The sequence below is a fragment of the Lonchura striata genome, chromosome 1, assembly GCF_046129695.1.
Source record: "Lonchura striata isolate bLonStr1 chromosome 1, bLonStr1.mat, whole genome shotgun sequence".
In the NCBI taxonomy this organism is placed as follows: Eukaryota; Metazoa; Chordata; class Aves; order Passeriformes; family Estrildidae; genus Lonchura; species Lonchura striata.
The window spans coordinates 84,121,582-84,261,247 of NC_134603.1; the positions used below are offsets into that span (position 1 = coordinate 84,121,582).

The 139,666-nt window shown below is 38.3% G+C and overlaps 1 protein-coding gene across 4 annotated transcripts; it reads right to left on the bottom strand.

Moving 5' to 3' along the window:
- Window positions 1-38,053: 38,053 nt before the first annotated feature.
- On the bottom strand, window positions 38,054-103,431 carry TPPP (tubulin polymerization promoting protein). Of its 4 annotated transcripts, XM_021540502.3 has the most exons (6): window positions 103,329-103,382; window positions 92,296-92,370; window positions 92,134-92,183; window positions 90,036-90,287; window positions 59,771-59,924; window positions 38,054-46,751 (listed from the first exon to the last, which is right to left on the bottom strand). In XM_021540502.3, the coding sequence occupies exons 4-6, from the start codon at window positions 90,281-90,283 to the stop codon at window positions 46,557-46,559; spliced, it is 597 nt and encodes a 198-aa protein (XP_021396177.1). In that variant the 5' UTR covers window positions 90,284-90,287; window positions 92,134-92,183; window positions 92,296-92,370; window positions 103,329-103,382; the 3' UTR covers window positions 38,054-46,556. The 4 variants fall into 4 exon arrangements, with proteins under 4 accessions (XP_021396177.1, XP_021396179.1, XP_021396176.1 ...); XM_021540504.3 differs by lacking the exon at window positions 92,134-92,183 and having other exon boundaries at window positions 103,329-103,386; XM_021540501.2 differs by lacking the exons at window positions 92,134-92,183; window positions 92,296-92,370 and having other exon boundaries at window positions 103,329-103,431.
- Between the last annotated feature and the right edge of the window lie 36,235 nt (window positions 103,432-139,666).

The window sequence follows — 139,666 nt, forward strand, 5'->3', positions numbered from 1 at the left end:
GCATTGCTGGAGTGGAACCATTCTTAAGAAATTCACCTTTAATTGATCCGCTTCTGAAACTTTTTAATTTCTCAGGTAAAACATGGGAATATGACCTTTTTCTGAATGCAAAATGTACACAATACATTACTATTGTAATTCATGTGCAATATAGAATCATAGAACAGTTTCAGTTGGAAGGGACCTTAAACCTCACTCCAAGCCCTTGCCACAGGCAGGGACACCTTTCACTAGACCAGATTGCGCAGAGTCCCATCCAACCTGACCTTGAACACTGCCAGAGATGAGGCAATCACATCTTCTCTGGGCAACAAATTCCAGGGCCTCACGACCCTCACAGGAAATAATTTCTTTCTAATATGGGGGAAAAGTCCCTCTCCAGCTTCCTTGTAGCCCCCTTCACATAATGAAAGGCTGATCGAAGCTCACTCTGGAGATTTCTTTTCTCAGGGCTGAACAACCCCATTTTTCTCAGCCTGTCTTTTTAGGAGAGCTATTCCAGCCCTTTGATCACCTTCATGGCCCTCATCTGGACTCACTAGCACTAGTTATATTATGCTCATATCTGTGACCAGAAAAAAGTACAAAGTAGTCTTTATTTTGGTGTCTAATTCACTCCAGGTATAAATCTAGATACCAAAAGTACATTTGGATGAGTGGAATGTTCTTCCATTTATTTGTCTTTCAACAAGCACCTAAATTCTTTCCCCATACCAGACTTGGTGCATGACAGGATGTAGTAGATTAAACTTTGCCTGATCTGATAGCACACAATGGACTGGTAACCTCGAAACCAAGATTCTTCCACTAGGTAGATCATCATATCCTTGTTCAAATTCCAGCAAGACAGAATTTTCTCTATTCATTTGCCATCTTGAGATGAACAGATGTCGAAATCCAACCATTATTGTTCTGCTATAAATCTTCTCTCTTATAGAGGTGTATAAGTGAAAACATTGTCAGACTATAAGGGGGCATTGAGTTTAACTACCTGAAGTACATGAGTTTGGATAAGAAGAAGAAGAAGTAAAACTCAACACTGAGTGTTCTGAATTGACAGAATATATTGCTTTGGGGAAGTACCTACAGCTACACTTATACATGAAAAATGGCTTAGATTAGAAGAGGTTAGGCCAGAGAGAGAAAAAGACAGAATAAAATCAGAAATATCATATTGTATTTTATGCTGAATGTATGCATTAGGTTGTCTCTAACAATTAACATGTTGTATTGCTGACAATTGTCACACCACAGGGAAGCTGGTTGTCTCCATGAAGGACTATGCTTGAGAATCTGGGCTCACACAGAAAGTGAAATCAGACTAGGATGAGGTGCATCTTCATATTTTAAAGATGACTTTAAAATATTCTTTGCTAAACTTTTATTTCCGAATATAGACATGCTGTCCCTAAAGGGATTTACCTACAAGTATTGGAATTTGACCTGTAATTCCATCAATGGAAATAGCAGTGTTTCATATAGTCTTACCTTGTTATCTGCCCTACAGGATACAAGATCACACCAGTACACGGTGGGGCTGGGTCAGACTCAAACAGATCTGTTCAGCACATTTCAACATAAATTTACATCCCTCTATAATATCTGCCTGCTCTTCCTCACTTGCCAGTGACTTTTCTAAAGTAAGGTCAAATGTCCCAGAGTTCTGCTTAGTTCATCTGTCACTTTCTGTCCAGATCTCTCACATGTAAGGGGAAAACATACTCTGTAAAAGAAACCTTATAAGTTCATAATGAAAGAAAACTAATAAACATGAGCAGAAGGGCTCAATCTCAGTTGTATAGAATAGTCCAACACAGGAATTCACTAACTCATTACTTAATTCATGAAGTTTCTAACTCAGATGTTCTATAAATCATAACTCATAACTCATGCACCTATGAAAGCAGTTACCTAGCTGATGGTGAGAAACTTATCCTTCCTTCCCCATGCTGCAGGCACTCCCTATATTCCACCAAAAAGCATGAAAACTTTGGAAGCCCAGTTGCTGTTGGATCCACCTCAAATTTTTGTGGGGTAAACTGATGTATTTATACTTTCCAGTTTGGAAGACTGGTCTATTTCCATGCATTTTTACTGGATTCTGAGGAAATTTCCAGCAAGCTGCTAATGCAAGGATTCTGCAGGAGATCATAAGCTGTGGGTGATAGTGGCTGCACAATTACCTTAATTCATTTCTGCCGCACATACCCTGCCTATGTGTTGCCCTCATTCTGAGGTAATGGCACTGCTCCCATCATGGCCTTAGCATGAGCTGTGTGACAGCCAAAATTCGAGTAGCATTTGCGTGAACAGTCACACTCTATTTAGACAGCTTATTTAGACAGCTTTTTCTGATCATTATTCTGCTGTCAATGGTAGGGCTACTCAAAGAAAGGTCTACATATTTTTCTACTTCATGAAAATGATTTGTGAAAACAAATTAAAAACAGAAGTTCTGGAGATAATTTTTAGAAATGGAATCCCAGCAGACATTCCTTTTTTTCTGAAAAAAAAAAAGAAACAGAGTTTAGCAATATGCAACCTAATGGCATTTAATTCATGCCTATTTTCATTACCAATTGGTGTTGGTGGGTGCAATACTTCCAATGCTATATATAGTAGATGTAGATGAAAATATAGGATTTTAACCATAATAAATGAAATTTTAATGTTTAACTTCCCTCCAGAAGAAAAACTGCATTCAAACTGGTCTGCTCTTAATAATGAATGTGCTATTCTGCAAATGTGTTTTATAAATTCTCAAGCATGCAGGTTAAAGAAATGAGAAATGTGCATTAGAGAGTGCTCTCTTGTCTCTGCAGAATCATCACTGTACTTGCAGTCTACTTGTATAGCTAAATATGGGGTGTTATTTCAGGGAGCCAAATTAATATTTTTTTTTAGCACTTGAGAGATCCCACTTTTGCTTTCCTCAGTTTTCCTTGTCTAATCACACACTGTTTTGACCTTCTGTTAACACTGGCACATGTCTGCTTACATTGTGAACTTATTCAACCTAAACATACATATTTTTGCTCAGTCAGTGAATTGAGTAATCTTAGCATGTGATCAAAGAAGTAGTGCCAAAAGCTGGGAAGAGGCAACTACACAAGTGAGAGTACAGAGACAGAGATATCAGCTGCAAGGTGACACCAATTTAGACACACACAATCTCCATGAAAACTTACTATTGCTGAACTTATTATTGTGGACGAAGTTATTACTGGAGCAAGGCACTGTGTTGTTGGCAATTTTACTATCATACATCTGGCTACATAGTTTTGCATTTAAAAATCTTGTCTAGATTTGGATGGAATTTGTTTAGTTTTATTTCCAACAAGTGTCAACAGCATGCAAGTAGATCCTTGCCAGTTTATTATGGAATGCACTTCATGTAAGCCGGTACTGTGTTGGTAATTTTTTCCTAAAAAATGGGAAAAAACTTGTAGTCATTTGTGCTGATTATAAAGAGCTTAGGTGGGGAAAAGCAGAGGGAAAGAGCTTTTATTGCTAATGGGACAAACTGTCAAAATAAATATTCAACATAGAGAAGCAGAGTTACACAAGACCACCAAAGCACCTATCAGCTCCCTTGGCTTATTAAATAAATGCACATAAAATACAACATTTAATAGGGTATTCAATAAGTGTGTCTCCTGAGATATTGACAACAAAATTTTCAAAAATAAGATAATAGGATAAAACTCTTATTTTACCTTCCCATAGGTAACTTCTTAAAGCTCAATCCTCTCTAAGGGCTTGAGGTCAAGGTCAATCCTTTATATCTTTTAAGTACTATATCTGTCAGAGTATAGCACAACTACTGTACTATTTTCAGGGCAAAGAGCAGAGAACAGACCTGTGCTGAGCAGTGAGAAGATAGTGAGCAGGTTGCAACATTAATAAAATTAAGGTAGCCTCTGCCCGTCCAGGATTGTGATAGCTGAGTCCATGCTGTTTCTGGGGAAAAATAATTACTTATTTACCAGCACTGATATGAAGCAGCATGTTCCTTAAGAGATGCATTCCAGGAAATGTTTGAAGTCTGAAATTACAAGTAGATTTGGATTAGTTAGGGAAGTTTTATAATTTTATCCCATATCCTTCTGATATATATGCTCAAAAAGCCAAGATGATACAATATATAAGCATTGCAGTATAAACACCCCTCTGCAGCACAGGGAACAGATCTTTATTCCAAGGTATTTATTCTAACTGAAAGCTAGTTGGCCAAGGGTCAGCATTGTGGCTATCTCAGTGTAAAGCTTTGCTATTGTGCAGTTATTCTAACTGTGAAGCAGGGGGAGAGGGTGGAGTCTGAGCTGATGTCAGTCAAGGCTTATATTTTTGTATGGCACTGAGGTGCCCTCTGTAGACACACCAGCTTACTCAGAACTAGCTCCAGCTTTATGTGTAAAGCTGCCCTCTGTGATGGAGACATATCCAAAGTTTCAGGCTTACCATCCAAGTAAGGTTGCATTGCACTGCACTGTTATCTGGGGGAGACTATTGCCCACATAACAAGCCATTTATTGAACACACCATGGAAAGCACCATGTTGCAAGTTAATCTCTGCTTGCTGTTTGAAGCAGTACAACCCAAGCACTTAAGAGTCCTACAGAAGTCAGGGACTCACTAGATGTGAGAGAAGTCATGTTGCATGTGTATTTATTGGTAATAACAATTATTCAGTCAGTATTAACTTACTCATAATTGAAATAAAGCAGATAAGTGGATGGCCACAGCATTTAAAAGGAGTTCTAATAGTCCACTAACTCAGCACATTACTTGTTTTGGTAAAATACATGAACCATCAGTCCAGTGGAAATATGAGAAATATAGACTGTGAAGGACTGTGAGCCTACTGGGGAGAAGACAACAGCAACCCTGTGGAGAGATCACCTTAAGTTCTGGGCATTCCTCACAGCTCAGGGGAAGAAAGAAGCTTCCCCCATGGTGCTCTGCAGCACTATGTTAATTTGTCTGAGTTTTGTTCTCCCCATTGGACCGCTGGCTTTCTGGACCCCTTTCAGTTTACATATTCATGTCCTAGTAGTCTCCCCTCCCTATAATCCCATTGGCGTGTAACCCCACCCATTTACCCTGGCATTCTTTATTAGTCCCTTCTCTGTGTACTGCCCCTGAACCCTCAGACCATTGGATCACTGACGCTCTTCTCCATCCTCTCTTTTCCTGTATTTATGCCCTGGATCATCCTTTGTTCCCTGTCTTTGGCCCCTGGATGCCTTCAGTGTTGGACCCTAATAAACCCCTGTTGGAAGTCCATGTCTGGATCCTCCCGTGTCTTCACTGCCGAGTTGCTTCCTGTGTGTGTGCGCGTGCTCTCGGGGCTCCTACCCGTTGGCGGGAAGGTTGCACCCACCACCACTGCAGACTGCAACAATAGACTACAGTCAAGAAACTTATAAACAGAGAAGCAAAAAGAGAAAAGTGATTTTAAAGCAAAAAAAACTTGGAAGTTTTGATAGAATATCTAGCAAAGGATATTTAACTGTGTCCAAATGGATAGAAATCTTGATAGTCCTTGTTGCACAAAAGAATAATGTACAGCATACAAAATTCACAACAAGTTGAAAACAGAGATACTGTTGTTGTTTTAACTGCATATTAAACATGCCATTTATTAGCAGGAATTCACACTAAGAACATTCAAAAAACAGGCAGCTAACCCAAAGACCTATTTTGATTTTTTTTTTCAGATGGCATTATCCTGTGAAGTTCTATAGCATGGACTTTCAGGTCTATGAAATTCCAATCCATCAATATCATCATATTCAGATGTGTAAAGTGACTAGTAGGGTTTTAACCACCTGATAACAGAATATTTCCATGGGAAATCACCAAGTTAATACAGGTTTACATCTCTTCACTATTGTTTAGCATTGTTGCAAACTTTATGATGAAGAATTGAAAAGACAACAGAAACACCAGGAAAACCACACCAGACCCAGATTTTGGATCTATCAAGCACACTTAGAAGATGCTACATAAAAGGAGAAATAACATGTTAAAAATAACAGACCAGATTCAAAACCAGTTAAGACATACTCAAACCCCCATAACATCATGTCTAAGAGGGAATGCATCAACAACAACAAAAAAAAGCTTGCCAGGCACTAACACACAAGCAAAAACATAGCTCAGGTGGCACATCAGGTTTAAAATATTCAGTAGCAGCATTTACTAAGTTATTATTTTATGCAACAGAAATAATGTATATTATGCTCAATATATTTTAAATACCATTTCTCAAAGTGATGTTTTTCTCTCATAACAGTACTGAAGTACAAGTAAAAGACAGGGGTCATCTTTACACATTTGCTGGCCAGCTATTTTTTTTTTCTTACTTTTCTAGAAAGTACATGAGATACTAATAGTTTAGAAAGTTTTAAGATCACTTTCCATTTTCCTGGATGAATTGCACCATACTGCTCACCAACACATAAAAACCAAAAATTTGAATTTCTGTCTCATGATCTAGGTTCTAGCACTACATCTACAATTATTGGCAATAAAAAAATTAAGCTTGAACAAGAAATGATTTTTTAAACTTGAACAAATTATGTCTTGCAAGGTTTTATGTATGCCATGGCTTGTAAATGTTCTTGTATAAGTGACAAGCTCTTCTGAACACAAGCATTTTCCCATTCATCATCTGTACATATCACATCATGTTTTATCCAAATTCATATTCCACTCCAATTAAAAATCAAAGTTTTAAAAAGTGATTATTAAAGAATCTAAGTGTCTGAGTGATATGTTTCTGTCTCTGCCTATGCTTATATTTCATTTAACATAAAGTCCTTGGAATAAAAAATGTCTGTGATTGCTATAATGAGCATACTTAGACCCTGAGGTTTTACAGAAAGAGAAAGTGAACAATGTTCTTACTTAGATCTTATATGGAATTTGTTAATACGCTGTGGAAAGAGGTCTAAATCATTATCATTTGCAAATCAAGATATATTGATATAAAGAAGATTGCCTAAATTCACTGGCTACCTCAAAATCTGAGCTGAGAGCAGACCAGACCTGCTCCTGTCCCCGTCACTGCTTATGAAACTTAAAGGTCCTAAGGAGGGATAGCTGCATTCAGGATTTGTCTGTGGTCATAAGCAATGCAGAAGCATATCCTTGTCATTTAACTTAATGCAGGACACGTGACAGGAATCCCTGTCACCAAATGCAAGTGAAACTGCATCCCCCTGCCATTACTATGCACTTTAGGAGAGCATGCCAAGGTATTCTGGTAAAGTTATATCAGTTGAAAAATTGTGTCTAGAACAGGAAATAGTTTTTTACTTTTTCTATAAAAATACAATGCTTCAGCCAGCTTTCAGATGTGGATGAATTCTTTGAAGTCTGACCTTAAGTATGGAAGCAGAGGTGCTCTGTCACAGTACACACAATGGGGAAAAGCTAAGCTATCTAACTGACCTACTGACAGCAGAGCTGTGGGACCTCTAACAATTCCAAGAGATAAAACAAATTACAAAAAAGTCACCATTGTTCTCGGTTTGCTGATGATGTAAACACAAAAAACCCCATCTGTAAACACAGAGAAAGGATTTCCCGCAAGTTAGGTGGGGTATTCAAAGCTTGCATCTGAAACAAATTGAGCCAAAATTGGAAGAATTCTTAGGACCTTTAGACTCTTATGCAAGGGGATGTCCCTGTGTCTCTATGTGCACATGTGAGTAAAATCCTAAGTGCTTCCTACCTCTTAATTGTTGCAGACGTTATAAAAGTGTTTGCACAACAGCAGTTTCCTGTTACTAATATTTATGTATTTTCTTTTTGAACGTATTAAACTCTGGAGCAGGTTTCACTGCCTGAATCACTGAATGTACTCTCAATTGTCTTACTAGACATCAGTAAATTATATTTCTGATACTAGAATGTAAGAACATATTCATATTGATATTTTAGCTAACATACTGTGGTCTCAAGAGAGACCATTAAGAGCTCATTACAGCTTGCAATGAAACCCTCAGATCAGCAGGAGCTGGTCTGTGCAGACTCGGCAATGATTAAATGTAGTTCATGTGGAAGTTTAAAAATGCATTATTTTTCAAGCTAGCTAAACATATATTAAATTGAACAGAACTGTATACTTTTTTTAGGAGGCCTTTTAGTAACTGGGAATGATTTAATCCTCAAATACTTGATTTTATAAGATGACAGCATAGTAGGAAATAACCTTATTTAGCAAAGATGGTTTATCAGTTCCCCCTTTCTCAAATCTCATGCCTTCTGGCTGCAGATGACCATCAAATTTCCAGCACCATGATTCATCAAATCTCATTGCAGGTGGAATGTTTCCGTTAGGATCCAAAGTTTCTATTAGGAGGGATGTCTGGACCACTGGATCTCTTCTGCTCAGAGTACCAAATCAAGAAGTTCTGATCCAAAACCAGACATCTGACATGGAGAAATGCTCATAAGACTGCCTCTTGTTGAAGGATGGAAAAAAAAGTCTCAAGTTCTTATGAAAAATTCCAATACCATGTTTGTTCAGCATTTCTGTAATTATGATCTTGCTGAAAAATATTTTGCTAAAGAAAGATCTTTTGTTAAACAAAACTAAAAATCATACATTTCACATCTACATAGAGATGGAGACTGTCTTCAAACCCTAATGTAGTTCCAACCAGTTTTGCAGCGTTGTGAACGTGTGAATCTCACAATTAAAGAAAAGCCCTAATTTATAGCTCAAATGGAAGTCCTTGGCTGCTTTTGGATTTAACAAACTAAGTGAATTACTTAACTAGTTGAGTTGAACATCAACTTTTTTTTTTTTCCTTTTAAATAAAATAACATTTTGCTCTACTGGGGAAAAAACAAAAGCAGGAATTTTCCTTAACTCCTTAATGGATACAAGTTAATGACATGACCTGACATATCTATTTTTTCAGGAGTCAGCATTTGCCTGAAATTTGTCTCAGTAGTTTCTTTGCTGACAAAACACCACACCCTCACAGTTATATTAACCGATTAGTGAAACATATTTTTTAACTGAGGGAAACACTCCTTTTTCCCACCTGTTATTTCATTAAGTCTGCAACAGCTGTCAGTTGAGCTATTTTCACTTGTTTAACACCTGCTGAATCTGCATTCAACCTGAATGGCACAGTCCTGGAAGACAGTGCTCATCTCCCTACTATCCCAAGTGACTTCTCTGTGGTCAAGGGAAAAAAAAAAACAGGATTAGATAAGGCTCCAGATCCATTTGCAAGGACTGTAGGAACAAAACAGCTGCTCTGCCTTAGGAATTAACAGTTTCCTGGGACAACCTCAAGCATCTCCAGAGGTCATGACAATGAAGGAGGAACAATACAATCTTAATTACTCTTCCCACATGTGTCTGAATAGGTTTTTAAAGAACTGTGTGACAGCAAATAGCACAATTAACACACATATAGTGTTCACTACTGAGTGCTTCCATCTACTGAGACATGCTCTAGCAGAAAGCAGCAAATTATATCTAGATTCATCATAGGACCCTTGTCTGCCTCACAATCACTCACAGATTGCAAATTTTTGATATTTATGCCCCATAGAACTCTGGTATGTTCATGCTCTTTCCTCATCTTAAAATATAGTAGAGAAAAACTGAAAAACACTGTAAAGTGTTTTTTGCTGATAGAGCTGTTCATTATGTTTTCACACATTGGGGCTAGGTGGATACACAGAATGACAGAAAAACTTAGAATCATAGAATCACAAAATATGCTGAGTTGGAAGGGAACCATCATGGTCATTGAGTCCAACTCCTGTCCAATGCTGAAGACAGAGACAAAGAATGCATTAAACACTTCTGTTTGTCTCCTTCTGTTTGTGAGATGACCATCCTTATGCTGTAATGGGTTGTAACTGTCTTTTACCATTAACATATTTGAAAAAAACATCTTTTTATTGCCCCTCTACAGCTCTTGCCAGCTTCATCTCTAACTGAGCCTTGGCCAAATAATTTTTCTCCCTATGCTGGTGTTATGAATGAAAGCTCCAATTTATTAATTAAGAAAATTTATTAAATGTATCAAATATCAATTTAGAGAATAACAACAAAAAAAGCCACTATCAAAAAGGGTCAGTGCTGAGCCTGGGTATTGGTGCTGGGTGAGACACAGGTTTGACCACTGCAGCAGAGGGTTTCCTATGCTTCACACCGACTGTCCTTCTGAACGATTTTTATACCATTTTCTTGCTCGAGGCAGAGTCCCTTTTCTTCCTTTTTGGACTGCACAAATTCATGTGGAGTTCTTTCTCTGTGGCAAGTTGAACAGTACATGTCTGGAGAGTGATGAACACCCATGATCGTTCCCGGAATTCATTTGGTGTTGAAATGTATCTCCCTGATGGCTCTGGCTATCTCAATTTTGGATATTTATTGCGTATTTATCGTCCTGGACCACCTTGATGGGTGATCCATAGCCACGCTGGCCACGTTCAATTGCTTGTGAATAGAGTCCTCCCTCCTTTGTCCAGGTGGTTTCGACATTGTGTTGCAATCCCCGTCACTGGCTTGTGTGTTTTTAAGAACTTCTTATAAGAATATATCTTAACATTTTATAATCATAGAATATGCGACAATTTTATTTGCACGAATTATCATATACACATATAACAGCTGTCAAATAACATAGGTTGGTTATTCTTCCCAAGTCACCTGACCTTGCTTCCACTGGACATAACCTTCCTTTTCCATCTTATTTTCAAGAGAAGATCCTTGTTCAGCCAAGCTGTCATTCTGCCTTGTCTGCTTGATTTGTGACACTTAGGAATAAATCATCATATAGCATAAAACTATTCAGAGTTGCCACAGATTTTTTTTTTTTTTTTAGGGCAAAGAAAAAGGACCAGAATTAATTTTTCAAATGACTATAATTAAATACTTCTATGGCATTTTTGCAGTCATACCATTCTGGCACTAAGACAGATTTTTTAGTCAAACTAAGTAATGTTTATCACACAGCCAATCTTTGGAAAATAAATTCTGTCTACCCTGGAATAGTATCTTTGTTCACATATTCCACAGTGAGTGTAAAGTTCACAGTAAAACAAGCTCTAAATGGGATCAGGATAAAACATATTAATGAAAATGATTGGGAGAATTCATACAAAAAGATCTCTAAACAGATTTTAGAGGCTTTAAATAGCAACAGGAGCTACCTGACCACTAGGAGACAACCACTCTTGCTTAGAAGTAGCACTTACTTGCTTATCTCAGCAGCTAAGTGATTTACACATAAAACATGGATTTATACACCTAGAGAAATTTATCATCTCCAGAACAATGCATTCTAATAAAGTTTACATGTATTCTAAATATTCCTTCCAGGAAATCAAGACTTGTATGCACATGAGATAAATAATTACCTAGGGTGGGAAAGGTCTGTCTGTTGTGGCAGTGGATAACTTCTTGGTGTCTGTCAAAGCTTAAGTTCTCTTTGTGTTTCAGGAATTTGACATTACCAGTGTCAGGAATATCAGACAGCCAACTATGTAGAATGTGTGTGAAAGGACTAGTCTAGAAGCCAATGACATGTCATACTTTTAGTCCAACAACAACTTCAAAGATATAGGGTTCACTAGAAATATGCCACTGATGCTGAAATATTTATCCAGACTGGCAAGTTGCACAGGACCTAGAATTGATGGAGTTGTATTGGAGCAGGGTCACAGCAAATAATTTTGACATCTTGGGCAGCTTGCCAGGTCTTGCCTGGGAGAACTTTTGCTTCCTACAGGCCTGTTTTGAGCAGGTGTAAGGAGAGTTCAAGGCAAGGCCAGCACAATTTTTCTATCTCCTCTCTATCTCTCCACTCAGAGCAAACAAATCCATGTTTGCTGGGGATGTGGGAGATACCTGTGAGAGTGGGACAGCTGATCACTGCTCAGGAGACCACTGGTCCAAATCCAGACTTTGCCTTTACAATTGCAGTGTCCACATGGGAATGACCTTTTACAGGATGCTGCTCACCAGTGACCCACCTTGTCTCTGTCATGCTTACCACAGCAGACGGAGCAGGACACTGTGATATCTCTGTGACCACTGTGCTGGATTTTACTCATTTTTTGTTGTCTGACTTGGTTTGTACAAAGCTTGTTGTGCACACTCCCACTGCCCAGTGGGATTTATTCATTCAACCTTGAAGCTCCTCTGTCATTAGCAAAGTTTCCCTTCTATTGGTCTTATTGCCTACTTGGTTCTATTGCCCTATTTCTCTTTCATAGCAAAATCAGGCAGTCAGGAGCAAATTATGATGAACACAGGCAGTTGTTGCTAACATACACAAAGTGGAGAGTAACTTGTGAATCAGGATGATCTGCAAAACCTGGCTTCAGACTCAGTCAAAAACAAATAATTTTACAGAGCTGGCATTCTCTAAATCAAAGAAGTCTACTGATTGCCAAAATGTTTTAGGTTTTTTTTAATCTCTATACCCCAAAATTCACAAACAGAGAAAAATCTTCCTCTGTGGTATACCAGTGTTTGGTTTGCACATGGAAAATTCTCCTACAGTAATGAGATATATAGGAAAGACCAAGATGTAATACAGTGCCACATTCACAAGACTGAAAGACCAAGATTCCAGAAGCGGAAAAAAAAAAAAAAACCACATTCCATTTGATTGCTACTGCATGTGTTTTGCAGAAGCTCAGGAGAGCAAGTAATAAAGAACCTTGCAAAGGGAGTAGGAGAAAAGCAAGCCTGGTAAGTCAGAATGGAGAACTCAGTAAAATGAGACAAAATAAAAAACTGAGGAATGTATTGTACTCACATACTGATACTAATTTCATCTTTTCATCAGTATACATTTTTTCATAGAAGACATGTCTTGTGAATGCTACATATCTTCTTGGCTCAGTGTATTGTTTATTACAGTTTAATCAGATTTCACAAGCGATATCACATTTAATGTTATTTTTCTGCACATTCATGCATAGTTTGTAATACAGATCTTGCAACAAGGTTGAGGTTTCCAGGTTTTTTCAGAGTTGTTTTTTTTTAATATGTTATGATGATGAAATAAAAGGGGGATCAGTGATCCAAAACAGTAAGATGAAAATGTCAAGTCTTTTATTCATCAGATAGCAATACCAAAAACTAACTTATCGTATAAAAATCTTGTTGTAGTCCTTCATAGCACTATAGGATTCAAGTAGCTACTTTGGTATGTATGTGAAGAAGTTGTTGGCCTTTGCATCATCATTCATTACCCCTTCTTGCTCCCCACCCTTTTTTTCCCATGACATTAGGGTTATAAGGAAAAAAGGAGAAAAAGTTACCTTCCTCACATGCATAGCTACTCCCCAGGTGTGATATGAAGCTTCACAGTAAAAGCTGATAGCCCTGCCAAGCCAGAGAAATTAATGACCACTGATACACTAGAGGCTTATGTGAATATTGTAAAGATACATATTGACAGTGCATTAATGGAAAGCTGAGAATTATGTGTGGTCTTTGATCCTCTCAAATATATCATTCACTCTGTAAGTCTGTCTTTAAAACTGTCACTTGAACAACACTCATCAGAGATTCAGAGTGAACTCAGCAGAAAGGAAGAGATGAAGCATCATGATCTGGGACAGAGTGGGACACAGTTTCTTCTAATGTGTGCTTACAGAAATGGGGAAGTGCCAACAGGTTGTGTGCAGTACAGCTGAACAGAAACCAGGATGCAGGCAAGATAGTAGGCAAGGCAATTAATCCATGAAACAAAAAAAGGCTGGAAAAATGTGTAGTTCCATTAACTTATTTAAACCTCCCTACCCTCCTAATACTGAAGTTGAATATCACTGTATTAATTTCTATATCCTGTATTTGACCCTATGCATTCATTTTGTCCTCTGCTTGTGCTTCAGGTTGATTCTTCAGTGTTTTCCAGAGTCTTCTAGTTCCCCATATTTCTTGAGATGCATACTTCTTGAGATTTCTTTCTGAGATGCAGTGTTTTTGACATTCTCATGTTTGTGTTACTGAGACTGCTAATGCCCAGTTACCAAGATATCATCAAACTTTCCATAAAAACACCAGATCACTGTAATTCTTATCCAAAATCTACTTCTGAGATATTTGGCAAAACCAGATTTAATTCCATGTATTCCTTCATCTGTATAATGGTGACTGCTTATACAACTGCAGATCAGTTAAAATAATGCAGGTTCTCTCCAAGCTTCTCAGAATATGACTCCATCCAGTGTCATATATGGCAGATGATGCACCAAACCTCTTGGTTATGAATTCAGCATAATCACATAAAAGTCTTCAGATCAGTGTTTAAACAGCACAAAACCACTTTCTATAACACATTTCCAGGACAGAAAAGGCAACATGGATGGACAGAAAGCCTAGAAGCAGCACAACAAAATTGAGGAACATGGTAGGTTTTGACAGTCTTGCAATGTAACACGTTTTGGAATGCAGAATCATCCATACTGATTTTGGCACAAGAAAACCTGTAATATTATTTGAGTAAAATTCCAATAATAAAAGCACAATTTAATGTAATGTAATTTACAATAAAGCATTTTAATCTGAATGTAAGACACTGTAAAATTTATCAACTCAGAGCAACCCACAATTTTTAAATGTAGCCATAATCCAATGACCAAGCACACTTTGAGATTTTTGTCCCTAACCCTTTGTAGCCCTATAACAACTTTATTAGTTTTATACTATCACATATTTCTAAGCAAACTAACAGACTCAAAACGAAAATATTAAGAAAAGATTTCATGCTCAGATATAGCAAAGAGGTGACACACTTGTAAGAGACACAATTACAGATCAGTTGTGTGTTAAGTACCTGCATAGGAACATATTTGGGTTTTACTGCTTTATGTTCATATAGTTCACTATGATGGTGTTCATTCATCAGCCAATAAGCGCCTACTGCCATCTACTGGAAAAATTACTAAAATACAGAAATTACATTATACTGCCAGCAAGGGATCTGGAGTACAATATCCTTTCTGGAAATAAATTCTCAACAAGTTTTTGCACGTGAAAACTGCAACAAGAATATTACCAGGGACTGTTAGCCTAAATCCAGATACATTAGAGGTATGAAAATATAAATGAAAGAATTTTAGCTTAGTTCAATTTCAGAACTGTTGTTAAAGTTTGCTTCTAAAATACTGATTGTAACTGCTTTCATGCCCATACTCTGCATTACGCAGCTGTGCTGATTGCTACTCTGTTGCCATCATCCCTGTATTTCCACTTGACTTTTGATACTCGCGTTATAAATGAAAATTTGTCTAGCCAAATTAAAATGAAAAATAAAATATTTATTTTGTAATCAAATTCTATCTAGCCAGCCACAAGGAAAGAACAGAGCCGAGCCCGGGGTCGGCCCTGGGTGTGCAACAAGGAGTCAGCCTCAGCAGAGGTTTTCCCCCATGCCCACACACCTCCATCCTGGCACAAGCAGTTTTTATGGGAAAAATTCTGCCTGGGGCTAAGATTTCAGCAATCAGTCTTTTCTTCTATTCAGAGTCCATTGGTTAATAAGATTTTCTTTTTTGGTGATGAGGAAGAACAATTCAGTGTCTGGGAGTTGTTGAATCCCTCGATGAAGTTTACAGGAACGCTGCATTCACATGTATCTGTCTGAGGATTTCCATGATATCCATCTCGGGTCGTTCACGCGATGATCAGCACCTGGGCATCCCCATATCTCTCCAGACATGGCCCATCTCCTGGCTGAGCCGCACCCTCTTACTTGTAAATCAGTTCCAGTATAAACCCAGTCTCGCCTTCGAGGGTGGAGGGGGGCTTCTAATACAACCAAGCATAACCTAACAAGTATCCAATATTACATATTTCATACAAGGAATGGCGCGAATTATGTTTACTACACATAACACTCAGAATCTAAATTTATACACTGAAATGCTGCAGGATCTCAAGTATTTCATGTTGCAGTATTCGCAAGGAAATCAAGTTCTTAATTTTCTAGTTCCATGACACTCATAAATTGATTTCTTTCTGGCTATAAATGGAAATTTTCCAGTTGTCAGACTTACAAATAAGGATCTCATTTGTAGTTTTTAAAATTATTATTATTTTTCAAGATACACTTTCTATTGTCTGATCAGGTTTTTAATCAGGACTTTGGTTTTGCTTAAGAAAAAACAAAACAAAACAAAACAAGGAGGTGTCCTGATATGGCACTACCTGATAACTAACTGGAACATAAGTGCAGCATCTGCTGAGTAACCACCGCTGCTTACTACAGCATTTAAGGGTATTTAGATATTTCCTCACAAAGGTCGAATCTGCCAGATCTTTATTCATTATCCCAATAAACACCAGAAACACCATAAGGTTAAATGCAGTGGTATGGAATGATTTCATTTGCAAAACAAAAGACACTGAGCTCAGCACACCACTCAGAGTTCAGATTACAGATTTAATGCTGCACAGCTTTAGTTAAGACAGTGCTGACAGGCAAAGTGTATTAACACTCCTGGTAATGATGTCAACACTGAACTAAACATGGTGTCCTGTTGGCTGGGATGGCAGCATATGGCTTGAGCAGAAAAACACCTCTCTCACATGGAAGATGAGACTGTCACTACTCACAAATCACTATATCCGTGTTTGCTAGATGGTAGGTGCAGAAGTTCTGCAGAGCAGAATGGTGAAACTTGTATGAAGAAACAGAAATGACAAACAATTATTTGAACCTATTTTGGATTTCTTGATTGTTGCACAACACAGGATACCTGTAAAACCTTATTATTGAGATTTAAGAAATTAATAGATATTACTTTACTTTTCAAATGTTACAATTTTTCAAGGTAAGAATAGTGTTTATCAAGTCCAGATTCCCACATTTACAACAGAAAATCCTTGCCACAAGGACCACATGACCCAAGGATTTTTAGCGTAACTGATTCTAGGGTGACACTTGTTTCTAACCATCTATTTCACAATTTCAGTAAGAAATATTTTCCCTTCCTATTCTATCTTGAAGCAATAGTCCACAAAATGTCTTATGACCTGCTTTAGTTCCTTATAAATAGCCTTAATTAGCCTACAACTTCTGTCAAATTACTTCAAAAATGGAGTAAAAACTGTGGTATGCTGCTGATTTGGATAACCAGATCCTTTGGATTTTATCTAGTAGAAATATTTAGAAAAAAAAATGTGTTAAAATACTCCAATTAAACCACTCTTTTCTGTTTTTTTACACTTCACTCTTCAAAATGTATTCAATCCTTTAAGCAATTTAATCAATTTTTACTTCATATTCACCAAAGTATATAGAATCTCATCAGTGGTTATCAAAGTAAAAATATTTTCTCTGTCAGGCAACTGAAATTGCCAAAGAACTCAAGAGAGAAAATAACAATGAAAATATATAAGGATTTTATTGGTTTATATTTACATACATCTACACATTCTTATACATATAAAATATATATGCACATACTAGAACTGAAGTCAGAATTTAATGGAAATGGGTGAATTCTAATTTCCTGTATGATTTCAGTCAAGAAATTCAGATTTTTAAGAGATTTTTAGATGAACTAGGCATACTAAACTTACAGAAATTAAAAAAAAAATAGAAAAATAAAGGAAAAAAACCACCCCACTTTGATTTTTAACTAATTCTTCACCACAGTGGAGAATACAGATCTGAGAATTAGTCCCCAACATTCCAGATTTATTTTTCTCTAGACATCCAACACAACACAGTAAGCTATACACTTGACTTTGCAACTGGTAGAAGATTTTAAAATTCTAAAATTACTTCTCAAGTCTCTAAATTCTTTTGGCACTGTATCATTGACCTGCAAAAACATCCCTTTTTATTGAAATGAAGGCTTGTATCAGTTGAGTCAAGAAAATATATTGATACTTAAATGAGGAAAGGCCAAGAGAGCTGGGATTTAGTTTAGCAGAGAAGGCTCAAGGGAGATCTTATCAAGTGTTGATGTATATCTGAATGGTGTACAGAATCACAGAATGGTTTGGGTTGGCTGGGACCTTAAAGATCACCTGGTTCCAAGCCCACTGCCTTGGGTCAGGATATTCCCCCATGAGATCAGGTTTTGCAGGGCCCCACCCAATCAGGCCTCCAATACTTCCAGCAGTGGGGCATTCACAACTTCTGTGAGCAACTTATTCTAGTGCTTTACCACCCTCTGAGTAAAGAATTTCTTCCTAACATTTAGTGTAAACCTGCCCTCGTTTAGTCTAAAGCCATTGCTCCTTGTCCTGTTACTGGCTGCCTGCATAGAAATGCAGAATCATGGAACCATAGAATGGTTTGGGTTGAATGGAACCTTCAGAGATCCTATACCACTCTGCCAGTGGAAGGGTCTATTTTACCAGATCTGTTTGCTCAAAGTCTTGTCTTTCTCTGTCTTTCTTATTACCCCCTTTATATATTGAAAGATTTCCCTGAAACTTTTTCTTCTCCAAGCTGAACAACTTCTTTCAGCCGGTTTTTTTTTTGGTTTTTTGGTTTTGGTGTTTGTTTGTTTGTTTGTTTGTCTGTCTTTCCACATGAGAGGTGTTCCATCCTCCCTCTAATAATTTTCATACCCTCTTCTGGACCTGCTCCAATAGATCCATGTCTTTCTTGTATTGAGGACTCTAGAAGTGGGTGCAGTACTCAAGTGGGGTCCTATGAGACCACAGCAGAGGGGCAGAACCACCTCCTCAACCTGCTGGCCATGCTGCTTTTGATGCAGACAAAGACATGGTTGGCTTTCTGGCCTGCAAGTTCACACTGCTGGGTCACATCCTATTTTTCATGTATCATATCTTTCCTCAAATTCTTCTTCTGCTCTCAATCCTGCTCTCAATCCTTTCATTCTCCAGTCTGTGTTGCTATTGGGGAATGACCACACCAAGTTGTAGGACTTGGCCTTGTTGAACTTCATGCTCAAGCCTGTCATGATATCTCTGGATGGGATCCCTTCCCTCCTGCATCAACTGCAGCACTCAGCTTGATGTCATCTGCAAAACTGATGAGTGAGAATCCCACTGTATACAAAGCCAGACTCTTCTCAGTGGAATCCAGAGGAAGGACAACAGGCAATGGGCATATACTGAAATTCAGGAAACACTATTTAAACATAAGAAAAAAACCCTCATTGTTATGTTGAGGTCAAGCACTGGATAAGGTTGCACAGAGAGGCTGGAGATGTTCAGAAATGACCAGATGAGATATTAAGGAACTTGCTTTAGCCAACCATGCCTTGAACCACGGGGCATGGGGATTGGGCACATGGCCTCAAGAGATCCCTTCCATGACATCCAAGAAACAGCCTCGCACAAAGCAAGGACTGGTTCCTAGTCTGGTATGGCAAACCACAGAAACAGACACAAAAGTGAATTCCATTCACTTACACAATCCTCAAAGTTGCTACACTTTGTAGCATGATTTTATGATTATGTAATGTCAGATATTTTTAGGTGACCTTAATCTCCCTGTCTGTCCTTTTCCAAACCATATTGTTAATTGTTTCCTGGAACATGAGATGTCTGATCAAAAACATTTTAATGAGTTTGAAACTGAGGTAACACATTTGTAGTTGTTTTAATGCTAATATTTTCAATCCACAAATTTTTTCAAAAACATTTTGTAGACTTTTTTAACCTTACCCAGTACCTTCCAATTCTCTCTTTTTCATCTGGTCAATAAATGTGGGGTTAGATCTTCTTAATTTTCCCCCTAAATTAGACTCTTAAGAGAAAAATGTAGTCTTTTATCTTGAATACAGTGTATTTTCTAGCTTAACTATAATTCCATTAAGAAAGAGTTTTCCTGTAGGCCTTCCACAGGAAGAAATTCTTTGGGGCACATTTTTCAAAGGCAAAAACAGCGGGTAAGAAATCAATCACCAAGAAAAAGTATTGTCCATTGGGTCCCACTTCCCAGCCATGCCTTTGGAAATTTCCTTGCATACACTTGAATGAGACATGCAAACAAATGTTAGAATAACAGACAGAGATTAATTTCTAATGGCTATGCATCATCCTTGATGGCTGAAGAAAAAATTAGGAAATCAGCATTTCATGAACAGCAGCTGTTCTGAGCAGAGGGAACATGAGCACCACCAACAGACTGTTGTTTTGGGACTAAGATTACTGACATTAAAATGAGATGTTCAGATGGTGAAAATTCTGATACTTAGTACTGTGCTTGAGTCTCTTCATTTGCAATATAATTAATCTGTTCATTTTTTTGCCATAATTTATTTAAAGTTGATAATATGTTGCCTGCAATAAAAATTTATTACTGTTATAGATGAACTGCCTGTACTGCTTCGAAAAATCCAGCATTTAGCTCTTGGTTCAGAACTGTTTATGCTTGGAAAAACACATTTCCACTATGAAAAAAAAAAACTTCCCAATGCATGGAAATACATTACAATGTCTTTTTAACATAAGGAATTCTCCTATGTATTTGTTGTAGAAATCCTACCAAACATAATATAAACAATCCCAGACATTATTATCTTAAAACTGTATTTAAAGATAAACTTTTTACTGGCAGAACATCAAAATACTTTCTCCTGTGCTTCCTTCACAGAATAACAAGCATTAATTTATTTTAAAATCTGCATTATTTGTACAACTATGATTAAGAAAAAAAATCCCACTGAACAGAACATGGATTAGACACATTAACCCTTCAGTGTATGAGCAGAATCCATTTTCTACACATATGCAGGAGACTTATTTTTCTGAGTCAATCTAAAAAAAAAGAAACTCTGCATAAAACCACTTTCTTTTCCTGTGAATCTTGTTTTTCCCATCAGCAACTTTCAACAGCTACTCAAAATCCTCTTTTGACTGTTTTACTGCAGGAACTTCTTAGTAGCTTTATATGGAGTGGGGCTTGTTTTTAACAGGAATGTAAAGGATTTGGATGTCAAAAAGATTTTGGAAAAGTAACATTTTATTTTCCCCTGGTTAATATCCAGTTGAAGGCACTCTGGGAACTAACTATGCTATTTTAAACTTGTGAGAGTACTTTTGTTTTAACAAACTTGTATTGTAAAATTCTGTAATGGTAGAGCTAAGTTACTGTTCTCTCTATGTCTAAACAACATTAATTTTTAAAATATTAATGATCTGTAAATTTCTCAGTTTTCATATCCATTACTATGATGAACCATGGAAACATTGAACATGAAAAAAAATTACTGGATTAGCATTTCCACTGACAAAAAACCGGATGGGCTACATTACATGATCAAGCATTGCTGAAGATCAGGAGACCTGTAGAGGAAAATGCTGCTGACTACCATACCCAGTATGTTTGGTATATTCACTTATAGCCATTATTTTATATTATTTTCCTCTCATTCTTGGCAAAATTTGTATGGTTAGAATAAAATGGGGGGGGGGGGATACACCTAAATTTAGGATAAACGGGCAATGTACATAGTAAATACACTCTCTCGTTTTCATCCACTTTAATACTTACAGAACTTGAATTGAGAATAGCATTAGACTAAAATCTGGACAAAATTTTGACAGATCTATGCCAAAAGACTCCTATCTGACTTAGGATAGATAATGGTCTAAAACTGTCGTCCAATCTCTGAAAGTTTTCTTTGACCATAAGAAAAGAGAAGAAATCCTTCCCAGACTTAATAGCAAAAAAGTGTCAGATTGGTTGCTTTGAAGATGATAACATGAAAAAAACCCTGCCTCTAAGAAGTTATTTTAAAGGCAATTATATTTATTTGACCCTGATGCTTTTCAAGTTTCACCTTTGATCTTTTGTCTTGCACATTAATTTCAAAGTAAGTAATAATGGCTTTAAGAGATTGATAAGTATATTCTATTAGCAATAAAATACTATCCAATTTTCAAAAACTGAACAAGAACTGCAAAAAGCCTACATGGATATTCAGCCATATATTATAATGGTGACAAAATTAGGCCCTAAACAGCAAACATAAAGAATGGCAGGTAGCCTAAAGTAGATTAAAAAAGTAAGATGTATGAGCTACAAAAAGCCTTATAGGGAATATATGTTTACTATGAAAAATGAAATTAAGGAAAAAAATCTTTAAAAAACATCTTCTACTAAGCAGAAAGAGCTCTTGGAGACAGGATGTGAGGAAATGGCATAAAGCTATGTCAGGGGAAGTTCAGACTGGGTATTAGAAAAGATATTGTCACTGAGAGTGGCCAAGCACTGGCACAGCTCCCCAGGGAGGTGGTCATGACCCCAAGCTGTTAGTGCTCAGCAAGTGTTTGGACAGTGCTCTGACATGCTGTTCAGCTTTTAGGCTGTTTTGTGTGGAGCTGGGAGCTGAGCTTGACGATCATTTTGGGTTCCATCCAAATCAAAATATCCAATGATTCCGTGGCTTTGGATTTGCTACACAGGTATTTCGAGTGACATGAGTATAATACAAATAAAGGTGCTGTTTAATGTATAGGAATTAAGAGAAAAAAAGCACACAAGTCAGATGTTTAACACCATGATGGATATTAATGTTGCAGCTACTTTACTCTTTTGAATGTCTTTTCTTACTTCTTCATCCCTTAAAAACCGTAACAGCCAAAGATACACAATATAATCCACACTTTAAGGTATAGAGGAATATAGTAATAACCCATCTGCATATTGACATAATTATATACATTCTGGTCCTCTGTCCCAATTCACAGTACCTCTACAGATGTTACACTTAGCAGTTTTTAAGGCAGAAGATAATGTGAAAAGATCAGATCTTGTGAAGAGATTTGATTTCTTTTCTATTTAAGAAATTCACCACTACTCAGGCTTTTTATCTGTTCTTCATTATTAATCCAGTTCCCTTTAAATCAACAGAAAGACTCCCTATTTATACTGAAAGGAAATAGATCAGATTCATAGTCAACATGATGTAAATATTTTGGGAGGATCAACAGAGATAAAACCAGTCAGACAACCAGTGCTCAAGAGTTTGTCTTTATGTCATTTTTTTTTAAAAGGCTGGCAGTACGGTCAGGTAAAAAGATGAGACATTTTCAAGGCTGAAGTTAGTAATGCAACATGGTTACAGTTAAGAGGACATTATGGACTGTGACAGCACAACGCACTTCTTCAGAAACACTGGGTTTAAATTTGCTGTTTTAAACTGAAACTGTAAAAAACTGATCAGCTGCATTCGCAGCTGATGAATATGTTACAGCTCAAAATGTCCTCACAGCAGTTTAAAAATTGAGGAAGTCCATCAAGTTAAAACCTATTTTATTTTCTGACATAACGCAACTTTACACGAGAATGTAATTACCCTGTCATCACCAGCAAACAAAACATTTCAAGTGAACAGTTTACAAGGGGTAGCAGCGCAGCGCGCACGTGTGCCGAAGGGAGGACAAGGGCAGGGATGCGCACTGGCTGACGGCCGGCCGCAGTTTGCTGGCGGGGCTGGCAGCGCCGTCCCGGGCCCGACGAGCCTCCAAAGGCGCAGGGCGGGCCGCTCACGTTCGCTCCCGGAGCCGGGGCAGCGCTCCCGCCCATCCTGGCCGAGCCCCGCGCTGCTCCCGAGCCCACACGCTCCCCCGCCCGCACGGAGCGCGGCGGCGGCAGGAGCGGAGCCCGCCCCGGGAAGCAGGACCGAGCGGCGTGCCCGCACACAGCCCCTCGCAGCGGGCCGAAGCAGAGACGATATGGCTGCTCCAGTGCTCCCTCGGCTCCTGCTCGCAGTTACTGGAGGGAAAAATTTAACTGCTGTCGCTTTCCCCTGACCAACAATTACACCGCAGTGGTTCATGGCAGCAGACTATTAAAGCCAGGTTTGGGTTTTGGCACCGCAGATAACTGTCCTTTTTGAATAGTTAATCGTAAGCACTGTTCGTTGTTTTACCTACAAGTGCAGCAAGTAAAACGTGCTCCCGAGCAGAAGAAAATGCAGATGGTATTTTGTTGGTCAAGAGTCACCAGGAAAAACCCACCAACCACACCACAAGAACACACTGATTTTTAGCTGCTGTGTACACCATACACCAGAATATAACTGTAACCAGAATAGTTATAGTTTGCTGATTCATTAAGGCCCTTGTCATATTGCATTTTAGGTGGTAGTTTGTTTTGTGTGCTTAAGGGATATAAAGCTCTCCAAAATCAGATGTACATACATCACATAAAAGTAGTGGAAAAGAGAAATAGGCTCTTAAAATTTGCTTTCTTAATATGGTAAAGTAAAAGGTAGTTGATATATGGGGGTGTTTTGCTTTTGTTGTCTTTCCTCATTGTTCTTCTTTCGCTTTTCCTCATTTCTAGTGCTGTATCTTTTTACTTTGTACCATCTCTGGTGTTTATTATCTCATGCAGTATTACAATTAATTTGGTAATCCAGCAAGAAGTTCTTGCATAATTCTGGTTTTGTTGTCTGTTATTCCGTTAAAATTTATTAAATTACTACCAGAGTCAATGCAGAATAAAGAAACAGAAGAACATACCTGGAAGGAAGGTTGATATGTCCAGAGCAGGATTTAAAAATTTCCAACTGTAGGCTGCAGGTAAAAACCCCCCAGGTTGCCTTATCTTTCTCCTTTAAATATGCCAGAAGGCTTGGCATTCCTGCATACAGATTTCCACTGGTTCCCAAACTCCTATCATCTGCAGGTAGTGGCAGCAGCTGGTATTTGTTTTGGCTTAGCTGACATTGCCTTTACCTGTATTAGTAGATTATGGATCATAGAACCACATAGAACCACATGGTTGTGCTTTTAAAGAATGACCTTTAAAGCTCATCTACTTCAATCCCCCACAATGAACAGGGACATCTTCAACAGGACCAGAGCCCTGCCCAAACCCAGCCTTGAATGTTCCCAGGGGTGGGACACCTACCACCTTTCTGGGCAACCTATTCCAGTGTTTCACCACCCTTATAATAAAAAATGTCTTGCTTATATGTAGTCTGAATCTACCCTCTTTTAGTTTAAAACTGTTCCCCCTTTCTGATCATAGAACAACACCCTGGTAAAAAGTCTGTCCCCATTTTTCTTATAAGCCACCTTTGAGTACAGAAAGGCTACAAAAAACTCTCCCCAGAGCCTTCTCTTCTCCAGCTGAACAACTCCAACTCTCTCAGTCTTTCTTCAGAGGAGAGAGGTTCTACCTCTAATAATTTTTGTAGCCTTTCTCTGGAATCCCTCCAACAGGTCCATGTCTTTTCAGTGCTGAGGACCCCAGAGCTGAATGCAGCATTCCAGGTGGGATCTTGGCTGAAGCAAACATAAATCATGTCCCTTTACCTGCTAGCCACATGCTTTTGATGCAACCCATGATAATTTAGATGTGCCACTGACATACTTCAGTACATTTTTAATTATTTATTGAACTCTGAGTAATGTGAAATACAAAGTGTTTTTCATAATTCAATGCTTGAAAACTGAGTTTTTGAAAATTATGTAATGCTCTAACATCCCAGGGTACTTGGAAACAGCATTCTCAGATAGGAAACTAAGCTCATTAAGGCTTATAAATTCTTCAGAAAAGAAAATGCTACATGTGGAGTTAAATCAGGGGAGGGATAAAGGTAATGCCTGATACACAGACTGAGAGTACGAGTTCCCAGTTTAGAAATACATTCTTTGCTTCTTGTATCCTGGTTAGATTTTACTCTGGATGCCTCCTGCACTGCAGTAATACCTTTTCTTTACAGTTGTTCCTAAAGAAATACTGTTATGGAGTTCAGCAGAGATAGGCCCAAGACTACCGCAAAACCCAGGGAATGCACAATCTGCTTTCTCTCATAAATTACCTCTACATTAAAAAAAAAAAAAAAGCATTATATTTATGACTCCTATGATACATCTAAAATGTTCTTTGTAGGCAAAACCCTAATATATTTAGAAACTGAGTTTTTATTGTTCTATAGCTTCTTTCCTAAGGAAGATGAAACTCAGATCTGTGTAGCTGATGTGTGTTCTCCCTGTATATGAGAGTGATTTAATTTGCATAATATGCACCTGCTATAAATACCTGCTTTCAAAGAAAAGCTGGAAGCATAGAGGTTATTTTGTCTGGAGAGTGCATATGCAGGGTATTGAGCAAGGGCTGGTTTCATATTAAGTGGCATTTGAAAGACATAATAGTTTTTTCTAACATCCTTTTGCAATGGTTGCCATATAATTAATATTACTAGGTTCTACAATTTAAGAAACCATCAAAAAAGCCCTTCAAACAGCAACAAGAAATCAAAGTTTCCTATTATTGATATGCTGCGGAATAGCTTAATAATGCATTTTGTATTAATCTAATTAAGTATTAAAATGTGTAGAAGATATTACTTGCCTTTCTTATAAATATGCTGAGGTTATGGATGTTCCCAGTCATGCCCCCACTTGGCCTGCCCTATTGCTCTGAAGTAGGTGATGTGCCATCCTTGCTCTTTTCTCACAGGAGAAAATTACTGTTTTTTGAAATTGTCTAAAAAAAATCAGTCACCTGAAAAAAATCCCTAGATCTCTCTCATAATGCATTGGTTAGTTTGGAGCTAAGGATGTTGGTTGGTTGGTTGGCTGGTTGGTTGGTTGGTTAGTTGAAGTTTTCTTAACAGCTAGGGTTAAGAAAGATGTAACCAATACACAGGAAGTGTTGAAAGCCTATGGAAGACAAGGTTAGGATGCTGTCATCTGTGCAGAGCAACATTTCAATAGTTACGTTTTTGAAATTAGGGACCTTCAGTGCTTAATTCCAGTTACAACATATCACTGTAAATAAGGTGGTGATTCCCGAGACATGTATCCTAAGAAGTGGGTAGGTTTCATGCTGAAGTGGTAACTGTACTTCTGCATTTGATGCATCAGCATCTAAAACAAGATGCTAATGTTCTTGTAGCTATTCACAAGGCACTTCAGAATGCATGCATGGATTTCGTCTGTTTCAAAATGAGCACCCGAAACAAACCAACCTTTGGCAGTAGTCTGAGTGAAGTAGACTTAGAGCTTGGCTAAGTATTTAAAACTTTTTTTCTTTTTCCACAAAGATTATATTGCACCAATGGGTGAGTATGCAGAAGAACATACTGCCTCTGCATGTTTAACTGACAACACTTGAAGGAACTTCTCTTTAATAGCGAATGTGATTTCACAGGAAGTCAAACACAGCAAATCACAGAACTCTTGGCAGCATCATGAGAATCCCAGGTGCTTCACATAGGGATCCTGAATAGTTGTTTTCATGCCATAATATATTTTTGCCTTTTTAAAAATATATATTTTATATATGTTTTTTGTATCTTAGGCGGTCTTAGCATGCATACTTGTAATACTTTAAGTCTGATAACTTAGCATAATAATTCTGGTATTCTGTTAGACCAAACATCCCAGAGGTCTCAGTGTTGGAGGCTGGAAAGCCCTATGCTATCTTGAGAAACCAAGGCCCTCTTTAAAATACATCCTGTAAATTAGAATTAGGCCCTTCCAGAGGGAAATTCTTAGGGATGGGGAGATACCACACTATTCATTCAAGCCTCTCATTGAGGCATCTTTATTAAATGTGCTGATTTGCAAGGTCTATAAAACTGTATACATGTACTGGGGGTGTGCATTTCAATGCATTCCACTTGGCAAAGCGGTGCACCATAAAGATCTTTATTCAATACTGAAAAAGCCCTTTACTCCTTAACCGTGTCTTAAGTTTTAGGACCAAGGAAAAGTCATCAGTTTCTGTTCTAGAGTTATTTTAGCTCTTAAGTATTTTTATTGAAAAAATGGCATCACTATATTACTACTTTTTAAGTTTTTCTGACTCAGGTGGGATAGCAATTAAGTCTATATGTGAAATGAAGCTGAGCAGTAGTGCTGACAAAACCAATGTATCTGCTGCTTCCCTAACAAACACTAAGATGTTTGTATAGCTGAAGGCTGAAATAAATCTAAAAGAATTTATATATACATTTGAACACCAAAAAATACCCCAGTTGTTTATCTTTCAACCAGATCAGCTTTTTAGTTAACTGTAGTTAACTGGATATAACACCCGATATATTAGAAAGATATAATGCAAAAAAATGGTGTAAGAACTTGAACAATTGACTGGAAGTGGCAAAGGAGAAATAGCACTCAGGTTTCACATACTGCTTTAAAATCTGGTTGTCGTGCTTTGCGCTGAGATTTTTTTTTTTTTTTTTTGTAATTAAAATGAAATTTGCTAGTTTTACTTCTACTTTTTATAACTTTTTGCAGTAATTTAAAAAAAATTTACAGGTTTGTAAACATTGAGAATATTTTCATGAAAAAAATGAATTAAATTAATGCCTTGTTGATGCAGCAAAGAATAGCTTTTATTCCTGTATCCTCCTTGTCATGGCAGAGATCCTACCTTGCTCCCTGATCCATGGCTCCTGGCCATATAGTCCTGCACATTCCTTTGCTGTCCCTCAAGTCAGTTCAGTTCATTAATCCAGCAGAGAGTCTTCTTTTTCCTGATCAACTTGTTTTCTGGCAAGTTGACATATGACATGAGCTCACAGAGGAATCCAGAAAACAGGAGTTTGTGCAAGGTAAAAAATATGTGCATTGGCAACCTCTGATTGGAAGCATGAAAAAGAGAATAAAAAAACAGGGGAAAAGGATTGTCATCTCCCTCTCTTTCATGGTATGTGAGCTTTTAGATCAGGTCATCTTGACATGTCCCAGTCTCAGGTTGATGAATGCCAGTATTAAAGAACAACAGAATTTGTAATTCAGTCTTGTTTCTCTTCTAACTTTATGCTCATCTAAATTAAAAGGCTGTTGCTTTGGGTTACTCTGGCTTTTGTAAAATACCAAATTTCTTCTATTCCAGACTGTATTCTGGAAATATAAAGTTAGTTCAGGCTACAGTTGTTTTGAAGTAGGCATTGAAGTAAAACTCAGGAAATACAAAACAGTACTATATTTTGCACTTAAGCTTTTATATTACTGTCCTATGAGGATATGACTTGATCAATTCACAGGTATTCACACGTATACACAAATCTCACAAATTGATGGTATACACAAATGTTTTTGAGGAGACACCTTTATTTCTTTTTCTTTGGAAATGTTGTCTTATCTTGTGCTCACAGTAGCATCAGGGAAGAAAACTAGATTCTGTTGCCCCTGGGAAGCTGGACTGTTTTTAATTGTCTTTGGAGCTGCAAAACAAATTGCAAAATTATTGCTTTGTAAACTTCACCTGTCGTCCATATTGTAGTTTTTATTGCTTTATCACTGATATCAAAGGCCACAGTGAAGATAGCTACTTCTATTAATACTTACTGGTATGACTAACACTATTAACTGACTAAGCAATATAGCAAGAGGTGTTTTTGGAGTGGAAATAACTGTGAGACCTTCCTATTTTCTGTGACTTTTGTAAAGTTATTTCTGTACTATTTTTTGCAAGTAAACTTCATTGTTCATTCTTCCCTGTTACCAAACTTCAAAGCAGACAGCTTGCATGCTTCCCTTTGTGTGAATGAAATCACATCATTTCATGTATAAGACTAAGTTAAAGTACAGTCATCATAGTCAAATAGTATTCAGAAGCTTTCCTAGTTGTATATGAAGTCCAATGCTACTGATATTAGTCATCAGTTTTGGCCACAAAGCCTATTGCCAAAAATTCTTACTGTTCAATACCAACCTAAATTTTCTATATGCCTTTGCTGTTGCATGTTGCTGCTCTAAATTTGTCATACTTTCTTTATATTTCTAGATATTCTAAAAGTATGATTAACATAAAGTCAGCAAGTTTGTTCCTAATGTTTTCTTTATAGCTCTAACCTGTGCTGTCAATGGGAGATGAATTTCAGCAAGTTATGTAACATAATGCATTTTTTCAAAATGGCCATCACAAAGTAACCTTTTCCTGCCACTGGAGTTTAAAAAAATTAAAATATTCTTTCCTTTGAAAAATGGCTAGATTTACATGATTTGTCAAGGTTTTGTGGACAGTTACTAGGTCAGCATTGATTTCATGTCCTAAAATGCTATCATGAATGCAGTTACTTTTTTCATTAACATTTATTATCCACCTCAGTATTGATTCATGACATTACTGAATTAAAAGACAGTTTATCAATCAAATCTGAAAGATTTTGTGGCATTGCTCAAACTTCCTGACTTGAACACTTGTACAAGTCCTAATTTTATCAATTCCTTTTGTAGATGATTGTCCAGTGAGTGATAATTGAATGAAATGCCTCTTTGGTGCAATTTAGTACAGATAATGTTAAAATTAGGTTTTCCTGAGCATCAGAATCAAACAGTTGAAGGTACAAATGCATTATTTGAAACCGTGATATTGCAATGCTGTCACAGAAGTTTGAGCTTCATAGTATAGTTAGGTGAGTTCAGCAAAAATCTGTAGTGAAACACTTAAAATACTTACAAGACTTCACTCACCATTTGAATTTTGCCTAAATATTTTGGAAAGATAATTACACATATAGTACTGCAGCCTTGCCGTGTGGTGAACTGGTTACATACAGCTTCATGCTTCAGTAGCTGCAATGTTTCTGGTACATCACATGTCTAATTTAAAAATAGCTGTCTTACAGCATGCTCAGCAGCACATATACAGCAGAGACATCTAACAAGTCTTGTCAGTTTCTTGCACATTAATTCACTTTTGGAGGCGCCTTTTCAGTTGGCATCTCATGTCATCATTAGTCTCTTGACATTCAAACATCATTGGTGGACTCATTAAGACATTAATTTTCAACACTAGCATCCTATGTTCCTGCTAGCTTGTTTGGAAACCTGGAATGGGTTTGCAATCATTTTGGGAACTTAATATCTCTAGTTAGGATAGAGGAGAAAGGATTTCTGATGTATTCAGAATGGGTCTGCTGTTTTGAACTATCTGGTTTGAGTGTCCTTTGGTTGCATTTAAATTTCCATTCTGTTGGTTCTTTGTGTTTACGTAGTTGCATATCGTGCCTTTAAGCACTCCTTTGTCAATAAAAAACAAATTTATTTTATGTTTTGAATGCTAGCTTTGGTACTATCATTTTGTTATGCCAAGATACAGTATTAGAATATAGTAATTACAATCAGAGTAATTTTAGTATTTTGTTTTTAATGTGTTTCTGTGATTTTTTGAAATAACTTTATCCTTTTTTTTATATGTATACTCACATAAATACAGGCACAATATAATTTTTAGGTTGCCCAGTGTTTTCCAGTTCAGCAGTGCTCTGTTTTTCCTTCTTACCTGGCAGATTGCAGCTTTGTGAGCTGTTCTCAGGCAAACATGCTGCCATTAACTGGTCTAAATTAGCAGACATATTTTAGCCATCTGATTTTCATTGTGGAGATGCCTAACTCATCAGGCTTTTGGTCTTGCATTTTAAAAGCTCTCACAATTATTTACTTGTAAATAAAATAAAGGCTTTACATAATTTTTACCATACCTGTCACTATCTGAAATAGTTTTATCAGCGTCTTTTCTGTAAAGCTGTGCGTAGCATACAGAAAGTTAAGCAATATAAACTTTCTAAGAGAACTTGTATTGTCTAGTTTTTATTCAGCTGAAATGCCTCTCAGCACCTGCTGTATGTAGAACGTGCTCACATGGAGAATCCATAAACTCTAGTATCTATAGTCTTGCTCATCTTAGGAACTTGCTTTTCTGCACATGCAGCCAGAAAATTGTGAATCAAGAAAAAAACACTGTCATTTACTAAAATTAGATTCCTCAGCATGCTCAAAGTGGGCCCATCAATTTATATTCAGGGCCATCATCTTCAGTTATAACTGTTTTTTCATATGATCATTTTTATATATCTATAAAAAGGTGAGTCAATAGAGCAAGTTATTCTGAATAAATATATTCTGGGTAAACTTACATTACTTTTCCTATTCCAATCCCAAAGCAACAAGATAATTTCTAAATTGCAAGGAGTTTTGTCTTTACAAATGTACAGCAAAGAACAAACTGGACATGGCTTACTGCTAGTAAGAAACTTAACCAAGCTTGAGAAGCTGACAGACCATTGAGTTCAGCAAAGACAAATGCAAAGTGGTACCTTGGGTAGAATAAATCCCTGCAGCAGGTGCAGGATCTGACAGGTTATGTACCAGCTCTGCAGAAAATTTGGGCTTTTCCTGGGTAATGAGCTGAACAGGACTGCAGAGCACATTGGGCTTTATTAACAACAGCAGATTGAGAGAAGAAATTATTTCCCTCTACTCAACACTTAGGAGGCAGTACTGTATTCCACTTTGGGGTTCCCCATGTAAAAGAGAGGTCGTAACACATAAAGAGTCCAGAGAAGATGGTATAGGCTAGAACATACACTAGGAATAGGCTGAGAGATATGGTTTTGTTTACTCTGGAGAAGAATTGGGGAAAAGTGAGCAGGAGGAGAATCTAATTATTGTCTTCCACATGGGGGCATATGGAGAAGATGAAGCCAGATTTTCACCAACACACACAGTAAAATGACAAGAGGCACCTAACATTTCCAGGGGAACAAAGACATTCCAGCTGACCAAAAAAGAAGGATTTTTTTTCCACTGGTCAAGCACCTAGAGATTACTTTGAAATATGACTCAACAGAACACTGTGTAGCACCTTTGTTGACACTGAAGTTAGAGAGCTCATTTAAGCATAAGTTGGACAATTGAGGACATGCAGAGGTCCCTTACAGCCTGAGTTATTTGATGATTTTAACTAAGATACAAGATATTTTATGATTTTAACTGAGTTATTTTATGATTTTAACTAAGTTACATACAGTGTAGTATTTTAAATTTGATTTCTTCTCTGAAGACAGTGTTGGAAGATTATTAAATACATAATTGTCTTTAATTTAAATCCTATTCTGGAGGTGTAATATGGATTAGTGGAGTCACATGCGTAACTGTGGTGAAAAATAACACAGACTGTAATTCAGAAAAAATTACGATTGACGTCTCCAATTTATAAAATGGAGGTTGCAACACAGATATGACCAACACAAGAACAGTCATAGAAATTTCTGATGGTGTCTTTACTGAATATAAAAAGGCTGCAGTCTTTTGTCATTTAGTCATTTGTGTATACCTGTGGTGGGTGGCTGGCTCAGTTTGTGCATGCTGGCCAAAGATTGCCTCTTGCTTAGTGTGTGTGAGAGTGCTTCTGGGAGGTAATGGCTTAGGGAAACATCAGGGAATTTAATAACTGGAGGTAGTGTTGTGGAGGAAGACATGCACATGGGCTATACAGAAGAGTATCTTGAGAGTATCTGGACATTAAGGACATACATCCTGTAGTGGAAATGACAGGGAACTGATCCACAAGCCTTTTCCTTCCTCCTGTGTGACAGGAGAAATGGATGTGACCTTTGGGTTTCAGCTCAATGTCATGCATTAGGTATTTGGCAGTTCACACTCGCCCTGCTCTACTCTGGCAATATCATATGGTGCAGGCTCTAGGACAAAAGGTTTTGTCTTTTTAGCAGTAAGATTTGTGTTTCTTCAGGATGTACTCATTGAATCTTCATAGAAATGCAAGAAGACTTTCACTGGCAAAGTTAAATTTGCTTGTATACTGGACTTCTTATTGAGACTTTTAATCAAAGATTTTAACTTTGATTTTGGAATTACTTTCAATTCATTGTGATGACTTCTTTTTTAAATTGGAAACAGTTTCTAGGTGGCAGTTAGGTCTCCAGAACACTGCCTGTCTCTACTATGCCTTGTGCACCACCTACTGGATTATTTTTAACTTCCTGCGAAAGACTTATCCTTTCACAGGTCTATGAAATACAGGATTTACTTGTTTCCAAAAAGAAAACCCATAACCCCATTACTTTGGTGAAAAAATAAGTCTTATCACAAATAAGGCTTAATTCATGTCTTCTGTTCAACATCCAGTTGTATTTAGCTACATCATAAAGTGTTCTAACTTTAACATATGGCATCAATAATCATAATTAATGGCGTTCTGGCTGGTGTAAAATATCAGAGGAAAACAGCTACTTATACAGTAATTAAAACAGGAGTTGTTATATAGTCTGGCTTCTGCAAAGAAGTAAAAATTTTGGTTAAAATTAAATTTTTAAGACAACCTTATATTACTTCTAGAAAGAAACACCACTTGATCCAAAATTATCTCAGGTGATGTTTAAATGAGATCAAGCTATGGCTTGTAGAAGCCCAGACGATAAGGGGCTAATGTGTATGTCTCAAACACCAATAATGGGACAGCCATGGGGGTTTGTGCCAGGAACAAGATTTGCTTGGAGAACAGGACCATATGGAGGTTGAGCAGGGACAAACATCCTTGTTCTACTTCCTACAGGCACAGCAAACAAAAGACAGCATCAGTGAAGAATCAGGCATGAACTGTCAACCAAGGGCAAATCCAGCAGGAGGATATGAGACCACCCAAGACCCGTGAAACCCTCTAAACTAGGTCCAGATAGGTCTGAAAGAACAGACTGCAAATGATAACTAATTTGCATAGAAAGCAAGAAACCTGTTCTCAAGGCAGGCAAAACTGATCAAGCCCAGGCACACACCATCTGGCCAAACAGATGACCTCTCTTTCTCTTCCCCTCTTTAATTAATCTCTTCCCTCTGACCTTATCCCATCACCCAAACCCCACTTTTAGCTTACAGCATAGGTCAGTGACTAACATATCTGTTTCCATGCCAAGTGTGTAATTTACTAATAAAACTTTGTGGGCTCTCTCACTTTTGTCATTCCTTTTGACCACATTTACTATTCTTGGGTGCTTCCTTCCCCATAGGGTGGGACATCACAGAACAGACAGACAAGAAACTGAGAAGAGCAGAATGAGACACAGATCAAGATGAAAGCCATTGTCAAGTGCTGCTTATGAGGATGATGACAATGAGAAGGCAATAAGTAAAGACTGCACATAGGACAAAATGCTGTGATGTGTTTTAAGGCAGACAAGATTTACTTAAGTAAAAGATTACATCCTTCACGTCTGTGTCATGGCAAATAGCTAAAGCAGGATCCCAAAATTAACATACAACATCACTTCATACTGCTGACAGTACCTAAGAACAGAGATGAAGTTTCAAATACTGGGAAGCATTTCATACCAATTTCAATATGTGTGCGTGTGTGTGTGTGTATATATATATATATATATATATATATATATATATATGTTTAACATATAAAGATATAAGAAATTTTAATCTTATATAAAAAAACCTGTGTTTATATTTTCGTATTTTATACTCCATCTGGTCCAGTGATGTCAACATATGAAACCTACTCTCACTGAATAAATGTCAGTGTATGACTAAAAGAATTCTTTCCATTAAGAAATGTTCCTTTGAAGAGTTTGCTTTGTAGTAAAAGTTCAAATTAGTAGCACTAAAATAGAAAAAACCTATCAGAATGCTACTGAAAGGAAATACTAAAAAAAAATTAATTTAGCTGGGGTAATGACCAAAATTGGTTGCCTGAATTGTTTTATTTAAAGAAATTTAATTTCTATCAAGAATTAGCGAACATGCACATGCCTTGAGACTCAATTTGAGCAATTTAATCAAAGCTATTATCAGTTAACAACAACAAATCAACATTTTTGTAACAATACAGGCAACAACAGATGTTAGTACCATTGCAAAGAAGGCAAAGTTGTTTCATGATGGTAGTGTTGATGGACAGAAATTCTCCACACTTAAAAACACAAAGCCAGCACCACCAAAGAACCAAAATCAATTCCAACAACCTGTCTATGGCTGACCAGGATGAAGGGCTAGTAGGAAACATGTATATTTAATGAGATTCCCTCAAGGCAGCCTATCCAATGACTAGTGCCTAGATTACTATTTTCCCCTGATGCTGGAATCTGGACATGCAAGACTATGAAGACCACAGCTACACTTCATCTGCTGATACAGTCCCATGTCATCATTCCCTTCCCACCTAATGCAGACCAGCACACACTGGATCCCTTGAGTAACTGGGATTAGATGTGCAGCCAGGTGAGTAACTATCCCACAAATTCTATCATCTCCTGTGTAGAGACACACACACCATCAGACCTTATAGCCTCCCCAGCAGTTGTTACAGACTGCCTAGTCCCTTTGGTATGTGCTTCCAGCTGTCTCAGAGACATACATGTATCTGGCCCAGGTTATGAATGCTTTGTTAACTGAGCTAAAGCCCCTGCCTGCTGTCTAGGTTCAGCTCAGTATCTGCTGGCAGCCAAATAGTGTAGACATACCCTCACCTGGCCCAGTTGCTGGCACCACAGGCATATGGGTTCCTCACATCCACAGACTCCACTCCAGTTGCTGGCACCACTGGTAACACTGGCTGTTGTGACCCGTGGTATGACTCCAGCTGGTAGCACTTAAACCTCCGTAAGCACATATGTACACAGAACAGAGAATCACCTCATCTAAGAAAATAGACATTTAAATTAATAAGACAGGGCAGCTGGCATTTAGGACATCCAGGACATCACCAAATAACTGCATGGACCAGAGACTAGTCCCTTATGCCCCTGTTTCCCTGTGCTTGTTCCTCCCCAGACCACCTAAATCTCTGCCTTTGGTTCCTTCCATACAAATTCACTATTGTTGTGGAGATGACTGAGAGGGCATTTAATGAATACTTATCAATACGTATGTGACCCTTCAATGTACTTGGGCTAGTTCACATCATTAATAGATCAGTGCAGTGAGTTATATAGAAAGTTGAAGAAATGAAAAAAAAAAGGCTAATTAGAAGACCAGGTTAAGTCCCCTGAAGACTCAGATTTGGCAGAGGTAGCTTTTGCCTCTACACCTTGGTCTGTGCAGTCCTGGCTGTGGTAGAACAGCTTGACAGAAGCAGAAAAGATCAGCCTGCACGTGACATATGGACATGAGAGCAGGAGTGCGTAGTTATTGCAAGAGTAGCTGCACAGACTGAAAACTAGCCCAAATAATTGTATTCCTGGAGTAAAGAGAACACATCCTAGCAGAGGGGGGTTAATTTTAAAGTCATGATGTCAAAGTGGTGTAGGGGTGAGTGGGCATTTCTAGAGGCCTTACACAAAAATATTAAAAAATCCTTAACTCTTGAAAATACAGATCTTAGTGTCTTATATTCTCATAGAGAATAATAAGCCTATCTTAAAGGCTTTTTGAATGGTAAAGAATTTGATTTTTCCTATAGGTTCTGCTTCACTATTTTTTTTACAGCTTCAGTAACATACATGCTGAGTTAAAAGGAGTAGAGGAGGGACAGTCCATGGTCTTCATGCAGAAAGAAAAGCTATCTCAGGACACAGCTGTATTAAATTTCACTTAAAAGGCAGTTCTAAAGAAGGTTGTCTAGTGTGTGAGAACAAGGAATACCATTTCCAGTCTGAGAACAACTGGCAAAGAGACAGGGTAGCTATAAGCTGTTTTTGCAGTTGCTAACCACTGGATTAGCAATTGACTGCTCATTTTGTCAATTAACAATTGACAAATTGTCAATTGACACTGCTACATTTCTAGAGCAGTACTCTTAATTTTTGGGTTTTTTTGGTTGCATTATTAATTATGCTGTTACAATGTTGTGAGTTAAATACTTCAGTCTTCTGCTTCTTGAATAAAATCATGTTATTATTGGTACTGGAGAGCTGAGTGATGTTGTTATTTATAAGAAAAGGTCCATATTTGCTTTTGGATGTAACATCATTAAAACAATGTTCTTTGTAGCAAATATCTTTCTTTCCTTAAAAGTAAAATATTTTCAAGACCACTTAAAGAAGCTGAAAGAAGTAACACAGGCTTTTGCACAGAAGATCAAGCTATCTTTGGTACAAAGATAAGAATAAATGGCTTCATCCCTGACAGATATCATTTGGTGGATCACCATCATGATGGCTATTCAAGCATCATACTAGAATCCTCAAAATATTAATGGTCAGCTTTAGTCATTATTCAAACTAGGAAAATAAACAGTAAAGAAGAAATCAATTCTGCTCAGAATCAGACATCTGAATGTTCAGAGAGTATTTTTATGCAATTTATGAATTTATCAGCAACTAAATTAACATCTAAACTGTAAAATAACTGTTACTTACAAAGTTTATCAGCAAATACCATTTACTCAATAAATCCCAGAACTGATGTAGTAACACATTTATTGATCACTTTACCAACTAAAAATACAATTTTATACAGTCAGTCAACAGCAATAATGTACTTTATGAGAAGCTATGCTTTAATGAAATGGTGTTTAAAATATGGATTTCACTATAACTTGTCAAGCCAAGCTTTTACAGTGCTAATCAAAACAACTGCTGAACTTGAACTTTTCCCCTAAAACATCAACAATAATGCTGCAGACAAAGTAGCTTTTCCATTGTTAATGTGGGTTTAGAATTTAACAAGACAACTTCAAAAGGTTTAAAACATCCATAACATTGTCATTACTTCAACATTCATACAGATAAAGTGATACATTTAATACTTTCTAGCATTAATAAACAGTGTAAAAATATATTGTATATATATATATATATAAATTTGTTTCCTTTTCCTGAAAAAACCTAGTACAAACAAGTAGTATATGATCCCCCCCTTCAAGTTTCTTTTACTTATTTTAAAGATTGAAGAGTAGTAGTTTTAAATTAACAGAAACAAAGACATGGAAATAAGAGAATCACTGTTGTGCTCCCCCATAACCTCTTGTCATAGTTACTAAGCGTATTAACCCCTTGGAAATGGTGGTTCCATTTTTGCTAATACCAGCTAGAATTGTGGAACTGGCTGCAGTGGGGATAAGATTTTGCCCAGTGTGCTTTGCACTGGATGATGCCTGGCCCCCTTCATCAAGTGGTTAAAAATCTTTGCTTAGGACACGTTTATCTACTATAGTTACGATTTAGAAATGCTATGCTCAAGTTGTTAATTTGCAATAATGTAAAGAAGATTCAGTGTTAAATTAGTGAGAAAAAGTAAACTTGTAAGATTAAATGATCATGTAAAATTTTTTACCGTGTTGAAAATTTCACAGTGAACACAGTAGGCTAGTACAGCTGCATGTCAATGTTTGCAAAGTCTGCAATTAGAAATATTGCAGGTAATTTTTAGCACACAGCAACTTCCTGGTTGATGAAAGACAAATGAAAATAAGAACAAAAACTAGTAAGCTTCACTGAAGTTTTTTTATAATCGTGTACAATGCTCCAAGGAAGACTATGTCAAGACCTATCTCCATATCCCAACTGCTTAACAATTAAATTTCAATTAGTGCTCTATGTAATCAAAGTCAAAACAGTTTTGCCTCCACCCTTTATGATCAGGTCCTGACAGCATGCATATCCAGATTTGTGCAAATGAAGAATCAAAACAACTAAATCGAATTAGAAATGGATGTTGGAATAGCATGGACTGATAAATAAGCTAGCAAAGGAATAAAGCATAATGTGGATAAATAAAAGGTTCATGACTGAATCTAATTCAAAAATTATACTTCTGTATAAATATATATTTCTCCTCTAATATTTAAATCTGTGAAATATAACACCTTGCTAAGAATAAACTTCAATATACTTATCCAACATTGACCATTTCTCTGCTTTACAGAATGTAAAGACAAATTACTTTGTATTATAAGCATTGTACAAAATTTTCCCTGCTGCAACAATTTGCCAAAGCTGATATATTTTGAACTCAGCACAAAGATTAAAAACAAACACACTTTTTTGCACCATATAACTTGTTTTTCCCTATGATCTTACCTTTTCACACACTACAGTGTAACAAAAGTAGTTTGCCAACACAATTTTATACAGGATATAATTTTGTAGGTTAACTGATTTTACACAAAACCTTTTTAAAGATCTAGTACATATTTAGCTTGAATATTACAGACATACACAGCATTTCAGTTGCATTAATATAACCCTATTTAACAGAGCCCAGGCTGCATTATTTCACATTTAATTACTTTGTTTAAAAATAGTATTTGAGCAAATGAAAGCATATAGAAAGTCATCTGATGTAAAGTGGAACTTAAAATAATTTACCACTGTGGGGATTCAGACTGCCATCTTTTTTCTTATTTTGTTGTTCATCTATAATGTAGCTCCTGATCAAAATGCAACTGAGTGTATTTTTATGGCCACATTTTTAATTTAGTTGAGTGTAACTTTGCTCATGTTTCTGATGTTTTCTGAAAAATGTGCAAAGTAGTAGAAAAACCTTGCATAAAGATAGGTAAGGGCAAATTATCATGAGCATTATCTTTGAGGCCTTTCCAAATGTTTACATCAAAACTCACTTTGTACAGTGCCATAAGCTTTACAGTAACTCACAAAAAAGAGATGTTGTATTACTGTATTTAAAAATTAATTCATTGGCTATTTAGCTGCAATGGAATATGACAGTAGCTTATAATTTTTCCAAATCAGGTTAGTCAGTTGGTCATTTCAATGTGAATTTCTAAATCCAAGGTTTAAAGAGAAAAAAATGTCTCTTCTGTACTTTTGCCCTCATGTATATCCATGTCCCTAAGTAGGTGCCTGTGTGCATGCACATGTGCATGTGCATGAATACAAAAGATAACTTTAAAAAAAAATTGCTTCAGAATACCAGAACTGCAAATGTCTGTCAAGAATGCTGTAATTTCCTCCCTTTTGTTTATGATCAGAATTATTCTTGCTAAAGTCTGCCTTGAGTGCATGATCAATTAGTTTGAATGAAATAAGCCCATTCAAACGTTTTCTGACAAGTCAAGAGTTGTATCTTAAACTTGTTTTTAAATCCACCTTCTCCATAGGGTTTTTAAAGCAATATACCAAGGTTAATATACTGAAAAAAATACTAAATATATATCAACAGATATTTCTCCCTGAAAAAAATAAATTACTTGGACAATGAAGACATGGAGGTTCTATCTGCAATATTCTTTTACTTCTAGAAGCATTATTCTTAGCTGGGACAGAATTCAAAGCATTGGTTTTGGGTTTAAAGAGCCAGCATGAATTCAGCTACAGGTTTCTTGGTAGTTCTAGGATTCTGTAGACTTGAACATCCCTGACCATCATTTCCAGGTAATATTGAGTAAGCCAAATGGGCATTTTGGGGTTGCACAAAATGAGCAACTGAATGTTAAATGATATTTTATGGGCAAACACTCCAAATATAGGAGGTACACATATATTAATTTGAGGTACTCCAGACATTAAGAATTTCACACAAGTTTAAGAGCTGTCATTATGCTTCTGGTATTTAATTGTACAAAGGTTCAAGCAAGACTTGAATCCATAGGCAATGTATGACACTCCTGTTTCCTGTTCCCATCTCATTGTACCACAGCTTTATACTTACTAACAGGTGAGGAACAACTCTGTGTTTACACAGTGAGTGTCACCTTGCTTCACAAAGGTGAGGCAAAGGAAAATACAGGGCCCATGCAGAGCATAGTTTTAAATGGTTTCTTAAGTGTACTCAGCGGAAAGCTTGCTTTCACCCTTACTCACTCCTACTTCCTCACCATGGAGAAACTCCTCTTGTCACACTAAGTTTATGTTAGAATTGCTGAAGAGTGATTGCTCTCAGAACAGGGTAGACAGGTAAAACCATAAAAGCCTCCTTAAATTTTTACCTTTATGGTATGAAGGGAGAATGACAACACCCCCAACCAGCCAAGTGGAACAGCACTGGCTGCAGGACTAGAGCTTGTCCCTAATAAAATTTAAGTTTTTCATCAACATGTATACAGTTTAATTACTTATGCCAGATCCAAAGAGCATGTGTACGCACACACACAAACCTACACAAGTCTTGTGCATTACATTACTTAATACCAACTAAATGACAAGCCAAGAACATAATATTCACACTACAAACAACATACACAAAGGTGTAGTTATTTTGGCACACACGCAAGGTTGACAGTCAGTTAAGAGGAGGACACATACCAGTGCAACGCTACATTTGCTCTTGGCCAGTGCAGAGAATTCTTATTCACGGATGACAGGCACGTGCCCCCAGAATACATGCATCCCTGAAGGCAGGGTTATGTTTTGACTATCATACATGCAGGCACAAAGAATTAAAATTAATTTCATAACTATGTAAAGCCTCGAGGAAAAAACCTATCAATTACAACTTTAAAGTGTTGGTTTTGGAGGAATATACATGAGGATTTTCTCTACAGATGGTTACAGATGGCTGGGATACTTATCACTTGCAAGTCAAACCCATAGTAATCATTCGCCTTTTTGTTCTGCCTAATTCCAGCTACTATAAAAAATATTAATTGCACCAATAGAGGGAAAATATGGAGGACTAAAATGGTACTTTGTGAACAAAGCTTTGCATAATGCTAAAACATTGTCAGACTTTTGAATTTAATTGTCAGAATTTTTAATTTAGGTAAGGTCAGTAAAATAGATGCTTGAATTTAAAATATCTTTGAAAGACAATCTCTATGCTGATGAAAAACACAAACTGTGACACAAGTAGTTTTGAAATCTCCCTTTCCCTTCCCTAAATGAAAAGGCGGTAAGAAGTATTAAAGTTTTAAAAAATAGGGACTAAATTTTGGCTATAGTCTAATATTCAACATTCCCCTTGGAATTACAAATATTTGACTACAATTAATTACAGCTGTTCATATAGGACCCATGAAACTATGTATGTTTTTAAATGTCTGCTTCTCAGTAATGCTATTGTGATAGCTTTGATAACCACAAAGAGCAGGCCAATCATTTTTGGTTTTTGTATTTCCATACTAATGGCTGCAAAACTCCCAGGAAAACGTTCAACTAAAGCTCATGGAGTGACTAAACAAAATTAGTAAGCAAGCCCTAAAAAGAAAATCCCTTTTGACTGCTGCATATTTTACTAAAAAACTACATTATTTTTAGAAAATTATTTATAATGACTATTCATTTGCCTCAGTAAGGATTCTCGTTTCTTGTCCTCAGTCTTGTCAGGTTTTGATGGTCAGGTTAGGCTTCAGTAGACACACAGGTAAGGATTGTGTACTGCCACAGTATTTAAATGAAATTTGAGTTTGTTCTTTAAGGCAGTTATTTCTAAAAGCTATCTAAACTCTCGGATCACATTTCTTTTGGTAGCATCTACTGTAGTAATGAAAGGAAAGATAACTAGGAACAACAGGGTTTTATAGAAGATATCACATAAGACAGTGTTACATAGTGGAAGATGCTGAAAATCAAGCTGGAAATTTAGATGGAATGAATTGAGATGCCCCCCCCAAAAAAGAGAGAACAGTAAACCTTATTAGGTTCCCATGTCCTTACGTCAGACATGAAATTTAGTTACAGTCTGCAGCATGGTGCATCAGAAAAGAATATGCTCTACAACACTCTAAGGGCTGAAAGTGGGGCACCTCCTCAGCTATCCCTTCCTGTCATCTTTGAGGTATAAGCTGTACTTACTGTCCTGAGAGTTGAGGGAATAGCAGATGAGTAAAATGTACTTTGCCTCATTCCCAAGCAGACCTGGAGCTTAAGAGCTAATAATCAAGCAAGTATTTAGGCTTTTAATTTCTACCAATATTAGTGGAATAATAAGAGCTTAAGAACCCCTAATATACAGATGCATAAGATACTTTTATTCATAACCATTATCTTTCACACCAAGCATAGTTAAAAGAGAAAAAGCTTTACTAAGTACTATCTTCCTAGCAACAACTTTCCTTTTAAACTGTTTCATCAGAATGACTTCTTTTCATGTATCACTTTGAGGTTTAAAACTATCAGACTGAAGAAACAAAGAAGAAAAAAGAAATATGTTCCTCAAAATAAAATACTGCTGTCTGAACCATCTTCTCAGGTTCTGATCCCAAGCTTACCATGCCATTGAAAGAATTTCAAAGTTTGCATCAGGTACAAATAAAGTGCTTTGGTTCATGGCAGGGATTTTATACTGCACAAGCAATGCAAAGTAAACTCTGGCAGAACCTTAGCTCATTCCATCAGTCTCTTATAAGTCAATTTCTAGATAGTGTCAGCTTGGATCTGTCTGCACTCTCAATTCCCTGGCATGCCTTCTATCATATTTGTGTGCTGATCTCTCTCACTTTGAACTAACAGCTTAAAACCTAATTATATCTTTAAATCTTCCTAACCAATCACTCCTCCTATATGGAAACATTATGGCATTACAGACTCTGTATTTGGGCACCTGAGAAAGTCTGTCCTTTGTGTACCTAAAAGCAAAGTGTCGCCCAATGTGCCAGACAATAGCTAGCAACAAACAAATGCCCAGGTCAACAGTGTACTCTGGGACCCTGCAGTAGGCTGGACTTCACCCTTTAGTGAGGCTGGGTCCAGAACTTTTCAGTTACCAGTGAGTTATTAGTCAAGTAAAGTCAAAAGGAAAAACAGGGATACTGATTTTGCATGTAACTCAGCTGAAGCATTTATCAAGGGTTGTAGGCTCAGCCTTTTTATTCAGTAAAAAAAACAAGGACTACCCTGGAGCCATCTTCAGGTGCACAGGCACCAATGACAAAGAAGGCTCTTTACATTTAGACAGTTTACTACCATGCCAGAATAATTTAGCCACTGTTGGTATCAAGTATCCTGTTTTCTGCTTTGGAGTGTGACAGGTCCTCAGTGCAACACAGGAGTGGATAACCTTTCACTTTTCAAGAACACTGGCTAATTCTTGGAAAAGGTTCACAAAGTTGAACACTTTGCATCCTGAGCATCTTTACATACACCTAAACTCTTCCCAGGTAACCAAAGCCATCCATGGGAAAAGCCAGTTAAATCTTTACAGGAGCATGTGCTGTTTTGGCAAACTTCCCTCCCGCTTAAAGAAAAACATCAATGTTAATTACAAACAAAAGCATGTCCAAGTCCACAAGGAAGCCCTTGCATTTTGTTTGCTATTGTTGTTTTGGTTTTAGGTTGATGTATGCGCTCAAAGGGTCTTCACTGAGGGTGAAATTACAGGACAGGCTACCACATAATGTCAGCAGAACAAAACATGAACAGTGTAAGGGCTGAAAACCAGTGCTCCCTTTCCATACATTGGCCAAATACAGATTGTTCACCTGCATGGCACATGACAGCATACACTGCTCACCTACGTTTATGTATTGAGTGGATTGCTGGTACGGGTAGGGGGAGAGCAATACATCTATTAACCTTTATTAAGAGTTGAATGTGAAAATCAGGGCACAAGCTCTTTTTGAAAGAAAGCAAAGCAGAACTGCAAAGAGCTGGTTTTGAATACTGAACAACCTATCTTTCATAACTTCAGAGAAACAGAGTAATACATCAAGGTATTTGTTCAGCTCTTGCAGAAAATTGGAACGGCCTTTTCTCTCCTTTAAAACCAGTATTTTAAAAAAAGTTATTTTTATTTCAATTAATTTCTTTTGGCATTCTGGACACCAGCTAGGTCACACTCAGCTGCCTGTACCTTAAACCTGTGGGACTGGCTCTCCCGGTAAGATTGGAAAGCCATTCCCAGCAATACTATTAATCCCAAGTCTAGCAACAAGAGTAAACAAATCCCTTGTCCCTTGGATTCAAATGAATCTATCATAAAATATAGCCCAGTTATAATGTTGGTTTTTTGGGGTAAAATTGCACCTAATTACATAGATATTAATTGTAAATGTCCTTACTCCAAGGGGTCATAAGCTTTCCTTATATATGTTAGAGCTTAAAGGGCCTATGTGACAACATATGTGCAAAACAACTTTCATTTAATAGCAATCTGATTGGCAGTGTTAAGTCATAAACAATATTTTAAACTATTATTAGCTTAATGCCCCCTTCACTTCCAATGTGAGGCAGTGCAAATTTGAAAACAGACTGTGAAAATCCTTAACTATACTTTCTTAGTAAAGTCTTGTTCCTCACCTCTCAGATTAGTACAATAGCTCCATCCAAATCCAGCCAGTCAGAACCATGCTACAGTACACACAAGAACAAAGACAAAGTATAGACAGGAGGAAAGTAAGGGCTGGTATTTTCCAGCTCTTTCTGTTGACATAAAATACTTTAGAGCCTATATTGTCCTAGAAATAGCTTTTTTTCAGTTTTCCAATGAGTGGTATATGACAATCACAGGCTAGAACCTAGTATATTACTACTACTTATTTCCCAGTAGTTTATAGTTGAATGTTTTAAGAAAAGTGCTAGATCCCATAAAAGACACTTAAAAAAAACCCAAAACCTAAAGCAACAGTGAAATGAGACTGCATAAGTAATGGGATATTCTTCAGAAATACTGCTACAAAAGATCCTCTTTTCAAAAGGTTCTCTTTGACATCATCAGGGCAACCTAGGAATGTTTGAGATCTTTTGCTAGAATTGACAAAGTGTGGTATAACTGCTCTTAACTTTGTCTTTGTTGTTTGCTGGTTTGGGTTTTTTTTCCTAAAGCTCAACAAAATAATGTATTTTTTATACCTACATATTTATTTATTTTTGCCAAAATATGCATGAGGAATGTAAAGAAGTGGCATTGTGCTGCATGTAGCTCAGCAGATGTTGAAATCAGTTCCAGTTCCTGAAGACAACTTCTTGACAACATAGTCTCGACATTCAAAATAATTGAAACATGGGATTCATAACATCATCCTTACAAATATATACTCTATCCCCCTCTGTGTTGTAAACCCTCAGCCTTACTTGTTTCCTTGTACTTTATGATCGTATGTGCCTGCATGCTTATAACCAGATACATATCCTGAGTTATCCACCAGATCTTCTCGGCCAGCTCTGCCTTTTCCTTTCCCACTGGCATCAAACCTCTCTTTGTGAGAACCCGTGAATTTTGAAGTATCTGTGAGGCGTGAAACAGTTGGAGATGCAACGGTTTTCTATTGGAAGAAAATAAAAGAAACAAAACAAAAAGACACATCAGAAATCAGCTATTCTTAATAGCGATACTTTTACATGCTACCAAGATTTAAATCTTTCCTAATGACAAAGACTATGCAAATACCTACTAATTCCCAGCAATAGGATGCAAAAGATGTTTGTTTCTTGCCATTACATACAATGACAATAATAATATAGCAGAAAAGGAAATAGCATAAATTACATCAAAACCTTTTGGAAGAGACTTTCAGCATGAGATACTTTTGATTAATAATCAAGTTCTAAGCACTAACAATATGAAGAAGTTTCATCTTGACTTCACATTTTGAACCATGTTCAAAATCCATTATGTCAACATGAAAGCATAAAAGCCTGGCTCCACCAATATAGAAAAAGTACTCCAATACAACTAGAATTCATTGCTTCAAAAGACAATTTCATTCTAAATTGTAGGATTCATGAGAGAAGTAACAAACTGGAAGGACTGAAAGTTTGCTAAGATTAGCAAATTAGCATTCTATGAAATGGCACTGAGGAAAGACTTCCCTTCTACTGAGTTGTATCAGGCTCTTCAAAAATCAATTTTGTATAAAGATAAAACAAATTTGACTATAGAAACAGAAATAAAATTATTTCATATTACAATATAGAAGCATGATAATCTGTGTGCTCTGACTAGGAGCAACCTCTGCAACAGCAGATCCTTAAATCTGTATTTTAAAATCAGATGAAGAAAAAACACACACGACTTTCAAGCTAAAATGAACAGAGTGCCAAAATCTGGGCTTTTTTTTATGTGCACTACCTGTCACTATCTGAAAGAAAATGACCACTGGAGTGTCCTTTGCACAAAACAGCATTGCTAAATGACCTCTAGAGAATTCTGTCTTGCAGTCTTACGAGTACTATTTGCAGAAGTGTTTATTTTTCTATACTGAAAAAATTGGTATCAAGACAGTGCTTTGGAAGAAATACTGGTCTAATACATAGCCTACTTGTTCACATTGACCTGGTAGCACCTTTTAACTAGAAAAACTCCAAATGCAAGACAAGGGCAATATAGTCAATATGTAGTTAATTAAACTTAAATCATATTTGCTTTCCTTGTATTTAAAAACCACTACTTTACTGAGAATCAGTTTTATCTGCATGTGCATACACTCTCTACCATCACATTCACAGAGAGAAGTCTCAGAAACTCTAGTTGACTGCCCTTTCCTTTCCCTTTACCAAATTCATTTTCAGGACAGATTGCTATTCTGAGAATTTGTAATGGTAAGCTTAATAACTTTTTGAAAAAGACGACAGCTTCTGCTCCTCTGTTTCAAAGGTGTGGCATGAAATGTATGAAGTTTTCCTCAACACATAAACTGGAAAAAAAAACATACAAGAATCTTTTACAGTAACATACATACTAAAACTTGTGTGAGTGGATGGAGATGCACACATATTAACACGCAAGAAGAAACAGTAAAACAAGGATTAACAGAATGGCTCAGGTTAATAATAAAGGCTGTTCCCAGAAAACTATTCCCAGTGGTAAACTTGAGAGATGTGGTGTTTATATCAAGACACCTGCATTCTGATAAGACCTCAATACACATTTAAAGGTGCATTAATATGTAGACACATTTCAAACCAACAAAGAAACCTGAGGATGGGCAACAGCTTGGCAGGTTAAAAAATATTATCTTTTTGTCCCAAAAACCTAAAACCGCAGCACAAGGAACAGCACAAATCCAGAGCAAGAGTAACAGTGATCCCACATCCAGTAGTCTTTCAGCCCAAGATGGATCAGAATGCTTCCTGCATCACAGGAGTCGTAATACGTGAAATGAAAATTAAAGGTACTAGCTGCAAGGTGAACATTTTTTCTTCAAATTGTTTTTTACTAAGTAAAAACCGCTGCCTTTTCCTAAGGTGTATGTCAAGTCACTGATATGCCCCTTCCTACATATGACAGATTATTACAATTGAAATCCTGTTGATTTGCTGTTGGCAAAATTCCTATAAAATGGGAGGCTCACCTTGTCTCCAACACTACAAAGTGCAATCAATGTTAATTCCTTGTATATTATGCTCTCACTCCCTGAACTGATGTATCTATATAAAAGATCAGAGATGAGATGCCACTACAAGACTATGCAGAACACCTCATTTCTCCTTTTCCTTCTTTTCTATCATTCTTAGGATGAACATCTATACATTAAAAAGAAAACACTCCTTTCTTGTTAAGGTTGTGTGAACATTTTTAAGGTTGTGCTAAGATGTTTTCATTCAGAAAAGTCTTTGGAAATACAGAGTAGAATATACAACAACTTCATACCCATCTGTCATAGTTTGAAACTGGCACAATGCCAGCACCTCCATGAAAATGTAACCTATCAATTAAATGCTGTGAAATGCAATCTAGAACAGAGCAAAGCAGGCCAAACTTAATAACAAGGGGAAAACTTTATTACACTACTACTACTACTATAAAGGGGAAAAAAATAACTACACAAAATTCGAAATTAAAACCTTTCAAAACATTCCTCCTCCCCCCCACCCAATTCCAACAAATCACAGCGAGACACATTTGGACCCTTAATCCAGTCTTCACCCTTCCACATAATCAATACTGAGTCCATCAGGGGAGAGAGGAGTCTCCCTTGCACCATAGAGCCCCAGGAAACACAGCTGCCACCTCTTGTGTTTCCATGTCACACATGGCACTGCCCAAACACACCGAGCCAGTGTGACACTCTCCTCTCCATGTCACAGTGCTCTCACCACCATACATGGACAGAGACTGCTAATAGGGCTCCTTTAAGGATGCTTTGCCAAGGACAAACAGGAACAACAGTCCCGTGTCTCATTTTGGGACTACAGTCCCCCACATTTTCCCCTGGGGCCGGGGGTCCAAGAACAGAGATCGCCTTCTCTTCTTCTCTGAAGATGGAGGGCATCCTCACACCCTCCTCTGCTGACCTCTGTTCATTCCTGAACTGGTAGTTGCTGGTGGAGTTTCTTGGCTCACCATTGCATCCCCCTAAAATGCAGTCTCTCTTGGAGGAGAAGTTGGTTCAGTCTATGGCTAACAAGGAAAGCCCAGCCAACAGCCACTCCATCATCTCCCCCCAACCTTCTTTCCCTAACAACTGAGGTCCCTGGCTGTCTCTCTTTCCTTCAAATTGAGGAGGAGCAATATTTCACAAAGCCTTCATTTCACGGGAAAGGGTTAAAATTCCCGGACTCCCCGGATGGCTGAAATCTTGGCCCAGAACTCCATCTCCCAGGCTGGGCATCTTCCCCCCACTTCTCCTTCTCCTCTGCCGGCAAACTCCCGGGTGTCTGCAGGCTCTCCATCTCTTTCCCTCTAGGTTGTGGGGGAACAAAGACATCTCAGACGTTCTCCACCCTTCTGTCCTCAGGAGCTGGCCCAGCTCATTTCCCAATCCTTCACCCCCTGGCCTACCTCTGCAGGCCACATGGCTCTTCCCCTCCCCCACCAGCTCATTGCTGGGCAGGGGAGGTCTGCACTCTCCGCTGACCGGAACCAAAGAGAGCGAGTTCTCCTGGGAGTTCTGCTTTTAACCCCTCTGTGTTCTCAAAGACGTGTCCACCTTCAATTGGTCACCCCAAGTGTCAGTATCCAAACCTGATCCCTGACTGGACTGACCTCTTCCTTCCAAGAAAATTCTTTTCCCGTGTCAAGCCACGACACCATCCTGGGTTCAGGAGCAACCAGAAGCAGCTAGTGGTGCAATATATAACAGAATCATAGAAAAATCCTGTGACTGAGCACTACTGAGCCTTGCTCCATCATCTTTGCACTCTCCCATCAGGTATTTATATACATGGATATGGGATTCACCCTTGAGCCTTCTCTTCTCCAGGTTACACAGTCTCAGCTCCATCAAGCCTTTTGTGATAGGAGAGATGCTCCAGTCCCTCCATCATCTTTATGGTCCTTTTCTGGACTCTCTCCAGTAGCTTATCAGTCTTCTCCAGGGAGCCTAGAGCTGAATGCAGGACTTCAGGTAAGATTTCACCAGTGCTGAGCAGAGGAGAAAGAGCACCCTCTTTGCTTGGCAATACTTCTAATGCAGCTGAGATACCAGTAACATCCCATACAGCAAGAACACCTTTCCAGTTCATGCTTAGTTTGGTGCTCATGAGCAGACTGAGGTCCATTTCAACCAATCTCCTTTCTATCTGCATGGCCCCCTGCACATCATACTGGTGAGTGGGACTCTTCCTCAACGGTTGCAGGTTTTTGCACTGCTTGCTGAACTTCCTGTCAGACCAGATCTCCAACCTGTCAGGTCCCTCTGGATGGCAACCATCCCATCTGGATGACCTATCATCCACTCCTCCCAGCTCTGTGTCATCAGCAAACTCACTGAGAGTACACCACACCCTATCATGAAGATGATTAATGAAGATATTAAAAAGGACTCAACTCAGTATGGACCCCTGGGGTACATCAGGTTTTTCAGCCTCCAATTAGACTTTGCACTGTTCATCAGTACCCTCAGGGCCCAACCATTCAGCCTGTTTTCAGTCTACTTCAGTGTCTGCTCATTCAGCTACTACAGTACCAGGTTGTGAGACTCTTGTAAGAAGCCCCACCAAAGGCCTTACTGAAGCCTAGGTAGACACTGTAGTACTCTTGTCTTACTCTATCTACTTGGGCAGTCATTTAATTGTAGAAGCTTACAGGTCAGTCAAGCACAACTTTCCCCTGGTGATCAGCCATGCTGATTACTCCTGATGACTTTCTTTTCCTTCATGTGCCTGGATATGATTTCTAGGATTACCTGTACCATTATTTTCAGTGTCTTAACATGAAAAGTTTATCCATAAAGATTCCTCTATGAGCTGATGACTTATTTTTAGTGAACAGCCTTTATAAACTGAATGTGCAACCAACTGTTCTTATCAAAATGGGTTTTTTTCTGTTTCTAAACAAAATCAACTATGCAGATTAAATTGTGTATTGAGCAAAAGGCAAAACCAATTGAAAGGGTGGCCATGAGCTCATTCTCTACAATCCATCATTATAGCACAAGGTATGGGGAGGAAAATTAAAAAAGGGGGGGGGGGGGGTGGGGTGGGGAAAGTTGACCATCCTTCTTAAGGGAAGAAAAATGTAGGAAGAAATATAGTGAAGAGCACAACGGGCAGGATGAGAACAGTTTCCACAATAGCAAGTTACTACACTCCCTTATTTTTCACAATGAATCACATACAAATGATTCTGCCTTGTCATATAACAATTCCGCTAGAACTGTTTACTATCTAGAGTAAGTTATATAATCTCTCTAGTTAAATTATTCTAAAGGCAATAAATTTCTTGGGGCCAACCTCCTCCACTTTTTTTTTTTTTCTCTGAGACTATAGAAGCCTTCATTTTCCATCTCTTATTTGCACATGCAGTTAACCACAAAGTTTGCATATCACAGAACATGTCCATGAACTTCAATTTTTTATTTAAAAAAAACCTCTGTTTTAGGAAGAAAGTTTTACCTAGCACAACAGACTCAAACACAATAATTTAGTGTTCCAAATTGATTTATTCTTTTTTTTGTGCATTTTTTTCTTAGAAATTCAGTATTTTTCCTCACTTTGTCTTAGCATGTACAAAGAGGTGCTGCTAAGATAAATGGCTTGGAGCATGTGACATACATGGAAAAGATGGCAGGAATGTGTTTATAAAGACTGAGAATTTAAAAGGAAGAGATAAATCTTATTCCTGTCCTCAACAGAGACAGTTCAGAAGTAAACAATAATGGGCATGATTTGGAAGATATAAAATTCCAATTAGACACATGAGAATTTTTCACCACTGTGATTGGTCAAGTTTGGAAAGAATGGGGATTCTCTGTCCCTGAGGATTATCAACACTTAAAAGTACTAAGTCACAGAACAGTTTAGGTTGGAAAGAACCTTTGAATATGAATCTTTATCCAGAATAAGGCCCTGCTCACAGCAAGGCTCAAAGAGGACTTCTTTCATAGTTTCATAGAAACTTCTCCAGTCAAGTCCTGAACACCTCCAAAGTCCCACAGCCTACATGGGCAACTTACTCCAGGGACTGACCACACTGCGGGTAAGTAAAAAACTCAAAACAATCCAACATCTCGTCCAAATTCTATATTACCAATAGTCCAACTACTGTGTGAAGCAGCCCTCATACCAAAGACAGGAAGTGAAAGCTGTTGTCTTTAAACTCTGGAAACCTTAACAAATGCCACACTCCTCCCTTGACCTCAAGAAAGGCAACTCTGCAAACTTTGCCACAGATTTTGCATGCTATCTCAAGATAACTAATGAATCCAGGGCCAATTTACAGAGCAAGGAACACAATCAATTTCATTATTTTCAATAACTTGAATTTGTTCTAGAAATGCAACATCAGCCCTTAAGAAACTGAAATGAACTACTGTAAAAAGGAAACGAGACCACAAAAGTCAAGAACATGCATTTTGTATACTGTAGTACAGAAGTATATAGCAGTTTGCCAAGGAAAAATGTATGAACTGAAAGCTCTGCAGCTACATTGGCTTGGCTTGTTTGCAGCAGGAAAACTGCATGAATTTTATGGACTCAAAAGAGCCCATAAAATCAACTCTAATGCCAAGAGGATAGAAGCCATAATCATGAAAATAAGGTAACAGTGTGGGACTGAAAGATTTCCCACACTTGCAGGACTTTTCCCTCCAGAACAAAGTAGAGGCAAAGAAAAGGAAAGACAATTCAGTGCTGCCAAGGCAGTGTTCCTCATTTTCTGTCAGCACACATGACCATCCCTCCTCAAAGCTCACAGTTCAAACCCAAGCAAATGTCAGAAAAGCTCTGCACCCAGCACAGTGCAAAGGGCTCCATAGCAGGGCAGTGCAGCACCACACTCCTGAAGCTGCACAGGGCTCACTCCTGCAGCACCACAGCCCCTGGCAAGCTTGCGGGAGCTTTGTGCTCGGCAGTCTGCACACAGCACAGCACCATTCCCAAAAGGCTCTCCACAACCAATTCCTGGGAAGGAAAAGCACCAAGAAAACCTACTAGACTTCAGGAATATCACACATTCCAAATGGACACTGAGTGCCCTCGCTTTCACAACCAACTCTTGGCTCCACTGGAACAACTTTGCCTCAAGGTATTTTTCACCGCTTGCCATCGCTGACAAAGATTCGGGATTGATTTAAAGCTGCTCCACAGCTCAGGCAGAAACTTAAGGATGCAAAACGCTGCAGGTAGGATCGTCTGGTTGGTTTTCCTTCCTGAATTACAAACGTCCAGATAGTACAGAAACAGCCCCTGCCTGACCCAAGGGACGCTCCCAGCACTGCCAAAACCACTGGTGCTCTTCTTACTGCTCACCAGAAGGGTGCAACACCTTAGCCACATTACTCCTGGCTACACTGTCAGCTGCAGTCAGCTTTCCTTGCTGAAACAGAATGCCTTCCTACATTTGCTCCTTCAGCCATAAAACTTCACTATCTAACAGCACATCCTCCCAGAAAAAGTTGCCACGGAGATTCCTTGACGCAATTAAAATGCTCTGGGAGCCTGCACAATCGGCACCAACATTCATAGTCTCAACAAGGTTTTGAAAATTATCAATCTGCTGGTAATATCCCCAACCTCTGTAAAAATAAGAAACAAACGACTGTAACATGGAAAAAAAAATTCAAAGAGAAAGTCTGCCCTCTTTTGGGGTGTGGGGGGCATTGTACCAGAACTCCATACCAAAACTGTATTTTCTTTGTTTATAAATTCATGGGAATACATGTACATGCATTAGAAGTCTGCAGAAAGTCAGAAACAGAGATGAAGCTTCATATAAAATTTGGATTTCATTTGTGTTCCTTTGGTTTAGGCAAGTGCATGGGCACACCCACACAAAAGAAAACAATAAGCACCTCCACTTTAATACTGCCAGAAAGTAACACTACTTTAACTAATCCTGGTGAGAACTTTCCATGGAGTGCCACTCAAATGATATAGCACTGTAAGTCCTGATTCTATATACAGTACCTAAGCCTTCTCACTTACTAAGAGTACAGCAAGAGGTAGAGAAAAAACATCAAAAAGGTGCCTTATATATGATACCACTTATAGCAACAAACTCACATTAATCTGTTAGATCTGCCTGACCCAGGTCTAGCTCCATAAAGATAACACCATGTAAAGTCCAGCTGTAAGGGCAAATCAGGTGTTATTTGGCAGCTGCAAGAGACCCCTTCCTTTCCTCTTCCCTAAGATTAATTAGTCCCTTAACTCCAGTTCTCCAACATTTCAACAGTCCAAGTCAGTACATGACTCCAACTCATGGGATCTAGCAGCCTGATTAATATGACCTTTACCCAAAAACAGTGTGCCAACACTTCTTTGAGGAATTTTTCATTCTTGGTGGTGAAGACAAAACAGAAGGGGAAATATATTACAAAGCCTTTTTTTTTTAGTGTGAGGGTGTTGCTGAATCCTTCTTCAATTTACTGTTACAACCAGTCTTTAATTAGACTTGGTCCAAAGCTAGATGCTGTTAACATAAGACTTTACATAGAATACAATCGCTCCTCATTTTTTTTTTTATGTATTTCCTGAAGAGCCTCTATTCATCCAGTGCAGCACCCCAGTCAGAAGAGCTGTGTTAACACACCTGCACAATCCCAGTGAATTGTATCTCTGCATCTAATTTGCCCTGCTTTCCCCATGCTATATGCTTTTGTGAGCAGGCATTAGAGACAGACCCCATGTCCTGCTGCATTTATAGAAGGGCAAAAACCTCCCTTGTTAGACTTGTCACCTAAACATATCTGCTCTGTCCCTTATGATCTTTCATCTTTAAGTTACGGCAACCTTCCATACCCAGTCTAACAGTCTCCTCAGCAGATCAGTAAGCTTAGTGTGTAAAGATACTCTTGTTCCACTTTGTTAGATTTATTCCATCCCTGCTGAGTAGTCCTCATTTGTCTGGTCCTATAAGCCAAAGCCCCATCTTCAACAGAAAGCCATACAGTCTACTTCTACCCAATCTTTCTTACTCTGAGGATTGGCAAGACAAGATCTCAGCTCCTTACCCATCACCCTCATCCCTAATCCTCTGCAGTTCCTCTTTATATGCACCAGGTTACCTCCAAAGCAGTACTCTGGGTACCCACAAGGAAGAGAAAGACGAAGAAGGGGTCCATGTGAGGGGGCTGGACAAATCTTGCCTGTGCATCTGCAACAATCCCAGATCCTGGCATCTACCAAGCAATAAAACTCCTGAGACATCAGGTGACATCAGAAAATACATGCCTTGATTATCCACGAGAATAATCTCCAGTAATTTTCTGTGACTGGTACCCATTACTCCTGACTCATGGTACAGCACTGTTGTCACAGTACAGTGCCATCCATTATGGAACAGGGAAGTGTAATACCACATGAGATATTTGGGATGGCAAAATCTTCTGTAACTGTTCACTCAACTCCTTTCCATATTTTCACTAAGACACAGCTCATGCTAAGGCCCGATATAACTACTAATCTGTGGCCAGCTCTCATTCAACCAAGGATTCTTAAAAGAACCTGTCCCCACAGTATGAGACAGTGCTGGTCAACATTATGACTCATTTTCCCCTTTTTGTATGAACTCTAAATTCAGGCTCAGCTGACTCTGACAGGTCTTGTTGATTCTCACCAGTGCTTAGGATACTATATATATTCTGAAATTGAACAACTGCAGGTGGAGCAGATCTGTGACTTTTGTTGCCAGAAGGCACAAGCTTTCAGACTTTTCTATCTCAACAGTCTCTGTCCAGTTGGTCTCCAGCTGTCACTCCTTCCTCACCTTGTGTAGTTGGGTTTTCCACAAATACCAAGTCAGTCTCCTCTTCATTTTCTTCCGCCATCTGGAATCTCAGGACCTTGACCACAGCACATCTCCCAGAAGAGTGGCCACCACTGCCCTGACCTCTGGGAAGACACAGGAGCTCTCTGAAGCATTCAAGGTGGATCTAGGACTTCCTCCTAACAGAGCCAAGGACTCTGATGTGCTAATGGCAGTTCTGCAGACTTCTACATCTTAAGGGAAGTCTATGTGCTGGACAGTATCTCCTGCAGCCTTTTCCGACTACCACTGTATAGTCTTCATGCAGACCCACATAGTCTAAAGTGGAATTCCTAGCCCTCTTTGCCCTTCTGCTACAACAACTGTTTTGTCTCACTTACCACACTCTGTGGACTGCACTCTGGCTTCCTTGCTCTTGCTCTAACAGGTACATTTTGGTGAGAATATGATCGTGCCCACATCAACATCTCCCCTGAGCACCCAGCATCCAGCTTTTAAAGTGCTGTTGCTGCTGTACTGCTCTGCCACTCATACTCTTCTCACCGTGAATCTCACTGGACTGAACCCTGAACAACCTGATCTGGCTTTAAGTTAGCCCTCTTGTGAGCAGAAGGTTTGAATGAGATCATCCCAGATTCCTTGCACTTTAAATTGCTCTGCATTTTTATGTCAAGGACCCTGATGAATATACACTAAAGTTCAACTGTTTTTATTTTAACAGCAAACAAAAACCAAAGCAAGGATCTGTTCCTCTGGAGGAAAATGCATTCAGCATTGTTATGGCACATAGCTGTACAGGAAAAGAAAGAATCTGTTTTACTCTTTGTAACCTTTGTGTAGGAATGAGGATAACTTAAAGGCCTTAGAGAGCTTAGACTTCATTTACATGTCTGTTTACAAGCTGTCAAAGTGATCTGCACTGTATATTCTATTGAGAGATCACCATCAAGTGAGCTAATAAAGCCATTGGCTTCATTAACTGTTATCACTTTCCCGTGATAACAGTTTTCTTCCTGTGTGACAAAGTCAATCATACATGTTCTGTTCCCAGATTAGAAAGCAGCTTAAAATTCACTAGGTTTCAATGTCTGACTGCTGAGCCTTCTCAACCACATCAACAACAAGCAGGGATTTTTGTAATTTTACATCATTCTGAGGGAGAAGAAAAAATAAACAGAAGAAAATAAAAAATCTTCTATCACTTCTAAAGCAACATGCACTAAAATCCTCATTGTCTGATGTGAAGGTAAACTTTCCAACTGTCCTGCTGAAGGAGTGCTTTCCCCAGGCTGCCATTTAGTCCACACATACTGCCTCTGCAATCTACTTCCCCAGAATACCCAGTACAGAACATGAGAAGATAAGACACAAAATTCCACACAATGCTGCTGAAGTATTCTTACTCACAAGCTTCACTTAATCATGCTTTCAGCTCCTTCCCTAATATGTTTAGAGTAATGTGTCAGTAGTCACAAAGTTTTCTGTCTGAACCAAATCTACATGACCTATAGCAGAGTTTTACAGAGAAGAGCACACTCTACATGGCATAACTGACTTACCTGAGAACTTTTAAGAAAAGCTTACTAAACTTACTGTAGCTTTATCTAACCATACAGAAAGCAACACAACTTAAAATTTCCACAATACTGACTTCCCAAAGCAAACAAAGCATTAACAGCTTATATAGAGAGTTCATATCTGCACTCCAGGGTTGCAGGACAGAGGAGAGTGGCCATGTATTCATTTATTTATTTTAATGTCTTTAATTGCTAAGTTTGTGGGTCTTTTTTACCATCCATGAATTAAAATCGCATGAGAAAACAAACATTAAATTTAGTTTTACATACACACATAGATACTCCCAGTCTGCAATCTCCCTCCTTTTTAAGCTCTGCCTCCTGCTCCTTACTTTTCCAGGTAGCAGAAGATGATATTCTGATTCCTGTTTCTTAACTTCTTCAACTCTCCCCAGAATGGCACATATTGAACAGTCAAGCCTCTCATCTCTGGCTCATATTCACCCTCTGCTCTTCTCCCTCTGTTGCTGGCACACTCATATACCTCTGCTGAACCTATGTGATACTACTCTGCATCTGCAAAGCTCTCTCATCCATGCACACCACACAGAAAGACTACTCCCTTAGCAGCAGACACTGCTCATTTCAATGTCTGCCTGCTGAAATACCAAAAATGGAATCAGGAGTGAGGCCTAGAAGAATGTACACATTTTGAAGAAAGAATCCCTCAACAGATGAAGAAGTTATTCAAATTTATTAAGATAAGTGAAGAACAAAAAGGAAGGTTTAAATTTTAAGTTTGTATCAAAATTAACACTTATTTAAAATAAGAGTAGAAGAGTAATAAAATAAGTCAGCTTTTTGCAGGATTTTATAACTCAGAAGAGATCTTTCCACTTGATATTTACACTGATGATTTGTAGAGAACCAGTTTCTGAAAAGATTATATTTTCATTCACAGCTTTACAGGCAAAATTCAGGAGATCACAAATTTTAAGCAGATGAACTGCTTAAAACTGAGAACTATTCAAGCTGATGGTAAACACTCCAGTATCTCCTAAAATACTGGATAAAAGCTTGCCTAGCTTGGGCATCTAAAAGGACAACCAAGCTAATGCTTTATAGCTCTCTTTTCATGTACAAAGCTTAATACCACTATTTTAAAATTAAAAAGAAAGAACATTATAGCTCAGACAGACTTGGAACAAGAAACAAAGACCAAACAGACTACATGATAAATATTCCCAGATTCCAGTCTTCTGGGATTCACATGGTGTAATTAAATGTATTTTAAGATGCCTTTGCTTCTTGGCATTTCACAAAACATCTTACAACTTTTTATTGAGGCTCTAAAGTCATTATACTCTTTTTGATTTTGATATACCACTCTTCATGAACATTTCACTGTTGCAAGCATAAACAAGAGCTCAGGATATTCCTGAAGTTCTAGTACGTGGTAGTACAATTTCTAGAAGGAACAATGACAGTGGCACACAAGAACACACAATAGTGCAATACGCAGTTGTTGCATAGTCTTTGCTCCTATTCTGCTTAGCAGTTGCTACCTTTGGGCTCACAGAGAAATTGGATTTGTGAATTGTAGAGGGAAGTGGTGAACAACACTGCAGTAGAACAAAGGGTAGGTAGAAACAATCTGTACATTAGACCAGTAACATACCGTTACTCCAGTTAAACCTGGGCCTTTTCCTTCAATTAGTTTATACATTGCTTGAAGTGCTTCCTCATCACTTTTGTCTTTAAATCGCTTCTTGGAGAGTTCTTGAAGAGCTTCCTTAAACTGCTCAAAAGTAATAGTTCTTACAGACTTTCCCCTGTTGAAACACACAGCAATTGAAAGAAATTACAAGAGAGCACAAAAAGCATTTCAGGAATAGCAGAATGGTTTCAGTTTACCACAGTGAACAACAGAAAATTGCAACAGAACAGCAAGGCCCATGCAGCCCATTTATGGGGTAAAATAAAACATATCCCAGGAATATCACTTCATTTCTATCCTGCATCAGTAGGATAGCACTTCATAGACTTCCCTTGATGAATGTTCAGAAATAAAGAGGAAATAAAGCGACTTGAGTCTACTGTCAAAATGCCTGCAGCTAATCAAATTAAATACAGTCTCATTTGGTTGATCATTTATAATGCCTGCATGTATAAGACAATATCTGAAGCATCTTAGGCGAGTCTTTTTATTTACTACTTTTTATTCCTCTTTGAATAAATTATCATATTATTTATAAGTCACTATTAATGTATTCACAAATATATTAACAATTATGCTATTGCATAAAGCAAACTATTGAAAAGCATTTAAAAACTAGAAATTCGTCCTCAATTGAAGACTGACAAGTTTTTAAAGGACACATTTAAATTTAGCACCTGTTTTCCTTTGTAGACCATCATCTTCAAAAGACATTTAAAGGTACACAGAAAACACAATATAGTAGCCTGGTAAACTCATAAGTTTTGCTGTACACGTGTGTGGTGCAAATTCTGATGAATGGGAAATTCACACTTTACAAACACCAGTTTATACTGTAATTCCTGCAGATCTTTTTTGGTCCATCACACCAAAGGTATCAGTTGACAGAACTCTTACAAAGCATTCACTACAGTGATATGTATTACCAAAAGAAGGTTAATGCATATCTGTTTTCTAGCATTTTAAAATATTCAGTTTAGGCAGGAGATAATGTTGCAGAGTATGCACTGTTCTGCAAAATTCCCTAATATCAACCTAGTTTTAGTGTTCCTCATTTTAAAATTCAGGTCTGAAGCAACAGCATTAGTGAGTTTACTCACCATTAAACAAAACCCAAATATTTTTAGTTGTTATGAATTACAGCTGTCACAAACCACATCTTTTCCTGTATTAGTAAACTACAGATTCTCTGATCTTTAGAATAAGAATCTACACCCCAAAATTTAGCCATATAATTTGAAATGAAGTTTAGCAGATCAAACAGAACCATTTTCAAAAATATGTTTTGATACTTATGCTGATATAATCTTAAATAGTACTATCCTCAAAAGCAGAAATGTTTACATTACAAAACTCTCTAAGTTAAAGTAATATATGAGAATCCATGTTGCTGGGAAACATGCTACTACATACGCTTTGTTTGCTGCTTGAGCATTTATTTTTATGCCATTTAGAGAACATTTCAAGCAAATCAGTGGAAAAAAAAACCAAGCACCACCACACAACCCAGATCAGTCCTTTCAACAGAGACAGCTGTTTACATAGGAATAAACAATTAATGCTAGGATAGAGAAAGTGTGCACCAGCAACAGAAATCTTGGATTAGAAAAGAAGTACACAGAAATCTGACAAAGTGTCAAAAAGACCATTGCGAAGAGCAATTCAGCTAATCATGGATTTATCTTTGATCTTCTTTTAGATACCTTCAGTGGTCAAATCCCTCTCAGCTGGGGGATGCCTCCACTAATGAAAAGGGGAAATGAGATTTCTGGTTTAGCAACCAACAGTTAGAAAGTAATTCCTACTTAATTAATTAAACAAAAATGAAATTTTATCCCAGGCTTTTAAAACAAAGAGGAATCTGTTATTCACAACAAAATTCAACACTAAGGGAACCCTCTACATAACTGTTTATTACTAGCATTCTTTATTTTTAATGCAGCCCAACATGTGTATCAAATGCCAGCAACCCTCATCAAGTAAACTTTAGGTGTTTTTTAACCAAATATTGCAAGTAGTTTGCAACTACTTGTCTGCTTTAGGTAAAGCATTTGCTGGAGTAACTCACATAATTTGCTGGTAAAAGAACATCATGACAGTAGAAACAAAGAATATAATCCAGCATTTAATTAATCAGAAAGACAGGTGGAATAAACTGCCATTAACAACCTGGAATTTCTCCAGGATTCTCATTAATAGGATTAACATCCCTTTTCTGATGAAACATGTCCAAGAACTTTTAAGTAGCACAAGAGATCAAGACTTCATTTTGTTTTGCCTCTCATTTAGAAATAGAAAGCACTGGCAATCACTGCAAGGCTTCAGCATAACAACACCCTAAGGCCCTAAATTCTCTACAGATTAGTAGCCAAACCTAGCATTCAGGCCTGGCCAAAGGCAGTTTCCTGTAGCACATAGGTTTAGCTTGGATCATCAGTCAGGATCATTGCAATGGGAAAGAGAATGATCACTTTCAGCAAAACCAGCAGAAATTCATGTTGACTTGTTTATTTTTCACGGAATATTATGAGCTGGAAAAGACCCACAGGGATCATCTAGTTCAACCCTTAAGTGGTCATGGCCTTGTCGCTATTAGCACCACGCTCTAAACAAATGAACTGATTCAGGGTTTTATTAACACATGAAGAATTTCTGGTTGCACACTTATTAAATAGAAGAGCATAACTTTTTTTGTACAAATTGAAAGGAAAAATACATAAATATGGCTGCCAAGAGGAACAAAGAACATTTGGTCTAAGACACAGGTAAACCTAATGTTCACATTTCATCTCTTACCTATCACTCACATGAAGCAAGGAAATGAGTGGATTTATCCCTTTTAGCTTAAGGTAAAACCACAAATTGGACGCATATATGACCAATGTACTATTGCAGCTGAACCCCAAAAGAGAAACAAATGTGCATCGTAGCTGATACTCTTTACCAGCAAACAACATTAATTGGAGTTATGTTAAAAATATGATTGGGAGTGAAGGAATTTTTGCAACTATATCCCAAGTTGCCTAAATAAAAAATCTTTAATTTTTACATTTGTTATCTTTTCCTACACTCCAAAAATATCCCATCTTGCTCCCCTGTCTATTACAATATTATCAAATACACTTGTAAAGCATCATAATTAACTCCAAAACTCTACAGCTGCAACATATGTCAAATTTTGTGGAAAACCCTAGGAACACAACATGTTCTTGCACTTTTGGTATGTGAGGTATGCCATGTATGCCATGTACCAGCATCTAAATTATCAAGCAGTAATCCTGTCCTCTCTCTAGAGACAGGTTTCAAAGAGCTCTGAGCAGTTGCTGTCATCATGATTACTAACTAGAACAGCATGGTCCCCTCTCCTCTGTCTGTACAGTTATGGGTTGAATGTATAGGAGACCACTGACTACGTAGGTAGAAATGAGAGAGGAAAAGAAAAGTCTTTCAACAAACCTTGATTTACACTCTGTCCAATCCAGGTCCACAAAAACACTGTAGGGATAATGACTTGTGAGTACTATTGGATGGAAAATTGGACATGAGCCAGCAAATGCACTCCCAGCCCAAAAAGCCACCAACTGTATCCTGGGCTGCACCAAAAGCAGCAAGGGAGTAGGGTGTGGGAAGGGATTCTGCCTCTCTATTCTGCTGTGGTGAGGGTCCACTTCGAGCACTGCATCCAGCTCTAGGGTCCCCAGCACAGGAAAGACATTGACCTGTTGGAGCAAGTCCAGAGGAAGGCCACAGATTTGATCAGAGAGAAGGAACAGCTCTGCCAGGTTGGGAGAGTTGGGGTTGTTCTATCTGGTAGAGACATGGCTCCAGGAGATCTTACTGCAGCTTTTACGGGGCTTACAAGGAAGGATGGGGGAAGGCTTTTTTAGCAGGGCTATTGTGATAGGACAAGGTAATGGCTGTAAATTAAATAGGGTAGATAGAGACTAGATATAAGGAAGTAATTTTTAGGAGAGTGGTGAAACACTGCAAGAGGCTGTCCAGAGAAATGATAGATGGCCCATCCCTGGTCAGGTTGGACGGGGCTATGAGCAACCTAGTCTCAAGCAATATGTCCCTGCTCATTGGGAGAAGGGCGAGGGGTTGGTGTTTACCTAGATGACACGTAAAAGCCTCCCTCCAACTCAAACTGTATGAAAAATTATAATATATGAACACAGCATAATACACAAGGCTGTCATACCCCCAGCTTATTTTCACCATTTTTAATGCCCTGCTCACATTCAGGAAATCCCTTCTTTATACCAGCTTTTCAGACCTCATGAACTTAGGAAAAAAACCCCAACCTATAACCCCCCCAAATAAACTAATTCCTTTTTATTAGCAACTGCTATGAAGAATCAGTTTCTTTGTGTGTATATGTAACTTGTCTTTGAAAGGTCATTATAAATGTCTAATTTCCATGGGAATAACAAAACAAATATATTCACTTTCATTTTCCAAGTGTTACAAGTTCAAACAACTTGTCTACAATTAAGTATGCCAAGGGTGATCACTCAGTTCTTAACACTCATGTCTTAGGTTTAGCATTCCAGAGAGTTATCCTAGAAAGATTAAAAACTCTATGTTGAAAAAAATATTTGAAAATCAAGGCATCAGAATGAAAATTAAAACTGACCAGAAAATAAGACAAAAAGGAAAATAGCAACAAACAAGGGAAGGTAGGAGGGAAAAAAGGTTTTTACGAAACTAGGTGTCAGAAGGTTGGCCACTTCAAGGAAAAGAACAAACTATATGAGGGCCATTAATAATAAAAAATTTTAAAGCCCTACAATTCATTATGACACAAAGAAACCTTTATGTTTAGAAAGGATACCTTCTTACATACCATTCTATTTTAAGCTCTGCTTCTTACAACAAACAGAATTACTGCAATGCATCATCCTTCAGCAGCAGAAACTGTGTTCATGGTACAATAATGATAGCCTCCTGTATCTATGCCTACATTTGGAAACAGAATGAACATACTCAGAAGAATTTTAGGAAGCTTCCTATCAGTTCCCCTTCCTTGATAAGTCACTCCACATGTGGCTACTATGTAATGGGAGATTCTGAACTGAAGTTTGAAATCCTCAGATTCCTCTTGGGAGCCAAAGTTCACCTATATCAGGTTCTGTGTCTGAACATCAGCACAGTAAACAAACTGCAAAGTATTAAACACTGGCCCAAAGCAGATTGGAACAGCAAGTGATGCAGCTTTCATTTGCAAATATAACTAACAGTGCCCCGAGTTCTTAAATGTGAAAGTGTACTGCTGCAAATGGATACCATGGACTTGAATACTATTTGGCTTAACAGATGTCCACAATTTCAGCTGAAAAGCTACACAATTACACTCCATATCCCCGATACACAAAATCCTTAACTGGTATAAGAGATCTTTATCTCCGGAGCACTAAACCAGTTCAGCGTTAACAGAACAAAGTCTACAATTTAATAGGTATTGCTGTTGTAAGTCTACAATTTAATAGGTCCAAGCAACAAAAAGTCATCCCAAATTCCCATCACAACAGGACACTTACCTATTTTCTTACATTGAAATTAGGAAAGAAAATGTGTAATTACTGAGAGAAGGTTCTATTTTTATTAGCATGTCAGACAGATTAGCATGTCAGGATTACGGCAAAATACAATAACTAGGACTGTTCTCCTGTGGAAATTGTCATCTACGGTCTAAGGAATATAGCAGGTCTGACAAGGGTCTAAAAACACTCTAAGTAGAAGTGGGAGCCCAACAAATGTCTTTGCATAAACTCTAACAAAAAGAGTTTTGTTTGCAATTCTAAATTCACCAGAGACTTTGGTGTCTGATCAACTTAGCAGTCAAGTAAAACTCAACAGCATCTTTTCCTGTAAATTAGAACAGGATTTCAGGTACTTCCTATATTTAATCCCTTCCAAGGCAGTCTCATTCATTCAGAAAACAGAATGAAGGACCATGCTGGCAAGAGAACACGTGAGCAGCTTATTTGTCAGTTTCTGACTTACTGGCACAATAAGCCTGATCAGGTTATTTCTGATTTGCCACTATTGTCCCACATCTATGTCTTCCTAATAAGAAACATTTCTAAATGTTGCAAACATTGAAAATTATCCAAGTTAATCATATAAAGGCATCATCGCTGAGAACAAGACCATTAGTCAGGCATTTTATCCTAAGGGCTAACTAAAGGCATATTTCCTAACAACATTCAGCCCTGACTTCACACTTTAGCCGTTTCTCTTTTATTTTAACACACCACACCAAAAAGTCACTACACCTGAAACTTACTGATTTTCATACAAAGATTTTTCTTACTTTTCAGTTTACAGCAGCAACTTGATTATTATTGCTGTTACAGCCCAGAACATTCACCCCTCTTTGTTTAGTAGAACAGATACTTTCTCTTCATTGTTACTTGTAAAAACACTAAGTCTTCATTATGTGCTCTATAAACATAATGTATGTTGATAACAATTGCTAGTGGTATTTGTACTGCACACCTTGACAATCATAGACAAATTCTAATTCCTTGAAGCAAAACAGGTCTGTACTTGTCTCTGCAAAACACAACACTCATCTAACAGATGTATTTTTTTCAAGAATGTCTGCTGTAATATTATCACCACAAAGTTCAAGGCTGTTTAACCAAGAAGTAGATTATGCTGCAGAGCTGTTGGTTTTTTGGTTTTATTTTGTTTTTGTTTGTTTGGTTTTGGTGGGTTTTTTTTTGGTTTTGGGTTTTTTTTTTGTAGTTTACAATTTTCACTTACTACTCCCTTAGACACCTCAGTATTTCTGTGGGCTATCAGCACGATAATTCATAGCCAAGAAGTCCCAAATTAAATGTAGGTCCCTACGTACGTATCTAAGCAGGCCGGTAGACCTTTGCAATCTAATGGAGATAACCTGTGAAGGTCTGCTTTTTGCTGTATCAGTCAAGAACAGAATAAAAAAAAACCCTTAGATACATAGTGCAAAAAACTCCTCAAATATTAAAAAGAGAAGATTTTCAATGTATAATTAACCCAAAGCACAGGTTGTGTATAAACTTTAAAAATAGAGCTGAGGATAGATGAGCAAGTGAAGAAAGCTACTTTAGTACTACCAGGGTATTTGCACTGCACTAACTAACAGATCTAAAGATACATAGTTTAAAAAACAAAATTAAGGTAACAAAACTTCAGGTATCACCTCACATCAGACTTCTGCCCAATTAACAGGTATAACTGGGATACTGAAATTAGACATCTGTATGTTGATGCAAGCAGGAGTAATTTGATAAATTGTGAGGAAAGAGACATTGACGATATTTTCAAAAAATGATCCTAGGAAGAAGCTACAACAGAGATTTTCAGCTCAAGTAGTAGTCACTTCTGGAATACAGACCCCTTTGAATGCATGGCTATTCACCACAAGAGTATTATTTTGACAGGAAGAGTATGACTGACAACGAAGACATCCAGATGACCTTCACAATTACTCTCTCTAAGACAGATAGCATGCTGGCCAAGTCACCGTACAGCAGCTGGACTAGATGGCTTCATATACCCCATGACCACAAGTGAATGCCAATATCAGTTTTCTACGAAAGAAAAACAAGACAAGTATAATGCAAAATGCAGTACAAAATACTCTCACTGTATCTTTGCAAACAGTCTTCACTTACAGAAACCTCTCTGGGAGTGGGCCACAAGGGCAGAACACAAGTCATTTACTCAGGAACTGAACCTGGAATGGTCAGTTTTCCCTCCTGGTGCTTTTCGCCTCATTAACAAGCAAGGGTAAAGAAGAGTATCCCCAGTTTATTCTAAGTGTCTGAAACTGGGACAGCTGCTAAACTATGAAAATCTGAAGCAAGAGGACATCAACGGCTCACTAAACCAGCAGCTGATTTGACTTAATTGCAATTTAAGTAATTTCAGGCCTCTCTTATGAAAACTCTGTTAACACTTATCTCCTCTTGACTTTTTTTCTATCCTATGTGCTTCACTCATGGTGAAAATTAGTTTCCTTTAAAATAAAATCTGAAATTCAAAAAAAGACAAACCAAACAGCTATGAACCTATCAGATAAAAAAGTATTGGGAAGGGAATGAAGGGGGACTGGAGAAATACTATGATTTGGCAAAAACATTACTAAGTAAAAGCTTCCAAAAGAAAGCAAATCCCAGAATGACTTAAAGGGGTTACAGAGATTTAATGGGATTTATAGAGGATGAGGAAAAGAGAACGTCCAAGCAGACAGTAGGTCTGATAGCTGTACACAGCTTAGAGGATTAAATTAGCTAAACTGAGTAGCAGAATCCAATTATTTCACATTTGTTTGAGGTTTTCTTCAGTTTAAAAAAACAAAAATAATGTTACATTTGAACATTTAATAATGAAGATTCATGTAATGGTTAACTACTGATAAGAAGTATTAGGAAAACTGTGCCCTGAAGAAGCACACACCCCAATTTACATTAATGGAGTTTGCAAGTGTATTTGGCATGACAGGCATGGACCAGAGTTTGGAAAAGATAGAAACATGTGCTACCAAGTAGTCTCGGGAGTACTTCAGGTTTTCCTTGTTATAGAAGAGAGCTATCCATCTTCTGGTTGTCAATCCTGTAGACTCTACCCAAATTACACACACAACAGATAGAAGAAAATTTTATCACTCCTTAGAATGCTGTCTACTCCTGTGAAAGAATCCAATAAATGACATACAACTTGCAGATAATGTCATTCAGTAACACAGAAATCCATCCCTTGGGTGTATGAAGGATTGATACTGTTTGACAGCACAATTTGGGTGGAAGTTAAGACATTAAAGGACATGGCAGGAGTGAGTGAACTAGCACAAATATTGGCCAAAGTACAAATAAATGTAGGAAATTAGGAGCAATTAAAAAAAGAGGCTGCAGACAGGTCTTAGATACAAATGGTAGGGGACAAACTAGTGCTGAAGCAGAAAGACAATGCTTCAAAATCAGGCTTCTATGCTTGTTTCTTCTTCAGAAGGCTCAAATTATTTGCAGTTCTCTTTGGCTCTTGTCATCTTAAAGATATGTACTAGGCTAGGCATACAGACAGACCATAGGGGAAGGGATCAGAAACTAACCACAGTGAAAACAACCCAATACAGTGCCCAGCTGCCAGAGACACTGCTGAGCATATCCAAAATACAAAAATCCAAGAGGATGATGTCATAGTGCTCATTAAGTCAGCCTCAAATAAATAAATTAAAGCAGTTAAGAACAGATGAAGATTTACTAAGCATTCTTAATAGCAAATCACTTCATCTGTCTGTCTTCCCCAGGCTGAGCTTACCCCACAAGGTAGTGGTGAGAAGCTTTTTCATATAATAATACTTACCATTTTATCTTCAGAGAGCTGAAAAAGATGACACAAACCACTGAAGTTTCAAAAGCTCTTTCTGCTGTTCAAGTGCAGGGGCTTAGGGCAAAGGCTTTACAGCTGAGAGGACAGGGCAAAGAACCAACATCACCTGTACTTTCTCCACCAGTTAAAGCAGTGCACATGAACACGCTGCCTGATAACTCAGGGAAAGAGAAGTAGGATACACAGATAAGGTATCCTTCTACAGCTGACCAGCAATCCCATGTGAGCTGACACGTCTCATGCACGGCCCAGAACAAAAAAAATAAACAAACAAAAAAAAAAAAAAAACCAACAAAAAAAAAAACAAACCAGCATTTGGGTTTATCTTGATTTTCTTTTGATTTCACACCTAGTGTGAAAACATTTGATTGAAAATGAGACAAATTGAAGTATAATGAAACAACATCCAACACAAACACTGTTCTAGAACATTGCGACAAGCTATGACCATGAGTAAGGTCAACGTTGCATAGCCAAACATCTTCTAAGCAGAAGTGAATGCATTTTATCCCAAGCAGTTAATCTATAGAAACTATACAAAATTGTTCATAAGTATGACTAACAAAATATTCTCAAGGACAGCTTTCAGATTACTAGCTCTTTTTCAGGACTTTTTTTATATTACTAACCTGAATTTATATAAATACATGGCACTCAGAGATAGGAAAAGAGACACAATGTAATGAACTTTCATATTAGCACCCTCAGGCTTTTGGTAACCAGTAGCCTTCCTAACTGCTTTCTCTGTACATACAGTATCAGTGTTTTAGCTGAGTTGACATTCAGGGAAGACATTACCTTTTTTGATGAGATCAGTTAACCAAGAACGGGACATGACATTTGACAGGGGAATAAAAAGCAGAATTTTTACAATAGAAAACAGAGTTACATAAGACGGTGCTGTTTTTATTAATGAGACCCAAACCAGAAAAGCTTCATATCTAAGAACTAGATAATTGAATGGTTATATGGTATGACATCCTACTTGACTTAGACAAAATTCAAACTCAGGGGGACAAAGAACAATGGCATTATTAAATAGGATTGGACATAGTAAGATCTTAACTCCATTAGTCTCAAGATATTAGAGCTTAAATTATACTTTCACTGAGAATTGAACTGGACTTTGAAAGTAAACCATTGCACAAGGGACAGAATAATAACTGAATCCAACTCTTTATTATCGAACAAGAGTGATCATCCAAGCTTCAGTCTCACAACATATTACTCAAAAATTTGTCTCCTCTCAGTTTTTCCTTAAAATTACATTAAAACAAAACCCCTACTTTTCTGTGCTACTGACTTTCCTGGAATTTCTTCCTTATTTTCCTCCTCAGATACCGTGATGTTTCAAGAAAAACTCTAGCTGCGTATCCTTACAATGTCTAATATTATGAGGGATTTTAAATCCTCAGACAGGAATTTAAGAACTATCACATTTTTTAGCCATTTTTCCTACATTCAGCCAATCCAGATCAGAGCAGCACACAAAGTACAATGCAAAAGGGTGGCAAGGCAAAGAGTGAGTATTGTAGGGACATGTTTTTAAATTACTGTGAAGCTCAAGTAAAACCACAATTACAGCTTGAGCATTTTATTGCTTGACCCTATGGAGAAAGGTGTCTGGATCACTGTTTCAGTGAGACCTCTGAAAAAACTCCCATCCTAATTAAGAAATTGCACTGGTCAATATAAAGAAAAGAAGTCTCTGGCTGATGACAAGAAAAATTAAGGAAAGGGGATGAGTAACACATGTAGAGCATATTCAGTCCACTGTTCAGCCATGGCAGCTGTTTGTTAATCACCATCCATGTGCCAGGATACAGCAAGTTTACTTGTATTTCTTGGCCAAGAAATTCAGAAAGTGATGTCTGATAGTTGAGGTAACCAGATCCAGGACATTCCTCCCTACCTTCCAAGTAAATATTTCCAGTTGCAGACAGGTTTTTGGTGAGTTTTTTGTGAGAAAGGTACAATACCATTTAATATTTTACATAAGAAATATTATACATATACATATAATGCCCCTGTTCCTAAGAGACAGGAATTTGATACTATCCCTCTTGTGTTGCTAATAAGTCCTCTCTTGACCTGAACCCTAATTCCGCCTCTGCAATACCCTATAAAAACCCCATGACTCTGCCTTTGCCCAGTCTTTCCTCTCCATCCGCCCCTCCTCCCCAGGGGTAATAAATAGATTCTTGAGCTTTCTGAAACAAAGACCCAGCTCTTGTATTCTCATGCCTGGTGCCAGCAGCTGCACCTCTCTATGGGCACAATGAACCCAGATGCAACATATGTATTTTTCAAAAACATCTTTGCATTGTTATTTCTGAAGCATAATTTAAACAAAGCAACACAGCTTTATATATTTGTGAGTTGCAGCCAGCTCAGCAGACAAGCTCAGCAGTAAGCAACTCATTGCTAAAACTAAAATGCAACTATGGAAGCCAGAGCAGCAGTCCTCTAATTCAAGGTGGAATTTTCCTTTAGAGTTTAATTATACTGAATTTAATTTTTTTAAAGAGTTTTATCAGATTGTCTCACTAAGAAAATATCATTGTCAGATGGTTTTACAACAGCACCATTCCAGCTTTTCAAATGATTTCACAGAGTTGGATTGTTTTCCATGTCAAATCACATCTAACCACAAAAGCAATTTCTGAATCCAGTGACAGCTCAATGATAGGGAACTCTCTAAGTAAAAAAGTATGTGTTTGTGAAAGAGGTTGTTTCAGTGATCCTGATGACAGAGAGAAAACGTGGATGTATGTATATATCTGCTAACATTTTTTGCTGGCAATATGAGAAGGTGGCAGCATTAAAAATAGACAGCTGGTGTTAACTGATGCCAGCACAATCTCAGTGTGTAAGAGTCATTGACCATGGTTGGAGACAGAAAGGTGTGAAATCAAGAATGACACACCAAGTGAAAAAAAAGAAACTAACTACAGTGTTAGTCCATATCCATAGGACACATGCAGAGAAAGCCACAAAACTGTTTGCCACAACCAACAGCCAAGGACCAAATCACGACCTTCAAGAAAGGAGATTACAGACTGCAGTTATGCACAGAGCAAAAACCAGATATTTTCTCTTTCAAAAAAACCAAGAAATATAATAGAAATAATGGAGAGACTGCATATTTCTCCCCTACTGGATGACTGTCTTCCTATATGAAAGGGAAAATTGGATGGTGACAGCAAAGTTCTAAATATACAATCCCTAAGCCTGGAGAATTTCCCATTCTGTGTCTCCTTGCAAAGGAGATCTCACTCTATGTCAAAATGACAACATCCAGAATGATGTTCTGCTCCCCATGTCTTTCGTATCTTCATGTCTTATGAAACAGCAATTAGAGATGGAATTGTCTGCATTGGCAACATTCTCATTTTACAAAACAAAAAGCAAAACAGAAGAATAGGTAGACTGTGGCCAAAACAGTATCTCAAACAGATTACAAATGAGAGTAGGAGAGCATTTGAAGAGAACAATACTATTTTTAAAAAGTGCAGATGGGAATTGGTAAGGCTAAATTATAGAGCAGCAAAGCCCCTGTAACATTTACACATGAGAGCATCTTGTTTCCACTACAGAGCCACAAACCAAATCCATATGTCTGCTACTGTCAATGCAGAGAATATTCTTTAATAAGTTCTTCTGCTATGCCTTTATCTTTACCATAACTTGTGGACATAGATATCTACCTTTGCACAGCTTAGGGAAAAAATAGCTAATGCATCTGACCATTTACTTCATATACCTCAAAAGCAATCTGTAGACACTTTTCATCTCAGCACAAGGTTGTTGCAATTGAAAATGCAACCCTCAATCTGAATGAAAATCCCCCTACAAATCATAACCAAGAACAACTGTATGAAGCCCCAGTACACCTCACAAGTAATTAAGTCATGTCTGTGAACTCAGAGACCAGAATAATTCAACATAGGCAAAGCACAGAGCTTTATCCATCTCCTCACAAAAAAACCCCAACAACAGAGAAAGCCTGCCAAACAAGTAGATACAATAAAGCTACCTCCAGCTTCAAAAAGAAGCCATTTTGACTCCCAGGGTGAGAGAGACTGATCCTCTCTGAGTCCAGTGCAGGGAACATATTTTCCAAATGTAACTCTCAGTTGTGCCACAGAATCTGCAGAACACTCAATGCCAATAATGTCTTGGCACTTTGTGAAAGCTATAAACAGCGAGAGAAAATTCTCTATGGGGATCTATCACCTCCCCTGGATTGAAGATGTGTATCAGTCTTTACAATGACGACTCATGTGCATCTGAAACCAATCCAAAAGAAAGGCAGAAAATTATGACAGTTGATACCAATACAGATATTCTCGCATTTACATCATACTTCTCTACTCAAAACATGCAAAAGTTTACAATAAAGGGAAGTTTACCCATGTAGTTGCAACCCCATAGTTGCAAATCAAAATGATCAGGAACAATTGGAGCACTCCAAGATGCTGGAATGAATTGTGAAAGCAGAGAGGAGACTATAAACGAGCAAGCATATACTCTTTTGGAAATCTGTGACTTATCTAGACCAACACCAACTGAAGGAAGGTATCGAGCCAATGCTGGGTGGAATTTGCTGCCCTCTTGATTTCTTCTTTGTACAAAAGGGTACTTTTCATCTACAAACACAAATTAGTACATTCTTACACTAGCAATTTCCAGCAACTCTCAGATACTTACATTCAGAAAATGAAGCTTCATGTCCATTTTTCTTGAATTACTATCTCAATTCTGAAACTGTTTTTTTCAAAGCCTCTGATTTCACCAGCAGAAGCAACAAAGTATTGCTCCAAACTGTCATCCACTGACATGTTGGTGCAAGAATATTCAATGTATCTATTCCCACAATGCTTTGTATAGAAGGGCGAGTTTTCTAAATAGTGGACTTGTGGAATTGGAAATGGTGCAATTAGTATTAGGCTTCTGTGCTCTTATCCCAATGCATGTCAGAAAACTGTCTTACTTTCCAGGTGTATACTAACTTATTTGTGGAACAAAATTTGCTGAATGAAGAACACAGATAGTACATCCTCACAATCTATAAAGCACAAAGCAAACTGGCTCTTGCAAGAAAATAGGATGGTACAAAACCAATAGATTAACACAATGCCATGTATATACACTCAGTTCAGCTCTGTTTTCTGTTGCATGTACCAGCCTGTGCAGGTCTACTCTGAAACCTCCCAAAACACACAACAGACAAACATCTTTGCAGGTTTACATGTTGGTTTTTTTTATTACAGAACCTCTACATTAGGAATGTTTATAAAAGTAGTTAATTTAAACTAACTTAAGTTCTCCACAGATATATTTATGGTTATTTAATGTCTCATAGTAAGGACAGCAAAACCTAGAGAAATTCAACAGCAAATGATTCAGGCAAATGCTCTCCTTCAATTACTTAACAAGGTTTGACAGGGTAGAACACAATAAAAGCAAGTTTTACACAGTCCTGAACATCTTATCCTACACCTACAGAGTACCCTGTCCCTACACAAACAAAGCTCTGAGATTACAGCTACAAAAATTACTAAGTTTTTATGTCTATCTAACCTGCAGCAGTTATAGGGTATCCACACCTTCAGAGGCATTAGAAGCCAAATCCTCTCACACTTCAAAACTCAAAAAAATCTCCAGATTTTCAAATGGAGCTCAACGAAGATGACAAGCAAAAATTCTGGGCAGAAATCTTCTGAGTACATGCAAACGAGGTATACTTTATATGCTTCCTTTTCTAAAAACAACAGCATATGGCAATTAACAATGCTGTTGGAGAGATTAGTCAATACTGTAACCCCTTTAAAAATCCCTATGCATGTTGCAGAAGCTGTGCTCTTCAGCAAAAGACTTCTTCCAAGATTAGGAGATCACACCTGGGGCAAGCACATATACAAATCTAATCAACACTTGGCCTAAGTTATTTGGGTAACTGTCTCCAGAAAATGCGTCATCATCTTTACCTCCAAGATTTGACAAATGGAGTTGAAAAATTTCCAAAAAGAGCAAATGTCATGTCAAATAACATCAAGTTAATGCCTTTAACATTAAAGAAGTCCAGCTCTCTATGTGTAGTCCTTAAATCGGACTGCTCTTATATACCTCTGCTGTTTACCTCAGGTTACCATCACTTCACTGTCCATCTGGACTATGGCTTTCAAAGACAAGGAAGCCAACGACTGGGTGACACAGTGTAGCATCTAAAAGGGAAATAAAAGGAACAATCTTCCAAGCATGCATGAGATAGTGTATTGTTGGGCAAAGAACATAAAACTACATCAGGAAATGTGGGAATCTGGTGCATTCCTCTGGCTGCCCTGGAAGGTCTGGGACCCTGGCAGGGGGTCAGGAGCCCCCCTGTACAGAGCCCCGAGAGACACTGTCTCTGATCTCTGTCCATGGAAAAGAGTTTTCAATCTTACAGGATGAATTACAACCTCTGAATGTTTGATATGAGTAATAATTAAGTGTGGCATGGGTGCAAAAGTAGAATTTTAGGATTCTAGATTAGGAGTTCATAGGGGACAAGATGGAGGAAATTGGGTATGTCTTGTCCTTTTTCTCCTTCTCCTTCTTCATGCCCTCCATGCACTGGCTCTCTAAAGGATCTACTAAATTGAATATTCTTCATTGTTATTTTTAAATTAGTATCAGGACTTACTGGGAAGAAAAAAATAATTTAATTAGATTATAGTCCTTCATTTTAGATTTGTATTCACACCATTCCATTATCTCTAATAATTAGCATTAAAAATGTCCTGAAGTCAAATCTCAGACAGTTAATTCACCACTATTTTCATTTGACATATAGAATTAAAATTCTTTATTTCTGGATATACACAGGACAATCACCTAATAGAGTGGCTACTGTATGAGGTACATATTTTCTTTTACTATAAATACCTTTCTCTACCTTCTCATATTGTTCTGTTAGACTTGAAACCTATCTCTCAACCTAGAAAGCTCTTTAGACTAAAAAAAGACAGAACCTATAAATGCCAAATTACTCCCTCTTTCTTATTTTTTCTACTTATAGGCTCTTTCATGAATACCAGCTCACCTGTTAAATTTTTTGCTGAAAATTAAAAATATGCCAAAAAAAAAAAATCAAATAAAACATCCTCCCTAGAAATCCTCTCTTAGCGCTGAAAACACTAATCAATGCATACTGCTTAGAAACTTACAAAACTTTCTGTTGGCACCATGCCAAATGCAAACAGTTTGACACATGCTGATCTCCACTTGGATTAAAAATGCCTCAGGCATCTATTTCCATACAGCATCCATGACAGGAAGAAAATGTAAACACCCTAAATTTGGAAGAAAAGTTACTTACTACCTGTTTAAAATTGCAACACAGGAAGACAGCCCATAAAGGAGTATCAAAATAGGACTCTTTGTATTCCCCTAGTAACACAAACTATCTTAAGTATGCAGCAGCAGAAGCTGCTGTGCACAGAAAGCGATGGGAGAGCTGATGGTAAATACTGCAGTCTTCACTTTTTAAACAGCCCATACCACAGAGGCTTGTTCTAGCAGAAGCAAACACCTAACACCTTTCAGTGAAATACAGACTGCATATGATGAGTAAGAACTGCCCAACTCTCTATTCTAGGATCCTCTAGTCAGCAGAGACCACTCTCACACTGGTTTGGGTCAGAAAAACCCTCCATTCTCAGCACTTTTTGTTCCATTCAGTTTAACAAACACCACCCCACAGAGAGCAACAAACACCTCAAATCTAAATCCAGGGTTAATTGGTACTGTACTCGGAATTGTAAGGAGTATATCTAGAGATGCTGTATACCTGAGATAGATTGTAGACAATAAGAACAGACCCATTTTGTTTTCTCACATAAATTTTTCAGTTGTGCTGTAATGAATTACTATTGTATCACAGTATCACTGTATTATCTGTTGTTAACTTCAAGAAAAACAACTTCTCTTGTACACAATTATAATTATATAAAAGCTATCAGTTGCATCTTCATACCATTAAAAACACCATATTGACAGTACAGTAACTACTTGTTAGCTTATTTTAATTTTTAAACAATATTTGCAACTGAAGGGCATATAATAAAGATCCAAGACATCTGGGCAATGAAGCAAGTGTTGTCATGTGTCATGAGAGTCACAGCCTGGTGCCAAAGATCACCAGTGTTCTGCAGCTGTTGATGCCCATGATCACAAATGGCACTAAGTGGTACAATGCTCTCCTGTAAAACCAGAGACTAACAGATGTGCTGGCTCCTGCTCACCAGACGATGGTGGTGACTTATCCTTTTCTTCAGAGTCTTCTACATTTCTGCCTAGAAGAAGACCATTGTAGAAAACTTTCAACTGTTCTGAGGATTTAATGACACAATAATAAGGTAACAGAAGTATATAGCAGTTTGCCAAGGAAAAATGTATGAACTGAAAGTTCTGCAGCTGCACTGGCTTGGCTTGTTTGCAGCAGGAAAACTGCATGAATTTTATGGGCTCAAAAGAGCCCATAAAATCAACTCTAATGCCAAGAGGATAGAAGCCATAATCATGAAAATAAGGTAACAGTGTGAGACTGAAAGATTTCCCACACTTGCAGGACTTTTCCCTCCAGAACAAAGTAGAGGCAAAGAAAAGGAAAGACAATTCAATGCTGCCAAGGCAGTGTTCCTCATTTTCTGTCAGCACACATGACCATCCCTCCTCAAAGCTCACAGTTCAAACCCAAGCAAATGTCAGAAAAGCTCTGCACCCAGCACAGTGCAAAGGGCTCCATAGCAGGGCAGTGCAGCACCACACTCCTGAAGCTGCACAGGGCTCACTCCTGCAGCACCACAGCCCCTGGCAAGCTTGCAGGAGCTTTGTGCTGGGCAGTCTGCACACAGCACAGCACCATTCCCAAAAGGCTCTCCACAACCAATTCCTGGGAAGGAAAAGCACCAAGAAAACCTACTAGACTTCAGGAATATCACACATTCCAAATGGACACCGAGTGCCCTCGCTTTCACAACCAACTCTTGGCTCCACTGGAACAACTTTGCCTCAAGTATTTTCCACCGCTTAATCTCCCCCACCTTAATCTCCCCCACAAACCTCCCCTTCTTCCCTGATGTCTGGACAGCCCTCTTATGGTGAGAGGACCTGGGCCATGGTGTAGAAAGAGGCCTGCTGCTTTCTGATCTGCTATGTCTTGGTGATCTCAATGCCATGCAATCACCAAGAAAAGGAAAAAAGGCACCTGTCTGCTCAGCCCACTGCTGGAGATCCCACTGCAATGACAGCTGAACTCCGTAAGACTGTCCCATTGTGCCCTTTGGACACACAGATTATACCCCTGACCACCAAGGCATTGCCCAAGATGTGAAGATAGAAGGGATTCTGAGTTATTGACAGAGGCAAATGTGACTTTCAGAAACAACCAGCCAACCAAGGCTACAAAGAAACCCTCCCATCCACGTGGGTCTCGCCTTCATTGCCATTTGTCCTTTGCTATACAGGATCCAGCAAAGGGAAAGTGAGCTGGCTGTAAACACCTATTGGAAATCTGTGCTGGCGCTGAGAGTGCTGGAGCAAAAGCAAAAATATAAAGAAGTTGTGTTAGTTTCAAGATTCATTAGGCACAGAGGACATGCTCCTGTTCCCAGTGAAGTTAAGCTCTTATTGATTGTAAAATTCTCTTGGTTGTAGAGGTGCAGGATCAGTCAATGGAGAAAAAATAACCAATGCTGTATGAAAAAAGGACATTATTGAGGCAGAATTATTTTCCCAATTTTTGAAGGGACTGTTTTTTAAATTCTCAGTGTGGCAGATATGAAACTTCAACAGGCAATTAACCTGAATATAGTTGCCATGTAAATACAAGTTTACCAGGTTTGAGGCCTGGAGCTATCCAATATTTTAATGTGGATGTCTGAAAAATAGCGTGGAGTCTTCCATCAAGTGTCTAGTCTAATGCACATGCTTTCATGATAATGGCCTAAGGCAACTATGAAAAATTAGAATTACATTAGGAAAATCTGACCAAACAAAGCCTTGACAATATTTCAGCCAGCAGCTCTTGATTCAGTTCCTCACACATGTTGAACATTTATTGAAGAGCTCATGTGCAGCATAAAAGCAGTAAAATATTTGCCTGTCAATACCTTTCTACTTATTTGACATTTAAAGACTCTCCTGTTCTATTATCTCTGCTTCACTTTGTGACATTTTTATCAACTTCAACATTAACATGGCAGAATTTACAACTAATACACTTAAAAGGTAAAAAGATGTCAGGAACATCAATTGCCATCGCTGACAAAGATTCGGGATTGATTTAAAGCTGCTCCACAGCTCAGGCAGAAACTTAAGGATGCAAAACGCTGCAGGTAGGATCGTCTGGTTGGTTTTCCTTCCTGAATTACAAACGTCCAGATAGTACAGCAACAGCCCCTGCCTGACCCAAGGGACGCTCCCAGCACTGCCAAAACCACTGGTGACAGGCAGTAGGTGAGCTGCTCTTCTTACTGCTCACCAGAAGGGTGCAACACCTTAGCCACATTACTCCTGGCTACACTGTCAGCTGCAGTCAGCTTTCCTTGCTGAAACAGAATGCCTTCCTACATTTGCTCCTTCAGCCATAAAACTTCACTATCTAACAGCACATCCTCCCAGAAAAAGTTGCCACGGAGATTCCTTGACGCAATTAAAATGCTCTGGGAGCCTGCACAATCGGCACCAACATTCATAGTCTCAACAAGGTTTTGAAAATTATCAATCTGCTGGTAATATCCCCAACCTCTGTAAAAATAAGAAACAAACAATGACTGTAACATGGAAAAAAAAAAATTCAAAGAGAAAGTCTGCCCTCTTTTGGGATGTGGGGGGCATTGTACCAGAACTCCATACCAAAACTGTATTTTCTTTGTTTATAAATTCATGGGAATACATGTACATGCATTAGAAGTCTGCAGAAAGTCAGAAACAGAGATGAAGCTTCATATAAAATTTGGATTTCATTTGTGTTCCTTTGGTTTAGGCACGTGCATGGGCACACCCACACAAAAGAAAACAATAAAGCACTTTCACTTCAATAATGCCAGAAATTTTATACCACTATTTTAACTAATCCTGGTGAGGATTTAATGTCCAGTCTTTATTGAGACTTGCTTCAATCCTGTTGCAAATAAGTCCTCCTAAAAATCTCAATAATGGAAAGAATACATGAATTAAGCTCTTCCAAGTCAAGCCACTGTTGTTTTTTTAAGGAAAGACAAACATAAAGGTTGAAGAATGATAAACACCATGTCAGATGGAGCACACTTCCATTCTCAAACATCACATCCCAAGCAGACTACATCTAAATTGTTTAAGTAGTTTTACACACATAGGCAGATTAAATATATCTAATTGCAACATGTATAGTGTATTAATCCTCTTTCTGAGATGAAGGATTTCTAGGTCACATCTAGTTTGAGGAGTAAATAACATCCATACACACAATTTTTTTCCCTATAAAATTTCCAGTCCAATTTCAGAACAAGAAGTTAATTTCTACTGCCTATACAGGAGCACAAAGAAACTTATGTTTATTCTACACGTCACCATGCACCACAACCAGCCCCCTGATCATCTTGGTAGCCCTGCACCAGGCCTCTTCCAGTGTATCAATCTATTTCCTTCACAGGAGAGCCCCAGACTGGGCACAGCACTCCAAGACAGTCTTACAAGTTCAAACTGAATGGAAGGGTCACCTCCCCAGACCTGCTGACCACACAGATTCATGCAGCCCAGTATGTAGCTACCCTTCCTTGCTGCCACAACTCACACTCACTGCAAGGACTACTGTCACCTCACCTTCAGAAGTTTTCCATCTGTGTTGGTTTTGGTTGGAGTAGAGTTAATTTTTGTTCAGAGTGACTAGTATGAAGCAGTATGTTGGATTTGTGCTGAAAACTGTGTTGATAATATAGAGAGATGTTTTTGTTATTACTGGGTAGCACTGAAACAGCTTCAGGGCCTTTTCTGCTTCTCCTTCAGCAAGAAGGCTGGGGGTATGCAAGGATTTGGGAAGGGATACAGTCAGGACAGCTGATCCAAACTGAGCCATGGTATATTCCATATCATACGGCATCATGCTCAGCATACAAGCATTGGGAAGGAGGAAGTGGGGGACATCTTTCAAAGTCACTATGCTGCATGATGAAGCCCTACTTTTTTGGGGATGGCTGAACACCTGCCTGCCCAAGGGACGGAGTAAATTACTTCCTTAGTTTTCCTTAGTTTGCTTTGCTTGTGTGAGTGACTTCTGCTTTTCCTACTGAACTGTTTTTACTCAACCCATGAGTTTGCTCACTCTTACCCTTCTAATTCTCTTCCTCATCCCACTGGTGGTAGAAACAGAGTGGCTACACGGGGCTTATTTTCTAGCTGGAGTTATTAAACTACGACACTCACACCATCACCACCTCCAGAGCTGCCACCTAGACTGCTGGTCCACTCTCCAGCCCATACCTCACCTATTTGGTGATGCTGTGACTGGAGTCAAGTCCTTGCTTTAATCAATGTATACTAACTACAACCCTTGACCCCACAGTGGCAGTAATTTCATCAGAGAAAGCAATGAGGTCAATCAGGCATAAATGGTCCTTAGCAAATCCATGCTGGTTGCTCCAAATCACCTTCCTGTCCTTTCTGTTTTAAGAAAGGAATTCCAAAAGGATTTACTTCATAACCTCCCCAGGGACTGAGGTTATGCTGATTGGCCTGAACTTCAACTTTGCTCACTCTGTTTCTTCATGCATGGGCTTTATTCCTCTCCCTGCTTCCGTCTCTTGTGTTCCTCCTTCTCATGGTCCAGCCCAGTCAGAAGCTCCATGTTTACTCTTGCTTGCCCATTGCCATGCTTGCCTGACTTCCTGCACATGGGAATGAAATGTACTTGTGCTCTGATGAAGCTGCCTTGAAGACCAACCAGCTCTCCTGGACCCCTCTACCAGAGAGAAAATGCAGAGGCCAAGATCTGCCCTTCTGAAGTTCAGGTCTGTAATTCTGTTGTTAATATTGATCATTCCCCTCAGGATCTTAAACTTTACAATCACCTGGTTGCTGCAGACAAGGCTGCCTTGTCCTCTGCATCTTAATCATCTTCTACTTCAATCCATGAAATCAAAACTAATATTTAACAATCTGGAAAATACTTTCCTGTTACTTAGTTTATTTAGTCATTAAAGCTAAGGCAGATTCCACATAGCTGCTTTTATAGATGAAAAGCAGGTAGTTTTAAATTATGGTGCAATAGGCTGACCTGAAAAAAACAAAAACCAAAACAACTGACTTCTACTCTAAGCCAGCAGAAGTTTATGTAAAACACACGTGGAATAGGCCACAAAGTGGGGTAAATACCAAGGAAGCTGCTATATATAGTACTGTGTATGATATCATGCAGCATTCCATATCAGCTGGGAAATTAATCACTCACCACCATATCTATAGGTTCTCATGTGATGTCCTGCAAAATGGTGTTTTTAAAATCCTAATCAGCAAACATCATTACAGGTACAAAATTTACCCATTATACATGCATAAAACATGCCTGTGTTACAGCAAGCAAATTTAAAAGTCTTCCTTCTCATATGCTATCATTGTTTTATATTTAGAATTTATGCCTCCTGGCAGAAGACAGAGAATACCTCCTTTTTTTTTTAAATTAAAAGCTTTTTAAAGGATTAAGTACAAATGGCAATGTTACATTTGGCTCTTTAGGCAAAAAAAGGCAATTGGATCTTAATTTCAATTAAAATATAGATGTGGCAAAAAATAACACTTTCTGTTGAAACTTACCTACATTTCTACCTAAAAATGTATAACTTCACAATTTGCCTGAGACTTACCAGAAAAGATTTTGCTCTGCATAATGTTCTGCAGCCACTTAAAACTGATTTCCTGATGCAGGCATACTAAAGTACAAAAGTTAACAGCTATGCCTACTTCATGCATAAAGTAGGATTACAAAAATCCTTTTCTATGTCACTGTCAAAAGAATGTCTCCAGTAGGGATGTAAAACACAGCTTGCAACTACTAGGTACTTCATTTATATACAAAGACCACTTCATACCTATTTAAATACTTGAAAACCTTGAGAGGCTTCAGTAAAAATCTCCATTAAAGACTATTTACTTCAGAGAAACCTCATGGATAGGTATTTGTTTTGAATGAGCTCAGGTGTCAAAGTACTAGTCCTTTCAAATACAAAAAGAAAGCAAGAAGCACCATACTTATTCAATACAAAGAAAAGACAACAATTATATTACAGTTGACAAATGAGGAAAGCACATACTCATTCTTGCCAAGAGTTTTCTTGCCAGCTTCTCAGAGCAAACATTACCCATTTCAAGTCCTGCAGCCACGATGAACTATTGCTGCATTAAGCCCAGTTCTCAGGTGGAAGCACTCTTGCAGGGACCTGACTGATCCAGGCTGTGGGAATTAGGCTAAATAGCCAAGTGTGCAAGACAGTGAGGACAGTGCACGGGTGGGTCTGCTCAAAAGTCAGGGCACAATAAACTGTGTTGTGAAGATTCTCCATGGGAACAAAACTTTCCTTTCTCAAAAAGATGGAGGAGAGTTTTCTGGGCTTTAGAATACATGGCTTCCTCAGCAACAAGAAAACATGTCAAAGCAACGTCAGGAACTACTAATGGCATTTCAGAAGACAATTATGCTTCCACTTGATCTTTTACCAAGATATTTTAGAGGGCAGGGAGTAAGGTATATTTACAAAGCTTCTGCAGCTTAACTAATCTTAAATAACAATCCCGTATAGAACCACAAAAATTTGTTTAAAATTTAACACATAGTAACATCAAAACAAACAAATGTTTCCATGGACATGGCTACCTAAATAAATGCTCACAATGGATCCAAGGGCTGATGTCACCCAGGCCTGCCTGCAACCATAGTAACATGCCAGTGTAAACAGAAATATTTTTATTTTTCTATCTAATAATGTCAGAGTTAGCAGTTTTATGGCAGTGCTTAAACCATATTCTTGCAGGGCTGAGTGGTAACACTTCTAAAATAAGAGCAGAGATATTTATATAGGGGCTATTACTATGACCATGTTAACTACATACAACATGTGGAGTATGTGTACTGCATAGCTAATATATCAAATTTCCCAGAGCAGTTGTTGACCCTCAATAAACAAAGAAATTTAAGTTCCTATGGCAACATGCCGGAATGCTGGTAAAAGCTCAGTAGCATCTATTATTCTTGGGTGTTCTGCTTTCCTTAATACAAAAATCCTGAAGTTCTTAGACTGTTGTGTCTGACCATCCTTCTGAAATAAGAAGAATGCAGCCATATGTTGCTTTTCATACCAAATGCAGAATTCTTCAGTGCCCTTCTCCTCTGTCACCAATGAGCTTACTTTCTCCAAGACTACAAGATTTACTAAATCCATACTTGCACTATGCAAGCAAAATACAAGACACACAGCCTACAAACTTCTGGAACTCCAGAAGAGTACTAGAAAAGAAACAGTTAATGAAGAAATTTTTTTAAAAAGCAGACAAGTGTTTCAGTGACTGAAAAAATGCCCATGGAATTCCCACTGTCATGAAAAACATCCATCTTCAAATGCTATTGCATGCCTGCATATTGTATGTCTCTAAATTCAGTGGGCCCAGATTGCATTATCACTTTTCATTTAAAAAAAAAAAAAAAAAGTCTATATAAGGTTCAGATAGTATGGGAAAAAATAATGCTTTGAATGATCTAATATTACTAAGATATTTATACTAAACTCCTACATTTTAGCAGAAATTTGAGCTACAGGGAAATTGAAGATATCATCGTAACAAAAGAAGTCGGAGCACTAGTGTTGGTCCTGTCACAAATACTTCAGCTACAGAGCTACAGTAATTTACGAAAACTTCCTTTCCCATAGAATATGACTGTGACTTATTCTTTGTCTTCAAGTATGTCACTGAATTTATGGACCAGTTAAAAACAATCACTTCCTAGGAAGTATTTTCAGGCTTGTTTTTTTTTTTAACAATCCCATAAACCGTGTTTTTCTGAGAAGGGGTTGCTTCCTTTGCCATTTACAAAGAAAAGGTTTTCTTGGTACCAAATAGCAGAAGGGACTTTTACATAACTTTAAGCAAGTAACTTTAGGCTAGCTTTGAAATTAAAATTTACCCTGCAAATGGTGTTACTGTTTTATGTAGTCGAAGAAACACATGAAGAAATGAGTACAATATCATGAAACTACAAAAAAGAAAGCTTACTGCATAATTACATTTACAGTTATGTACACTTCTGTTGGCTTTGCTACATTTTTTAACAGATTTCATCCTGTAAGATAGTGTAGAACTTCTGTCATTCACTCTTCACAATTCCTTTTGCTCTTCCAAGTACAGGATTTGTGGAAACTTAATGACATTATAAGAGATGCATTTATTGTATGCTTTATAACATAAAAATTAAGAAAAGAACTGCAGACTATTTACAGGAACTGAAGACTATTCCAACTGCATTAATGCAATCCAAAGATTTGGCATAAATGTGAGTGTTTTAACTCTACTCAAATAATAAATATTCATACATGTGTCTACTCTCATAGGGAGCTTCACCTTTTCATTTCAAGTAATTCCATTTAAAATTCTTTGCTACTTAATTTCTTGTATTTTCTGAGCTAACAATTTTAACAAACAAACTTGTATTACAATCCACCAAGTTGGAAGGACTTGTGGGACCCTACAAATTACTATTATAAAAAATATTTGGGGGGGGCAGCAGAGAAATCACCCAATTTACATATTTTCTTACCGAATAATGCAATTCTAGCAATAATTCTTTCATGTCTACTACTGTGGATTCTTTGCATTAGACTATTCCTGCTTATCCTCAAATACATATAAATGTTGTGCTCACATTAAGGCCTTCAGTAGACCTTTTATGCAAGATAAACAGACAAACTACATTTCAGTCTGACCTGACATTCTCATGTATTCTACACTTATTTTCTTATTTGTAACAAAGGCTCAATGGAATTTCTTCGACCTTTATAACAACATTAAACTTAACTTCAAATGAACTAATCTCTGAAAGACAGACACATAGGTCTCAGATTTCAAGAAGTACCATAGATTATCTAAAACTTTCAGAAGTTTTGTTCACTTGGTTTGGCAGAGGTGAAGAGGGGGTGTTAAGTCTATAAAGACGTTCATTACTTCTGAGGTAAAACCTCTCCTGGAGCACAGCAAGTTGCCAACAGCCGAATAAAACATTATCTTCCAGTAGCTCTTAGGTAAACATATCTCTTAATAATTTTCTTTGTTACTTTACCCTATCAGCAATGTTTAGTTCCTACCTATTTTGCCAATATCTACTAGAATAATAAGTGAAGTCTGGGAAAGTTAGCAAGACAACAAATGTGGGCTTTATACATAGTTACTCATAAATAAGGAACATTTCTATTAGATTAATTATTTTCTAGTGTCTGAACAACAAGTGCCATTGTCATAAACTGTAAGTATAGCTTGCTAGAAAACAACCCTGCTAGGTACAGTGGTTTCCCAGTAACAGAACCAACAGAAAATATGTTTGGAAGGTCTAATACAATGCTAGATGGCAATTGTGGTTGGGTATGGCAAACATTTTTTAAAATATTTGTTGTGTTCCCCGGCTAGCCTACAACTGCTAAAATCCACCAGCCCCATCCCACCGAACCATCACTTTGGCTGATCATAAGAATCCCAGGTTGAGGCTAATCTTGTGAGAAACACTTTAGCTCAAGAGCCCAAAACCAAGAGTGATGCACAAAGCCTTCTGGTAACCATAAGGAGAATTCTTATTGAGGCATAGAAGGCACTTTGCACTTTTGGAGGGAGTTGGAGATTCTTCTATAGTGGTTAAGGTTTTACATTTAACTTAGATGGGGAAAAACCTGGTTTGTCAAAACAGAGCTCTGCTGGGAAAAAGCTACTTGCAAAATAAAAATTAGTGTGAGTTTATTATGAGTATGCCTGCTTTGATGCATTACCAAATCTATCATTATCCTTGAGCTTAGGGTTAAATGTGACATAGAAGAGAAAGCAAGGAAAAACAGCTGTCTGAACATGCTCAAGAAATCCTGTATATCCAGCTTATGCTTAACCCTCCTAAGTTAAAGCATATTACTGACACTTGAGTTTCTCTAGCCATCACATCTTCCCTTTTTAAAACTTAAAACCGAAAATATTATATGTGAAATAAATGTGATCTAGACTAAAAAGAATTGCTGACACTCAAGAATAAAAATGTAAAAAAACCCACAAAACTCCAACAGTTAAGAAATTGTGGAAATATACCTACTGAAAGCATACATTCAAAAAATACAGACCTTCCTAATAAAGATAGCAAATCTCAGTTCCCATATGCCACTTAAGCAATATAATTTGAAAACAAAATCATTTTAAAAGAGAATACATAAAATATATGTTATGCGTATAAAAAACTAAGATACTTTTGCATTTGATGCAGTTATCTACTAAGCTACTAAATACTGGAGTGCTGGTTTTGGCTAGGGTAGAGCTCATTTTCTTCACAATGGCTGGTGTGGGTGTGTATTTTGAATTTGTGCTAAGCATAGGGTTGATAATTTAGCAATATTTTTGTTATTGCTGAACAGGACTTCTGCACATCCAGAAAAGACAAGGCCTTTTCAGCTTTCTGTGCTGCCACGCTGGCAATGAATGTGGGGGTGCTTGGGAGGTTGGAAGGAGACTCAGCCAGGACAGGTGACTCCAACTGATCAAAGGGATATTCCAGACCACATGACATCATGGTCAGTATATGAAGTGGAAGGAGGAAGAGGAAGGATATTTGGAGCAATGGTGTTTGTATTCCCAAGTTGTTACATGTGATGGGGCCTTACTCTCCTGGGGATGGCTGAACACCTCCTGCCCATAGGAAGCAGTGAATCAATTCCTTGTTTTGATTTGCTTGTACACCTGGCTTTTGCTTTTCCTATTACAGTGTCTTTATCTCACCTATAAGTTTCCCAGCTTTAGCTCTAAATTCTCTCCTCAGTGCTGCTGGTGGGGGAGTGAGCAAGTGGCTGGATGAGGCTTGGCTACTGGCTGAGGTTAAACCAGGATAACAGGACAGAGGAAAAGATGGTATGCCTCTTCCAAGAGAAATGACAACACTTAACAGTGGTCACAAGAGCAAGGTCTGAGAAACTGCTGAGCTAGCCCTCCCCCTCAAGAGACAAAGACAAGAAACACCAAGATGAGCTGGGAGCATTCAACAGCAGCAAAGGGATTTGCTAACATTCCCTGTGAAGCTCAGGTACCTGTCACCTTACAATTCACTCTTGTGCAACAGAACCGGATTCCTTCTTCCCCAACAGTCACCAAACCTGATACTTCCTTATATCTGCTAATGCAGCACATCTGTTTATGCCATATCATGGGGTCATCTTGTCACTAAAGAGCTCAGAAACTGACGTGAGAAAGAAACACTATTATATTTACCGACAGAAAATAATAAAACAAAATGTTAGCCAAAGAAAATTTGAAAATATCACAGATTAAGAAAGAAACAAAACCATACAGCCTAAACATCCATTTCAAATAAGCCAGCTCTCTGATAGTATACCTAACTCCATTCAAGTAGAGACTGATAAAAGGACAAGAGGGTGGGAGTGTGCATGTGTACTGTTTTCAGTTATCTAGATAAGATCTCCAAGGAGAAAAGAAACAAAGAAAGAAATCAATCAAATAAGTAAGGTCATTCTAACTATATAAGTTACACAGACAACTTTCAAGATTAAAGGTCTTTTCTTCTCTGCCTTTCTCCAGTTTCATGCAGTCTAAACAGTCAGCACTTGTAGCAAGATTTTCCAACTACCTTGTAAGCCATGCAGTTTGCATGTCCTCCCAGCATTACACCCCAACAGTTGAGTGCACAAGCCAAGTAAGTGTTCCTACAGATTACAGGTACAATTAAGGGACCCCATCAAAATGCATGTCCCTCAACACAATGATGTGTGAGACAATTTAAACAGTTAGTGTAGTAATAAAAAGCAGAAAACACAAGATTATCATATCAGATGCCAGGAGAATACGAAAGGGAAAATAATCCAATTCTACACATAAAGCAAAACCAAAAAAATTATTTGAGACTTCATACAGAACATGCCATAACAGATTAATTCCTTGTTAACATATTTCCTTTACTATCTTCTCTTAGATTTGATAAGTTTCTGACTAAGTCTGCCTAGGTTTTCAACTGGGGAGAAAGTTTCACTAAATTTCCAGTCACAAAAATAAGATTAGATGACCAAGACAATCCTAGTTCATCATAGCCAAGGGTCACCATCAGTCTGGCATAGCCCTACACTTCAAACCTGAGCTGGTGCTGTGCTGGACATCATGACTGCTGTTAGAATACTGACTTTTAGTACATACCCCACCTTAGCCTCTATCTTCTGATGCCAAGCTTTGGCAAGATCATCCTGACATCCTGACTTTATTCAGATATCTTTCAGGAAATACTGACACCACTTACTGCAGACTAGTTTATTGGAATAGCCTGCATTTATCCTGATCACATCATAGTCTTTGTACCTGTGAAACTGAAGTCAATTTAAGATAGCAGGTCAGAAGCTGAAAGCTGTATCTTCAGACCAAGCAAGAAAATTTTGTAAAGGAACAAGAAAGAGATTGATTTTGTCAAACAGTGTCTCACAACATCAGAAGCAACAGAAGGTAAATTTAGAAGGTATCTTCAAAACATTTGTTGGGGGGGAGGGTGGGGTGCGGGAAGACAATGAAATTATGGCTAAAATTAACTTACTTGATTTTACTGAAGACGATGTCAACATCTGTGGTTGTCACATTCTTCCCATCTATGATATTGCAGTCCTTGCATAGCTTTGACCAGTTCTTCCCATGCATTTCTTTTCCTGTGGCTCTTGTATCACCATGGACAGCAAATTTTCTAAAGGCCTCTTCCAGAGCACTTATTTCTCCTGCCGTAGCTCCCTCATGAGAGTTTGATTCTGAGGATAATCGTTTTGCTGGTTTCACCGATTTTTCAGCCATTGTGCTACAAAATAAAGGAGGGTAAACTTATTGCATTAATTTGCACTAGATTACTTTCTGTCAAACTACACACTAGAGTCCATGTCACAACATATGAAGTCCATATGAAGTATAAATGGTCTATAAAGTTAGCAAGAACTCACTACCCTCCACCATCAAACATCCGTCTAAACACAGAACTATGTAACTCTCTGCCCATCTGGGAAAAAAAATTCTAGTACATTTCAAACAAAAAAAAGGTACAGCAAGAAACTAGGGACACAAAACTAGTTTTACCATCATTACATCAGCCATCAAAACAACACTTAATATTTGCTCCTTTTTTTTTTCTTAAATGGCAAGCATCACAGTCACTCTCTTGATTTGAATAGAAGTATGCCCATTACACTGTAGGCATTACTATGTACTTGTATTTCTGAAGGAAAAATAAATATCCCTTTATTTTCTGGACTTCAACTTTTAATTTTTTTTTTAATTGAAAAATTTTTGAAATACAACAAATATATTAATGTTAGAACCCTTATGTTACATTATGTAAGGGTTAACAAGTAAAAGACAAGTCTCTCTTGTTATCCAGACCATTTATTTCTCAAGTTTATGCCCAGAGAACTGTAGCTGTGGAATTCATTTGGAATGAACACATCCATTATGGAGGCATACTGAGAAGGGATATCATTACTGCAGACAAGAATTTTTAGACTACTCCAAGTACATATAGTATAGGTTTGTCTTTTAAATGAAACCTTGAACTGAGTAATAGAATACTATTTTCATGTGTCTTTACAAAAAAAAACCAAACCCTGAAGTGCCAGAAGCATGTAATAGAAACCTTTGTCTTCTGCCCATGCACTCTTGGCATGGCAGAAGTAAGAGGCACTAAAAAGCCTAGGCATTAAAAAGCCTAGGCACAGGGCACACTGCCTGCCCCAACAAGCTGCACATAGACTGTCACCACCGTAACATCGGTGGAGCAGCTACAAATTTTTAACCCACAAAGAGATGGTTACAGTATCAGAAATCTGGCAAATGCTAGAAAAGGGCTGGAAAGCCCATCATACTAACCCAGCCTTTCTTCTAAAGCCCCCCAGCTGTATGTGGGATGTGATTAACATTAACATACTCAGAGACAGGTAGGTATTAAAGTTAAGGTTTTATTTCCTCATCAGATAGGAAGTTCTCTTGGTTTATATAATGTACATCAGTGCAAATGCCTCAGTAAGGGAAAGGTTTCTAAAATTCTGTCTCTTCCTATACTGTTTAAACTCTGTCACTCAAACAACCATAACATACCCTTTCCTGCACACTGTAACAGAACTAACCATAGCTACTTGCTACACAGCAGTTATTGTTGAGGTTTTTGATCAAAAAGAATCTTTTAATTAAAAGCGTACTAAAAGAACCTCTGTCCTTCACACTTAAGCAAACATAGCATGGCCAAAGCACTACTGCCTTTTTTGAAAACATGTAAATGCTTAAATCCCTTGTTATATCTTAAGCCTGGGAATCCTTCTGTTTTGCTTACACAGTCAGCACAAGTTTTGGCCAACAAATCAAAATGCTAAATTAAAATTATTATGACAGAAATTTACTAACTGTGGCCTGAGAATTGTATGCGCACCTATGAAATAAAAAGCGAAGCACAGAGAGGGGGAAAAGAGTTTGAAAATGTCAAGTTCATTAAAAAGTAACCAATTCCCATTTCTATTTCCTTTGCATTCTGCCAACTGTCCAAAGAGGAATTTTACCTCAAAAACCTTATCATAAAGCATGCCACCGCTGAAACTCTAAAACAAAAAGCATGCACAGTAAATTGAAAGCTACTACAAACATTAAGATGCATGTATATTTACCAAAATGTGTCTAGATCAAATCTTCTGTTTCATCAGGCTATATTCTTTTGCTACCAAAACAGGAGTACAAGAACATAAGAAAAAAACCAAAAAATATTATTGACATAATGTATACAACAGATTATTTCATTAAAAATCAGATCATGAAGATCTATGATGTACCTCTATATTCAAGAAAGCTTGACTTCCAAAAGCAGAAGTCTCTTCCAAGCTTGTAGTATTTCAAATCAACTGGAGCTGGAATACAGAGCCAGAAATTTTCCAAGTTAATACTAACTGGCTAGAGAAAGAGAGTACAGACCAGCAAAAAACAAAGTCTGTGTAGGATATTAAAAACCAAAGTTACTTTCGTATGCAAGAAACAGGACAGGAGAAGGTGGAAATTTGCAATGGTAAGGTATGCACAGTTTGCATCAATTTGTAATTTTACCTTGTGGTAACTAAACTTTCCAAGAAGTTTTCAAGGATAGCTCCTGCTTGCTCTTAGCAATTCTCTTAAGAAGCTATACTAAGTATCTTTAAAAGATACAGCAATGGCACAGTTTACAAGCTATAAACAAGAAAACATCTGCGCCACTGTCTCATCTGAAATTGGAAAATATAATTGCATACCTACATTTTTAGGTATCTCCTGAACAAAATCTTTCCTTAGCCAGTGCCAGTGCCTTGCTGGCCAGTTTTGCTTAGCATTTTGTTGTGTATAACCATAAATCAACTTTGCACAGCACAGCAGAATCGTGTTTTACTATCTCATGCAGTCTTTAATATGATAGCTGTATCAACTGAAAGAATATTTTACTTACTTTCAGTAGTTAAGAAATTTAAACTATAAATTTGTTATAGGAAAAATGCTGAAAGGACCATATTTGGCCTTCAGAAAGATAGTTCCATACTAACTTCTCTCACTCATTAATAAATGAACATTGTATTGGGTTTTTTTGAGTAGTTCTGGACCAGGCAGAGCAGACACAGTACAGAAAAGGCTTTAGTTTTGGATGGTGAAATCTGGTATGCAAAACAGACTCATTTCAAATAAATCCTCACCATCTAAAGCGGAAAGTCAAGGAGAGATTAAAACAAGGGCTCTGCAATGGTTGCCAAATACTATCATAGACACTCCTTTTTGAATCATAATTATAGTTTACTTGTTAAAATCCTATGTAATAACATGAAATATATTAAAAATAAGATATCTGGATTTATGAAAAAATTATCTAGTCTCAGTTTCAGCTTTTCTTTCTGAACACAACAAATAACAAAAGTGTGAAGGGAACTATATTTGTTAACATACTATAATTAGAAGGCAAAGAACTGCACAACACAGGATATGAAATTATGACTTTGAATGGGGCATGTTCCTTTCACTTCTTTTAGTGATTAGAGATAAGGAAGGAGATTGTGTCATGTTGAAGAAATGTTCTCTCAAACAGAAATAAAGAATAACCGATTTGACAAATATTCAAGATCAAATGCTGTTTTGAGTCTTCCTCACCCTTTTTCCCTGGACAAAAGAATCAAAAGGTGGTTGGTAGATTCTGCTAGAAGTAAAGATTAGGAGTAATTTGGGGCAGGGCCACACCAAGATGATTAGTCTAAATCTAAAATACAACAAAACAAAATTATGCCACTGTTCAAAAGCATAAGCTGTGTCCATGCTGACTACAATTACAGTAACCAAAGAAATGCCTTTCATCACCATCCAAAAAGTCTAATATGTATACAATTAGAAAATACCAGAGTCAGCAGAAAGAAGGTGGGACTAGTCATTAATACAATCCTCTCCAAATACTGTATGCTCCAACCAAGCATCACTGAAAGCAGCCAGATAAGTAAGAGGTACAAGCAGATGCTATATTTTAGGAGGTTTCTGAAAGAACAACTATCCTCCAAAAAAAATTGAGTTTCAGAAACCCACAGAATACTTAAGAGAGTTAGGTGCTGTGTTATGAACTGCTATAGTCTGTGTCCTTTAGTAACATAAAAAAAACAGTTCTTGTTCCTTTCCTCAACCTGAAATAGGTAAATAATACAGCACATTATACAGAGATTAAGCCAGGGATCAAACTCATGTAAACTGACATCAGCCACTGACTTCATTACTATTTTATGCTAAATAGACTGAAAGTGTAGATCTGTGTTCTCAGCACATGCCTAACCCATTAGAAAAAGTTCTCTAATATCATCAAACTTTCCTTTTAGCCAGAGACTAGAATATATACTCATCTGCAGACAGACACCTGGGAGGCCTCCACTAGATAAAATCACTTATTAACCTGGATTCTTCCATAAAAGATGGGACAAGAAGTTAATGTTTCTGTTGTCAATTTCTAAAGCTGTGTGAATACCCAAAGCCTCAGTACTAACCAACTGCCAACTCTACTGAAGGATTTATATTAATTTACACTCTTTCACTTATCCACACCCTCTCCAGGTGTCAACAAACTGCAGGAATTCTGGTATAGTGATGATTTAAATTTGTGGGAATTGTTCTTATAAGTAATCCATCTCTCAGGAGGAAGGAAACTTACTAAATCCCAGAGTATTTTTTTTCCAACATTTTCAGAAGCTTATGCAACTCTTTGAATATGCATGTGTCCTAACAAGTCAGAATTCACCACAGCACCTTCACTGCCCCATCCCAACAACTAATTCATGGCTTATTTGCTCAGCAGAAAGCTTAGGATTTGTTACACAAATTATCATCACTGCCAGGCCATGCCATGGATAGGGAAACCAAAGGAGAGGAATAAAGAAACATGTCTGTTCTGCTGCCAGATACAGAACATCATGAAGACCTTGGAACCCATATTCTACACTACTTTAATTATCAAGGTCACATAAAGCAGACACATGAGTGTAATGACTACTCTAAGAGCCAATGTTCTCCGAACTGATAAAGGAAATAAAAATATATTCTCACTAGCTACAAATCTATTAAACCCCTTTAGGATCTCCACAACAAAAAACCTGTTTTCTACAAAAAAATTATATATATATATATACACATATATACATGCACATCACAGAATCACTAGATCAGAAGAGACCTTCAAGATGAAGTCCAACTCATGCCCTAACATCTCAACTAAACCATGGCACTGAGTGCCACACCCAGTCTTTTTTTAAACACATCCAGGGATGGTGACTCCACCACCTCCCCGGGCAGGCCATTCCAGAACTTTATCACTTTTTCTGTGAAAAACTTTTTCCTAATATCCAACCTATATTTCCCTTGGCACGTCTTAAGACTGATACACATATCAGCAGGATACAAAAATCTGAATGCCTATTTTTTTGTGCTATACCATATACTTTTTCATCTGCTTTGTCTAGCTCACCTCTAATAGCTTTCATTGGCACTAAGTTTTATACAGTGTTAAAAAACAGTTTTTATGGAAGTCATCTCACAACATCAACTGCCATGGAAATGAATATGAGTGTAACTGTCTAAGACAGGACAACAGACTAGGACATTGCCGCATTATTACAGCCTCAGATACATTCATGTTAATGGAAAAGTCAATCTATTTTAAAACTGTTCATTCTTTAGAATACTTATCAACAAGAATTTGCTAAAATGAGGTCAAAAGTCTAGTGTGAATTAAGGGAAACTTCCAATTCACACTTTTAAGCAGCAGACTCATTCAAGAGTCAAGCTGACCTCTGACTCCTAAAATTGATGAATTTGCAGAATTCAACAGCACAATGGCACAGCTGCAATGCAATAATGGTACTGCTAGCATCTACTCTTTCCTGTAACACTCACCTTTGCCCAGGCCAGCCTTATTTCTCATGTGTAATACCCACCTCCAGTGCAACCCACAACACGACAACACAAAGTTATGTTTACACTGAGCATCAAGGCCATCATCTAGCTATCAACCAAAGTCTGCAGTATAAATTACTCAGGCTCCTACAACCTAAAATGCACTATCTGTTCAGGGTCTCAGTCTTAGCCCTGATACCTCCCTAATTTCTTAATCCTTTCTACCATATCCCCCAGACAATTAGGTTTATATGTTCAGTGTTACCTGTTTTTACCTGCCATTATCCTGCTCATTTTTCTTGCCCACCAAGTGTTGGTAAGCATGTAGGTGCTTAGGACAGGATTTTTATCAGAATTTGTTACTGCACTGTTTGTAAAACTTATCCAATACACCATAAATAGTTGCCATCCAAAATTTCTTAAGACCTTCTAACCAATCCAAGTAAAAGAGAAAGCAACTTTTCAGTAAGCACAGGAGGTGTTGTTGTTATGAGTTAATTGAGTGCATGATTATGAAACTGTGCAAGGCATTTGAATTTGTCTGACTGCATCTGGTTTATTTTAGTACTTGATCCATCTTCCCTTCTTAACAAAATTGCAAAGAAAGGAAATTCTCATTTATTTTCTCTCTGTAATTATTTATGCCAAATAAAACCAGCAGAGTCAAAGTACAGCACATGGAATCTTTTTCCCATATTTTTGCATAAATATTCAAGCTTAGGAAAGGATAAACAGATGGAGAAATGCAACATCCTCCTAATAAAAAGCAATGCTTTAGACCACTCTTAAAGCTTTCTTTAAGCTTCCTTCACAGCTACCTGCAGGAACTAGAGTTAAAGCATTTCTCTTCAGAGATCTGCTCTGGTTGTATTTCTCCACATGTGATGCTGAAGTGAATGGCAGCCATCCATTTTCCCTAGCATACAACACAGAAGGCACATGAGCAGAGACCTCTGCAAAACAAGCAAAGCTAGTAACTCTATCTACAGTTTAACCCATCTTTACCTAAAGAAAATGAAAACTTTTTGCAGGCCTTATGAGGAATTGCATGGCTGAACCTCAAGTTCTCTTAACAATATAAGCGACTTTAGCACTATGGACAAGGGCAAGGCTGACCAGATCATGCAGACACATTTAGACCTTCATCAGGACACACACAGAGTAACATAAAAGGTACCTACTTAACCTGTCCAGTGTTTCTCCTCAACAAAACAGTATTTCAGACTGTGAACATATGCCATCACATAATCCATTAAAGGATCTAACTTAGAAAACATATTATCCAGCAAACAGATTACTTTGCTGACAAATAATTGTTGCTGTTATATTTCTAAAAACTATTGCTATTCAGCTAGTTACTTCTACAATGTTGCTCAAGATACAAAACTAAGTTTAGTTCTTAGTAAATTACATTCCTCCATTTCAAAGAACTGCTTCATAATTATCACTTCTTTATATAAAAAAGCATTTGTACACAGACACACAAATATTTATCAGTAACAGATCCACTGCAACTTATTTCTTTTAAATACATGTTCACCTGACAACACTTAAAAGTACACAAAAATTCTGTATCCAGCTAATTTTTAATTAGCTCCACAATATCCTGTAATACTTGTAATCCTGTAATACAGTGTCACTGACACAAGATTTTAACTATGAAGGTAAAAGCATAAAGAAGGCATCCACAATATATACACATACTGGTAACTCTTATTATGCTTTTTTTCCATTATGCCACTACTCCATTTGAGAGTTCCACTTTTTTAAAAGTATTCATCTTAAGCTCCAGCAGGCTGTTGTCATTGGTAGATGAATAATCTGGATACATTCTGCAATTTCGTACACAGGCAAGGATACAAGCCAGTGTCTAGAACCACCTACACAGGAGAAAGTGAGTATGACACCAATTAAAGAACAACAAAAGAGGAGACTCAAGTGTTTAGATAAGGTACTTTTTCATGGTGCATCAAAAAAAGACTTGGAATCACAGATCTGAAAAGAGTGGAAGACAACAGCTGCTCTCCACAGTAGTTAGTACAATTAACTTACAGCTCCAAATAACACACTGGGACTGTCATCACTTTCGGATCAGTTGAGTACAGGTTCCACTACAATTGTAGAGCTCGCTTAGCCTCACTTCTTCATACACTATACATTGTATCCTCTCACCACCCCCACCCAGACCAGACTTGGAACTTCTACAGAGCCCTTTCAAAATACTTCTGAAAAATCAGTGATGCTTGATCCATGAAAGCGGATCAAAGATTTTACAGAAAAATCACTTCAAACTCCATTAAGATGGGGGACTTTGAGTACCACCCATAAGTAAAAGTATCTAGAGAATCAACTATTTACAGGGACAGAATTAAATCTAAGAAAAACTGAGCTAACAGAGACTCAAAAGCATTTTAAGTTTAGTAGTCAAAAAACACCACCTCTGATCAAAGAAAGGAAGATGATACAAGAGATGCAAAATCATAAGACAAGATGTTCTACCATAAGACACTTTACAAATTACATTGGTGGAATTCCTGAGAGATCTAAACACCTCTGCAGAGAAACTAAATCACCTACTAAATGGCTCTTTACCAACGGCTTTTTTGCTATCTACCAAAGCTATAATAAACCTCCACAGTTGAAAATTCAGGCTACGCCAGTGCAAGTTACAAATACTACTTCCTTATGAAGAGACAATCAACCATGCAGGGCACTAAAGGTTACTCCCAAGAATAGCTGCAAATACTTCATATCCTCATGTCCCCACATTAGACTGCCTTTAATACAGAAGGTATATTTAGTCAAGTATCTCTGAAAGACAGACTTACCAAATCTAGGTTATTGCTCTCAGATAACTAAATCAATATCATCAATACATTAATCAGGTTAGACTGTCTAAATATCCCTTATGTTCATAAAATCTGCTACTTCACTTTTGTCTGAGCCCATGAGAACAAGCTAACCATTAATTACAGATTTTTTGCAACCACCCACAGCCTGGTGTAAAGTAAGAAGGGAAATACTTCCTTTGCTAAAACAGTAAGTTCCTTCACATCTGTAAGTGCTTCTAAGATGAAATATTTCGGTACTACTTCCAATACTCAAATCAGAAAAGACAGGCTGAAACAGGTTTTTTTAATTAAACAGTGTCATCAGCAATGACATTAGCTTAGCATTTTCACTACAAGAATTTTCTTACACTGCAAGAATTTTCTTAGCATTGATCCATTTAAGAATTTGAATAGGACTGCAACCCTCAGAGATTCAAGCTAAAACTGTTATGTCATTGATTTTTTTAATTTCCAAGTTTCTCTGTGCTGGTTTTGTCAAATGCTCCCAATATATGAACACTGACACAGAAACATATTCCTGAGATTAGCCAAACTGAGCAAGAATTAACTTCATATGATTATTTAAAACAGTAATGCTGCAGATTCATTTTTATAATCTTATCAACCACCTATTGCATTGACACTTTGATCTGTAAACTCTTGGCTTCCACCTCCTGGGTTTCCATCCAGGACAAGGTAAACTCATACCACAAACTCAGGACCCTACAAGGCAGGGTAGTGGTGAGGAGGAAAAGAAACAGGGAACCTTAAGACAACTAACAAGAGTAAGAGCCTAAGCTTCTCCACAGCTGCCTCAGAGTTCTGACACAATTAAGAATCCCTTTTAGCAGCAGCAAAGTGAATTGCCCACCCACCACATATAACAACTAACAGTAAAGAAAAACTTCCCAACTGTTTTGATGGACCACTGTGAGCCAAGAAAACTGAGTAGCACAGAATCAGTCTGTTCTGCTCTGTCAGCACTTGAGATAAACACCCACTCAGGAAGAGCAGCCTGAAACCTGAGCAGGATATGCATACTTGTCCTGTAACACATGCACAGCCCCTGGGTACTTGAAGACCATATTTATATGGGGTATTTTACCAGTAACATCCTTTCACTGTACAGTTCCTTTCATCACTATTCCAAAAACAGTCTACAATGAAATGGGAAATTCTTGCAATACTTCTATGTATGGGCAATTGGTAGTGTGATGCATTCACTCAGAAATGTCTTTCAGCTGAAGGTGTAGTTATTATTATGTATTTCGGGGGGGGTTAGGCACATGAGGGGGATGAGATGAAGAAAGAGCTAGAACAGCTTATGGAAAACACTGAGGAAAAGGAAAAATATTTTTTCCTATAAAACTGGAATTTGAAATGAAAATTCCATTTCAAAATTTTAAAATATTACCTAAGATTTAAAAAACTGTAAAAAAAAAAAAGATAGTCTGAAGATTGATGGTTGATGTAGATTTTTTTACCTTAGTTTTCAGCACTTAGTCAAGCTATATGCATTTCAAAATCCCCCAAACCCAAGCCATTTGCATGTCCCAAGGATAACCCTCAGAGAACAGTGGCAGTCTTACATTAAGTTCTACAATTCCCTTTGCTCTTACATGAGGAAATATACAGCTGGATAATGCACACACATATCAATGTATCCTTCTTAACATCAGCTTGATTTCTCTTTTGCACCACTCACAGTTTCTTGTTCTTCATTTTGGATCATAATATTTAGGAGGCCATGTACAAGTTTTTGTTCCATTATACTGGACATATCACATTAGTAAAGGTCCCCAACCACAGCTTCCAGACACTATGGCAATACAAACAGTAAACAAAATATTTCATTTCAACTAACTGGCAGAGACTTATAGAAGTACTTATGCCCGCAGTAGTCATGGCAGTACGGCAGAGAAAGAGTAGGTGTGGAAATTATATACCTGCTTTTAATTTCAGTTAGGCACAGCATAAGAATGGGTTTTGGGGGGAGACAAAAACAAACTTCACTGCTTGCTGAAAAAAATCTATTCCATTTATGCAGTCCTATGTTTTATCCTACAAGCAGTATGCATGTACAAATAAAAAAGGACATTACATCATTGAACGACTGACTATGCCACAGAATGACTGTTCTTGTAATACATGAAATATATACTATATAAACATAGAGAGATAGATGCTTGTGAGTATGGCCACATCCTCACATGGGAGACTTACATAATTAAAGTGTGTAAAACAAGAAAAACATCTGATATTATTTTATTTTGTATTTCAGCTTATCACCTGAGAGCAAGTTATCAAGGTCAAACATTGCATGGCTTATTCTCCGAAGTGCTAAGAGATATATTGAGTACAATTAATTGCTTTTACCTATAATGAGAATACTTAACATAAATTGACATAATTGACTGCCTCACTCTTTGAAAGACACTTATTTTATTTTTTCAAATTAAGCTCAAGATACAAGAAGCAAAACTAGCTTCTACCAAAAATACCAATACCACTCCCAAATACCAAATTTATATAAAAATACCAAATACCAAAACCACTACAATCACACAGCTGCCTCCAGAAAGTAACTGGAATGAATATATCTACTACAAAAATTAAATAAAAATACATGTTTTTTCACCACAGCCAAGCCACAGATTAAACATGACACAGAAAGAACTACTTGCTGGATGTATATTTCCATTTATAAATATCTTTTCTTAGATTTACAAGGGTCAAGTGCAAGCATTGCAAGGAGATTCCTATGTGAATTTTATCTGCAATTTGATCATTGCATGGCATGCTGTCTAAGCATTACACTGTACTATAATTTAATACTGGACATACACTTCAGCAGTTACAAATGATGGACTATTTAAAAGCATTTAACTGTGACCCAGAAACATACAAAGGCATTCAAAATATCATTTTATTCTGGACTGGGGAGATGAGAGGTTGAGTTGGAATAGGGTCTCTAAATACATAAAGAAGTGGCTCATCACTAAAGGATTAAAAAAATGGCCATGGCTATTTAAAAAATAAGTTGTATACGTTTGATAAACAGTGATGCTATTTTAAGCCTAAGACTATGAAAGTGCATAGGTATCTCCTTGGTTTTCCCCAAAGTTTTCACAGCACTAGAGGGGAAAAAAACCCAAACCTTAATGTTTTACTATTATGCTAACCCTTTCCAACCCACCTAAAGCATGCTATTTAATTACGCTGGCTGAGAAAACAGTGGGACGGCTCTAGTAAAAGACAGTCTCACATCATGCGTTTCATTTTAGGCTGGGTCTTGGGTTTGCTCCGCCTCTTCTTTTCAAATAAACATGAGGAGTTATGCAACCCTCTGTAAAATCCGAAAAAAATTTGTCCCCTCCCAGACCTGCCCGTGTAGAGCCTGCAAAGCATAAACAGGGAAACTGGTTGTCAGCAGCATCTCCTACATAATTCGAAGCTGTCAGTGTTTAAGATGCTATTCACATGTGCCTTTGGCACCTTGTAGCATACACCCAACCTCCCCCGGAACAATTTCATCAATGTACAAGAACTTTTACCCAGCACTGAAGAAATATTTGCAACCGCTGGTGATCCGGCAGAGGAGGGATTGTATTTATTTTTAAACGAGCTAGCCGGGGTTACAGATTAAAACAAAGGATTTTGTTTCGTCCTCGTTTTCCACTCCGGAGTACATGGCTGTATAGGTATAATACGGGTATTATCCCGCAGGCACTAAACGGTCTCCCACACCTGATGTTGGTTTTGTGCAGGTCGATAAACAGCAGAGGCTCTCGAAGACGAAGCCCCTCCAGCTACCGCTTGGGGATTTCAAGGAAAATAAAATAAAAAACAACAACGGCAAATAGCCCCTCCGCATCGGTCTCCATAAAAGGGGGCCGCTGCCTCTACACGAGTGCATGAAGCAGCGGCAGCTGGGGCTTTGTTGTTGACTGCGGCGCATTTGATGTGTGCGCGCAAGGTGGCTCCTTCCCGGCTCCTCCGGGAGCCACCCCCGGCGCAGTGCGCGGCTCGCCAGCCGCCCGCAGCCAGCCTCCAGCATCGCCCAGCCACAGACCTGCTGCCGCCGAGAGCTGGAAGCCGCCCGCTCTCACGCTGGCTGCGGCCGCGCCTCCATCCTCGATGGCGATCGGGTGATGCGGCGGTAGAGCCCATCCCCGTAGCAGGGAGAGGCGCGCAGCTCCGCGCCGAGCCCCGCTCCCCGCCGTCTCCTTGTGCCCGGTTCCCGGAGGGGAGCGCAGAACATCGGAGGGACAGCACGGAGGCGAACCCCAAGCAGGGACGCGGAGCCGCCGCCCGCAGCCCCCCGCGGGCATTACATAACGACGGCGGCGGCCGAGCCGGGCTGGGCTCGGGCGCCCCTCCGGTGGGGGCTGGCACCGGGAGGGAGCACCGGAGCCGCCGGACGCCCGACAGAGCCTCCACCGCCCCCTCCCCTCGCGCCATCGGCAACCGAGCCGCGATCGATTAGCGGCGCGACGGAAGGAGGGAGCGGGCACGGCACAAGACTCGCACCCCACGCACCCACCTACCCCCCGGGGAGCGACGCTCGGCCGGCCCGGGAGCGGCGCCCGCACACTCACCGCCGGCGGCGGAGGGCGGCAGGTCTGGCGGGGCTGGCCGGGCTCCGTCCGGCGCGCTCGGCAGCAGCCGCGGGTGTCCGCAGCCGGCGCGGCCGTTGCAGCGGCGCCGCCCCCCGCGCGGGCATTGGCGGGCACGCGGCGCCGCCCGCCCGCCGCGAGCGCCCATAGGCGGCGCCGCGGCCGGCCCCGCGCGGGCCGAGGGGCGCGCGGCCGCGCTGCCTTACATGGGCCGCTGCGCTGCGCGCCGCCCCCGGGCGCCCGCCGCCCGCAGCGCTGCGGCAGGTGCGCTGCGGCGGGCTGCGCCCCGCCCTGTCCGCGCATCCTGGGCCTCCCCCGCCCGCTGCGCCGAGGGGAACCAATGACTGCTGTGCCCTGCCGGGCTCCGGCAGGTTTGGGTCTGGATGGCCGCTCGGCTGTGCTTGAAGCTGGGGTCGTAGACGTAAATGAAAACCGTGTGAAAGACTGGGCTGTCTGGTGCAGCGGGCATTCGGTAAAAGCCTCACTTTCCCTTAGCTTGCCTCTCGCCTGGGAGCGGCCTGAGGCCGGCACAGCAGAGAGGCACAGCCACAAACCTGCTCTAGAGCAACCCCATCCAAACCCCCGGAGCGCAGACACAGTCCAGGAGTCAGCAGGAATCTAGTCAGCCGTTATGCACCCTCATCTGTGAATTTATAACCAGAGTCCAATGACCCTGCAGAGCTTGGTGGATTTTAAATTGAATTCTGCTCTGCTGGAATGAAGTTAAAACAACCTTCGTACAGTCGTGAGGGGGGGGGGGGGGGGGGGGAGAGTAAAATGCTAATGGAGTGCATGTGCAATGCAGTCCCAATTTTTTAAATGCAGGAGAAATATATGGCTAATTTTTTAATTGGTTCTATACCTATACTTGCTTCAGGATACAGAATAGCCTACAAACTATTATAAAATTAGCTTATAAACTCTGATTTCAGTAACTTAAGGCAATTATTGAAATTACCCAGAATGTCATAAAGGGACTTGAAAGGACCTTTCATGTTAGGGTTGAGTTTGACTATAGTATGAGTGAAGGTTTTGTGGTAGTGTAGGGCATATGAAATTTTAATCTCTCATAAGAGCAAAATCAATGTCTGCAAATCAATCTGCAAACACCTCTAAGTCCTTCTCTCCAGGGCTGCTCAAAATTCTTGCATCCCCCAGCTGGTATTGGTACTCAGTAGTGAAACTAAACATGTTCTTGGTAGGCACAGACATACAAACTAATTTCTGCAATACATACGTGCATACACATATGGACAGCTACACAGATCAATACAGCCAGAAGCACTCTGCATTCACAAAAGCACAAACAGCACCAATGGCCTTATCTTGCTACCCTTTGGCTAATCAGGATGAAAGTGTATTATTAGGAAATAGATGCTGTGTATAATGCGGACTCTTCCAGAAGCTGACTTTAGATACTCAGTCTCTCCCTGGACCCACAATATGCCCCACTGCTGTGCCCTGGACATATACAAGCTCCTAAGACTTGCAGTCCCAATGTAGCTGCTTTTTACTCAAGGGCTGGTGCAGACCTCCTCACTGACATGTATCACAGTTCTCTCAGTAGCTGGTCTTAGACACGCAGTCTACCAATTGGCTGTGGATCCCAGGTCAGTTACTGGCCACTGGACACACTATCCCTCAGACCCCACAGTCCACTCCACCTGCTGGTGCAGATTTCCTTGCACACAGCAGCACATAAACATACACACTGTGGATCTCTCCTGAGCAATCACCACCCAATATCTTAGACAGGCCCTCCTTCCAGCCTGGATCACTGTTGTCCCCAGCTTCTTCCCACACGTGTACACACACATGCACAGACGTGCTCTCAGCTGACCTTCAGATTGGCATAGACTCCATCAGTTGGCATAGACTTCTTGGCCTCTTTGGAAGTCACCTTCTCCAATTGCCTCACTTCTAGAGATATACTTCCTTCCCAGGACTTTTAATCTCTTCTCCATCTAGTTTGGCTTGATATTTGCACTCTCACTTGGTCTAATTGCTTGCACCACAGACACATATAACCCCTGATCTGCAGTGCAGCTGTTGGTGCTTGTTTTTACTCCAGTCTCTTCAGCTGATGACTCTGCTAATCTGCAAACCCTATAATCCCTTGTCTGATTTCAGTTGCTGACTCTTAGACATCCATACAATCACAGCCATAGAGAACAGAGTCCACTCATTTAGGAAAATAGTTAGAAATGGAATTTAGGAAGAAGGCAGGACAGCAGTGATCATGGGGTGTGGGTCATGGCCAGTCAAGCATACTGCCCAGCAACCTGTTTACACATGGGCAACTGCTTTTGTCCTCCTAGCCCTCTGTGACCCATTTTCTCCAAGCCAAGATAAGCCCTCCCTTCCTCCGCCTTTAGTTTTGTCACCTACACCAGCCAAAAAGTATCTTGTATAATCCTAAGATTCCCTGAATGTCAGGGGAGGTTCAGACTTGATACCTGGAAACATTTCTTTACCAAGAGGATGGTCATACCCTGGAACAGGTCTTCTGTAGAGGTTGCTGATGCCCTGTGCCTGTCAATGTGTGAGGCATTTGGAAAATGTCATTAAAAACAGCTTTAACTTTGAATCATCCCTGTCACATCAGGCAGCTGGACTTCATGAACATTCTATTCTATTCTATTCTATTCTATTCTATTCTATTCTATTCTATTCTATTCTAGTCAAGTCTAGTCTAGTCTAGTCTAGTCTAGTCTATTCCCTTGCCTTTTACCCAGCTTGGAAATGAAACTTGAGATAATTTTAGTAAGGTAATATAAAAAGGGATCTTTATTTGAAGGCCTTCAGAGGCAGTTATGGAAAGATGTCCATAAATGGCCATGCACCTTTTCTGGAGCCCCCCTTCAGCACTAGTTGTACTTTGTCCATGAGATGTATCTCAAAGAGTGGTTCTGAACTTTGGTTCCCAGGAAGAACCAAGATAGCATAGAGCCTTTTACCCCCCAGGGCTTGGAGCTCTGGATTTTGTTTTGTCTTTCTGCTTAGGGAAAGGCCACGGAAAATTACTAGGAAAACTAGCTACAAAAGATGGCAGAGTTACAAATATATGTGTGAAGAATACAGAGAACATACAAAATAAAAAAAGGCAAAACCCAAATGGCATCAACTGTAGCCCTGACTTAAACCCCTAAGTTTGTCTGGAGGGCCTATCCAGATTCAACTGGTCTGTTTCAGATCTGGGTGATGACCATCAGTTCTCCTTTGTAGCACTCCTGAGACTAGGGATCTTTTTTCTGAGTTCCCCATAAAGATGAAGGTTCCCCTCCTTGATATTGTTGTTCTGTGCCAAATTTAGAGTGTGGAGATGAGCTTTTTATCAAAGAACCTAACAACTCTTAATTTCTGGTCACACTTTGAAGACCCTATATTCTCGAATGAAGAAGACTTTAGAAATTTAATTTAGCAATTTAATTGAACAGAATTTAGTAATTTCGTACCTGGTCCTGGAGTCATACTGTTGAAAATGTGGCATCATGAAGTTTTGGCAAAGACAAATGAGTCACAGAAATAAATCAGTGATACCTCAGGGCATATGTGTGCTGCCAATCCATACCATCCTCCTTTCCATCCTTCAGTTTGCAGTCTACCCTCTCAAGTGGCCAAGATAGGGATGAGACAAAATGTTGGAGACTTTATTTCATATTTTCAACTGGTGTTTGCTGTTCAAGATGCTTCTCTTTTACACCTCCCAAACTAATTTTTAGAAAATTCTAGTATAAAATCACAAAACCCCATTTTTTTATTATCTGTATTTGGGTTACTTGACAAGGTTTTGGTAGCAAACAGGCTACAGGAGTGGCTTCTGTGAGAAGATACCAGAAGCTGCCCCTGTGCCAGAAGGAGTCAGCTCCAGCTGGCTCTGAAGGACAAGCTGCTGGCCAAAGCTGAGCCTTGTGGCAGCACACAGTGACAGTGTATTTAACAAAGGGGAAAAAGTGCCACACAGCAGAAGCCAATGGGTGTGAAAATGGTATAGACAGCTCTTCAGACCCTGTGGGAGGTGCCCCTGGGGAAAGCAGTTCAGGGATGCCCTGGGAGACTGCATTTATTTAAGGCAGGGCATTTTCCCAGAACTCACTGCTCCCTCATGTAAATGAGTGTATGTCCATCATTTGTTGTAGTCTCCCCAGTTCCAGAAAGTTCTTTGTTCTCAGTTCCCTCATTGGTTTCTTCAGAAAACCACTCCTTCCCTTCTCCCTCATTGGTCCTGTGCATGTCACCCCATCCGTGCTCCTCCCTTGAACCTTTCCCTCATTGGGCAGTTTGTACCTTGACCATGCCTATCCTGCCCCAGTTAAATAATCTGGCCCCTCCTTCCCCAGTTGCTTCTGGAGCCTTCCCCTTCCCATGAGGTTGTATCTATGCTCCTGTTCCTGCTCCTCCATCCTCAGCCTCTCCTTCAATAAACCCACGTGGATCTTAAAGCTCGAGAGTCCTCTCGTCTTTGGTGGAGTTTCATTACTCTATCTGGGCACCTGTTGACTAGCCAGCAACAGATTACCGTGCAGGACTCAATCTGGGGCAGCCTGCAACACCCCAAGGTCTGGAGGGGAAGAAGGAGTAGCAGGAGGTGCTCCAGACAGTGGAGGAGAGATTCCCCTGCAGCCTGTCATGCAGCCTGTCATGCAGCCCATGGTAAGGCAGCTGTGCCCCTGCAGCTTGTGGAGCAGACGTCCACCCTGCAGCCTGTGGAGGATCCGATGTCCAAGCAGATGGATACTCCCTGAAGGAACCTGTGAACCAAAGAAGAAAAAGCCCATCCTTGAGCTGGGCTCTGACAGCACCTGTGACCCCATGAGAGGAGCCCATGATGAAGCAGGTTTTCTGGCAGGACTTGTGACTCCATCTGAGAACCCACAGTGGAGCAGTTTGTTGCTGAGGGACTGCACCTTGTGGAAAATACCCACACTGGAGCAGTTAGTGAAGAACTGTAGCCCATGGGAAGGACCTGTGTTGTATAATTTTGTGTTGTATAATTTTCCTGCCCAAGGGAGGCATCCAGTGGTGGGGGAAGAGCATGAGAAGGAAGAGGCAAAGTAAGAACTGACCTGAACCCCTATTCCCCATCGCCCTGCACTGTTCAGGAAGTAAAGAAATCAAGAGTGAAGTTGAACCTTGGAAGGAAGGACCAGTGGGAGGAACGTGTTTTGAGATTTTGTTTTTATTTCATATTATCCTGCTTTTGATTTGCAATACATTTAATTAATTTACCCACACTGAGTCTGTTTGGCCCAAGACAATTATTACTGAGTCATATCCTTATCCTTATCTTGACCCATGAGCCTTCTGTCACATCTCCTGTTAAGGCAGGGAAGTGCCAGTGGGATTGGTGAGCGCCTTGCAGGCTAGCCAAGGTCAACCCAACATATTTTCACACTATCTTAATAAAGTAATGTAACTTTTGCTTCATCTTAATCCTGTATGGAAATTAACTTCTTCCATAGTTTAAAGCAAATTTTGCAGTTCTTCTTTGTCTACATTTATTTTAATTTTTATCTTGAGAATACTGTCCTTGGGTCCTACATGTGCCTTGGGTGTTTTTCAGAAAATGAAATAATATGAATGCCAACATGTATGTTGTGGATTTCTACAGCACTCAGTATCCTTACGTTACATTATACAATTACACTGTTATGAATAATTCCTGAGAGTTGCCAGAAGTCCTCTCTCATCCTTGCACAAAGAGTGATTTTTCTCAGTCCAGAGAAGAATCTATTCAGTTGTAAACTGCTGAGAGAGTAGTGCTCTGCCGCAGAACAGGGCCTCGCAGAAAATCTGGTGAGTAGTGCAGCTCTTGATTATCTCAGTCTCCTCAGGAAGTCTATTCTCTTGCAAGAGAAAAGACCCTTGACCACAACCTGAGATCTCACTATCTTATCCTAAGATTAGCTGCATTTCCCCAGGAGGCTAGTACACAGTACAGCTGTGTTTGTAGACTGGACCCGCAGATGAAGGATACCATCTTTTCTTCTCGGCACGGGTTAATTGTGTGCATTCCCATGAGACCTGATCTGATGATTTTTCAATGTGACCTAGCATTTTAAACTGTCTTTTGCACTTCTAAACAGACTAAATGACTGATCAAATGTCATCGTCACACTCTCGTTAAATACTCCCAAGCTACTGCAGCAGGAGTAGGTATCCCTAGAACACAGGAAGAGAACAGAGGGCAGGCACTGCCTATAATGTGGGTCCCACTGGGGTTTTCGGAGTACAAAATTCCTACAAGCTGCAGTTTAAGGATGAACTTTCTTGCCTCTGATCTGATGGCAACAGACATCTTTTTACAGAAAGTAAAAAAACTTTACGTTTTCCCTTTCCAGAGCTACACAGTAAGTAAACCAGATTTCATGTTGAATCCAGGAATATTACTTATTTTAATTAACACTGCAAGAAGAACACAAATCTATTCAAAATAAAACTGTACATATTTCCCTACTTCATTCTCTCTAACATGCCACTTCTGTTTCAAGACAAAGTTTTCTGGGAGGGATGCAGATCTCTTCCCTGCATTTGACACAGCTTCTTTACTTACTGCCCATTTCTGTTATTTCTATGCCTATCCTCATATGAATTTTGTTCAAACGTTTTGTTATTTTAAATATTTTTTGCTATTTCTTCCTTCCTTGCCTGGTTCTGCACAAGACACAGAATTCTTTCCTGCTTAGACAGCTTCTTTGCTAATACATTAAGCCAGTTCCACCGGAGCTGGAAAACTTTGTGGGCAACATTAGTTCCCAGATTGAGAGACATGTGATGTAACAGTGACAAAATGTTAGATTACATAAATCTTATGTTACTCAGTGAATCAGAAGACACATCCCGTCTTGAGCCAGAACTAGTAAAGAGTAAATAAAGGGATTTCTTGAGCCATCAGGCCTGGGTAGGAAAATGTATCACCAAGATCACATAATTATTATTAAAGGTCACTTTAGTTCACTTGTAAATTTCAAATATGATAAGTTTTAATCAGAAATCTGTGTGAATCAAAGAGCATTAATTTGGTTGAAACTTCCATCAAAATGGTGGAATAATTCTTAAATGCCTAGTAGTCACTTCATTTAGAAAAAATTAGGTTGTTCCCTTTTTTCCTTGTTTTAACCGTGGAATAGTTGGAATAGTTACAAAAACTGAATATCCATCAAGCCTACTCCATCTTGTGAGGATTATGTACAGCTTTCCAAGTTATAACAATAGTCATAAATAATGTCATTTGTATATCTAAGTGCAACATACATATTTTCAATATGTCATGCTATGTTACACACAAGTCAATTTATGTACAGGTACATGTATAGTCATAGTCACTTTACAGGAAGGCAAAATTAGCTACCTGCCAGATACCCGCTAGCAGTCCAAATGTATTTCTAAATATATGAAATTGCAAGGAATATTTAATTGCATGAAGAATGTGGCAGAAGTTCAAATTGGTAGCCAATCAAAGAGCCATTCTCATACACAGAAAGTTTGATTTAGGACATTCTGTATTTTGCTATATGAAGTCCTGTAACTTTGTATAGAAGTGAATCTGATTATATTTAAGGAATCAGGACTGCTCATCACTTTTAATGAAATATAAATTGTTGATAAAATCATTCTGATATGGAAGCCAGACTGCAGGAGATGTGCACATGTATTAATGAAATAACTTGATTGCTCTAACAGTACAGAGCATAGTCCTGCAAATACTGACCATGATCAAATTTTCATTGCCAAGCCTTCCATCAAAAATTGTAATGAAAAGTTAAATTTCAATCAGAGCTTCAGAAGCTGTAAGGTTTAAAACACCCTTTCTCACTCAGTCTTCTCTGTTGCACATAAACCTTTTTTGGGAGAACTCATCACATGATCTTCCTCTCAGACGGAATGCTGTTCCAACTTCTATTACATTCACTTCCCCAATGCCCTTCCAAAAAGTTAAAATTAACAAAAAGTAGGACAATGCAGAACAGCTGTAGGAAAGAATAAACTTTGCAGCACATCCAATGCTTTGGATCATGATATAAGAAACATGGATTCCAGTAGTGTATTTTGTACAGGCTTTCCATGGAGAAGCTATCAACATTCTCAGTTTCCCTCTGCACCTGTTTTGCTCACAAAATTTGGGATAGTTCCTTTTGCAGTAAGGAATCTAAGCAACATAGAATATTGTAGCACAAAGTCCTTACTTAAAAGAAAAAAAAAGTCTTATTAGGGAAGCATTCAGGGATGTAAGGCTTAGCGGTTGTAAGGACAAGACAGGTCCTTCATCCACTGAATATCTTAACTCTATGTGAAGTGACACTGTAGTTAAAGACACTGACTTTGTAGTTAAAGACAACACATTCAGAAGCCAATACCACTGAGCCATTTCTAAAATCTATATTCCATATCATTTCATACAATGGACAAAGACTGAAGTATTTGCTGAAGCCGTACTAATTATCTGATTTCTTTCTTCCTCAGTTAATTATTGAAAAACATTTTGTTGTCCCTTTTTGGTGGTTTATTCAAGTTATTAGTTATAGTCCCCTTTTCACTCTATCTTTGTTAACATTGTATTCTCTTTTCAAAGCCCTAAAATACTCTTAGGAGGGCATATAAATCACACTTCTCTTTTTGACAGAAGGGGAAATGGCCAGGAAGTTGACCTCAGAACTGCAGACTGGGTAAGCTTTAGTGAAACCTAATACCTAAGATTCTGCATTGCAGTTAAGATGGTAAAAAAGCTTGATGGAATTTATATGGAAATGGCCATGCCATGCTGTTTCCGTAATGTAAGGCTTTTTTAGCACTGCTTTGCCTTATGCGACCTACATTCTCAAATGCTTCAGGGGGAGCTGGGAAAGTCAAAATGAAAGAGGAAAACTTTAGCAAGATGGACCACAGAGCAGAAGCTTTCTGAAGAGGTATTTGCAGCAGTTAGCTGCTGGAATCTGAGATGCTGAGTATTTTTTTGTTCAGTTTAGCTTTAATCACTTTGTGTCAGCAAATAACAAAATATATGAAGCATTGCTCAAAGTCACCAATTTGTTAATCTCAAATGTTGCTGACTGCCCCTGGCACTAGATTCCACAAGTATTTTCTTTGTGTGAAAGTAAGAATTCTTTTACTGTGACATTTTTTAACAGCTTACTGTTAACAAGTGTTCATTGATTAGGAAATTAATTGATAAGAGATGTAGATTTGTGTTAAAACTAAGTGATTGTTATCCAAGGAGCTACCACATGTCATCTTATTTCTTGTCTAGAGAAAATAACATGAGCCTATCCAACAAACTTATTTGTGATACCTGTTTTTTCTACTGGTGTTAAGACAAACAGATCTTTGTCAACCTGTCATCTGATCAGTATGAATATGTACTGGCAGCATAGATGGATTTTTTTAAGTTCAACCTAAAATCAACACGTGAGGTTCTAGCCCCACTAAATTTAAGACCTTTATCATTAACATAAAAGGAGGTAGCATTTGATTTGCAATTCCCTTACTTCTCAGTTACTGTTACCTAAAAAAAATTAGAAAGCTCAGATTAAACCCTGAATAAATGAAACTAAACAAAACCACATCAAAACATAATTTTTTCAGTACTGCTTAGGACTGTGGTTCAACATGAAGCAAAGGGTCAAATACAAAAAAAGCTCTCCATTTCTGAGCCATTTTTGGTTTCTGTCTAATGTCGTATTTGGCCACTTGGTGCTTATACCTCAGAAGCACCTGAATATCTGCATCCCACTTTTAATTTATGTCTTCATCTATTGCACATAAAAACCAAGCAACTAGAAAATATGAAGTAAACAGTCAACTAGAGTAAAATCAGAGTATTTTCTGGTCAATAATTACAATTAATACAACAGTGTTTTCTAATAATCATTGGACTTGGAGACAGTTCTTTCCACACTAAAACACATAGCTGCATGTGTGGTATTTACATTCTCTGAACAGAGAGAGACATGATTCTCTCTCCCAGGATTTTTCTTGGGAAGTTGTGAGATGCAATAAGAAAGCTCAGAGAAAAAAGAAAACAGTTCTTATCTCTAGTCGCTGCTCCTGTTGTTTGGCACATGTGGAATGTGTTATGGAGATTGTTTACCAAAGAGTGATTTGTTAGTTGGACACCGGTGATGGTTGTTTGAATTGATTGGCCAATTGGGTCAAAGCTGTGTCATGACTGTCTGGAAACACTCACGTGTTTTTCTTTAGTATCTTTTTAGTATGATATAGTTCTAGTATAGTATTAATGTAATATAATTTAGCTTAATAAAAACAATTTATTCAGCCTTCTACACCATGGAGTCAGAGTGCCTTAATCCCCACGGTGCAGGGGGGTCATACTTCTTCAATACATATGCTCAAATTTTGCTGAAGCTGATCAAATTATCCTTGTATTCAGGTGTTTAGATTCGACTTCTTCCACTTCTATCACCACTGTAACAGGATGTCTGAGTATTTGTCCACAAGTCAAACAGCAAATTTTATACTCTGACATGTCAAAGTACTGCTGCGGGTAGATTATTTTGTGGTAGGCTATGAATGGGAATACCTGAGACAGGAAATGCACTCTGCTACTGCTGCTCTAGGACTATAAAAATCTTGCGGTGAACAAGAGCAAGGAGGAAAATAAGGAGGAAAATAACTCAGGTATTAAAATGGGGTTAAATCAGGCAAGCATGGCTAGAGGACATTCAAAGCCTCAAATGCTTGCCTTTTTTTTTTTGGTCGTGGGGGGAGGCTGCTTTGGTTTTGTTTGTGTTTTGTGTGTGAGTGTACATGGAGCAGCCATACAGGTCATATCAGACAAAAAACAAAGCTACAATGGGGATCAGGCTTCTCCTAGAATAGTCTTAGATCACCTTTAAGTGCTCATGGTTGAATGATCACTAAAATCGTGTCAGTTGAGTTACTCAGAGCAAACATGATGTATTTTGTCAGCTTTGTACTTTTATACTGGATGTATATCCTGTTTAGAACAGTAACTAATTCTCTGATTGTATCACAGAGATACAGAATGAAGATACTTGATGTGCCACAAGGGAAAAAAAGCCTACAAACATCAACAGAAACCCACCTATTAGTACTATATTATCAAACAAAAAACCTTTCAACATTGGAAATTCATTCACATACACTCTTTTGTTACAGTAGATGAACTTCTAATATGAGCCAGAATAATTAATTTGTCTCATATGGCAAAGAGATGTGAAAATAACTGGAATCAAAGGGGCAGCTTCTTCAGGTTTCTAAGGACATCAATGTCCCTAAGGCAGTTGACTACAGTGTACTCAAAGCTGAGATTTAGCAGCTAGCATCTCAACAGAGCTCTATAGCTCAGTTTCCAAAGCTCTGGTTCTGTGAATTGTTACAGCTAATTATTCATAAATAATTGACATAAAATAATATAGATTTGTTTTATTAAGTACAGATGGAAAATATTTTTTCAAAGCACTGTTGGTCTACCAGTTGGGTAAAACAGAAAAGTGATAAGCAAAAAACGGAAATTAAATACAAGGGTGAAAAAAAGCATCATGCATGATAGAGAGAAATCTCTGTGAAAATTATTTGGCTAAGGTTTACAACATGGTCTACCTTTTTTCCCAACAAAATAAGTCTGCAATAAAGCCACTAAATTTTGCCCTCGCATTCTTCATATATTGAACTACGCCCAGAAGTGACTAAAAAAAATCTCAAGTTATGTAATGATTGTCTCAGAACACCTCTGTCAGTTCATGTCCAGAATAGTATTTTATAAAAAAATATCAGAGCACTGTGTTTCATGGCCACTTGTTGCGGATGATAGATAAATATGATTATTCATAAATAATACAGCTAGGATGAGAACAGTTCTCCCAGCTGGCCGAATGACACCCCTGCCTTTGGATGAGTCCTGGGGTGAAATGGACTGTTCCATCTCACCCCTCAAAAGATGTATGGCTCATCCCACACCTCCATCCTAAAATATCAAGTGCCTGTAACCCCATTGGCCATGCCTTATTCCAACCCACCCTGAAGCCCCTTTATAAGGAGGCTTCGAGGGGCCATGCGCTCTCTTAGAACTTCCTCCCCTCTTGGAACCTCCTCCATCCTTTTGGAGCTTCCCCTCTCCTAGAGCATCCTTTTGTCTCTCCCCTCTCCCACCCTCTCAGGCCTGGCCACGTGCTGCAACTGGGAGCACGAGGCAGGACCTTCCTGCACCCCCAATAAACCTCTTGCCCCAAGAGCAAACTTGAGAGATCTCTGCCTCCATTCATCTACACCGTGCTGGAGCGTGGTATTTTCTACAGCCACCGGTCTGATAACCCAGTCTTGTGCTTCCTCTGATAGCAAGAAGGAAAGATGAGTATGCTGGTGGATGCATCTTCTTATTTTGGATTCCAGTGATTTTTAATTTAAAGTAGAACTACTTTCACAAATAGGTATTTTTTAAAGTAAAACACTTCAGAGGCTATACTCATGATCTCTTGCCTTTTTTGATTCAAAGGGAGAAAAAAACAGTGAGTGAAAGAGACAGAATTTTCCACTCTTCTTCCGGGAGCAACAGAAAGTAGCATTGCAGAGAATCAGAAATATTAGGACTGGTATGAATCAAGTATGAATGCAAATACATAACTGAATGCAGAGAAGAAAAAAAAAAACAAGTGCTGGTGACACCTAGATCAGTGTTCATGTTTATCCTGCCTGGGAAACCACTTGCATTAGGTAGAGGAGCTGGCGATCCATATTGCGGCTTACGTGAGCAAGCACAGAGGTGTGCTGTGCTGTGCTGTGCTGTGCTGTGCTGTGCTGTGCACACCAGTGTGTCATCTCTGCAGGGTCACTTTAGCAGCTGGTTGCAGCAGAGGAGCCTACAGACAGCTCCTGCTTCACCTGCACGTCTTTGCCCATGTCCAACAGTGCAGCCATAAATTCTCACCTCAATAACCTTCAGGAGTAGAGTTGATCACTTGTAAGAACATTATGAACTATCCTGAAGGACCAAAGAGGAGGAACTTCTGTCCACAATTGGTATCTGTACAACATACTGTGCCAAAGTCCACCCAGGGTCCACCTGATGCTGTGTGTTTCTCAGCATCTGAAGGAACAAAAAGTTTACTCCCTACCTATATTCCTGTTTTTATTCTGTCTTCTTAAAGCAGCTATTTTATTAAGCTGCTTTATTTATTAAGCTATTAATGTCATTTGTTGTCAGGTCTTTCATACTGAGCTGCAGAAAATGCCCTGCACCTACTTTCTCACCTCACCCACACTCCAGACCTTGGTGAAGAACAGCAGGTCAGCACATAAGCATGCAGCTTATCGACATATCTAATTAGGCAAACAAAGAACAGACTATTGTTAAAAAGGGTTGCAAAAGGATAATTAATAAAATAGTGTTATAAATGCAAATTTGTCCAGCCAAATTAAAATGAAAAAATAAAATATTTATTTTGCAATCAAATTCTATCTAGCCAGCCACAAGAAATGAACAGAGCCGAGCCCGGGGTCAGCCCTGGGTGTGCAACAAAGAGGTCAGCCTCAGCAGAGGTTTTCCTCTATGCCCACACACCTCCATCTTGGCACAAGCAGTTTTTATAGGAAAAATTCTGCCTGAGGCCAGTATTTCGGCAATCAGTCCTTTCTTCTATTCAGAGTCCCATAGTTTGATGAGATTTCTATTCTTGCCGATGAGGTAGAGCAATTCAATGTCTGGAGTTGGTGAATCCCTTGATGAAATTTATGGGAACGCTGCATTCACATGTATCTGTCCGGAGGATTTCCATGATACCTATCTTGGGTCATTCATGAGATGATCAGTGCCTGGGCGTCCCTTATCATTTCAGATACGGCCCATCTCCAGACAAGTCACATCCTTTTACTTGTAAATTGAGTTTCAACATACACCAGGTTTCACCTTAGAGGGTGGGGGGGACTCCTAATACAAACGTGTATACTCCAACAAATATTCAATATCACATATATCATACTAGAAATGGCGCAAATTATATCTACTACATATAACAATAATAATGCTAATAACACTCAGAGGTAAGACATGATGAAAAAAACAAATTATAACAATCACTGTGGACTTAAAATGGTACAAAAAATATGTTCAGGAGAACCAGGATATAGTTACTAGTAATGAATAATCCAGGACCACACAGGACATGCGCTCAGGATTTAGTGCCCCATGTTCTGCTATGTTATGGTTTAATTCCAGCTGGCAACTGAGCACCAAGCAGCAAATCACTCACTCCCCTTCCTCTTACCTCCACACCATGACAGGGAGGAGAATCAAAGATAAAACCCGTGGGGTAGAACAGTTTAGTAATCAAAATAAATGTAAATGTAATAGTGATTAATAATAATAATGAAAAGTGAGATAACAAAAACAGAGAGAAGAAAATCCAAGAGAAACAAATTATGCACAATATCATTCCTTTCCACCCACTGACTGATGCCCAGCCCATCTCCCAGCAGTGATCAGCTCCTCCCAGCCAATTTCCCCAGTTTATATGCTGGACATGACATTCTGTGGTCTGGAATACCCCTTTGGCCAGTTTGGGTCAGCTGTCCTGGCCATGCTCTCTCTTGTGTCCTTGTGCAGCTTCTCACTGGCAGAGCACAGGAACCTGAAAAGTCCTGAAAAGTTCAGGGTAAGCACTGCTGAGCAACAGCTGACCCATCAGTGTGTTATCAATATCAGTCTCACAATGAATTCAAAACACAGCCCTGTACCAGCTACTAGGAAAAGAATTAACTACATCCCAGCAGAAACCAGGACATATTGCCAGAAGTAACCCTGGCCACACCACTTGAATATCTGACAGAATGAGTGAAATATAAGTGAGTGAGCTAATTGAGATGAGCTTTAAAATAAAAATCACCATCCCGTTCTGTATGGTCACACACAGAGTTTTCTTACATTATATGCCAAATTAATCGGTCCTCCATTGAAATTTGCCAATTTAGACATAACAGGATATAATAAAAAACTAGCATATATCTAGCCATGGAGATAGGAAAGGAGAACAGATCTAACTGTGCTATACATGAGGGAGTGTCACAATTAGAAAAAAAAAAACAGTTTCAAGTCATGGACCAAAATACAGCAATAATGGCTACACCATTCTCCATTAGCCAGAAGTGTGCGTGGCCATTCTAGTGAACAGGAATAGATTGGAAATCCCTGGCAGTTATTGCATGATAACACAGTGCTTTACAGATCTGCTCAAACAAGAAATACAAATATCTCAAGCCATTTCAAATTTACTTCTCTTTTAAATACATAAAAAAAACCTTGATAGCAACAAAAAAAAGCTGCATTTACAAGAGGATGGATTCTGTCAAATTCATTCTCTCATTTAGTTTTCTGCTGAATTTCATTCCTAGTATACTAGTCAGCTTTCCCGTCACCTCCAAATAGTTCACTCCTTTGGATCAAATGGAAATACATTAGGGTACAAAGTAGTGTCAGAGCTCTAAATTGAATTTTGGAGGGAAAGCAAAGCTGCAATCAGCACACCAAGGTAATAGAGTACCAGGAATCCTGGCCTGAAATGAGAATGAAAAATGTCATGGAAATCAGCACTTTCAGAAGAGCTTTTTATCTTCATGTGAGAGCACAGAATGGCTAAAAGCTCTGTTCTTGAAAACACTTTCTCCCAGTGCAATATTGTCTGCCATTAGAAAAATCTATGCTACTTTCTCCTAGGAAACTATATCAGAGAATATGCTGAGTTGAGGGATACACAAGGATCATGGAGTTCAGCTCCTGGTATATTTAGCTATTTAGCTAATTATGCAGCACAATTATGCTAATAAAAAGTTATGACATAGTCAAATCTTACCAATGAAGTTGAAAGCTGTTTTGCAGAAGAATCTGAGAAATGCAAAGCACCACCTCAACATTTCTCATAGGAGCTTGATTTCCACAAGTTTTTCTCTTTAAAAGTCACAAGAAATTAATTTACAGACATATTGTTAATAGTTGCTGCATTATTTGCAGGGGAATTATGTAATTTCTAGTAGAGTTTCTCAGTTGCTCTCTCACACTAAATATATTCACAAGACTAATCTTAAAAGTAAGGTAAAATGAAGTTTTAGGTAAGAACAGACAGGGTTAATGAGCCTGTTCTAGAACCAGTGCCAAAGTGCACTTTAAATTGGAAGTGGAATTCCTTTTTTAGATGTTTTTGTACTATTGGAAAGAAAAAGTCACAGTCCCACTTATATTTAGGTCAGAGACCCTCTGCAAATCCTCTCTTTGTGGTCAATCCTTCGGTGTTTTATTTTCCTTTTACCCAACTCAGAAGTGATTCAAAAGCACATTATGTCACACTCTAAAGCTTCTGTTCCAACAAACTGGCTGCCAGTCTGTGACAGTCTGAGTCCTTCCCAAAGGCAACAAAGCAGAGAATATCATCTGCTTCATCATGCCTTCAGCATACTAATGTTCAGTAATAAAATAAACATACAAACCCATGCTTATTACTTCCCCAAAGAACTAATTAAAAAAACACCCATTAAACCTACAAAAACAACACTGGCTGCAGAGAAGGCAGCATTTTTCTCTCACACATTGACTTGAAGGGGGTTGACAAAGCTCAACAAAATTTTTTTGCCATTTCTAAGAACACAGAACATGTAGTGTGGCACAAATCATAATCATTTTGTCAAAGGTAGTGTGAACAAGAATTTTAAGTAAAAAGTGGAGCTGAGAAGTGAAGAAGTATCTCACATGGAAAAAAAAAATAGAATGTGCTTTATCACAACAATGTCTCTTCAGTTAAACCCACTTGGGGGTTTTAGACTCTTGTAGATGACTTATACAGTTCTTTTAGAACAACCCTTTATCAGTAGACATATTATATTAATGTTCTTATGGAAGTTTGCATAATCTTTCCAGCCAGTTCTAGAGGGATGCCCATGAATGTGTCAGGAAAATCTTGGGGAAAAAATGCAGCAGGTGTGGAGGGTAGGAGTAAAAAAAGTAAATTACCATTTTCAGGATTGCTGGATTTTCACCACAAGAAATCAGCAAAAAATAATGTGATATATTCACTTTTCAACCTGGTACAAGTTCTCACCTTGTTTAGTTGGATAAATATTGGTGTGAAATAAGACCCACTTCTTCCCCTTTAAAATACGGATAGCTGAAGTTTTAGACACTATTTGAAGAAAGATGTCTTGCTCTATTACAGCTGTGAACTTGTTCTAAGATGAATTACACAGGTCCTGCTTTATAATTTTTGTGCTGGATGTCAGGAAAAATATCAGAACAAGCTTGTTTGCTTTGTTTGACAAACAATTCCTGATAAGACTAAGAACTGGTAATGTCAGCTATTTTTAGCCACATCTGTACAGACAAGAACAATTTTGGAATTTAATTTGGTAATTTAATCCTTCTGTTACCATACAATAGGACTGGTTGTAAGCAACTGGACCATTTTAAAGCTAAGTAAGGAAATTACAGGAACTTAAAACTTCGGTAGCCTTCTTGCAGAACTGCTTAGTTTTTGATGGTGGCTCTTTCAACTATACTTTTTCAGAGGAGTGTATTTTAAAAGTCCATGAATACTGGAACTTTAAGAGTGGAATGGATTCCATCCTTCTGATGGAATACTTATTTTGGTGTTCCTTGATACTCTTCAAGTCATTCCTGTCAAACCAGAGATGATCCTCCCGGACTAGTATTGTGTCTCCTCAGAACTGGTCACTTAGATTTTAAATTTACCTTTATATTGCACACATACAGCTAAGAGAATGTGTGATGCGCATTTACAGGCATTTTATGCTTATCTAAAAGAGGAGATTGATAAGTCACTGATGGTGGAAGTTGGACCCTGTACTTATCCATTAAAGGGTTTTTCTTTCAAATCCCCACTGCAATTGGGACTGTGCTGTTTAGTCACTCATATATAGGTCACATTATGATGTAGCCTGTTATTCATACCTGCAAATAGGTTTTAGTTGCCCAAACAAATGGAAAATCAAAAGGATCAATGGTGCCCTCTGACCAGAATGTGCTCAGTATGGCAGATTCACAACTACAAACTTAATAACAGTCTGATATTATCTGTCAGATTTATAGTGATCACATGGAGGCAATAAACCACTTTAATTCAAGTGAAGGAAGTCACTTATTGGAAATTATTTCCTTCCAGCAGATGACAAGTTGAATCTTAGTTTTTCATTCCTGCCCCCATGCTTGAACATAAGCAGAAAAATGAGAAAGCACAGCCAAAGAGGCATAATAAACAAATCATTCTTAAGAGCCATTTCTAGAACACTTACTGCTCATGTGAAAACACAAGAATAACCCTGAGATTTTCTTATCACAAACAATGAATTTGGGGTCAGTATGCTCCCAGAACAGAGCAGCCATAGCAAGGTAACTGGATGTAGTTCACAATCTCCTTTTAAGAGTATCTTTCAAAAGAGGCTAATTTATTGATGAAAATTCTTTATGGCAAGGCATCAATGCAATGAAAACTAAGAAAACTCACCAGAGCATTTTAAATCAAAATACCCCACCTTAAAAAGGCTGATTGCATGTGTATTTCTCAGATTCTCAGCCCCAGTTTCAAAGTTTCAAGTACTGTGCATGTCACTGCACTGAGGGATTATAACAAACCAGGGGATTTGCAGCCTAGACTAACAGCAGCTGGATTTCTTTGGAAATTTAAAGCCCTGTGAACTGTTCTGATCCTGACTGGTGGTAGAAGAAGAAAGAAGAGCATGTCTGATGCAACTAGGCAGCCACATAGCTTAGAATACAGCCAACAGCTGGACTAATGAGGTCAGGGAAGGATTGATTCAGCTCATGAATTGTAAACAAGGTTTACCATTGAAGACAATGGGGCATAATTACCAAGTAGAGAAAACTAGAAGCCCAAACTTGTGAATAAACCTGTGATATTTTCTCTGACCTCTGCTTTCCTTTCCTCCAGGCACAGGTATTAATGTGTTACTTTCTTCCTTTTTGTTTTTATTTATTTAGAGCACAAAATATCAGGATTTTTGCAGGAAAAGCTCTTGCTTGCTTTCTGCAATCCCTGTGACACATTTTGACACTGGTTAATCAATACCAAGGAGATGTTTGAGTGAACTGAGAAGGAACAGTCTTCTACAACCTACTGGCATAGATAAGGGCAATGAAATATATGATCCAGTTGTCCAGCGACAACTATACGTAGTTAAATGGCTCAGGCTTTTAATGCAAGACACAAACAGCCAGACTTGTTCTAAATGGCAAAAACTTCCCTTTTCTGCAAGGACATTGTTCTTATAGCAGCAAGTTATCACACTGAAGGACATGTTTCCCCTAATTAAAGTCAATAAAATGAATACAAGCAAGGCAGGTTTTCATGTCTACCTCTCTAATGAGTCTTTCAGGGGTTTAGCAGTTCATTAATGAAATCCAACATCCTGATGATTACATGAGCTTCATAAGATTTTTTTCTCTTAGCATTAATTTTCTGAGCTGGTTCTAATCAGATAAGTAATGAGGGTATAGCCTTTAACCTTGTTGTCAAGAAAAGCAAAGATAGGCAGACCGTAACCATGGAACAGGGTTATACTCTGTGATATCAAGCACCCTAGCAACAGGGATCTACAAATAGCAGCTGGAAAACACATTCTCCTTGCTGTTTCACTGAATTATTGTGGGGTTTTATATGGAGCCTACTGCGTTTATTTAGAAGGATTTTTCTCCTCCCCTCCCCCATGTAAACAAGTCTCATTACAAAGCTCAAAAGACAAATATTTCAAATATAGATGAACAATTTGCACTTGGACAGCTTCCCTGTAATGATGCAACAGAACACAAGGCCTTATCTCTCTTGGATAGGGAGTGATGTCAACAGTAGCTATGTTAACAAAGAGGTCAATAATGACTAGTAAACATAACCCAAACAATTGAGTAAGTGAAGGGTAAGCCATCAGGGGCTGATGCAGAAGAGAGGCTAGTGATTTTACAAGGTCTTTTTAAAAATTCCTAATTTATTTCTATCAGGAACACACAAATCAGAAGCAGACATTAAGCTGGACTATTTATTAATTATTATACAGCAATTGTTATTATCTTTGCTCACATTCCACAGCAATCCATTTCCAGACACTGCTCAGTAGAAAACCCCAACCATCCAGTCAAAAAGACTGTCCAACTGGTTTCTTGGAAAAATAATATCCCCAGCATCATTTCATGGGAGACAGTATGTGCATACACAAGAGAAAATTAGCATTTATACTGAACCAGTAAAGGGAAGCTATGTAGAAACTTACTACGAGCTAAATAGGTCACAATACAATGCACCAATAAACAGTTAATTAAAAAATCCAACAAAACTGCAAGCAATTATTTGTTTGTTTTCAGGTCTCCCTTGAAAAATTTGTGAAGAAATTTGTTGGCTCGCAAATTTTACTGTATGCTCTTGATAAATAATTCTTCCTTCTATGCACATTGAAATTACATATTCTCCCAGAGGGTACAGGGCAAGGGCTACTTTTAAGAACAATGCTAAAAAAAATATCAGGGCTCCTCATTACTGCCCTGATTACAGACTGCATCTGAAGGCTATGAGAACTATTCATAACAAACAACTTGATGTGTCTCTATTAAAACAAGCATCAATAAATGTAACAACTGAAAATAGCACATCTTCATTTTCAGATTTATTCCTGTCTTCTTTAAGGGCTTTGTCAATTAAATTGTTAGGTACTGCTCTTGCCAGGTACCTTTCCTTATAAAGAAGAAACAATCTCTAACAGTTGCCATGCAAAGATGTTTTGACATCCATATGACACATAGCTTTAAACTGCTGCACACACCTTAATTCAGCTGTTTGTTGGGTGGCTGTAGTTTAAACTCATTCTGGAATGATAAAATCTACACTTCAGTGCCTCCATGTATTTTTTACAAACTGTTCTGCTTTTATCTAGTTTCCAGGCAATGTTTCTGAAGCATAAGTAAGTATAGCATGACAAGAAGTCTGTTAACCAGCTAAAACAAAAAAATTGCCTTTAAAACCAGTATCTACTCCATCTCAGGATTTTTCACCAAAATTCTTTAAAGGTGCTTATTTATTTATTGGGTTGTAGAAAACATGACTGCTATCAGTTGAACAACAAACATATTATTCCATTATGTATTTCTTGAGATACTGCCAGAAATCCACACCTTGCACTAATAGATCTGACTCACAGAGTACATGGGGGAAAAAAATCAGACAAAAAAAAATTAATGCATGCAAAAAAAAAATCAAATAAATTTTCATCCTAGATGTTGAAAACAAACACACTATTATTTTATATTAGAGTAATTAAAGGAAAAATACATTAGAAAACAAAGTTACACGTTTGTTCTGTTGTTATTGTTAATTTTTTAAAAAAAGTTCTTTCCAGTGTAAACTGTGTCCTTAATGTTAGTATATCTTGCATGAAGTGCTACAGTTATCCAATCATCACAGGTGTTTACAACAAGTACTTACATATTTAAACAAACACTGACAGCAGTTTTCAGTCCAGTGGCTATTCCAGCCATTTGGAGCTTAGCAGAAAGCCCTGTCAAAGCAGATACAAGGGCTGCAAAAGCAGGGCAACACAGAAAGTACAGTTTTTGCTTACATTCCTATGGCTGATCTTAGTCATGTAGTAGTGGTGTAAATATATAAATAGACTCAAAATAGTGACAAAATTAATTAAACTCCAGACCCTTATCCAATCAAAGTGACTTGAACCAAGATTACTCAAAGCAGTCTGTAACCTGCTGACAAATTCTGTGCACTTCACTAGCACAAAATGTGCAAGTTATTTCTGCACTGTTTGTTCCTCAAAATAGCATTTAACTGGGGCTAATCAGGACTTGCAGATCTTATCAGTTTTGGAAAGTAGAACATCAAGGAATTAAACGTAAAGGAAAGACCCTGCAAAGTAACCTGTTACTACAGTATTCTTAGTTTGATACCTCCAGATATTTCTCACTGAAATATCCACTTGCTTCATCCCATTTCACTCAGTCAGCAGTTCTTGCTCATGTATGTGGCAAAAGTGACTGATGACAGGTAAAGTGTTTCAGAACCCACTAAAACTTTTAATGCTACACGATAATTTCAGTCATCAGTTGGATGGTCAAAGGAGGACAATTGTTAAGGAGACTTCCCTGTCTTACCATCCAGGAGGCACAATCACCTAACCTGAGACCAAGGCCCCTCTGCAATTATACCCCCCATACTCCCAGTCAGACCAGGATTCCTTATGGGCTCAACCCCAGGTTTCCCTTAGCAGAGTCTTTGATGTCCAGATCCTAAAAATAATTAAATCTTGGAGCAATAACAAAATAACGGTTCAAGCTGAGTGCCTACAGGGAAGGACCCTGAACAAAGGAACCCCGTGGCTTTTATACCCTCACAGTCTAAGAGGGGGAAGTCTGGAGTCGCTGGCTCCTGGGTTGTCTCTGACTGTGCAGTCACCTGGCTGGGCCACAGGTCCCTGGGCAGGTCATGGGCTCTGGCCTGGGGCTTGGGCTCCCACACCAAGAGCCTAACATGGAACTCCAGCTGCAGCTGCACTCAGAGCTGTACTCCTTACATGAGCACTAAATGTACTCCTCAACACACTGACCACTAACAACTACTGATATTTTAGGTGTGTTTAACACAGCAAACTCTGCTATCCATTTGGTGGTGGTCTGGCTGACAACAACCTTTAATGTGGGAGAAAGATGTACAAATCTATTCCTTCATTCCCACAGAAGTTACTTCCCGAGTTAAAGACACTGGAACAAATCACATATGGGTCTCTGTTAAGAACAAGCAAACAGAAATGTCTACTTCTGGTCCCACCAATTTTTCATCATGGAAAGAGCATAATTTATTAAGGCAACAAAGCTTTTATGGCTACATGATCACCTTCCCTCTTTTACATGAGGTTTTAATGAGACTCAGGAGAGGCTGAAATGGCTCTTCTGGTACTTAAAGTCAACCAGAGAAACCCACTATGTATCCTCATAACATAGAAAATTTCTCCCCTTGGTTCCATCACCATACGTAGGTGGAGTGTAAAAAGTAGCGCAAAAAAAAGGCAGACTGAGCTACAGGATACTTTCACAGGTGCCTGATGGCTCCATAAGAATTTTGTAATTGCAAAGTCTCAGTACTTTGACAAACTCTTCTAAAGTAGTTTACACTTTCTCTGATTAACTCTCAATTTATACTCAAGACTATGAACTGAAAACCAGCAAAGCATGTGGTTCTTGATTGTCAGCAAAACAGTATAGCAGCCCAAATCAGGGCTCAGGGAAGTGAACCGGTTGCTCCCTGGCTAACCTTCCTACTATTCAAGTTGTTAATTAATGAAGTGCACTAATTTAAAAGTGCATTTGTATCTGCGCTCTTACTTATTAGGAATATCAATCATCAAAGTGCACTTTCATTTCAGTGTGGGCTAAAATACACTCAGTTTAGGTGAGTGTGCACACACACGCCCACAGTGTATCTCAACACCCTCCAGGCAAAACTGGGGACAGTTCTTATCTTTTACAGCAACCCAGTGTTACACTATGGCACAAAATAACTCACACACAGACACTAGATGTAATGGGGAAGAAAAAGAACTCAAAAGGTAAACTTTATTTTCTGACTCCACTATATATACTATAGCAAAAGTGACAGTGGATTGGAGGGTGAAATTGCCACCTCTCCAACCACACTGGTCAAACCAACAGTCCATCAATTCTCGCTACTCACAAAGAAAAATACAAAACAATCATTGTTTATAAGAACAATGTGTGAGAACTGCAGTAAAAATATGTAAGTATCAAAAAGCATAAAAAAACTTTTAGAAGAACTTTAAAACTCTCAAAAAACCAAGGCAACAACCCAGGTGACAAGAAACAAATTTGGCCACTCCTTTACACAGACATTTGTATTCTCCTGAGGGAACAATGCCCTACTCCCCACAAGCCACGTGGAATTTACAGGTGAACAAAACAACACTGAACCGGATTGCAGGGTACAAAAGGAACCTTTTCCTCTCAGAATTCTGTTTGCACTACAGAAAAATACCTATGCAAGCTCTTGCTGCAACTTCAAAGTTAAAATAACATGGTCTAGATTGAAAGGGCATTTACAAAACTTTATGAGTGGGGCCTCCAGAATGAAGACTATTTCTTAATATTAAATTAAGATTTTAATCTTGAATCAAAAATCTGTAAAGAAGAAAGTTCACTTGTTTCTTTGTAGAAAGAATATGCAGAACTGGTTATGTATTTTTAAATGCTAACATGAAAGCAGAGAGCTCAGTGTTTTGCCACTCTTTACATGGAAACCTTCTTTGTGGTTGTTTACTTATCATTTTAAAGCAATTGTTCAATTCTGTATGTCTTGGACTAGGCAAGGTAAGAAAAAATTGATATAAAACATACAATTTCTCTTTCTGAAAAAAAAATTTTTGAAACATTCCTTCAATTTAACAAAGGAGTTTTCAAACATTTGCCAATAACAAGGAGCAAAATAAAGAACTAACAAATAAAAATGAGTCTTCTGAGAATAGAAAGATTTTGTTTTGTTGGAATACCTTTTTCTTGAAACAGTCACATCAGAACTAAGAACAGTGTTTTGGAAAATACTTCTGTACTTAAACCAGAGCTTATCAATGCCTTTCACTTTTTGTGGTATGAAGTGATTCCTTTAGGCTGAGAGGACTACTGAAATCTCTTGCATAAGCTAAAAAGTGTTTCCAGGCTGTGCTGAACTCAAGGATAGTCTAAATCTTTTCTGTAACACCACAAAATACACATTATTTCCCCTGCAGTTCTGCTACGGTTTTATTCTAGTCAGAATAACATGAAGCTTAATATAAATTTTGAGCACACTTTCTGAATTTTGTTCCCATTCTCTTTTGCTAAGGTGCAAGAATGCTTTCACATTTTGCCCTCTTCCTCCTGCACTGCAGTTATTGGGACAAGCATGTTTCTGAGCATTGCCACCCACAAGGCCAGTATTCAGCATCAAGGCAGCCAAGAAGAATATTTATGCCTGTGTCAAACCAGCTTGGTACTGTAGGTACAGGGCAAAAAAGCCCCAGCAGACTTATATCACTTGATTTTGTGACTGATATATTTAGCTTCAAGTTCTCTGAAGATGGATTTAACACCTTTCTAACACTTCTGCTAATACCCAGGTGATTTTATCTGTTTTTCTTACCCTTTACCAAGTGTATTTAATTGAAGATACGAGTATAGTTTGACAGTTTCAAACCTGTTTTTTAACACAGAAATTGACTAGACATTATGTCTGCAGGTTTCCTTTGTAGCTGTAGACTTCTAGGAATTATTTTTCAGGCAACACTTGACCTTTTGAAAAGCAAATCTGTCCTTTTCATCAAAATATGGGTATGTTTCCTAAAAATAAAATAATTTTCAGTTTACCAGAGAACCAGTAATGTAAAAACTGTCTATCCATGATGTCAATTCTATTACTGCATCCTCATTAAATTGCCTCCAAACCGGCTCAATATTTCTCAATAAATGGCCAAGGGAAGATTGAAGGGAGCTGTTCTAAGGATGAGCAGAATGGATTTAAATTGCTCCTGCAAACAGCAAAAGGAGATGGTGTAACATGGGGCAAACATGTGGCTAAGACCTGGAATGCTTGGCTTAGTTTTTCTGCTGCTGTCTGGGGGACAAGGATACTAGGACACCTGGCAACAACTTGCTTTTTCTTTACCCTTTCCTTGCCATGTTGTATTCCTGTGTCACTCAGCTGTTCTCTCAGCAGCAGCCAAAGGACATATCCCCAAAGACCAGAAGAGAGAGAGAATGGAAGTAAGGTCAGTAACGTTCATTACAAGAAGATATTCAGAGAGTTACGCTGCATTTTTTCTTTAAGATTAGGCTGTTGAAGAAGAGTGCAATGCGCTTTTGTCAAACCCAGTTGCCCACTAAATCTGTTGTAAATATGAAAGCTTCAATGGAAGATGTACACATTTTCCCAGACAGAAAACACTTACCTGGTCTCTCCCCTCTAGACAAGAAGCTGCAGCATTCTAGGACTAGAACTAGGCAAGGTTGAAGGTTTACTGTATGTATGCTGAATGATAACAATCCAGGACATCACGTCCAGTCTGTAGAAGGCTTTTGTTCTGATTTTTGGATTGCTTCCATGGCAGGAAGTTGATTCAGTTGTTGCATTAGAGTTTTCTCAGAATCACTATAGCAACAGAAATAAAACATTAAAGCAATTAAGGCTTCTGGTCTTATTTAAAATATTCATTGTGTTACTGTTTTGTGCAATGATCACGAAGTTATAAAGAGATCATGCACATGTTTCCTAATAGTTTCATTTCAGAATACTGCATCTTTTTAAGAAAAGAAAATAACAGATTGGGTTTTTGTCTATGATATATGAGGTTTTCCTGTAGCACATAGTTGAGAGCAAGAAAAAACTGAGATTCAAATTTTGTAAAGTGTTGAAAATAGTTTCTTCCTCAAGCCTACTGTAAACTGTATTTACAAAAACATAGTGCTAGACTCTAGAAATTTAAAAAAAATCACAACTTTAAAAAAAGTTCTACCATCCCTATCAGGAAAAGCTATATTTTCCCTTTTAGGGTTCAACAAAGTTAAGCCTTTGGAAAACAGAAAATTGAAAGGAATGTAAGGGAGTATATTTGCTTTTAAAAGTGACATTTCATTCATTCTATTTAATGGAAAAGTGAGTACCAGATCAATTGATACAACTGGAACTTTGCTTTAAATATCAGCATCAAACCTTAATGTTATCTAACTGAAAAGTGAATATTTTCTGTTTACATCAAATAACATAGCAATGTCAATTATTACAGTTAATCTAAGGTCTTGCTTTTTCCTCTTTCCATAAAAATAAAAACTAACAAAATAAAAGAAATTAAATAAAAATGCCCTAAACCCCATTCCTTTTCAGTTTGAAATTTCAAAAATTCTCCTTCTTATAATTAATGAAGATTAATGAAACACTAATAAGTTAAAAAAATACTTTTTTAATATATTTCCATATATATATATATTTATTAAAAAATTCTATTTTAAACCACACATTTATATGCTGTTTTAGCCACATATTTATATGTAATTCTTGGATCACATCTTGACTTTTCCTACCAAGTTTGAGTGTTGAGATTTAGTGTTTTGCCATACTACAGCTGAAGATTTTCCTGCAAATTTGTCTTTACCAGCCCCAGATTTAGGTACTAGTTCAGCAAGGAAGCCTTAAAGAGCCTCCAATGCTCCTGTAGCTCAAAATCAACAAAATTAGGATGTATCATCACTCAAGAGCTCTAAAACTCTGATTTCTAGAAGGAAATGCAAAATGACAGGGGATTTTAAAAATTATTATTTAATGACAAAATAATCTTGAACTGATGACATGAAATCCTCACAACACAGTGGAAGTCATAACAATTAGGTTAAAAAAGATAATTTAATATTAATAAGTTAAACTTGGAAAACAACTTCTTATAGTAAAAAAATCATGCCTTTACTATTTCATGGTTTGTTTTCTTCATGTCCTCAACTGAAGACTCTACTTCAAAAAGTTCATTTTAGTTCTGATTTGGTTTAGAAATGCAAGAAAAAGTCTTGCTTTCTGCTGAGTTTTCATACAAGTATGTGGGACTTATATAAATATCATGTTAAAAGAACTTAATTTGTATCTTCTTTTTACTCTCTTGCCACAACCTACATCCCGCTACCATGACACTTCCTTAAAATAATAAGCATTGTCTAAACTGAAACTTCTTTCTTCATGTTCATAGATCAGGAATTGAGCAAATTAAATTAATTTTATTCAGTTTGCTATAAAATAGAAAATGATATCAATTCATGTAATCTAATAGTCAGCCATTTGGGGAGAATATTAGCAGTGCTTAGTTTCAAACATCCCAATATCCCATGTCTAAAATACATATGTTGCATATTTTCAAATAAAATATTTTTTCCAATTTGGACTAAACGTCACCATAAAAATACAGAGCTCATTAAGGCATCATAGAAGTTAATAAATTAGGATAAAAACCTTAAACTACTGGGGAGACTAAATTGCTCAGAGTATGGCAAAAGAAATCTGGTAGTAAAGTAGCAAAATGATACAGGAAAAGTGACCAATATATGACAGTCTACAGCTGCAGCTTTCAAGACACGTATCTGCAGGTTGAAGCATTTCACTTTGAAGAGGGTCCCATGGAGAGTCAGCCTGAGTAACAACACTCAAACCAATATGGCAAGATGTCATCCTCCTTTATTGTCTAATTTATCCATGTTTTATACCTTATTGCCTGACAAAATACTATAGCTAATTAACACTCATTGGCTAACATAATGTGATTACATATACAAGTCACTTACTGATTGGCCATTATACTACAAGCATCTGATCAGGTTATAGGACGTGACAGTTTTCAGCATCCAGCATTGACTATTGTATTTGTACAAAGCTCGTTGTCTTTGCAAGCACATCCTAAATACTTCCAGAGTAACTAAAGTATCTCTGTAAGCTGCAGGCCAGGGTTGTCCAGTTCCTGCAAGGAAATACCATCAAGGATATCATGCCTTTGTTCCATGAGAAATTCCTCTACATTACTTCACTTGAATATTAATGAAAATTATCTGCCTTCAAGCCCTGACATTTTACTCAGTGACCAACTATTCTTCCTTGCTGTTTAGTTTCTCTGATCTTCAACCACTGTAACTGACTCAAACCCACTGGCAACAGAAGGATTAAAGGAGATGACCAAAGGAATAACTATATTGGGGAGTATATAAATAATGATTGCCAATTATTGTAAAAAAAAAAAAAAAAAAAAAAAGCTTATCTCAGCAAAAAGGGCACTGAAAAATATTCATTTGTGTGGATCATTGGGTTATATGCCTTGAGGTGACTAGTGGAGAGAAAAGCCTTCTGTGGCCGCCAGACCAGCACTGGGGAAGTGGGTGCATGGTTCAGCCCAACAAGGAGTATAAATCATGAGCAAGTGATAAAATATATTTTAATTTGTGCCCATTTTCTCTTGTCCTTTCAGTAGGGTGAGAAGAATCGGGCTCCCTCTCGTTAACTCCCTTCTGTCAGATATTTGCACACATTGTTGAGACTTCTCCAGACCAAAGAGTCCCATCATTTCCAGCCTCTTCTTGTATGTATCCCCTTACCATCCTTGTCAGCCTGTGCTAGAATTGCTCCTGGAAGTCCATATCTCACTTGTACATGGGGAGGCCAGAACTGGACATGGCATTCCAGATGTGTTTCACCAGTACTGATAAAGGTGTTTTATACAGCCCAGAACATGGATGTCTGATTTAGATGTAAGGGTGTATTGCTGGCTTGTGGGCAACTTGTAGGCCACCAAGGACGCCAGTGTCCCTCTCTGCAGAGCTCCTTTCCATCCAGTGGGCTTCCAGCATGTACTGGTGCATGGGGTAATTCCTCCCCAGGTCGCAGGATTTTGTATTTCCCCTTGCTGAACCTCATGAGGTTCCTCTCTGCCCAGTTCTCCTGCCTGATTTGCAGCACATCTACCTGGTACATAACCCACTCCTAAGAGCTATGTATCATCTGCAACTCTGCTGAGCTTCTCTCTGCCCCATCATCCAGACCTTTAATGGAGATATTAAGCAGGACTTAATTATTATTATTAAGCAGGTATTGATTCCTGGGGTGCACCACTAGTAACATGCCTCCAGCTGGACTTTGTGCCACTGACCACAACCCTATGCATGGGTCCAGCCCTTCAGGACCTTGCTGCCCACTTCCTTTGTCCATATCATGTCAGTTTGTCTACAAGGGTATCATGTGATACTATTTGAATGAGAAGGTGAGCAAAGGTATCCAGAATTATTGCAGAAAATGAGCAATTTTAATTAAAAGCTAAAAATTTACTTGTAGCACAGGCTTGCTCTTAGCTTAATAAAGCTCAGAGATTAAGAACTTCAGTTTCATCTCACAAGAAATTTTTAATAAAATGTAGCAACCCTGCATATAAATATTACCGAGTGAATTACCTGAGAACTTGGAGAGAAACTGGTAAATCAAACAATGACATTTCTGAAATTTTGGTACAGCTGGCACTGATCTTTTATTTGGAACTGGCTTGATCTTTAGACATTATAAATTTTCAAGAAACATCACATTTCAGCCTGATTTCATACAACACCCCTAATGGCACATCATTTTCCCTCAGTTTTCAGCTTAAGGCTACAAGATAGCATTTCTAGGTGGAAAATATTTTTACATAGAAAGCACCATAATAGTATTATTTTTTGAGTGAGAAGTGGTCCCAGTATAGTAATAAATATACTATTTGCACAGACAATTAATTTATGACATGTCACAGCCCAAGAGGGAGTAAATGTCTTTGAAAGACACAACGGCCTTTCTTGATTTTTTTAAATTATGGTTTTGGGGCTCTAGTCTGCAGGTAGAAGACTGGACATTTGTCTGTTTGCTTTACTGCAACCACCATGACCCACATTGTAGAGGTTACACTCTTAAGAGACACTGATAAAATTTGCAGGGTCAGAAAACATTAAATATGGCAACATAAAAAAAAAAACTTGTCATATTGACCAGAACACTGATAGAGTTCCTAAACTGGAGCTGCAAAGCATAAACTGAAACCTAGTTCAGAACCTGCACTAGCCTTGTTAATTTTCAGATATTCAGAGTAGCAGCTGTACCAGCCAAGGGCAGTAACATGAGGCTGCTTGGCAATTTGCAAAGACCAAAGTAGTTGGGCCTCTAGAAATACCTGAATTAAACAGACAATAATTAAGTACTATGAGGTGCAAAAGGTCCAGCAGTAGGAGGCTTATGTTGTTACTATTCCTTCCTTTCCTTCACTTTATAAATGGATAGAGCAGTCCAACTACAGAAGTGCCAACCCACTTCTAGAGAGGAATAAAGAAAACAGCTTTTATTCTAGAGTAGTATTAATCAAACTCTACCTTACTTAAAATTTTACCATTCTGCAAGCACATTTTTGTGCTGTCTTCCTCTGAAAATTATCCTAGGAAATCTTTAGAAGCAAACTACAACCCATCACATCATTCAGTAAAAAATAAGTGTTGCAAATTATCCTTCAGAACTGGATATTGCAAATGAAATAAATCTCCAGCTAACCACAATAATGTATTTTTTCACAACTGCTACAGTTGTAGGTTTTTTTAGTGCACTAAATATTGCTTGATTGTGTAACAGTACAAAACTATTTTAAATTAGTGCAGGTGTGTGCAGATGTTTAATTTTTAAGGGGGATTCACAGGTAATATTCTACAAAAACACAACTCAAGTTTACCAAGATACTGATACCTACCTCCTAGGCATAGGAGTCAAAAAAACATGAGTTTTTAATTAGAAAACAGAATGTGTTTGTCTGATTTATCTGTCAGCCAGAAAAAAGAAAGTATGTCTTTATTTTTCTATCAACTAAAAAAGCATTAATGGAATACACCTTTACTTCTCTTTCTCATAAGACTCTATCTTGTGCATTCCATCCAGCTCCGGTGTCCCCAGCATGGGAAGAACATGGAGCTGTTGGGTGAATCCAGAGGAGACCACCAAGACAACTAGAAGGATGGAGCACCTCTCCTATGAGGAAAGGCTGAGAAAGTTGGGATTGTCCAGCCTGGTGGAGAAGGCTACAGGGACACCTAACTGGGGCTTTCTGGTACACAAAGGGAGCCTGCAAGAAAGATGGAGAGAGACTTTTTACAAGGCCAGGTAGTGACAGGAAAGGGGGAATGGCTTCAAAGTGAAAGCGAGCACAATTAGATTCTTTACTGTGAGGGTGGTGAGGCACTGGACCAGGTTGCTCAGGGAAGCTGTGGATGCCTCATCCTGGCAAATGTTCAAGGCCAGGTTAGATGGAGCTTTGAACAACCTGGTCTTCTAGGAAGGTGTTTCTGCCCATGGCAGGGTGTTTGGAATGAGATTATTTTTAAAGTCTCTTCCAACCCAAACCTTTCTAGCATTCTATGTTTCTATGAAATTATAGACATATCTAATTTCTTTTAAAAAAACCCAAAACAAAACAAAAAACCAACCAACACCCCCCCCCCCACCCCCGCCATACACTAAACACAAAGAAGAGCAGTAAAAGAAGTACTTTAAACTGGAGAATAATTTGCATTATTCTTTGCCTGAAGTACACGCATGTATATTGACGTAAGACACACACACACGTACATTGCAGGGTTTCATTTAAAGCATGAAGATCCACTAACTCAGATTGCAAGAAAGTTATGTCTTCAGCTTTATGATTTAGTGCAAACATCAACAATATCACAACCATGGTGTTGTAGCTTCATCAGTTTGTTTAATTCTGAAATCAAGTTACAAGGCTATCTTGAATCACAACAGGAATACTACTGCACAGCACGAGTCACTGCAAGCCAGTTTGTTTAGAAGTAAACTTTAAAAATGTTGTAGTCCCTGTGTGCACCATTGGCCATTGGATATTTTCTGAAGCTTTTCATAGCACTTCTGGCAATAAAATAACATGGTAAGAACAGAATGCTAGAGATAACCTCCTCTGTTATCACAGTTGCTAAGCTATTTCTTGAGTCAGTTAACAATTCAAAGGCCAGTATAAATATTTATATTTCATTAACATTCACCAAGACCTAAGACAAAGAAAGCACCTTAAAACAGTGGGCCTAGAGATACAAATAATTTGAAACAGCAGCTCCACATTAGTGCTAGAGAAAGATTGTGCACACACAAACTGTTAATTCATTCATTGTCATCACTCCGAGGATTTTGACTTTGTTTTAAAGGTAGAAGTGAAAAGTTAGTTGTCCAAAAGTTATTCAGTAATTTCATTAATCAGAAACAGTGTTACAAGTTTGCTGCATGTCTTATGTCAGAAGCAGTTTGACCTGTATTGTGCGAGTTCAGTGGGACAGGTCTCAAACTGTAGTTTAATGATCAGGAGATGAGAACAAAACTCTCAGAACTCTGGCTCTGAGGCAGTGGTAAAAGAACAAGAAAATGGAAAAGAACAACTACGCAAAAATCTTCAAAAATATTAAAAGCTTCAAACTGATTGTTCTCAAAGCACAAAAGAATCTTTGTTAAAGCTTCATTTATTATAAAATGGTATGGGAAAGTATTGTTTGGAAGATCTACCACTACTTTCAAAAGATAGAACTTCTTTCTGCCTGATAAATGGAGTGCAGTGTTTTTTGTCCAGAGATTTCAAAGTGCAACTGTACATATTGCCAATTAAGGGTGCAGATGTTTATCTTTGGGGTTATTTATCTGGATTAACTAAACTGGCAAACAAACAGGTTACCGGGAACCAGCTTTCTCTATCCTCAGTGGTGCCTCTTAAGCTTGGCTAAATGTATACATGCAGCAAAAGGCACACACCCAAAGTGTAGAGGTCCAAACATGGCCAAGGAAATATACAAATCCGCATGATCTGAAACAAATTCGAGGCGTTATCATTTCCCTTCCAGATGTCAAAATGCAAATTCCAATAAAATAATTTCAGTTCTGCCTTTGCACAACATGGCAGAAAAGGGTGACCGTTCACTGTTATTTTACCAAATACTCTTATCTCTTTTCTCTCCCTCCTTCCTACTTTTTTTTATAACAGCGTTAACTGCTTTCCACAGTTTTACTCTGCTTGATTTTTCAAATATCAATCCTTTAAATAATGGCCAACCTAGAGATTTTATTACTTTAGGCAACTACTGCTCTCCTTAGATGATGGATGGGCAGTGAGAGAGAAACACCATCTAGTTGTTCACAAGAAAAATTACTCAGATTCTTCTGGAGAGAAGACGAAGCCATATCCTGCCCTGTTTTCCACATCAGAGGTTCCTAATACAGTGTCTTTTCCTCCTCTCTCATAGATATTTTCACATTCTTCTGACCAGCTTCCTCATACTCTTCATAGTTTGGCAATAGATAGAACATTCTAGATACCTGCAGCAAATTTTGCCTTCACTTAAGTCGAATAATCTTCACTGTGATCGAGATTTTGTCCACCATGTTGTTACCAAAAAAAAAAAAAAAAAAAAAAAGATCTAACAAGGTACAGAATATATAAGAGACCATTTTCAACTGTTTTGCTGTTCATACAAATCTTGCCTGTGGACATTTCACAGAATATTATATTTTTTTCTGTATTAGATTAGCATCCTTCAGTGGAGTCGGGAAAAAAGACAAATAATTCTTCTTATGCAAAAAAATATTTGCATAAGACATTGCAATCAGATTCATATTTTAAAGAATGAGGCCTGTAAACAGAAAATTTTAGATCAAATGTCATGCATATTATCAGTATAGAATACAGAAAAATTTGTTGTTTTCGCTATATAAATCAAACATATACATGAAGTTACAGGCAGTTTTAACTTTGTTATATTACATCCATTCAACACTCAGCTAACCTAACCTTAGAAGTTCAAATGTCATATTTCTTCTGAAATTGTGCTAAAGGCAAGATTGAAAGACAAGTAAAAAAATTGTACTTGAAGATTTGCATGGCTCCAGGAGTACTATAATTCTTACTAATTAGTTCAAAAATACTTCCATATATGTTCAAGAAAAATGAGACAGAACAAATATTGTATAGTGCAGTAAAAATTCCAAGTGAGTGAAGGAAGTACATCCCAAAATCTGCCTAGTTGATATATTTTATACCACTGGGATTAAACCACACTGCTCAGAGGGTTAGGATGACTGTGACCCCCTGGAGCACAAACCAGCAGAGTTTGTGCTAGTCCATGTGTTTCCACAAGGCACTGAGCTCTGCTTAGCAGGGTAAATGTGAACCCTTGCTAGATAGAAATACAAAGCCTCCTCTCACTTGCAGGAGTAGGAGGACTAGGGAAAAAACAAGGTTTTGAATTAAGCACTTACCTAAGAGGACCAATTCCATCAGATCACTTTTCTTGTGCTTTCAAGTTCATTCTGTATTCCCTGCTTTTCAGAACAATTAACTGCAAATCCTAATGATGAGTTAACATTATTCTAAAACAAATCAAAGCTATTGGTACCAAACTTAAAGGTATTTAAAGATAGACTAGAAACAAACTGTAAGCACAGTAAGAGCTGCAAATTCCTGAGAAGGGAAGTGAACATTACAAATTATTTCTTTATAAACTACTGAAAAAAACCACTTGTGAATTTGGCCTTAGTTTAAACAAGTACAATAAAATCATTACTAAATTTGAGTCAGTTTCAAGGCAGCTAGTGATCCTGCAATGGCCTAATTCCATACATAAGAATGTGACAGACTTCTAAAAAAAAAAATTTGTAGAGATCCATAAAACAGATAGAAGCAGTGCTTTAGTCCATTTTGTACCTTGAAGCAGCAACATTATTGTTAGAAACGCATTTCTAAACATTTAAGAGCAGAATATCTTCTCTCTGCTTGTGAGTATTCAAATTGTAGCAAAAGGTTTTTTTATAAAATAAACGGGATTTTATATATATAATGATGCTACATATATGAACAATTAGAATGATTACAAAGTTTCATTAATATGGCCAAAAAAAGAATAAAGAATTTAAAAAATAATATCTCTAAAACTTGGAACTTGTTTACTTAATTTAATAATTTATACATTGTCTTTGCAGAGATAAGTGTTGATTCTTGATGACATGATGACATGACTGGAGTAGAATAATTCAAATTTTTCTTTGCACATTTTTCACTGCTGGGTAAATTGTACCAGCAACAAGGTGAGAAAAAAAGGTGATGACTGGAAGACCAGTGATATGTTAAAAAAAGTTAAGAAAGCATCAAGCATATTAATGACAAAATTGCTTAAAAGAGATCAAACTGTGATCAAGTATGTGTTTCTTCTAACAATTTTGTACCAAATTACTTTAAATTTTTTTTTATTGGTAAGAGCTTCAGTATAATAAGAGAAAATGAACAAAACTATCCAGCATATCTTCCTCTTGTGCAAGTTAGACCTATTTTCATTTTGCACCTTTCCCTCTCACTGGCAAGAGTAGATTTGCAATATTAAGAAGAGAATATTTTTTTCAAAATTTTAATGCATAGTAACTGAAAGCAAAATATCATTCTCTACCCTTTCTCAAATTTTAGGTAGCCTGTGACATGCCACAGAATTGCATGGGTTGAAAATCAAATTATTAGTATTTGGGATGAATTAATCCTCCATTACAATCTTTTTCTTCCACATTTTTCAATCCTCCTCTCTGGAATCAAACCCAAATGTGGCAAGGTCAGCTTGCCTTCTTCAAAACAGAAAGTAAATCTACAGTCTAAATAACCCCTCAAGTTTCATTTTCGTCCCCAACTCAGTAGAATTACATCCTAAGAGAATAATTTACTATTAA

Coding starts and splice junctions, on each gene's coding strand:
- TPPP (XM_021540501.2), bottom strand. CDS start 90,283: ATGGCTGAAAAATCGGTGAAACCAGCAAAACGATTATCCTCAGAATCA. Junction 59,925..90,035: donor ATCGTCTTCAGTAAAATCAA/GTAAGTTAATTT, acceptor GTGTTTCAACAG/GGGAAAGTCTGTAAGAACTA. Junction 46,752..59,770: donor CAGGTTTAACTGGAGTAACG/GTATGTTACTGG, acceptor TTCTTCCAATAG/AAAACCGTTGCATCTCCAAC.